The following is a 122,796-nucleotide window of genomic DNA, read 5'->3' on the forward strand; positions in this document are numbered from 1 at the left end:
AGCGAGAAAATGGATCTTGCACCAATATTCTCGGCGGTTCAAGGCGAAACGGGCGGTTCTTAAATTTTTTTTTTTTTTTAATTTACTCTGAGGCTGCAATTGGGCCTAGGGAGGGGGAAAACTTTAAAAGTTTTCACAAAAAAAAAGTTAAAACATTCCCAAGATAGTTTTACAGTTAATCGCCGGTTTACAATTTAAAAAAATAAAGAACCTTGAACTTATCTTTCTTTGCAGAGTACTCACCTACTGCCCTGTTTCAGCTGCTTTCTTACACTAAACATCTGTAAGACAAAGGTCCTCTACCCACCCTCCTATATGACTCAAAGACGTGGACCATATACAGCAGGCACCTCAAATCGCTGGAGAAATACCAACGACGATTCCCGATCTTGCAAATCCCCTGGGAGGACAGACGCACCACGTCAGCGTCCTCGATCAGGCCAACATCCTCAGCATTGAAGCACTGACCACACTCGACCAGCTCCGTTGGGCGGGCCACCTTGTTCGCATGCCTGACACAAGACTCCCAAAGCAAGCCCTCTACTTGGAACTCCTACACAGCATGCGAGCCCCAGGTGGGCAGAGGAAATGTTTCAAGGACACCCTCAAAGCCTCCTTGATAAAGTGCAACATCCCCACCAACACCTGGGAATCCCTGGCCAAAGACCGCCCTAAGTGGAGGAAGAACATCAGGGAAGGCACTGAGCACCTAGAGTCTCTTCGCCGAGAGCATGCAGAAATCAAGCGTCGAAAGCGGAAGGAGTGCACGGCAACCCACCCACCCGTTCCTTCAACCACCATCTGCCCCACCTGTGACAGAGACTGTAGATCCGGCATTGGACTCTTCAGTCATCTGAGAACTCATTTTTAGTGTGAAAGCAAGTCATCCTCAATGCAAAGGGACTGCCTAAGAGAGAAAGAGAAGAGAGAATTAACTTTCTGTTTTAGTATGCGTTTCTTGGCAGCCATGGCTCAGTGAATAGCACCTCTCGCCTCTAAGTGAGAAAGGTTTAAATCCCACTCCAGAGACTTCAGCATAAAACCTAGGCTGACACTCCCAATGCAGTACTGAAGGAGTGCTGCACTGTTGGAGGTGTCATGTTTCAGAGGAGATGTTAAACCGAGGCCCCATCAGCCCTTTCGGGTGTATGTAAAAGATCCCATGGCACTATTTGAAGAAGAGCAGGAGAGTTCTCCCTGGTGTCCTGGCCAATATTTATCCCTCAATCAACATCACTAAAACAGATGATCTGGTCATTATCACATTGCTGTTTGTGGGAGCTTGCTGTGCCCAAATTTTTCCTACATTACAACAGTGACTACACTTCAAAAAAATACTTCATTGGCTGTGAAGCGTTTTGGGGCGTCCTGAGGATGTGAAAGGCGTTATATAAATGCAAGTCTTTCTTTCTTTAAATAATTGTAAAATAGATTGAATATTTTAGTCGCTACAAGAGCAGGGGAGGGGTGGGGTGGAAATCACTTTATGCAATGCGACTCCAGATCAAATAATACAGCGTGACTATCCTAACCAACTTACTAACTAATCTTAAATAAAAAATAAGTGAGAGAATTGAGAGGGAAAAGCAAATGGAAGACTTGAAATTCAAATCTTGGGATTCCATGGGTCTTCCTAAACAGATTAAATGATAGCCTTATACCTTGTTCCAAACACCCTTTATAATGTGTTCGTCATGCATCTTAAAACAAATAGGCTATGTGGAGAGAAACTGACTTAAAAAAAAACTCAGGGATACACTGCACAGTCCACATAAGAATTAGGAACAGGAATAGGCCATCTAGCCCCTCGAGCCTGCTCCGTCATTCAACAAGATCATGGCTGATCTGGCCGTGGACTCAGCTCCACTTACCCGCCCGCTCCCCATGACCCTTAATTCCCTTATTGGTTAAAAATCTATCTCTCTGTGATTTGAATATATTCAATGAGCTAACCTCAACTGCTTCCTTGGGCAGAGAATTCCACAGATTCACAACCCTCTGGGAGAAGAAATTCCTTCTCAACTCTGTTTTAAATTGGCTCCCCCATATTTTGAGGATGTGCCCCCTAGTTCTAGTCTCCCCGACCAGTGGAAACAACCTCTCTGCCTCTATCCTGTCTATCCCCTTCATTATTTTAAATGTTTCTATAAGATCACCCCTCATCCTTCTGAACTCCAACGAGTAAAGACCCAGTCTACTCAATCTATCATCATAAGGTAACCCCCTCATCTCCGGAATCAGCCGAGTGAATCGTCTCTGTACCCCCTCCAAAGCTAGTATATCCTTCCTTAAGTAAGGTGACCAAAACTGCACGCAGTACTCCAGGTGCGGCCTCACCAATACCATGTACAGTTGCAGCAGGATCTCCCTGCTTTTGTACTCCATCCCTCTCGCAATGAAGGCCAAAATTCCATTTGCCTTCCTGATGACCTGCTGCACCTGCAAACTAACTTATTGGGATTCATGCACAAGGATCCCCAGGTCCCTCTGCACCGCAGCATGTTGTAATTTCTCCCCATTCAAATAATATTCCCTTTTACTGTTTTTTTTCCCCCAAGGTGGATGACCTCACATTTTCCGACATTGTATTCCATCTGCCAAACCTTCGCCCATTCGATTAACCTATCTAAATCTCTTTGCAGCTTCTCTGTGTCCTCTACACAACCCGCTTTCCCACTAATCTTTGTGTCATCTGCAAATTTTGTTACACTACACTCTGTCCCCTCTTCCAGATCATCTATGTATATTGTAAACAGTTGTGGTCCCTTCACCGATCCCTGTGGCAGACCACTAAGCACCGATTTCCAACCCGAAAAGGACCCATTTATCCCGACTCTCTGCTTTCTGTTAGCCAGCCAATTCTCGATCCATGCTAATACATTTCCTCTGACTCCGCGTACCTTTATCTTCTGCAGTAACCTTTTGTGTGACACCTTATCGAATGCCTTTTGGAAATCTAAATACACCACATCCATCGGTACACTTCTATCCACCATGCTCGTTATATCCTCAAAGAATTCCAGTAAATTAGTTAATCACTATTTCCCCTTCATGAATCTATGTTGCGTCTGCTTGATTGCACTATTCCTATCTAGATGTCCCGCTATTTCTTCCTTAATGATAGCTTCAAGCATTTTCCCCACTACAGATGTTAAACTAACCGGCCTATAGTTACCTGCCTTTTGTCTGCCCCCTTTTTTAAACAGAGGCATTACATTAGCTGCTTTCCAATCCGATGGTACCTCCCTAGAATCCAGAGAATTTTGGTAGGTTATAACAATGCATCTGCTATAACTTCCGCCATCTCTTTTAATACCCTGGGATGCATTTCATCAGGACCAGGGGACTTGTCTACCTTGAATCCCATTAGCCTGTCCAGCACTACCCCCCTAGTGATAGTGATTGTCTCAAGGTCCTCCCTTCCCACATTCCCGTGACCAGCAATTTTTGACATGGTTTTTGCGTCTTCCACTGTGAAGACCGAAGCAAAATAATTGTTTAAGGTCTCAGCCATTTCCACATTTCCCATTATTAAATCCCCTTTCTCATCTTCCAAGGGAACAACATTTACTTTAGTCACTCTTTTCCGTTTTATATATCGGTAAAAGCTTTTACTATCTGTTTTTATGTTTTGCGCAAGTTTACTTTCGTAATCTATCTTTCCTTTCTTTATTGCTTTCTTCGTCATTCTTTGCTGTCGTTTCAAATTTTCCCAATCTTCTAGTTTCCCACTAACCTTGGCCACCTTATACGCATTGGTTTTTAATTTGATATTCTCCTTTATTTCCTTGTTTATCCATGGCTGGTTATCCCTTCTCTAACCGCCCTTCTTTTTCACTGAAATATATTTTTGTTGAGCACTATGAAAGAGCTCCTTAAAAGTCATCCACTGTTCCTCAATTGTGCCACCGTTTAGTCTGTGTTCCCAGTCTACTTTAGCCAACTCTGCCCTCATCCCACTGTAGTCCCCTTTGTTTAAGCATAGTACGCTCGTTTGAGACACTACTTCCTCACCCTCAATCTGTATTACAAATTCAACCATATAGAGTCGGGATAAATGGGTCCTTTTCGGGTTGGAAATCGGTGGTTAGTGGTGTGCCACAGGGATCGGTGCTGGGACCACAACTGTTTACAATATACATAGATGACCTGGAAGAGGGGACAGAGTGTAGTGTAACAAAATTTGCAGATGACACAAAGATTAGTGGGAAAGCGGGTTGTGTAGAGGACACAGAGAGGCTGCAAAGAGATTTAGATAGGTTAAGCGAATGGGCTAAGGTTTGGCAGATGGAATACAATGTCGGAAAGTGTGAGGTCATCCACCTTGGGAAAAAAAACAGCAAAAGGGAATATTATTTGAATGGGGAGAAATTACAACCTGCTGAGGTGCAGAGGAACCTGGGGGTCCTTGTGCATGAATCCCAAAAAGTTAGTTTGCAGGTGCAGCAGGTAATCAGGAAGGCGAATGGAATGTTGGCCTTCATTACGAGATGGATGGAGTACAAAAACAGGGAGATCCTGCTGCAACTGTATAGGGTATTGGTAAGGCCGCACCTGCGTGCAGTTTTGGTCACCTTACTTAAGGAAGGATATACTGGCTTTGGAGGGGATACAGAGACGATTCACTTGGCCGACTCCGGAGATGAGGGGGTTACCTTATGATGATCGATTGAGTAGACTGGGTCTTTACTCATTGGAGTTCAGAAGGATGAAGGATGATCTTATAGAAACATTTAATATAATGAAAGGGATAGGCAAGATAGAGGCAGAGAGGTCGTTTCCACTGGTCGGGGAGACTAGAACTAGGGGGCACAGCCTCAAAATACGGGGGAGCCAATTTAAAACCGAGTTGAGAAAGAATTTCTTCTCCCAGAGCGTTGTGAATCTGTGGAATTCTCTGCCCAAGGAAGCATTGAATGTATTCAAGTCACAGATAGATAGATTTTTAACCAATAAGGGAATTTAGGGTTACGGGGAGCGGGCGGGTCAGTGGAGCTGAGTCCACGGCCAGATCAGCCATGATCTTACTGAATGGCGGTGCAGGCTCAAGGGGCTAGATGGCCTACTCCTGTTCCTAATTCTTATGTTCTTATGTTCTTATGTGATCACTCATTCCGAGAGGATCTTTTACTAGGAGATCGTTTATTATTCCTGTCTCATTACACAGGACCAGATCTAAGATAGCTTGCTCCCTTGTAGGTTCTGTAACATACTGTTCTAAGAAACAATCCCATATGCATTCTATGAATTCCTCCTCAAGGCTAACCAGTGCGATTTGATTTGACCAATCGATATGTAGGTTAAAATCCCCCATGATTACTGCCTTTCCTTTTTCACATGCCTCCATTATTCCCTTGATTATTGTCCGCCCCACCGTGAAGTTATTATTTGGGGGCCTATAAACTGCCCACCAGTGACTTTTTCCCCTTACTATCTCCAATCTCCACCCACAATGATTCAACATTTTGTTCATTAGAGCCAATATCGTCTCTCACAACTGCCCTGATATCATCCTTTATTAACAGAGCTACCCCACCTCCTTTCCCTTCTTGTCTATCTTTCCGAATTGTCAGATACCTCTGTATGTTTAATTCCCCATCTTGGCCACCCTGCAACCACGTTTCTGTAATGGCCACCAAATCATACCCATTTGTAATGATTTGTGCCGTCAACTCATTTACTTTATTTCGAATGCTGTGTGCGTTTAGGTAGAGTGTTTTAATACTAGTTTTTAAACCATGATTTTTAGTTTTGACCCCTCCTGCAGCCCCTTTATATTCATACATATTGTCCCTTCCTATCACTTTTTGTTTACACTTACCCCAGTGCTACTCTGCTCTGTTGCCTCCTGCCTTTTGCATTCTTTCTTGCGGTCCTGTTCATCTGCGCTCTCACCCACTCCAACTAGCTTAGAGCCCTCTCTCACATTGAGGCACCGAGCTTTCAGTCTTGCCTTTTTATTATACTTTGACACTTTAGAATTTTGCTGTACAGTGGCCCTTTTTGTTTTTTGCCTTGGGTTTCTCTGTCCTCCACTTTTACTCATCTCCTTTCTGTCTTTTGTCTCTGTCTCCATGTTGTTTCCTTCTGTCTCCCTGCATTGGTTCCCATCCTCCTGCCATATTAGTTTAACTCCTCCCCAACAGCACTAGCATCACAGTGTTCATGCAGTGCCTTAAGGTGCATGCACCCTATGAACTAGACGATACAGCACATCTTGGTCAAATAAAAAGGTGTTCACACAGCACATAGATAAGGTACAAATGAGGAAGACCATTTACTCCAGCTTAACTCATCCATCCAGGAAGAACCTACAATCCTTCACATCATCCAAATGATTCCAGGGTGCTTGCCTCCACTGCCCTGCCCACATGTCGTAATCATTAAGAATTTACCGCTATCAGTCCTAAATTTGCTTTTCACTATAGTTTGAATATAATAGGAGCAGGAGTAGGCCATTTGGCCCCTATATTGCACCACCTCCAAGGCAAATATATCCTTCCTCAGATAAGGAGATCAAAACTGTGCATCATTTAAAATAAAAACATGAATTGATTAATTTCAAAATCAGTGAGAGAAGTCGATTTAGCTTCACATCCTCATAGAATCTGTTCATGTAATCAGCCAGGGGATGGGAGAAGGCAAATGCTGATATCACATCATCCAGTGTTCATGCCAGCAGTGGCATTGCCAAAGGGAGCATCTTAGCCAAGCAATGGAGCATGACAAAGGGGTAGTGGTGGTCGGAAGCAAGATGTATGCTTCATTAAAGATTTTGTTTTAATTTGCTGAAGAAATGTTGTGCAGTAGAAAGCTGGTCCCTTCAGATCCATGGGGCCAGCTAACGATAGATAATCCTATGTATCAAGCACTGGTCCAATAAACTTTTGCTAGACAACTACTGTAATTGTGCTGTAATCCAACTCAAATGCTTTTACTCTTGCCCGCCCTCCCTCCACTGCTCACAAAGCTGTCTCAATGTTTGAGCAACTGTTCCCTCGATAAAATACAATTCAGTGAAAATAATACAACTTACTGTTACCAAACTGCACTAATTATTATTTTTTTTTAAACTTACACTTCACTTCATGAAGCACGCTTCAACGACAACTATGCAGTGATAGGAAACAGAATATTTTGCTTGGCTGACACTCAAGTTGCCCAAGAGAGCAAGAACGATTGAAAGACTTTGCACAGAAAAATGGTGAAATCTTTTTTCTTTTAAATGCACCAGTAGGAGGCCAAGGCAAATTTATTTTCATATATCCCAAGAACATCTACACAATGGAATTTAGGTTCAAATAATAAGGCAAAAAGAGTTTTATTAAAGGTTTTCTACAATACATCTTAGCTTAATCAAAGTATTAGACAGTAGAACCATGGAATTGTAACCATCTTTGTTCTCAAATCCCTCCATGGCCTCTCCTCTCCCTATCTCTAACCTCCTGCAGCCCTACAACCCTTCAAGATATCTGCACTCCTCCAATTCTAGTCTCTTACACATTCCCGATTTTAAATCGCTCCACCAATGCTGGCCATGCCTTCAGCTGCCTAGAGCCCAAGCTCTGGAATTCCTTCCCTAGTGACTTGGATAGGTTAGGGGAGTGGGCAAATACATGGCAGATGAAGTATAATGTGGATAAATGTGAGGTTATCCACTTTGGTTGTAAAAACAGAGAGACAGACTATTATCTGAATGGTGACATATTAGGAAAAGGGGAGATGCAACGAGACCTGGGTGTCATGGTACATCAGTCATTGAAGGTTGGCATGCAGGTACAGCAGGCGGTTAAGAAAGCAAATGGCATGCTGGCCTTCATAGCGAGGGGATTTGAGTACAGGGGCAGGGAGGTGTTGCTACAGTTGTACAGGGCCTTGGTGAGGCCACACCTGGAGTATTGTGTACAGTTTTGGTCTCCTAACCTGAGGAAGGACATTCTTGCTATTGAGGGAGTGCAGCGAAGATTCACCAGACTGATTCCCGGGATGGCGGGACTGACATATCAAGAAAGACTGGATCAACTGGGCTTGTATTCACTGGAGTTCAGAAGAATGAGAGGGGATCTCATAGAAACGTTTAAAATTGTGACGGGTTTAGACAGGTTAGATGCAGGAAGAATGTTCCCAATGTGGGGGAAGTCCAGAACCAGGGGTCACAGTCTAAGGATAAGGGGTAAGCCATTTAGGACCGAGATGAGGAGAAACTTCTTCACCCAGAGAGTGGTGAACCTGTGGAATTCTCTACCACAGGAAGTTGTTGAGGCCAATTCACTAAATATATTCAAAAAGGAGTTAGATGTAGTCCTTACTACTCGGGGGATCAAGGGGTATGGCAAGAAAGCAGGAATGGGGTACTGAAGTTGCATGTTCAGCCATGAACTCATTGAATGGCGGTGCAGGCTCGAAGGGCCGAATGGCCTACTCCTGAACCTATTTTTTATGTTTCTATATCTATACCTCACCGTCTCGCTACCTCTTTACTCCTTTAAAATACACCTTAAAACCTGTCCCAGTATCTCATGTGGTTCGATCTCAAATGTTGTTTAATAACGCTCCTGTTAAGCGCCTTGGGATATTTTACTACATTAAAAGGCGCTATTTAAATGCAAGCTGCTGTTGTATGTTCACAATACAACTACATACTTGGGGGTCCAAATTGCCATTGGAAGACTGATAAAAGTGCGTCTCTCATCTGAAGCCAACTTTATCTCAGGTATCGTGTACAGAGTCATTAGGATGATCAGGGTGGGTGGGTGTATCAGGATGCCTATCCCGATGGGGGAGCAGACGCAGCCACCCCACTAGAAGCACACACAGGTCCTTCCCAGGCTTCGAGAGATCTTTGGCTGCAATTAGGGGCCATAACTCTGGCATAGTATACTCTTTGCCTTACTATTTGCAATGGACAGAGGCTTTTTCTGGAGACTCAATGCCAGTTCCCAACTGAAATCAATTGATTTTTGTTGGGCAAAGCTACTAAGGGTTACGGAACCAAGATGGGTAGGTGGGAGTTAGGACGCATATCAGCCACCATCTAACTGAATGGCAGAACAAACTCCAGGGGCTGAATGGCCTGCTCTAATGCCTATGCAAGTTCTGCTGAGACCTTTTGAGGACGCAATGGGTGAAATTCCCAATTATCCCAGGAAGTGTCCCCCCCCACCCCACTGCTGATACATACTCCTGACAAACTGAGGTAAGAAGCGTGCAGGCAGAAGATGCAGCCAAGGCTTCTCCCACCAGAAAATGGCTGGAGCTAAAACAAAAAGGTGCTGAATCCAGCCACAGCCTGGCTCTACCCCATTTCCAGTCCCTTGACTTGGAGATCAGCCCCATTTGCACCTTGGGCTGGACTTAGGGTTGCCAACTCTGGTTGGACACATTCCTGGGGGTTTAGTCACATGACCTCCTGCCTCCATCCACCCCGCCCCCACGCTCCTGCCATTGGTTGCCCAACACACCAATGCTCGTGGCACCCCGCCTTCCCATGGCCAATTGGGAAGCAAACACAATCTCCATTACCCGATTGGATGACTCACTCACTCAAGCAGCATTTTTTCCCCCATCTCCAATACTTCCATAATTAATAAACAATATATACAAAGCAAATGAAAGAAACACAATCTTCTTCTAATTCCCGATGATTTTTCTCCCGGGTGTTCATCGTAGCAGTGCCCTGGAGATCAATCTTCAAATCCTGGAGAGCTGGCAGCCCTAGCCAGACTGGAATTTCAGGCCTTTGTGGGGTTTTATCCCGGCAGCTTAAAAGATCCTTTGAACTAACTCAAGTTAGGAAGACTACCACTGGATTATTCACACTATAAATGCTTCCGGCAATAGAATGCGGTATGTCACAGAATGCTTGCTTGATCTGCACCATGTCCATTCCAACAGCTTACATTTATACTGGACATGTCATCAAACATTCCAAATCCCCAAAAACAAGAGTAGGGGGATGAAGTCGGGCAATGCGGTTAAATGCATGATTAAGAACGTGGGTTTTCAAAGACTCTTTTGAAGAGGCGGAGAGAGTTAGCAATGCAGAGAAGCTCCAGTAGAAAGTTCCGGGGTGCGTGGGCAAGATGACTCACAGCTCGACCACCCAATGGTAGCACAAGAAAGTTGGAGCTCCCGAAAAGCTGTTGAGGCGGGGGGGGGGGGGGGGAGGCGCGCGGGTGGAGGAGTCAATTGAAAATGTCAAAACTCAGATTGATAAGACTTTTGTTGGGTAAGGGTATTAAGGGTTACAGAACCAAGGCAGGCAGATGGAGTTAAGATACAGATCAGCCATGATCGAACTGAATGTTGGAACAGGCTCGAGGGACTGACTGGCCTCCTCCTGTTCTTATGCTCCTAAGAGAAAGAACACACGGTTGACCACAAAAGGAACAACAGAGGGATTTGGAGCCGGAGGAGGTACAGAGCAGAAGAGGGATTTGTAGATGAGAATTTTCCTGTATTTAATTAGCCTGGGGGTGATCATGAATCTCACCTCCCACAAACCAAACACTCAAAAGAATTTAAAAGTCTATAGCAAAGTTTTCTATTTCCACTACAACAATTATACACCTTTTTTATTTAAAAGCAAAGCACAAAATATACTTAGGTTAGGAAGAAAAGACTCATTCAACCAATCAAGCTCCTTCTCTCTGCAGACAATGTACAGCTTGGTCTACCAGGGACTCTACCTAACCTACTCAACAAGTTTTCTGAAGGAGACAACCAATCAGAGATAAAACTCTGACATTTCTCTATATCCATTTTCATCCCTTATAAAGATGTCAGCCATGGCTCAGTGGATAGCGCTCTTGCCCCTTTGTCAGAAGGTTGTGGGTTCAAGCTCCAGAGACCTAAGCCCATAATCCAGACTGACACTGAGGGAGTACTGCACTGTCGGAGCTGTCATCTTTCGGATGAGACATCTCATGTGGATGTAAAAGTTCCCAAAAGATCTTTGAAGAGCAGCAAGTGAGTTTTCCTTGGTGTCCTGGGCCAATATATATCCCTCAACTAACATCACTATAGAAGGTGATCACATTGCTGTTTGTGGATCTTACTGTGCACAAATTGGCTGTCACATTTCCCACATTACAACAGTGACTACACTCCAAAAGTACTTCATTGGCTGTAAAACACTTTGGGACATCCTGAGGTTGTGAAAGGCGCTATATGAATGCAGCTGTTTCTTTTCTCTTCTTAAAGAAAAAGCTGAAACGGTTTTCTTTTGCGGGAGACAAATCAAAATATTATGAAGCTGTCAACACATCTTGAAATTACTGCACTGATACAAGACTAATTTTCCATGTGAAACCTTTTCTTTGAAATATAGTACAATGTCATATTGATCTTGATGGGAACCAATCACTTTAACCAAGCTTTCGGTCACCTGTCCTAGCATCCCTTTATGTGGCTCAATGTTAAATTTTGTCTGTTTTACACTCCTATGAAGCGCCTTGGGATGTTTTTACGACATTTAAAAGTGCTATAGAAATGCAAAATGTTGTTGTTTAACAGTTTGTCAAACATTACATTGGCAATCAAAGCGGTTTTTAAAAGTTTTCTACAGATGGGCATTTTCTATGAAACTATAGCCTTAATCTTTCGGCCCTTACAAAGGTGACATTTGTCTGACATACATCTTGTCTCTTTTTCTATCCTCCCCCACCTAAAAATGAATAATTTCATGAATGCAGACAACAGCTTCATAATAACAGTGAGATATTCTATAGATACATAAAATTCAAAAGAATGTGACATTAGTAATGAGGAGATACATTATCCCAATGTATTACACTGACTTAAGATTAATGCCAAAATTAGGCCCCTACCTAGTGAAATAGTGATCAAGCAAACTATGAGGAAAGACTGAACAGGCTGGGGCTTTTTTCTCTGGAGAAGAGAAGGCTGAGAAGTGACCTGATAGAGGTCTTTAAAATTAAGGGGTTTGAAAGGGTAGACGTAGAGAAGATGTTTCCACTTGTGCGGGGGGGGGGGGGGGGGGGGGGGGGGGGAGTTCATAACTTGGGTCATCATGAATGTAACAGTCACTAATAAATCAAATAAGTTTAATTCAGGAGAAACTTTTTTACTCAAGAGTGGCGAGCATGTGGAACTCGCTACCTCCTGTGGAACCGCAAAACTCATCATTTTGAACACCAATATTAAAACTCCGCTTAACCTTTCCTACTCTGAGCAGAACAATCCCAGCCACTCTAGTCTCTCCACATAACCAAAGTCCCTGATCTCCAACAATTACTTTTGAAGTTATCTGTACAAAACATATTTTGAAATACTAGACATTTTGTTCACAATACAGTTACAATTCCAACAAACTAGGAGTTTTTTATTGTTGTTGTATTATTATTCACATTAGAGGTTGTGAAAGGTGCAAATTCCAAGTCTTTAAATGTTGTTTCTTCCCTAAACTTCCTACATTCCGACAGTTACTGCACTCCAAAAGTACTACATTGGCTGTAAAGCATTTTGAGACGTCCAGTGGTGGTGAAAGGCATTATATAAATCCAAGTCTTTCTTTTCTTCTAAACCTGGTTTAGCTGTATCCCTCTCCACCTACCCCTATCCCCATACTAATGTCAAAATACACTGGGGGGGGGGGGGGGGGATGGGGCGAATTAACTTTCCGTAAAAATAAAGGCACCACCCAACAGTCACAAATGAAGGCTTTTCAGAAGTGCACTTACTAAAAAAACTGCCAAACTTCTTAAAGAGTTTGTAAACAATTAACAATTCAACATAAACTGCCAGCTTGCTCTTTTAAGCAATGAACTTTTATGTAAAATGTTTTCGAAAGAGTTGTTAATTTCATGCCGGAACTTCCAGGGGAAAAACAGGGTTTTTTAAACATGTAAACAAAAAAGTGCCAATAAACAGTGACAACCACATACTTTTATAGGGAGGAGGGGTTTGGGCACTAAAAGAGTATTCTTTTATATAGAAACCCATCCACAGTATAATTCTCTGAAATATGGCAAAAAGAAAGTTTGTGGCGGCTGCACATGATCAGTGAGCAACCTCATGTCAGCCTTGCTTCCTGGATCCGGTTCGCCTTGCCTGCTTCTCACTCACCCATTCGACAGAGGGCATTGTGACGCGCAAAAGAGTGACGGGAAAGCCGGCCAACCGGAATGCCAGACCGCCGACCTGCCAGACAAGGGGAAACCAATCAGAAGCGGGAGAAGGCTGGTCTCACCCTCCTCGCCCCGCCCCGAAGCCGAGGCCGATCCCAGCAACGGCCAGTAACTGGCGGTTGAAACGACGGCAACGCAGAGGCCCAAAAAGCCTCGGGCGAGCGGCGTCCGCCACCTCCCCTTCGCAGCTGCGAAAAGTGATAACGCGGAAGCCGCTGCGCTCCTGCCTGGCTCCGAAGTTCAGCGGGACGATGAGAAATGAAATCGTTTCATTATTTAGACGTACCTGTGCGCGAATCCGTAGCGTCCGCTCACCATGTACTTAGTCACAAGTGGCCTGCCGTAGCAGAAAGTCGGTGTCACTGAGAACGAGGCTGATGATGCGCGCCGGGGGGGGGGGGGGGAATGGAATGTCATGTGATGTGCGGTCCCCACGTGACTGGCAGCACGTGCTCAAGATGCTTGGGTTCCACCACAAGACTTCCAAATGGACAATGGCCATTCTCTCTGGGAACTCTTTACAACCAGGGCTTTTTGTCCAAAGTTCTGTGGTCTAGTTTATTGGAATCCACTAAATTAAGAGAATAATAACATTGGGTGCCCTGAAAAAGAAAGACTTGCATTCATACAGCGTTTTCACGATCTCGGCATGTCCCAAAGCTCTTTACAGCCAATGAAGTACTTTTGAAGTGTCGTCCTTGTTGTAATGTGGGAAACACGGCAGCCAATTTGCACACAGCAAGCTCCCACAAACAGCAATGTGATAATGACCAGATCGTCTGTTTTAGGGACGTTGATTGGCCGATAAATATTGGCTAAGATACCTGGGAGAACTCCCCCAGCTCTTCTTCAAACGAGTGCCATGGGACCTTTTCACCACCTCGAGAATGTTTGCAGCACTCTATTGAAGTGTTGTCACTATTGAGGGAAATGCAGCAGCCAATTTACACACTGCAAGATCCCACAAACAACAATGTAATGAATAACCAATTTTTTTTTTTAATTTAGTGGTTTTGGTTGAGGGATAAATATTGAGCAGAACATCAGGAGGAAATCCCCTGGTCTTCTTGGAAATAGTGTCACAGGAACCTTTATATCCACCTGAGAGGGAGAGAGAGTTTAATGTCTCATCCGAAAGACAGGTACCTCCGACAGTGCAGCATTCCCTCAGTACTACATTGGAGTGTCAGCCTAGATTATGTGCTCTACTGGAGTAGGACTTGAACCCACAACCTTTTGATTCGGAGGCGAGAGTGCTACCTACCGAGTCAGCTGACAATGCAGTGAAATAAACCAATTATATGGCTCTAATGAACAAGCTAACACAACTCTCGCTACTAGCTGCAGGAAGATACATTCTCCTCCCCCCCTGCATACAGCAAATATAGCTGAAGCACATTTTTCCAATTCGAATCAACAATATTCAACCACCGCCTGTAACTGGTTGGACGTATTTCTGAAGCTTTCATCACAAAGCCTGCCTCCAACAACCCCGCCCCCACACTCCTGTCATTGGACGCCCAACATCCTTGCGGTGCCCTGCCTTCCACACCAATTGTAAAGCCAATAGACTATTACACGATTGAATGATTCTTCATTCTCATAGTCTTTTTTTCCCAACTACAAAATTTTTACAACGAATAAATAGTTCAAAGGAAATTAAAAGAAAAACACAATTAACTTTTAATGCCCCGATGATTTTTCACCGGGTTTGTATACAGCAGTGCCCTGGAGATTAATCTCCAATTCCTGGAGATGCCAGGTCAATCCTGGAGGGATGGGTGGCAACCCTAGCTGGAACTGGAGAAACAACAAGCATTCTGGCCCCGTTCTGGGAAGTTCACACAACACAAAGTGCGCCACCTCCCAGCACAGCTACCTATTGACCACAAAGCACAACAACCACAACAAACCTGACCAGGAATATGCAGAGTCTTCCCCTGCCCCACACTTAAATGATCCACAGAAACCAAGTTGCCTCAACCCTTTGACCGCCATTGCTCCCAGCAAAATTCTGGATTCATCGATGCGCTCTTCTAGCAAGCATTGTGCAATCAAAATGTACAGCAGTTTAAAAAAAATTATGAATGTACTATTTTTCAGAATTCAGTATGAAATAAACTGCACACATACCATATCCACAGACCGTGTAATATTTACTCTTTTGGACTCAACCACAATCCCAAGGGCAAGTCCTGCATAAATATAAATATAAGAATGATGTTTGACCGGGCGGAGCGATTGGAGGTTGGAGGTCATGTGATGAAACTTCCAGGAATACGTCTAAACAAAAGTTGGCAACCCTAGCCCCAGGACTTCAGTGCACAGTAACAATTCTGGCTCATTTAAGTCTTTGGGCCCTAGCTACACAAAATTGAACCTGCCCCAATATTTCTCAGAACCCCATCGCAGTTGAATTTTAATCAGTAGTTTGCACGAAGCGCTTTGGGCTAAAATTTCCATTGGGATCGTCGGATTACCGCCCAGTTACCACCCGTTTTTGCCAGAAAGGCAAATTACTGCCTGCTTGACGCCCGTTTTAGTCCTGATTATCGCCGGTGGTAATTTCGACCTATGATTACCATCGGCGTTGCTGCACATCGCCCGCCCACATGTCCCGCTCAAAAAATGAAGAAAATTTCCCTGCAGCACTAATTTCCCTAATTATGCCGTTTTTACCGCCCGCTATCGCTGAGGATCGGTACCGCCCATTTTTTAGGTACTTTCCTTGCCTTGTCCCAGTGTTATGCCTCCATTTTGTTTGTTTTTTTCTGTGGGGGAGGGGAAAGGCTGTATAAAGTTGCCAGCGGGCTGGAATGTATTTTTTTTAGTGATTTTCATTGATATTGTATGATTTCTGGAGTAGTTAGTAAGGGATTTTGAATATACTGTGGATAATTGTGTGGACATCTGAATATACTTGTGTGCTTTAAAAGAAATGTGGCCTGTGATTTCACTGCCAATATTGGTGACCTTTACAATGATTGTTACTCCTCATTTTCCAGAATGGTTTAGTTGAATAAATTTTTTTATAAAAGTTGAAATTTGATTTATACTTTAACAATGTAATAAAATAATTGTTCTAAATGAGTATTTTACAAAACAAAACATTATCAACAACAATCAGCAACAACAACATCAACAACAACAGTAAAAACAATACTCAAACCACTCCCCCACCCTCCCACGATTCTACCTGTGGCCACCTTTCCCAACGCCTTTCCTCCCCAATCCCCCTTTGACCCTTGGCCCTGACTCCCTCCTCCTCCCGCTATCAATACCCCTGACCCTGCCCACGTTGGGACCAGTACATTATGCAGCAGAGCACCTCGAGTATGACGGGTGGGGGGGGGGGCGACAATGGCAGCACTATGTGTGGAGGCTCTGGAGAAGCTAGGGGTGCTGAGGACCCAACTTCAAAGTCAGAAGAAACGACTACCTCCCGACGATCAGGTGCTGTCACCATTGGTGGTAAGGCACCTTGGGGTGCAGTGCCATATCCCACGACCGTCGATTGCCACATAGCATTGGCATTGACGGTCTGGGTATTCTCCCGCACCGCCGCAATCAGCTCCGCCATGCCCTCCGATTGACGGGCTGTCAAAGCCGCGATGTTTGTGGACAACCCAGCAACGGCCTGGAGGAGCTCTCGACTCAAGTCGATGCTCATCCTAGACAGTGCCACCATGTTCAGGTACGCATCTGCCTGTCTCGCAACGTTCCCAAATTGTTGGATCAGCAGCCGCGCATTCAGCAGGGAGTCGGTGTGCGCCACTGCATGCCGTTTGGTCCCTCTTCCTCGGACCGGAATCCAGGAAAGTTGGATTCCAACGAGAAACCGGTGGCTGTAGGTAGAAAGGACCCTTGAAGTCCCGCTACCCCTCCCTCCTCCTCCACCACCATCGTGTTAAAGTTTTGAGGAGTGTTCTCCTCCTGCTCCTCAACCATCTGTTCCATCACCATCTCTTCCACCTCCGTCTCTTCATTCCTCATTCCCTCCAATGATTCCTCTCTGGGAGGGGCAGGGGGCTCCACCTGTGCAACAGTATAAACATAACATTAACGGTTGGTGACAAGAGAGGGGAGGGAGGGAGGGGAGGGGTCAGAGGTAACATGAAAGTAATTCACTTTGCGCAGGCTTATGTGGAAAACAAACATTTATTACCGAGAATCATTGCATGAAACAATCATAAGCAAAGTAGACAGAAACTACATGACATAACAAAACTTGAGTCCCAAACAGTATGTTGCTTTCCAAGTGGCAGAGCGTGATCAACCAAAAATTCATGTCATAACTAACATTTCTTGTTCACAGCATTCTACATTATATTGACATTGTTATATATGTGGACTTGTATTTACTCTGTACAGCCACCAGAGGGCTCATTCCCCGGAGTCCCAAGTATTCCAAACACATTTCATATTGAAAATGTATTCTTATTGCGATTCAATCTAAGAAGGAGGTTTAGATTTTTTTTTAAATAAAACATATAAATACAAAGTCAATTGGGAGCACAAGTATTTAAGAAGGCTTCACAGGTTGGAGAGGCACTCTGGAGACCTGCAATAAAGACTAAGGTCACACGTTACTTTGAGCTCACTGTATTCAGTCTGACTCTTTCTCCATACACAACAACTGGCGACGAGATACAGATAGCGAACCCAAATATGTAGAGAACAGTGGGCATCCTGGAGAAATTTTCGGAGGGAAACCTTTGTGGAGCAACTCAACCAATACTTCGTGGCCAATGAGCTAGATGGGAAAGAGAGCGCTGCCAAACGAAAGGCGATTCTCCTCACCGTCTGTGGGGCACCAACGTATGGCCCCATGAAGAATCTGCTCTCTCCAGCGAATCCCACGGAGAAATCGTGCGACGATTTGTGCACACTGGTCCGAGAGCATTTGAACCCGAAGGAAACGTTCTGATGGCAAGGTACCGGTTCTACACCTACTAAAGGTCTGAAGGCCAAGAAGTGGCGAGTTATGTTGCCGAGCTGAGACGCCTTGCAGGACATTGCGAATTTGAAGGACATTTGGAGCACATGCTCAGAGACTTTTTCGCACTTGGCATTGGCCATGAAACCATACTTCGCAAACTTTTGACCGTAGAGACCCCAACCTTGAGTAAGGCCATAGCGATAGCCCAGGCGTTCATTGCCACCAGTGACAATACGAAGCAAATCTCTCAGCACACAAGTGCTGCTACAAGTACTGTGAACAAAATGATGTTGTTTTCACATCATAATGTACAGGGCAGGTCACACATACCTGCAGCTGCACGTCCACAGAAGTCTCAGAGTCCACCATCATGGGTGATGAATGCAAGGCCATTAACACCTTGTTGGCACTGCGGGGGTGATCATCGTTTCCATTCATGCCGATTCAAAGGATATGTTTGCAAGGACTGTGGAACAATGGGACACCTCCAACGTGTGTGCAGGCGAGCTGCTAAGCCTGTTAAACCTGCAAACCACCATGTTGCAGAGGAGGATCACGACGAAACAGAGCCTCAGATAGAGGAGACAGAGGTACATGGGGTACACACATTCACCACAAATTGTCCTCCGATAATGCTGACGGTTGAACTAAATGGACTCCCGGTGTCAATGGAGTTGGACACGGGTGCAAGCCAGTCCATCATGGGTAAAAAGACTTTCGAAAGATTGTGGTGCAACAAGGCCTCAAGGCCAATCTTAACCCCAATTCGCACGAAACTCAGAACTTACACAAAAGAACTGATTCCTGCAATCGGCAGTGCTACTGTAAAGGTCTTCAATGATGGAGTGGTGCACAAGCTACCACTCTGGGTGGTACCGGGCTATGGTCCCGCGCTGCTCGGCAGGAGCTGGCTGGGAAAGATACGCTGGAACTGGGACGACGTCCGAACGCTATCGCCTGCTGATAACACTTCGTGTGCCGAGGTCTTAAACAAATTTCATTCGCTGTTCGAACCAGGCATCGGGAAATTCCAAGGAGCAAAAGTGCAGATCCACCTAATTCCGGGGGCGCGACCCATCCATCACAAGGCGAGAGCAGTACCGTACATGATGAGAGAAAGGGTAGAGATCGAACTAGACAGGCTGCAACGAGAGGGCATCATTCCACCGATCGAGTTCAGCGAGTGGGCCAGTCCTATTGTCCCAGTCCTCAAGGGAGACGGCACCGTCAGAATCTGTGGTGATTACAAAGTAACTATCAATCGTTTCTCCCTGCAGGACCAATACCCACTACCAAAAGCCGACGACATCTTTGCAACGCTGGCGGGAGGAAAGACATTCACGAAGCTAGATCTTTAGCCTACATGACGCATGAACTGGAGGAATCATTGAAGGCCCTCACCTGCATCAACACGCACAAAGGTCTTTTTGTTTATAACAGGTGCCCGTTTGGAATCTGATCAGCGGCGGCGATATTCCAGAAAAACATGGAAAGTTTACTGAAGTCAGTCCCGCACACCGTGGTCTTCCAGGATGACATCTTGGTCACAGGTCAGAACACAGTTAAGCATCTGCAGAACCTGGAGGAGGTTCTTAGTCGACTCAACCACGTGGGGCTCAGGTTAAAACGCTCAATGTGCATTTTCCTGGTGCCTGAAGTGGAGTTCCTGGGAAGGAGGATTGCGGCAGATGGCATCAGGCCCACCAACGCGAAGACGGAGGCAATCGAGAACGCACCGAGGCCACAGAACGTGACGGAGCTGCGGTCGTTTCTGGGACTCTTGAACTACTTTGGTAACTTCTTACGGGTCTCAGCACACTGCTAGAATCACTAAATGTCTGACTACGAAAAGACGGCGAATGGGTTTGGGGCAAAAGCCAAGAAAATGCCTTTGTAAAAGCGAGAAAATTGTTATGCTCAAACAAATTGCGTGTGTTGTATGATCCATGTAAGCGTTTGGTACTAGCATGTGATGCGTTGTCATACGGCGTCGGGTGTGTATTGCAACAAGCTAATGATTTCGGGAAACTGCAACTGGTTGCTTATGCATCCAGGAGTCTGTCTAAGGCTGAGAGAGCCTGCAGCATGATTGAAAAAGAACATTAGCGTGTGTCTATGGGGTAAAGAAAAGGCATCAATACCCGTTTGGGCTAAAATTCGAATTGGAAACTGACCATAAGCCACTTATATCATTGTTTTCCGAGAGTAAAGGGATGAATACCAACGTATTGGCTCGCATCCAGAGATGGGCGCTCACGTTGTCCGCATACAACTACACCATCCGCCACAGGCCAGGCACAGAAAGCTGCGCCGATGCTCTCAGTAGGCTGCCATTGCCCACCACAGGGGTGGAAATGGCGCAGCCCGAAGATCTAGCAATGGTTATAGAAGCATTTGAGTGTGAGCAATCACGCATCACTGCCCAGCAGATCAAAACCTGGACAAGCCATGACCCCTTATTATCTCCAGTCAAAAGCTATGTGCTTCACGGGAGCTGGTCCAGTGTACCAGTGGAAATGCAGGAAGAGATAAAGCTGTTCCAGCGGTGTAAAGATGAAATGTCTATACAGGCAGACTGCCTTCTATGGGGCAATCGAGTAGTGGTCCCTAAGAAGGGCAGAGACACATTCATCAATGACCTCCACAATACCTACCCAGATAATGATGAAAACGATAGCCAGATCCCACGTATGGTGGCCCGGTATCGATGCGGACTTAGAGTCCTGCGTGCACAGATGTAATACATGCTCGCAGTTAAGCAATGTACCCAGGGAGGCGCCGCTAAGTTTATGGTCTTGGCCCTCCAAACCGTGGTCTATGGTACACGTCAACTATGCAGGCCCGTTCTTGGGTAAAATGTTCCTTGTGGTTGTAGACACGTACTCCAAGTGGATTGAATGTGAGATAATGTTGGCCTGCACGCCTGCTGCCACTACCGAAAGCCTACGGGCCATGTTTGCCACACACAGCTTACCCAATGTCCTGGTGATCGACAACGGGCTATGTTTTACCAGTGCTGAGTTCAAAGAATTTGTAAAGTCCTGTCCCCTCAGTACAGATTCACACGAGGCATGTAGTGAAGTCAAGGTCACTCTGGACCTGCACCTTTATTTCACAGCTCTGGAATGCCGCACTTGGCTGAGACCTGTCCTTATATACCTGTCTCTTGCAAGTGCACCCCTGGTGGTAAGGTATGCTGGTGGTTACAGGTCATATCTTATTACAGTCATGTATAGCATGTTAGGATACAGTTAGATATAATAATGTAAGATACATGACATCACCCTCCCCCAAGGTCTTATTGTCTTTATAGGTTCAGTCTCTCAGGTGGTCTATGCTCTCGCGTGGAGCATCTGAGTTGTGGTTCAGTTGTTTGCCTTGGTGTCTGTTTTTCTTTGGGTGTGGTTGCTAGTATCTCACCTGGGCTGTCTGTTTCGATTGGTGTGATTGTTGTTGACTCGCCTGGGCTGTCTGTTGGGTTTCCTCAGGTTGTTCCCTCTGTCTGTCCATCAGGTGTGGTGCGAGTTCCACATTGTAGTCTGCCTCTGGTTCCGCAGTGTTGTTGGTAAATCTGCTTTTGACTTAGTCTACATGCCTCCAGCAGGTTTTGCCATTGTCCATTTGTACTACCAGTAGCCTGTTTCCTTCCTTGCCCGTTACTGTCCCTGCAAGCCATTTGGGACCCCTGCCATAGTTTAGTACAAACACTTTGTCTCCTATCTCATTCCATCTCTCCCTCGAATTTCTGTCATGGTACTCAGTCAGCTTACGGTGCTTTGCCTCAATGATTTCGTGCATATCTGGGAGGATTAATGAGAGCCTTGTTTTTAAAGTGCTTTTCATCAACAGTTGCGCGGGGGGGGGCCCCAGTCAATGAGTGTGGACGAGATCTGTATGCCAGCAGCAGTCACGACAGGTGACCCTGCAGCGTGGGACCTTGGATTTTAAGCATGTCTTGTTTAATGATTTGCACTGCTCTCTCCGGCTGGTCGTTGGAGGCCGGCTTGAACGGTGCCGTCTTGACGTGATTTATGCTGTGGTCAATTATAAAGTCTTGGAATTCTGCACTGGTGAAACACGGACCATTGTCACTGACCAATATGTCAGGGATTCCGTGTGTTGCAAACATTGTTGCGAGGCTCTCCACAGTGGTTGAGGTTGTGCTCGAGTTTAAAATGGTGCATTCGATCCACTTTGAAAATGCATCTACAACAATGAGGAACATTTTACCCATGAATGGGCCCGCATAGTCTACGTGCACCCGCGACCACGGTTTGGTAGGCCAGGGCCAGGGGCTCAGTGGAGCCTCCCTGGGGGCATTGCTGAGTTGGGCACAAATGGTGCACCTTTGGACGCAGAGCTCCAAGTCCGCGTCAATACCAGGCCACCAGACGTGGGATCTGGCTATGGCCTTCATGAGAACGATTCCTGGGTGCTCGCGGGGGAGCTCCCGGACAAATGCCTCTCTGCCTCGCAGAGGCATGACTACTCGGCTGCCCCACATCAGGCAGTCTGCTTGTAGTGATAGCTCATGCATGCGCCTGTGAAAGGGTTTTAATCCCTCGGGGCAGGCATCACGAGCCCCTGCCCAATCACCGGTTAGGACACATCTTTTTACTAAGGATAACGTGGGGTCGCTGGCCGTCCAGGCTCAGATTTGGTGAGCCGTCATGGGCGAACCTGTGGACTCAAAGGCATTGATTGCCATGACTATCTCACGGTTCTGTTCGTCAGACCCTTCCGTGGTCACCAGGGGTAGCCTGCTGAGCACGTCGGCACAGTTGTCTGTGCCTAGTCTGTGCCTTATGGTATAGTCGTAGGACGCCAGCATGAGTGCCCACCGTTGAATTCGCGCCGAGGTGTTGCCGTTTATTGCCTTGCTCTCGGATAGGAGGGACGTGAGGGGCTTGTGGTCGGGTTCTAACGTGAACTTCGCCTCGAAAAGGTATTGGTGCATCTTTTTGATACCATACACGCACGCGAGCGCCTTCTTCTCTACCATTCCGTTCCCGCGCTCCGCCCGCGAAAGTGACCTGGAGGCATAAGCTATGGGTTGTAATTTGCCCGCACTATTGACATGTTGCAAAACGCACCCGACCCCATACACTGACGCATCGCATGTGAGAACTAGCTTTTTACCTGGATCAAAGAAAGTCAAAACACTGTTGGAACACAGAAGGTTGCGTGCCTTATTGAAGGCGCGTTCCTGGGCGTCCCCCCAAAACCAATCGTACCCCTTCCTGAGTAGCACATGGAGAGGCTCCAGCAGCGTGCTTAAGTTCTGCATAAAGTTCCCAAAGTAATTGAGTAGCCCGAGAAAGGCGCTCAGTTCTGAGACATTCCGGGGCCTGGGTGCCAGGCGAATTGCTTCTGTTTTGGATTCTGTTGGGCGGATTCCATCAGCGGCAATCCTTCTGCCCAAAAATTCAACTTCGGGTGCGAGAAACAGGCACTTGGATTTCTTGACTCGTAGGCCTACCCGATCCAAATGCTTTAGTACTTCCTCCAAATTACGGAGATGGGAGTCGGTGTCCCTGCCCGTGATACGTATGTCGTCTTGAAATACAACCGTCCCCGGGATGGACTTGAGCAGACTCTCCATGTTGCGCAGGAATATGGCAGCTGCCGACCTGATGCCGAATGGGCATCGATTGTACATGAAAAGGCCTCAATGTGAGTTGATGGTGGTGAGTAGCTTGGATTCCTCGGTCAATTCTTGCGTCATATACGCAGATGTGAGGTCTAATTTTGAGAAAAGTTTACCTCCAGCCAATGTGGCAAATAAGTCCTCCGCTCTGGGCAGCGGGCACTGGTCCTGTAGGGAGACTCTGTTTATGGTAGATTTGTAATCCCCACAGATTCGTACGGACCCATCAGGCTTCATGACTGGGACGATGGGACTTGCCCAGTCGCTAAATTCCACAGGTGATATAATGCCTTCCCGCAGAAGCCTGTCTAGTTCGAGTTCAATCTTTTCCCTCATCACATAGGGTACAGCTCTGGCCTTGTGATGGACTGGTCTCGCATCCTGTGTGATGTAGATTTTGACTTTGGCCCCTTTGAAAGTGCCCACACCTGGCTGAAAGAGATGTTCAAATCACTTTATAACTGTTGAGCAGGAGGTCCGTTCCTCTAATGAGATGGCATAGACATCATCCCATTTCCAGTTTAGTTTTGCCAGTCAGCTTCTCCCCAGCAGTGCTGGGGGGTCTCCAGGGACAATCCACAGGGGAAGTCGGTTCGCTGTCCCTTTGTGTGTGACAGAGAGCATGGCGCTGCCGAGGACTGGTGCGATTTCTTTGGTATAGGTCCTTAGTTTGGTGTCGACCCTTGTGAGTTTTGGTCTGTCTCTTTTATGCAGCCACAGTTGTTCAAATTGTTGAGCGCCCATGAGAGATTGACTCGCTCCCGTATCCAACTCCATGTTGACAGATTCCCGTTGAGTAGGACCCTCATCATTATAGGAGGCATCCTGTTGTAGGAGCAGCAGCCATTGATCATGTTGACTCTCTACATCGGTGTCTCGGGTACTGTCCCCACCATCCTCTGGTCCGCTTTCCGACCCATCTGATTCGTATACCAGCCGAGCTGCCATTTTTTTGCACATGTGGGCCAAATGCCCTGTATATTCACAATTTCTGCAAACAGCCTGCTGAAATCGACATCCCCTTGACGAGTGCCCACCCCCACACCTGTTCCATTATACAAAGTGTTCCCAAAGAATGAGCTGCGTCTGGCTGATCTCTCTTGAGCTTCCCTCAGTTTGTAGTTGATTGCTCGCATTGTGAGTTGATGAGGTGTGAACGGCCGTTCCTGTGGCCCTTGATGGCTTCTGCCTGCTGTCAAGAGCCTGTTCTCCCGGTTTTGTCTGTGTGTGGGGGTAGCAGCTTGTTTAGTGCTGTCAACTTCTTGTTCCGATATTTCGTTAGTTGTCGTACCTGCATTGTAAATCAACCTCGTTTCTTCTTCCCCTACCAAGAATGTCTGTGCAACCAGTGCTGCTGCCTCTAAGGTCAGGTTCTTGGTCTCTATGAGCTTTCGGAATATGCCTGCGTGGCCTATTCCTTCAAATGAAAAAGTCTCTCAGCATTTCTCTCCTCAGTTCATTGGAGAACTCACATAAACTGGCCAACCTCCGAAGTTCCGCCACGAAGTCGGGTATGCTCTGGCCCACACAGCGTCTGTAGTTGTCGAACCTGTGTCTAGCCATGTGTAGGCTGCTCGCTGGCTTCAGGTGGTCTCTTACCAGTGTGCTCAATTCTTCAAAGGACTTGCTTGCTGGTTTCTCGGGTGCCAACAGATCCTTCATTAAAGCATATGTTTTCGAGCCACAGCTGGTCAAGAGATGGGCTCTTCTCTTGTCTGCCTTATCGTCACCTAACCAGTCTTTGGTTACAAAGCTTTGCTGGAGCCTTTCTATAAAGTCCTCCCAATTGTCTCCCGCATTGTACTTTTCATCTGATCCGTTGTTCGCCATTCTGTGGATTCTGTAATCCCGTAACTCATCGCCACTGTAAAGTCCTGTCCCTTCAGTACACGAGGCATGTAGTGAAGTCAAGGTCATTCTGGACCTGCACCTTTATTTCACAGCTCTGGAATGCCGCACTTGGCTGAGACCTGTGCTTATATACCTGTCTCTTGCAAGTGCACCCCTGGTGGTAAGGTATGCTGGTGGTTACAGGTCATATCTTATTACAGTCATGTATAGCATGTTAGGATACAGTTATATATAATAATGTAAGATACATGACAGAATTCATGACCCGTAACGGGATCAAACATGTCACATCTGCCCCGTTTAAACCAGCGTCCAATGGTTAGCCAGAGAGAGCAGTGCAAACCATCAAGCAAGGCTTGAAGAGGGTAACTAAAGGCTCATTGCAGACTCGCCTATCCCGAGCCCTGCTTAGGTACCACACGAGACCCCACTCGCTCACAGGGATCCCACCTGCTGAACTGTTCATGAAAAGAGCACTTAAGACAAGGCTCTCGTTAATTCACCCTGATCTACATGAACGGCGGCTTCAACAAAGTGCATACCATGATAGCACAAATGTGTCACGCGAGATTGAAATCAATGATCCTGTATTTGTTTTAAATTATGGACAAGGTCCCAAGTGGCTTCCCGGCACTGTCATGGCCAAAGAGGGGAGCAGGGTGTTTTGGGTCAAACTTTCAAATGGACTCATAAGAACAGAAGAATTAAGAACAGGAGTAGGCCATCTCGCCTTTTGAGCCTGCTCCGCCATTCAATAAGATCATGGCTGATCATGACTCATTTACTGGAAACACTTGGACCAAATCAAACTCAGATTCACGGACTACCCTGAGCAACCCACCTTGGACCCTACCTTTTTTGATCCCCCAACACACACACCAGTGGCCACCGACACCATGATTGACCACGAAGCAGAACCCATCATCCACAGCAGCCCTGCAGGGCCCAACATACCAGGCAGCCCAGCAAGGCCAGCTGCACAGCAGCCCAGCGAGGGCCCAACAAATGATTCAACAACACCAGCTTTCACACCGAGACGATCAACCAGGGCAAGAAGGGCCCCAGATCGACTCACATTGTAAATAGTTACACTATTGACTTTGGGAGGCGGGGGTGGGGGGGAATGTTGTTCTACATATGGACTTGTATTTATTCTGTACAGCCACCAGAGGGCTCATTTCCCGGAGTCCCAAGGGATCCCATAATCCCTTGGGAGCACAGATATTTAAGCAGGCTCCACAGGTTGGAGAGGCACTCTGGAGACCTGCAATAAAAGACTAAGGTCACATGTTACTTTGAGCTCACAGTATTCAGGCTGACTCTTTCTCCATATACAACAGACATAACATTGAATTACATGACCGCAGTATAGCCCAGGGATTTTGCAGACTTACCCTCCGTGATAACCGGTTCGGCACCAACACACGTGACAGGGCGATCATATGCTCCCGTCAGGGCTGCAGCGTGTTCTTCTAGGTCTGTTAATTCAAGAGTCTTCGGCGGACCTCCGCGCGTTTTGTGGAGCTCCGCCCTATTGCCGGCTAATTTTTTCTGCAAAAGTGACAAAAAATGTGTAAACTAATTTCACAGCTACTAATACGGAACACACACATACCTATATAGGTAGACATCCCCAATTAATCGTCCCCAGTCCTTTCGTCAACGAGTGCACCATTTAAGTTCTGTTAGCACGCAAGTGTTGCATGATGAACACATGAAAATGCAGGGGACTAACACAATGGGATCGATGATGGGAAATAAAAATTGACACCAAGCTTTACAACATAATAAAACGTGGCACTACTTAAGAGTAATTAGTCAGTGCATGATAAAAGTTATTACTTACTCTCGCCGACCCAATGATGTCATTCCATCGTTGGCGGGATTGGTTTGGCCCTCGCATCACGGGTGCGACGGACGACACCGCCTCAGCGATCTCTCGCCATAACCTCTGATACATATTTGGTGCAGGTTTTCCTCGTCCATCCTGTGTTAATTGCTCCCAGTAGGCCTCCACTTCGTGGACCAATGATTCCTAGGCTTCTTCGCAGTAACAAATGGCCCTCCTCCTCCCATCTACCTCCGTCTTCATTTCCATAGCTTGTTTTTGCATCTTATTTATACTGATAGTTATATTTAAATAATTATGTATTATTTATTATTATTTTTATGTTGTACTATTATTATTATGTTATATTATCAATTATTAATGAAACTAATGTTCCAAATCGCTTTACAAATATATCTAAATAACACTTCTCTTTCAAATCGATCTCCACCTCAACACTCTCCAAATCACCAACACTCTCTCACTGTTCTCTGCACATGAGCATTGCGCTCATCCTGACACTGAGAAAGAGATGTATAGAGTTTAGTTTATCCTTCCAAAGTGCAGCATATTATACAAATGTCAGCATCTAGAAAAAAGTGGGAAATGGTCGGTAAACTTTTGGGAAATAATTAAAATAATGATTAAAGGGTAGAAATTACTCTGCATTATTTTTAATAAATTGGTTAATATGTCTGGATGAAATTCCTGTGTTCGCAACCTCAGCATCCTATTCACAAATGAAATGAGCTAACAATCCTCTCCATCACAAGGACCACCTACATCCATATAAATTGTCTGCCTCTGCCCCTCATTCAGCTCATCAGCCACTTGGCGAGAGGCGGGAGCGGCCTATAAAAGGCCCAGCGGGAGATCGAGAGCCAGCGGCAGTTGGTGAGAGGCGGGAGTGGCCTATAAAAGGCCCAGCAGGAGATCGAGAGCTAGCGGCAGTTGGTGAGAGGCGGGAGCGGCCTATAAAAGGCCCAGCGGGAGATCGAGAGCCAGCGGCAGTTGGTGAGAGGTGGGAGCGGCCTATAAAAGGCCCAGCGGGAGATCGAGAGCCAGCAGCAGTTGGTGAGAGGTGGGAGCAGCGTCGGAGCGGCCTATAAAAGGCGTACCGGTGCAGCTACAGCGGGAGAGAAAGCAAAATAGAAGTAGAAAGGAATCAAAAGGTGACGTCACAGCCAATGGGGTAAGTGATTGGCTGGTGATTGGTGAGTAGCTTTTCTTTTTATTTTTTATATCAGTAAGTGAACTGTAACATTGTTATTACCAATTTAAGGGTATCTAAGGGTGAAGGCATGGCAGGAGAGCTCGGTCACGTGATATGCTCCTCCTGTGCCATGTGGGAACTCAGGGACGCTTCCGGTGTCCCTGAGGACTACGTGTGTGAGAAGTGTATCCGCCTCCATCTCCTGACGTACCGCGTTGCGGAATTGGAACTGAGGGCGGATTCACTCTGGAGCATCCACGATGCTGAGAATGACATAAGTGGCACGTTTAGTGAGTTGGTCTTACCGCATGAGAAGGATCCACAGCCAGCTAGGGAATGGAAGACCAGCAGGAAGAGTAGTACAAAGAAAGTAATGCAAGGGTCCCACCTGGTCATCCCCCTGCAAAACAGATACACTGCTTTGAGTGCTGTTGAGGGAGATGACTCATCAGGGGAGAGCAGCAGCAGCCAAGTTCATGGCACCGTGGCTGGCTCTGTTGTACAGGAGGGCATAAAAAAGAGCATAAAAAAGAGTGGGAGAGCAATAGTGATAGGGGATTCAATCATAAGGGGAATAGATAGGCGTTTCTGCGGCTGCAATCGAGACTCCAGGATGGTATGTTGCCTCCCTGGTGCAAGGGTCAAGGATGTCTCCGAGCGAGTGCAGGACATTCTAAAAAGGGAGGGAGAACAGCCAGTTGTCATGGTGCACATTGGTACCAACGACATAGGTAAAAAAAGGGATGAGATCCTACGAGACGAATTTAAGGAGCTAGGAGTTAAATTAAAAAGTAGGACCTCAAAAGTAATAATCTCGGGATTGCTACCAGTGCCACGTGCTAGTCAGAGTAGGAATCGCAGGATAGCACAGATGAATACGTGGCTTAAGCAATGGTGCAGCAGGGAGGGATTCAAATTCGTGGGGCATTGGAACAGGTTCTGGGAGAGGTGGGACCAGTACAAACTGGACGGTCTGCACTTGGGCAGGAACGGAACCAATGTCCTAGGGGGAGTGTTTGCTAGCGCTGTTGGTGAGGAGTTAAACTAATATGGCAGGGGGATGGGAACCAATACAGGGAGACAGAGGGAAACAAAAAGGAGACAAAAACAAAAAACAGAAAAGAGATGAGTAAAAATGGAGGGCAGAGAAACCAAAGGCAAGAAACAAAAGGGGCCACTGAATATAAAAGGGCTGCAGGAGGGGTAAAAACTAAAAATCATGGTTTAAAAACGAGGATGAAAACACTCTACCTAAACGCACGCAGCATTCGAAATAAAGTAAATGAGTTGACGGCACAAATCATTACAAATGGGTATGATTTGGTGGCCATTACAGAAACATGGTTGCAAGGTGGCCAAGACTGGGAATTAAACAGACAGGGGCATCTGACGATTCAGAAAGATAGGCAAGAAGGGAAAGGAGGTGGGGTAGCTCTGTTAATAAAGGATGATATCAGGGCAGTTGTGAGGGATGATATTGGCTCCAATGAACAAAATGTTGAATCATTGTGGGTGGAGATTAGAGATAGTTAGGGGAAAAAGTCATTGGTGGGCGTAGTTGATAGGCCCCCAAATAATAACTTCACGGTGGGGCGGGCAATAATCAAGGGAATAATGGAGGCATGTGAAAAAGGAACGACAGTAGTCATGAGGGATTTTAACCTACATATCGACTGGTCAAATCAAATCGCAGGGGGTAGCCTGGAGGAGGAATTCATAGAATGCATACGGGACTGTTTCTTAGAACAGTATGTAACAGAGCCTACAAGGGAGCAAGCCATCTTGGATCTGGTCCTGTGTAATGAGACAGGAAAAATAAACGATCTCCTCGTAAAAGATCCTCTCGGAATGAGTGATCACAATATGGTTGAATTTGTAATACAGATTGAGGATGAGGAAGTTGTATCAGAAACGAGGGTACTATGCTTAAACAAAGGAGACGACAGTGGGATGAGGGCAGAGTTGGCTAAAGTAGACTGGAAACAAGGACTAAACAGTGGCACAATTGAGGAACAGTGGAGGACTTTTAAGGAGCTCTTTCATAGTGCGCAAAAAATATATATTCCAGTAAAAAAGAAGGGCAGCAAGAAAAGTGATAACCAGCCGTGGATAACCAAGGAAATAAAGGAGAGTATCAAATTAAAAACCAATGCGTATAAGGTGGCCACGGTTAGTGGGAAACTAGAAGATTGGGAAAATTTTAAACGACAGCAAAGAATGACTAAGAAAGCAATAAAGAAAGGAAAGATAGATTACGAAAGTAAACTGGCGCAAAACATAAAAATAGATAGTAAAATAGATATATAAAACGGAAGAGAGTGACTAAAGTAAATGTTGGTCCCTTAGAAAATGAGAAGGGAGATTTAATAATGTGAAATGTGGAAATGGCTGAGACCTTAAACAATTATTTTGCTTCCGTCTTCACAGTGGAAGACACAAAAACAATGCCAAAATTTGCAGGCCACAGGAATGTGGGAAGGGAGGACCTTGAGACAATCACTATCACTAGGGGAGTAGTGCTGGACAGGCTAATGGGACTGAAGGTAGACAAGTCCCCTGGTCCTGATGAAATACATCCCAGGGTATTAAAAGAGATGGCTGAAGTTATAGCAGATGCATTCGTTATAATCTACCAAAATTCTCTGGACTCTGGGGAGGTACCAGCGGATTGGAGAGCAGCTAATGTAACGCCTCTGTTTAAAAAAGGGGGCAGGCAAAAGGCAGGTAACTATAGGCCGGTTAGTTTAACATCTGTAGTGGGGAAAATGCTTGAAACTATCATTAAGGAAGAAATAGCGGGACATCTGGATAGGAATAGTGCAATCAAGCAGACGCAGCATGGATTCATGAAGGGGAAATCATGTTTAACTAATTTACTGGAATTCTTTGAGGATATAACGAGCATGGTGGATAGAGGTGTACCGATGGATGTGGTGTATTTAGATTTCCAAAAGGCATTCGATAAGGTGCCATACAAAAGGTTACTGCAGAAGATAAAGGTACGCGGAGTCAGAGGAAATGTATTAGCATGGATAGAGAATTGGCTGGCGAACAGAAAGCAGAGAGTCGGGATAAATGGGTCCTTTTCCGGTTGGAAATCAGTGGTTAGTGGTGTGCCACAGGGATCAGTGCTGGGACCACAACTGTTTACAATATACATAGATGACCTAGAAGAGGGAACAGAGTGTAGTGCAACAAAATTTGCAGATGACACTAAGATTAGTGGGAAAGCGGGTTGTGTAGAGGACTCAGAGAGACTGCAAGGAGATTTGGATAGGTTAAGCGAATGGGCTAAGATTTGGCAGATGGAATACAATGTCGGAAAGTGTGAGGTCATCCACCTTGGGAAAAAAAACAGTAAAAGGGAATATTATTTGAATGGGGAGAAATTACAACATGCTGTGGTGCAGAGGGACCTGGGGGTCCTTGTGCAGAATCCCAAAAGGTTAGTTTGCAGGTGCAGCAGGTAATCAGGAAGGCAAATGGAATATTGGCCTTCATTGCGAAAGGGATGGAGTACAAAAGCAGGGAGGTCTTGCTGCAACTGTATAAGGTATTGGTAAGGCTGCACCTGGAGTACTGCGTGCAGTTTTGGTCACCTTACTTAAGGAAGGATATACTAGCTTTGGAAGGGGTACAGAGACGACTCACTAGGCTGATTCCAGAAATGAGGGGGTTACCTTATGATGATAGATTGAGTAGACTGGGTCTTTACTCCTTGGAGTTCAGAAGGATGAGGGGTGATCTTATAGAAACATTTAAAATAATGAAAGGGATAGACAAGATAGAGGCAGAGAGGTTGTTTCCATTGGTGGGGGAGACTAGAACTAGGGGGCACAGACTCAAAATACGGAGGAGCCAATTTAAAACCGAGTTGAGAAGAAATTTCTTCTCCCAGAGGGTTGTGAATCTGTGGAATTCTCTGCCCAAGGAAGCAGTTGAGGCTAGCTCATTGAATGTATTCAAGTCACAGATAGATAGATTTTTAACCAATAAGGGAATTAAGGGTTACGGGGAGCGGGCGGGTAAGTGGAGCTGAGTCCACGACCAGATCAGCCATGATCTTATTGAATGGCGGGGTAGGCTCGAGGGGCTAGATGGCCTACTCCTGTTCCTAATTCTTATGTTCTTATGTTCTTATGTGCAGGGTCACCTTTGAGCCTGAAATCACGGGAGAATGCCCACGCCTGCGCAGAGACCAAAAGAAACGTGCATTTCTAGGGGGGCTGCTTGCGTTTAGTAAGGCAAGCAGATCGCCGACTTTCAGGCACTTCGCCACTGCCCGCTCTGGCCCGCTACCGCTACACACCGCCACCATCAAGAATCGACCATCAAAAATCGTGGGAGCACGCAGCAACCGCCGGGATACCACTAAGAATCAGGCAGGAGCAATCCCAATGTAAATTCTAAACCTTTGTTCTTTGCCTCACCTTTCTGTTACAGTCCCGCAGGGTAATGGAGTAAAGATTGACTAATACCAGCTGGTGACTTCCTCCACTGTTGGGAAGCTGGAGAGTGGGCAGAGTACAGAGTCATAGAATTATAGAATGATAAAGCACAGAAGGAGGCCATTCGACCCATCGTGCCTGTGTCGGCGCTTTGAAAGAGCTGTCCAATTAGTCCCACTCCGCTGCCCTTTTCCCCATAGCCCTGCAAATTTTCCCCCTTCAAGCATTTATCCAATTCCCCTTAGAAAGTTATTATTGAATCTGCTTCCACCACCCTTTCAGCCAGTGCATTCCAGATCATAACAACTCACTGTGCAATATTATTTTCCTCATGTCGCATCTGGTTCTTTTGCCGATTATTTTACATCTGCATCCTTTGCTTGCCAACCCTTCCAACTGCTACAGGAAACCATGGTTGTCTCACACCATGACGACATTATTAAATACCAAAAATATGTTTTCATTGCTTCGATCACGGTGTTCAAATTAAGCTATATCCTCTCTCATGTATCTAGGAAGGCCGGGGGATTCTTGCCCTTAGACCACTTGGAGCATCTCCGCTTAGGTCGTATGGTCTTTTACTGTTTTCCTTGTCTGTCAGCTTTCGGATGCTTTAGCTTGGAATAGAAAGCTGACAGTTGCAGAAGACGTAATTGGAAAACAAACTGGTATACAAATAAAACAATAGTCTGCCATCAAACCTTTGCACTCTGAGCAAACAGTGGCCTTTTTCTCTGACATTACGATCAAAGGATTCTAGATGTGTGTTAGATCAGCCATGATCTTATTGAATGGCGGAGCAGGCTCGAGGGGCCAAATGGCCTACTCCTGCTCCTAATTCTTATGTTCTTATGTTCTTAATGTAATGAGGAATTATATATCTCTTGCTCCAGAAATATAAAAAATTGAAGATTTTATCAGTATACTTTTCTACAACATCAGAATGCACTGCAAAAATCAGAAACATTGTTGCATTACACAGGGTCATGCAATAGCCTGAGTAAACGATGAGACCATTCTACCAACGTGAAACAGCAAAGGAATTAAATGAAAATATAGTGTTGATCTAGCAATTTATATATTAATGAAATGCACTGAAAGGGCTAGAAAGTACAATTTCAAAATTTGCGAACATCAAATTGGAGGATATAGTTAATACAGAGGAGGACGGCGACAAAATACAGGGAGACATTAATTAACTTGCAGAATGGTTGTGTAATTGGCAAATTAACTTCAATATAGAAAATTGTGAGCTGTTACACTTTGGTAGGAACAATATGGAGACCACATACTCCTTGGAAAATAAGAGTCTGAATGAAGTAGAGGAGCAAAGGAATCTGAGGGTACAGATACACAAATCAGTAAACTAGCAGTGCAGGTTAAAAAGACCATAAAAAAGCAAACAAGGGCCTGGGGTTAATTTATAGTGGGATAGAATTGAAAAGCAAAGAAGTTATGTTAAACTTGTATAGAACACCGGTTAGACCGCATTTGGAGTACTGTGAACAGTTCTGGGCTTCATATTGTAGAAAGCATATTGAGGCATCAAAAAAGATTGACTAGCATGATACCAGAACTGAGAGGTTATACCTAGTAGCAACGATTGAACAGGTTGTAGAAAAGAGAAGACTGAAGGGTGACCTGATAAAGTTCTTTAAAATTCTGAAGGGGTATTTAGGGTTATGAAGAGAAGATATTTCCACTTGCAGGGAAGATTAGAACTAGGGGCCATAAATATAAGATAGTCACTAATAAATCTAATAAAGAATGGAGTAGTTGAGTTGACTAGCATCGATGCATTTACGGGGAAGCTAGATAAGCTCATGAGGGAGAAAGGAATAGGATATGTTTATGGGGTTAGATGAAGCAGGGCGGGAAGATGCTCACGTGGAGCCTAAACACCAGCATGGATGTATTGGGCTGAATGGCCTGTTTCTGTGCTGTAAATACGATGTAATACTATGTAAAGTTAAAAAATAAAATAAACCTTAGTCAGACCCCGTAGGTTTTCAGTCAAAACTTGCAGCAATGTCGGAACATAGGAACAGGAGTAGGCCATTCAGCCCCTTGAGCCTGTGCTACCATTCAGTTAGATCATGGCTGATCTGTATCTTCCCACCTTGGTTCCATAACCCTTCATAAATCAATATTAGTAGACTGTTTATCAGAATCAAACAAAGCTGCTTGTTGACCAGCAGAGAAATGGCAAGTTAATATCACAGTTGTAAGGCAGGATCAGCCCTGAAATGTTAACTTTTTGTTTTGCAGTTAGTGTGTGAGTAATTTATGTAAGGTTTGGTCTCTTGCACAAAGAGACTTAAGGATGCTTTGTTCCAAAGTATAAAGGTTTTATTAAGCAGTTACAATGTAAGTAATAAAGATGTTAAAATACAAGAGTACAATTATAACATACTAACCAAGACGCTTTGATCCAACCTGGCAAAGTTTAACACGGATGAGGTTCCGAGGTGCACTCTCAAAGCGTCTTGTGATAACACTCGATCGGTCCAGTCTCACTCTGAGAGCATTCCAACATCTAGGCTTTACGTCCTGACTTATATACATTACAATCACCCATTTGTTCTTAGGTAAGATTTGGTCCCTTGCACAAAGAGACCAGCGGGTACTTTGTTCCAAAATAGAAAGGTTTTATTGAGAAGTTACGGTAAAAGTAATCAAGATATTATTACTTGAGGGTACTTGAGCACCCTTGAGCCCTCTGATTTCACTCGCTCCTAAGCCAAGCAGCCATCTGCTGACCACTGCACACTTCACAATAAGGCAGAAACAGGCAGTACTAATGCTTCCCATACCACAATCCTATACACATGAGATAATAAAGGGAGACAGGGTGCTATTATTGCGTGGTATTCATCAAGTGTGCAATAACTAAACAACAGATAAACAGTCTTTAGCTGAAGGTCTTGTTGATGCTCATAATGTTCATAGTGACTGATCTGTGTATTTCTAACGCTTTCTGTTTTTATGCCAGATCTCCAACATTTACAGTGTTTTTCTTTTTGTTAGAACCTTCAAACGCTGTTAGTGTAAAGTCCTGTCCCCTCAGTACAGATTCACATGAGGCATGTAGTGAAGTCAAGGTCACTCTGGACCTGCTCCTTTATTTCACAGCTCTGGAATGCTGCACTTGCCTGAGACCTGCCCTTATACACCTGTCTCTTGCAAGTGCACTCCTAGTGGTAAGGTATGCTGGTGGTTACAGGTCATATCTTATTACAGTCATGTATAGCATGTTAGGATACAGTTATATATAATAATGTAAGATACATGACAGTTAGAATGACTCTCTTTCATCCATGGTAACCCACATTTCCTCAAGAGTCAAGTTGTTTGTTTCAAACATTCACTATGTAACCTGATTTTCACTCGGACAACAATAGATCACATGATCCACCCAACTCATGAAGAGTAAGCTGTTCTTCCCCAGAATATGACTCCACTGCTATTCTGTTATTTTATTTTTTTAATCAAAGTTGCTGACAGGAAGCTATAGCCACATAGAATCATACAGCACAGAAGGAGGCCATTCGGCCCTTCATGCCTGTGCCGGCTCTTTGAAAGAGCTATCCAATTAGTCCCACTCCCCTACTCTTTCCCCATAACCCTGAAAATGTTTCCTTTTCAAGTATTTATCTGTTCCCTTTTGAAAGTTACTATTGAATCTGCTTCCAACACCCTTTCAGGTAGTGCATTCCAGAACAGAACAAATCGCAGCATAATAAAAATCTCCTCATCTCCCCTCTGGTGCTTTTGCCAATTACCTGTGTCCTCCAGTTACCAACCCTCGTGCATGTGAAAACAGTTATTCCCTATTTACTCTATCAAAACTCAACTTCTCATACCTTTGAACTCCTCTATTAAATCTCCCCTTAACCTTCTCTGGTCTAAGGAGAATAACCCCAGCTTCTATAGTCTCTCCACGTAACATATAGGCCCAGCCCAGGTAAGGACAGCAGGTTTCCTTCCCCAAAGGACATTAGTGAACCAGTTGGGTTTTAACAAAAATCCGACGGCTTCATGGTCATTTGTATTTATTCATTCACGGGATGTGGGCATCGCTGGTAAGGTGCGCATTCATTGCCCATCCCTAATTGTCTGAGAAAGTGGTGGTGAGCCATCTTATACAACTGAATGGCTCACTAGGCCATTTCAGAGGGCAGTGAAGAGTCAACCACATTGCTGTGTGTTTGGAGTCACATATTGGCCAGACTGGGTAAGGATGGCAGATTTTCTTTCCTACAGGACATTGGTGAACCAGATGGATTTTTACAACAGATTCATGGCTACCATTACTGATAGTAGCTTTTTATTGCAGTTTTATTTAATTAAATTTAAATGTTACTAGCCGCCATGGCAGGATCTGAAGTCATGTGTCCATATCATTAAGGCCAGACCAGATTTTTGACTCCTGGAAGAAGCAAGATGCTATGGCTTTGAAATGACACAATGGGGCACTAGCTAACGCTTACTCTCTATATTCTAGTGCAGGTGATTGATTATCTGTTCAAAATAAATGGGTTAATATTTCTGATAAAATAGCAGAGAGACTCATTTCAGATGTTGTGTTAAGTGTTCAAAGGCTAGATTCCTACTGTGTAATTTCAGGGCTTATGAACCATAAACCCCCCAAATACTAAAGTATTGCAAATTAAAACACATATTAATATGATCTACGGATTTTTCCCCCACTACAATTGAAAAGATGCAACATTAATATTTGCGTGATTAATATTGCAGGATTCATTTTGCATATATGTAATTTCAAATCCTGATTACCATTTTATTTAAAACATTACCCAGAACTAACTATTTTTGTTCTGCTGATAATCATTCTCGGGCTACTTTGTTACAATACATAATATGCTTGGTAATGAAAGCAAAAATCCATTTTGATATATTATAATGCAGGCTGTTCTTCTTCAAGCTGTGACATCTCAACCAGATATGCTGCAAACAACTTTGTGCCATTTATGTAGTTGTCTCTAAGAAAAGAAGTGACAAAAAATGTTTAGTTACAAACATTGTAACAGAAGGAATTAAGTGAACCCTAACTCCCGTTCATACATCGCCCCTGTACTCGCTGACCTACATTGGCTCTGGGTCCGCCAACACTTCAAATTTTAAATTCTCATCCTTGTGTTCAAATCCCTCCTTGGCCTCGCCCCTCCCTGTCTCTGTAACCCCTCCAGCCCTACAACCCTCCATGGCCTCGCCCCTCCCTGTCTCTGTAACCTCCTACAACCCTCCATGGCCTCGCCCCTCCCTGTCTCTGTAACCCCTCCAGCCCTACAACCCTCCATGGCCTCGCCCCTCCCTGTCTCTGTAACCCCTCCAGCCCTCCATGGCCTCGCCCCTCCCTGTCTCTGTAACCCCTCCAGCCCTCCATGGCCTCGCCCCTCCCTGTCTCTGTAACCCCTCCAGCCCTCCATGGCCTCGCCCCTCCCTGTCTCTGTAACCCCTCCAGCCCTCCATGGCCTCGCCCCTCCCTATCTCTGTAACCCCTCCAGCCCTCCATGGCCTCGCCCCTCCCTGTCTCTGTAACCCCTCCAGCCCTACAACCCTCCATGGCCTCGCCCCTCCCTGTCTCTGTAACCCCTCCAGCCCTACAACCCTCCATGGCCTCGCCCCTCCCTGTCTCTGTAACCCCTCCAGCCCTACAACCCTCCGAGATCGTCACACTCCTCCCCGTTCTGCCCTCTTGTGCCTCTCCGATTTTTCATCGCCCCACCATTGGCGATGGTAGGAATTCCCCACTTTGGTCATTCCTACTTCCTCAGCCTCAAAAAGGGACATCAGCACATTTATGGAGGCTGGTACGCCAGGTGAGATGAGGCCCAACACCATCCCGAAGAGTGGAGATAACTGCCATTGGTAGGTCCAAGTCAGGGACACAGCCTGGAGACCTTAAGACAGTTTAAATGAGTTTATTTTACTATCCGCCCTCTGAAAAAGAGGCCAGAAAATTATATTTCTGGGGATGAGGCATCTGAATCTCTGATTTATGTATGCTGGTGAGTGTTCAACATTGCCCCATGATATTATTTTAATAGGGTGGTTTCCCATTGAAAAGGAAAGAAAGACTTGCATTTCTATAACACCTTTCAAGGCCTCAGGATGTCCCAAAGGGCTTTGCAGCCAATTAAGTACTTTTTTGAAGTGTAGTCACTGTTCTAATGTAGGAAACGCGGCAGCCAATCTGCGCACAGCAAGTTCCCTCAAACAGCAATGTGATAATTACCAGATAATCTGTTTTATTAGTGATGCCGGTTGAAGGATAAGTATTGACCAGGATACCATGGAAAACTCCCCTGCTCTTCTTCGAAATAATGCCATGGGATCTTTTCACTTGAGAGGATATACAGGGCCTCAGTTTAACGTCTCATCTGAAAGACAGTACCTTCGACAGTGCAGCACTTGCTCAGTACTACACTGGGAGTGTCAGCCTAGTTTATGTACTCGCGTATTCTGACTCAAAGGTGAGAGTGATACCCGGTGAGCCACGGTTAACACCTGACCCCATGTGCACTGCGGGCTGGAGGTCTCTGACAGGTACGATCCCAGGGTAATTTCAGGGAGCAAGTCCCGGATCAATTTTGTGGCTGTGATTTCTAATGATGCCATTTCATTCAAAGGTTATTAATTTTTCATTATAGTAGATGTTTACAGCCCTTGGTAATTGATACTAAATTAGACTAAAACTAGCAAACTCCCACATTTTATTTAAAGATGATTTCATCCCAAAGAAAATCATAGAATGATACACCATAGAATGAGGCCTCAGCCCATCATGCCCTACAACCCTCCATGGCGTCACCCCTCCCTGCCTGACATCAGTAGTGGGCAAAATGTTGGAATCAATTATTAAAGATGAAATAGCAGCGCATTTGAAAAGCAGTGACATGATTGGTCCAAGTTAGTATGGATTTATGAAAGGGAAATCATGCTTGACAAATCTTCTAGAATTTTTGAGGATGTAACTAGTAGAGTGGACAAGGGAGAACCAGTGGATGTGGTGTATTTGGACTTTCAAAAGGCTTTTGACAAAGTCCCACACAAGAGACTGGTGTGCAAAATTAAAGCACATGGTATTGGGGGTAATGTATTGACGTGGATAGGGAACTGGTTGGCAGACAGGAAGCAGAGAGTCGGGATAAACAGGTCCTTCTCAGAATGGCAGGCAGTGACTAGTGGGGTGTCGTAGGGCTCAGTGCTGGAACCCCAGCTATTTAAAATATACATCAATGATTTAGATGAAGGATTTGAGTGTAATATCTCCAAGTTTGCAGATGACACTAAGCTGGGTGGTGGTGAGAACTGTGAGGAGGATGCTAAGAGGCTGCAGGGTGACTTGGACAGGTTAGGTGAGTGGGAAAATGCATGGCAGATGCAGTACAATGTGGATAAATCTGAGGTTATCCACTTTGGTGGCAAATATATGAAGGCAGAATATTATCTGAATGGCGGCAGATTAGGAAAAGGGGAGATGCAACGAGACCTGGGTGTCATGGTACATCAGTCATTGAAAGTTGGCATGCAGGTACAGCAGGCAGTGAAAGCGGCAAATGGCTTGTTGGCCTTCATAGCTAGGGGATTTGAGTATAGGAGCAGATCTTAATACAGTTGTACAGGGCCTTGATGAGGCCTCACCTGGAATATTGTGTTCAGTTTTGGTCTCCTAATCTGAGGAAGGACATTCTTGCTATTGAGGGAGTGCAGCAAAGGTTCACTAGACTGATTCCTGGGATGGTGGGACTGACATATGAGGAGAGACTGGATCGACTGGGCCTGTATTCATTGGAGATTAGAAGAATGAGAGGGGATCTCATAGAAACAGATAAAATTCTGACGGGACTAGACAGGTTAGATGCAGGAAGAATGTTCCCGATGTTGGGGAAGTCCAGAACCAGGGGGTCATAGTCTAAGGATAAGGGGTAAGCCATTTAGGACCGAGATGAGGAGAAACTTCTTCATGCAGAGTTGTTAATCTGTGGAATTCTCTACCGCAGAGAGTTGATGATGCCAGTTCGTTAGATATATTCAAGAGGGAGTTAGATATGGCCCCGACTGCTATAGGGATCAAGGGGTATGGAGAGAAAGCAGGAAAGGGGTACTGAGGTGAATGATCAGCCATGATCTTATTGAATGGTGGTGCAGGCTCAAAGGGCCCAATGGCCTAATCCTATTTTCAATGTCTCTATGTCTGTGCCAGCTCTTTGAAAGAACTGTCCAATTAGTCCCACTTCCTTGCTCTTTCCCTATAGCCCTGCAAATGTTACCCTTTTCAGTATTTATCCAATTTCCTTTTGAAAGTTACTTTTGAATTCAGGCAGTGTATTCCATTTTACAACTTTTTTTTAAAGATTGCTCTAAGACTTAAAGGCAGTTGGATTTGTCATAACACAGAACCTTGAAGTACTATGGGCCCAAGTTTCGTCTTGAGTTGCTATTTTTTTATTGGAGCAACTAGTTTAGTTTGGAGTATCTTAGAAATCGCAATTCTCGGCATTTAGTTTGCTCCAGTTCTAGTGAGTTAATTTAGTTTAGTTTCAGTTCAGGTTTTTTTTCCAAAAGGGGGCGTTACCAGCCATTTACATCTGTTTTGCAAGTTTAGGCAGCGAAAAGTTACTCCAAACTAACTTAGAACGGAGGAAGTGTCTACTTTTGTACGCTCAGAAAAACCTTGCGTACACTTTAAAAATTAGGCGCAGGTAGCCAGAGATAAGGATGGGTGGGGGGGGGGGGGGTGTGGAGAAGGGGAAGTTAGAGGATTTTCCAAAGCATTAAACACTTCACATCAATAAAGAGCCATCATCAATAATAAATTATATCAAAAATAAAATAAATAAAATCAATAAATAAAAAATTATTACTGCTGCCCTCCAACAGCACACGCAGCCCTGCTTGCTGAGGAAGTGGTTGGGTGGGGCCCGCCAAAGAGCTGGTCGGGCGGGCCCTTCCGCCGAGCAGGTGTTCAGGCGGGGCCCGCCACCGGGGAGGAGTTCGGGTGGAGTCTGCCGCCGAGGTGGTGGTCAGGTGGGGCCCACCGAAGAGCTGGTCGGGCTGCCCCATCGTGGAGGTGGTGTTCGGGCAGGCCGGCGAGGAGGCCTCAAGGCAAGGCCCAAGGTCGGGCAGCGGCAAGGCGAGGGACAGTGAGGCAGGCAGGCCACTCGGCCCGGGATAGGGACGGCGAACATCACAACGTCCCTTCGGCCAGGGATAGGGTCGCCCAGAGACAGGATGTGCTGGGAGGGCCAGGAGCTACTGCGCATGCGTGCAGCTGCTGGCACTCTTTTCGGCGCAGGGCTGTAGCTCCACCCCCTGCTGCTTGTGCTGTGCCTTGCCGACTGCTAAATAGACCAACTGAACACGGAGAATTGAGAGGTAAGTTTTAGGCGCACTTTTAAATCTACAAAATAGGCAGGCCTCTCGGAGCTGCACCATTCTGCTGGATAGCCGAAACTTGGGCCCTATGTTACTGGCTATGGGCTCAATTTTCCCCAGTGATGTGCCGTTTTTTTTTGGAGCAGGCTTTCTTTAGCCTAAGTTAAAAATCCACAGTTTCCCCAATCAATTTGCACCAGTGTAACTCAGTTAGTTACGATTTTTTTTAGGTCAATTTTTTTTTCAGCCAAAGAGAGCGTAACCAGCCACCTACGCCAATTCTGGCCATTTAGGGAAGTTTGGCCAGCTGAGAGTTACTCCAGTTCTGCTTTGGCCAGTGTATGTGGCCTCTCCAGAAAATCCTTGGAGAGATAAAGAAATTGGCGCAGGTAAAGATATCGGAGGAGGCCATTTGGCCTGGGCTAGGAGCGGGGAGCGGAGCGGGAGTACAATCGTGGCCAGGGTCGGGCGGGGGAGCGGATCGGCAAGCCCTTCAGCCTGGGCTCGGGTCAGGCAGCGGACCAGGAGTGCACTCGGGGACAGGGCCGGGTGGGGGAGCGGAGGTAGAGACAGCCGATTAGAAGGCTTGGTGGCTGGGAGGGAGGGACAACAAAAGAACGAACGAACGAACGGTGAGGTCACTTCCGTAATGTTGTTTTGTTAATGGAACAGGATTCAGTTTTAATGTAACATATTTTATTCAAAAATTTACAATGTACATAACTTAACTTTAGTAAAATTATTCTTGTATCAAACTTTAATTTAATATCACTCTTTAAGATCACTTATAAACTTGTAAATTTACACAACTTACAAAAAACTTTAAATTTGAGAACAGTAACAATAATAATAACAACAACAACAGCAAAGAAAGGTTGCACCCAGTTCTCATTCCTCTTACTCTAACACCACTCGCTGCACTTGGTCTTGGACTGTCCACCACCCCTGCCCGCAGGCGGTGACACAGTGTTTTTGGGCTTGGTACCAAGTTTATTCCTTCTAACATCTTGGGTAATGCGCACCTCGAGGGTGGGGGGTGTCAGTATCAGGCGGCAAGTTGGAGGGCCCGGTTTTGGGCTCTTCAGAGGCTGGTGTGGAGATTGCCGTGGGAGTGACAGTTGATTCTGTCAATGGGTGCGGGGTCTGGGCGTGTTCCCTTATTGCAGCAGCTAACTCAGATGCCATCCCTCATGCACCCGGACAGTGTCTCAGCGGACTGAAACATTCCCTCCCTAATGGCCAGTACTACCTTTGACATTCCCTCACTAAATGCCAGTGTTGTGGTTTGCACTATCTCGGCCATCCCCTCCCTCATGGCCAGTGCCGTGGTTTGCACTACCTCTGACATTCCCTCTCTCATGGACACGATTCCCTCACTGATGGTCCCGGTGAGTGTTGTTACTTCTCCCGACAGTCCTGCTACCTCATCACTCACCCCACTGATGATGTCCAGGAGTGATTGGGTAAGGTCAATGCTCTCCGCACTCAATGACATCATCTGAACCACATCTGTTACACCCTGCATCTCAGGAGAGTGTGGTTGAGCTCTCTTTCCCCTCACCTTGGGTCTGCCTCGCTGCACCCCAACAATGGAACCCGCAGCCTGGGTCAGTGGGGCCCTGGGTGTGCCTCGCTGCACCCCACTACTGGGACCCGCAACCTCGGAAGGTGTGAAACCATGGAAAGTCCCACCAACACTCAAACCACTAGTCACGGAAGGGGCTGTCACCTCCATGAGCGTAACCTCCTCCAAAGTCAGTACAACAGTGGGAGCTTCATCCCCTCCCCCTCCCCCTCTCCCCCATGTTCTTGGTCTGGAGGGTGGGATTGGAAGATGCTCTCCTCTTCAGGCTCATCCTCGTCTGAATCTTCTTCTGGATTGTCAGGGTTGGCCTCAAGTTCTGCAAAATATAACAGAACAGTCAAATGGTTAGCAGCAGAGGAGGGGGCAAGATGGGTGACATGAGTAGGCTCACACATCGCAGGCCAGGCTGATTGGAGGGACCACAATGAATTTGCAGGACTTACCCTTTCCCTCGAGTGTGGGCCCAGCTTGTGTACTGATTGCTTTTTCTCCAGGCAGGACCTATCAAATCAGCGACCCTCTCTTTCAAGGGTGTCAGTGGGTGGAGATTTGGCGGGCCTCCTCCTGTTAGAGTTCTTTCCCTTTTATTATGTGCCACTATCTTCTGCAAAGATGAAAATACAATTTTTTAAATAGGGTGTTTTTCTGCTGGGTGGGATATATACAGCTGGTCACATTTACAATTGCATTGAATAAATGAAAATATTACTTACACTTGCTACTTGACCAAGGTCCTACCATTTCTTTTTACACTGGCTTCCAGATCTCATGGTAGTCGCCATTGTGCAGTAATCTTCTGTAACTTGGTTCCAGCGTTTCTTCATTTCTTTGGGTGGAACTTTTATGTCCGCTCTGCTGGTATCCAGCTCCTGCCGTCTGTTCTCAATCACAGTAACTAGTGTCTCCACTTCTTCCAGCAAGAAATTCTTGGTCCTTGGTCCGTGTTGCATCTTGTATTGCTGCAGCTGCAATTTTTCCAATGCTCTCAGCGCTCCTTTTCTCACACACACACAACTGGCTCTTTGAAAATGGCCGACTGCCAAATCCGAGCTGTACTGAGCATGCGTGTCCATTGGAGCGACGTCGAAAACCTAAGTTTTTTTCCTGCGCATGCGCAGAAGGACTGGCTTTGTTTTTCGGCGCAGACAGTAGGCTCCACCACCCCCCACTCCCCCCACGGCGACTGGATACGCCGTGCAGCTCCAAATTCAATTTACAGAGCGGGGAAATTTTAGCAACAAGTAAATATTAAATGAAATATGAATGTCTGCCTGTCTCACGTGGAGAAAGATGCAAGTTCTCACTCATTTTTGCTTGGGGGAGGGCTTCAATTCCCACATGTCATAAAAACATAGAAAGTAGGTGCAAGAGTAGGCCATTCGGCCCTTCGAACCTGCACCACCATTCAATATGATCATGGCTGATCATGCAACCTCAGTACCCCTTTCCTGCTTTCTCTCCATACCCCCTGATCCCTTTAGCCGTAAGGGCCACATCTAACTCCCTTTTGAATATATCTAACGAACTGGCCTCAACAACTTTCTGTGGCAGAGAATTCCACAGATTCACAATTCTGAGTGAAGAAGTTTCTTCTGATCTCGGTCCTAAATAGCTTACCCCTTATCCTTTAACTGTGACCCCTGGTTCTGGAATTTCCCAACATTGGGAACATTCTTCCTGCATCTAACATATCCAATCCCGTCAGAATTTTATACTTTTCTATGAGATCCCCTCTCATTCTTCTAAATTCCAGTGAATATAAGTCTCGTCGATCCAGTCTTTCTTCATATGTCAGTCCTGCCATCCCGGGAATCAATCTGGTGAACCTTCATTGCACTCCCTCAATAGCAAGAGTGTCCTTCCTCAGATTAGGGAGACCAAAACTGCACACAATACTCAACTGCAGTAAGACCTCCCTGCTACTATACTCAAATCCCCTCGCTATGAAGGCCAACATGCCATTTGCCTTCTTTACTGCTTGCTATACCTGCATGCCTATCTTCAATGACTGATGTACCATGACACCCAGGTCTCGTTGCACCTCCCCTTTTACTAATCTGTCACCATTCAGATAATAATCTGCCTTCCTGTTTTTGCAACCAAAGTGGATAACCTCACACTTATCTACATTATACTGCATCTGCCATGTATTTGCCCATTCACCTAACCTGTCCACATCCACCTGCAGCCTCCTAGCATCCTCCTTGCAGTTCACACTGCACCCAGCTTAGTGTCATCTGCAAACTTGGAGATATTACATTCAATTCCTTCATCTAAATCATTAATATATATTGTAAATAGCTGGGGTCCCAGCACTGAACCATGCGACACCCCACTAGTCACTGCCTGCCATTCTGCAAAGGGCCCATTTATTCCCACTGTTTGCTTCCTGTCTGCCAACCAGTTTTCTATCCACGTCAATACATTACCCCCAATACCATGTGCCTTAATTTTGCTACTAATCTCTTGTGTGGGACCTTGTCAAAAGCCTTTTGAAAGTCCAAATACACCACATCCAATGGTTCTCCCTTGTCCACTCTACTAGTTAAATCCTTAAAAAATTCGAGAAGATTTGTCAAGCATGATTTCCCTTTCATAAATCCATGCTGACTTGGACCGATCCTGTCACTGCTTTTCAAATGTGCTGCTATTACATCTTTAATCATTGCTTCCAACATTTTCCCACTGCCGCTGTTAGGCTAACCGGCCTATAATTCCCTGCTTTCTCTCTCCCTCCTTTTTTTTTTAAAAAGTGGGGTTACATTAGCTACTCTCCAACCCATAGGAACTGAACCCGAGTCTATAGAATGTTGGAAAATGACTACCAATGCATCCACTATTTCTAGATCTACTTCCTTAAGTACTCTGGGATGCAGACTATCAGGCCCTGGGGATTTATCGGCCTTCTGTCCCTTCAATTTCCCCAACACCATTTCCTGACTAAAAAGATTTCCCTCAGTTCCCCCTTCTCGCTAAACCCTCATCAGGTTCCTGGTGTTCTATTAGAAACATAGGAACAGGTGGAGGCCATTCAGCCCCTCGAGCCTGTACCGCCATGCAATTATATCATGGGCAATCTGTATCTTAATTCCATCTACTCGCATCAATTCTGTAACCCTTAATACACTTGCCTAATAAAAATCTATGGGCTACACTTTCCACTTTCAGGTTAAGGCTGAAAAAAATTAGCCTTGTTCCAGTGATGCGGGACCTATCGCCCGCTCAAGGCCCATTATTTTTTTTGCGATTTTCCACTCTGCCTTAGCCCAGCGATGTCAAATGGGCGATGTCATTTCTTGGCGATCTCCTGATTGCCCAAAGAAAATGGAAGTGAATGGAAAAAAAGCGCTTCCCTAGCAACACATTGCTGCGCATGTGCAGGTTGATGCTTCTTCCCACATTTTGAGAGGTCAAGGGTCTTCACACATGCTCAGAAGCTCTGGGGGAGCGAGAGCGAGAGCGAGAGCAGAAAGGAAGGTCAGAAAGTCTTATCCAAATTACAGATAAATTTAAAGAATGGAGGGAGGTGCAGGAAAGAGAAGGGCCAAACCCTTCAGCGAAGAGGCAAATGAGGCCCTCGTAAATGCTGTCAGCTCCAGATGGGAGGATCTGACACGGGGTGGGCAGGGGAAACCTCCACCCCGTGTATATTGCAGGAATTGGTCCGAAATAGCCGACGTAGTCACATCGGCCTCCAATGAAACGCGCACACCGGACCAGTGCCTACTGGCAGCTGCGAGAGTAGTTGAAATTTATATTTATGTATTACTTAATGATCTAAATAGTAACTAGAATCTGCAATGTTATTGGGTTACATTTAAACATAACTAAATTTTATGCAACCCAGCATAAAGTTAAATGTTCACTTGTTATCATTACTTAACTGTTCCTTTTCCATTCTTTCTGAAATGGTCACTTGTTGGCATGACTGAAATGGCCACTTGTTCTGTAAAATGTTCATTTCTTCTTGTAACATTTTGGGGATTTTGAGGGAAGGGTGGGTTGTTGCAGGGGGTGGGGGATTGGAGGGAGGGTGTTGTTCATTCGTTCTTTGTTAATAAAAAAAAAAAAATTCTCTCTTACTTACATAAGTTTTACAACGTACAGTTCTTCATACATGCAGATTTGTTTGGTTATTCTGTTTCCCCACAGAATATTAAATAACTTCACTATGTAAAAGCTATTTAATAAATAATTCCAATATATGCATAAATAAGGTGATAATATCTATTTATATTCCCTATCCCAAATTTCTGAGTACAATTTGCATCAATTTTACTCTCGAAATAACTCAACAATTCTCCACCCTTCCTCAGAGACTAAAAATGGCATCCGTAGTGCCCATTTCCCTCCAAGGCCCTGAAAAAGCAACTATTTTTGAGCACTCTTTTGGGCCTTGCATCGGCCCAGCGAAGTGCATGCTAAGTGCTGAAACTTGGGATGGGCCTTGAGTGGGCGATCATCTCAGCGATTAAAGTGGAAACTTGGGGCCTATTTTTCCGGCGATATTTTGGGCCTAACTTCCACTTTTTGATCAAAATGGGCGATAGAGGTCCATTTTGGGCCATAGATGGGCCTTAGATGGGCGATGTGAAGTGGAAAGTCTAGCCCTATCAATCTCAGTTTTGAAATTTTCAATTGATTTCCCCCCCCCGCCCCCCTGCCTCAACAGCTTTTTGGGAAGAGAGTTCCAGATTTCCACTTTTTTGTGAAGAAGTGTTTCCTCAATGGCTGAGCTCCAATTTTAAGCTTACACTGCTCTTGTTGTGGATTCCCTCACCAGAGGAAACAGTTTCTCGCTATCTACCCTGTCAACTCCTTTAATCATCTTAAACACCTTGATTAGATCACCCTCTTTTCTTTTGTGAAAGGGAATAAATTGTTACCCACCTGGCTTTCGATTCGTAGCCATGCAGAGTTTGGTTAGGGAAGAATTCCTGTCTGTCGAATGTATGAGTTTTAATGCCTTACTGTCTGTCCAGTGTTTGAGTTGTGGCCATTTCAAGGTTGTCCAGCGAGTTGAATTCTCAAGTGATGCTAGGAGTCAATTCACAGCTACCTCGCTTTGGGGGCGGGGGGTTGGTTGGCGTGAGATGTTAATTACTGGCTGGCTAGTGTATTCAATTCCTCGCCAGCCAATTTGCACGTAACAAGCTCCCCTAAACAGCAATGTGATAATGACCAGATATTTTGTTTTTAGTGATGTTGGTTGAGGGATAAATATTGGCCAGGACACTGGGGTGAACTCCCTTGCTTCAAAATAGAACCATGGGACCTTTTATATCCACCCGAGAGAGCAGACAGAGCCTCAGTTTAATGTCTCATCCGAAAGCACATAGGGAGGAGGTCTTCTGATTAATACAAGGCAGAATTTATATATATGCATCTGATTACATTGTTAAATATTGTTAGATCAAAATAATCCACCCCTGGTAGTCTAGTTACTGTGTTTAGTATATAATCTTGCAGTGAGTGCATTTTGATCTGATCCTCGATAATCTGCTGATAAAGGGATAAGCAACTCTGTTGGTCGGGGGAAGGAGTATCCATTTGAAAATAATTCCATGCTGCTTAATGCCTTTCATGACCACCGTAAATCCCAAAGTGCTTTACTACCAATGAAGTACTGTTTGAAGTGTAGTTACTGTTGTAATATAGGAAATGCGGCAGCCAATTTGCACACAGCAAGCTCTCACAAACAGCAATGTGATAATGACCAGCTAATCTGTTTTTAGTGGTGTTGGTTGAAGGATAAATATTGACCAAGACACTGGAGAGAACCCCTCCTGCTGCTCTTCAAAATGTTGGCATGGGATCTTTTACATCCACCTAAGAGGGCAGACTGGACCTCAGTTTAACATCTCAGCCATATGATGGCACCTCTGACAATGCAGCACTCCCTCAGTACTGCACTCAAGGGTCAGCCTAAATTTATGTGCTCAAGTCTCTGGAGTGAGGCTTGAACCCACAACCTTCTGACTCAGAAGCAAGGCTACTGCCCACTGAGCCACAGCTGACACTGTAGCTGTATGGTGGTGATGAATCAGGCGTTTACTTTGTATTCCAGGCATGTGTAGGGTTGCCAACCCTCCAGGATTGTCCAGGAATTAAATATTGATCTCCGGGAAACTGCCTCGAACAACCCAGGGAAAAAAAAAATCATTTGAACATTAAAACAAATTGAGAGAGATTTTTATTTTCTTTCATTGATTAGTTATAAAAATATTGGAGACAGAATTTTTAAAAAGGCTGTTTGACTGATAATGAAGAATCATCCAATTGGGTAATGAAGAGTCCTGTTGCATTCCAATTGGCCATGGGAAGGTGGGGCGCCATCTGGATGGACGTGTCGAGCGACCAATGGCAGGAGTGTGGGGGAGGGGCGGTTGGAGGCAGGGAGTCATGTGATGAAACCTGCAGAAATCCCTCCTGATACGTCCTTACTACACAGAATAAATGCACACGAGGCCCATGCTTGAGAGAAGGTCAGTCTGTGACCTGTCCTTTATTCCTTAGCACTCAAGTGATGAAGGTGGGTGGAGCTTCCCCTTTTATACCTGAAGGTCCAGGTTAGGAGTGTCTCCCACTTAGTGGTCAGTGTTCTCACGGTGGACAACTTAGGTCAGTTTATACATGGGTTACAATGCTGGTTGAATACATGACATCACCTCCCCCCCCCAAAGTCTTATTGGGATCACAGGTTGAGTCTCTCTGGTGGTTTACGCTCCCTTGTAGAGCGCCTGAGTTGGGGCTCCGGTTGTTGGGCGCTGGCCTGAGTGTCTGCTGTTTGCAGTGCCTCAGGCCTGTCCGGACTGCCCACAGTGACTGGGCTCTCCTCCCTTTGGTTCTGGTGTTCGGTCACCTGTGGTGGAGTGAACTCTATATCGTGTTCTTCCTCTGCTTCTTCTATGGGGTTGCTGAACCTCCTTTTTGTTTGATCCACATGTTTGCGGCAGATTTGTCCATTGGTAAGTTTAACTACCAGAATCCTATTTCCCTCTTTGGCAACCACAGTGCCTACGAGCCATTTGGGCCCTGCAGCGTAGTTGAGGACAAAAACAGGATCATTTACATCAATACATCGCGCCCTCGCATTCCTGTCATGGTAGTGATATTGTGACTGGCGCCTGCTCTCGACAATTTCTTTTATGGTGGGGTGTATAAGGGATAATCGGGTTTTGAGTATCCTTTTCATTAGTAGCTCTGCGGGTGGAACCCCTGTGAGCGAGTGTGGTCGGGATCTATAGGCCAACAGGAGGCGTGATCAGCGGGTTTGTAGGGAACCCCCTTGGAATCTGAGCATCCCCTGTTTGATTATCTGCACTGCTCGTTCTGCCTGGCCGTTTGAGGCCGGCTTGAACGGTGCCGTTCTAACATGGTTAATTCCATTGCCTGCCATGAAGTCCAGGAATTCAGTGCCTGTGAAGCACGGGCCATTGTCGCTGACCAAGATGTCCGGTAGACCGTGGGCGGCGAACACTGCCCGTAGACTTTCTACCGTGGCAGAGGATGTGCTTGAATTTAAAATGTCACACTCGATCCATTTGGAGTAGGCGTCTACTACAACCAAAAACATTTTCCCCATGAAAGGACCTGCGTAGTCCACATGGATGCGTGACCAAGGCTTGGAGGACCATGGCCAGGGGCTAAGGGGGGCTTCCCTGGGCGCATGGCCCAGCTGGGCACACATGTTGCATCTGCGAACACAAAGTTCCAGATCTGCGTCTATCCCTGGCCACCAAACGTGTGACCTGGCAATTGCCTTCATCGTGACAATGCCCGGGTGCCCATTGTGGAGTTCTCTGATGAACACCTCTCTGCCCATCTGGGGCATGACTATGCGGTTTCCCCACAGTAGGCAATCGGCCTGAATCGAGAGTTCATCCTTGCGCCTGTGAAATGGTTTAAATTTCTCAGGGCATGCCCTGTATGTGGCTGCCCAGTCCCCATTCAGGACACATTTCTTGACTAGAGACAATAGCGGGTCTCTATTTATCCAGACTTTAATCTGACGGGCTGTCACGGGTGAGCCTCCGCTTCCGAAAGCTTCAACAGCCATGACCATCTCAGCACCATGCTCGGTAGCCCCCTCAGTGGTGGCTAGTGGGAGCCTGCTGAGTGCATCGGCGCAGTTTTCGGTGCCCAGTCTGTGCCGAATTGTGTAGTCATAGGCAGCTAACGTGAGTGCCCACCTCTGTATGCGGGCCGATGCGTTTGCATTTGTGGCCTTGTTGTCGGCCAAAAGGGACGTTAGGGGTTTGTGATCTGTCTCAGCTCAAATTTCCTGCCAAACAGGTACTGGTGCATTTTCTTTACCGCATATACACATGCGAGCGCCTCCTTTTCTACCATCCCGTAGCCCCTTTCTGCCTGGGACAGACTCCTGGAGGCATAAGCTACCGGCTGTAACTGACCCTTGGCATTGACATGCTGCAACACACACCCGACACCATAGGACGACGCATCGCACGTTAACACAAGTTTCTTACATGGGTCATATAGCGTTAACAGATTGTTGGAACATAACAAATTGCGTGCTCTATTAAAAGCCCTTTCCTGGTTGTCCCCCCAGACCCATTCGCGACCGTTGCGTAGGAGCACGTGTAGCGGCTCTAGCAGCGTGCTCAATTTGGGAAGGAAGTTACCAAAATAGTTCAGGAGCCCCAGGAACGAACGCAGCTCCGTCGTGTTACGGGGTCTGGGTGCTCTCTGGATCGCTTCCGTCTTGGACGCAGTAGGGCTGATCCCGTCTGCTGCTACCCTCATCCCCAGGAATTCTACCTCTGGAGCTAGGAAGACGCACTTCGCCTTTTTCAGTCGCAGACCTACCCGGTCCAGTCTGCGTAGCACCTCCTCCAGGTTCTGGAGGTGTTCTTCAGTATCATAACCCGTAATGAGGATGTCGTCCTGAAAAACCACCGTCCCTGGAATTGACTTGAGGAGGCTTTCCATATTTCGTTGGAAGATCGCGGCGGCCGAGCGAATCCCGAACAGACATCTGTTGTACTCAAAACAACCCCTTGTGTGTCGTGATGGTGGTCAGCTTCTTCGACTCACTCACCAGCTCCTGGGTCATGTAAGCTGAGGTCAGGTCCAATTTTGAAAAAAGTTTGCCACCGGATAGCGTCGCAAAGAGGTCCTCCGCTCTCGGTAGCGGGTACTGGTCTTGGAGTGACACCCGATTGATGGTGGCCTTGTAATCACCATATATCCTGACTGACCCATCCGCCTTGAGCACCGGCACAATTGGGCTCGCCCAGTCACTGAATTCGACTGGCGAGATGATGCCTTCCCTCAACAGGCGGTCCAATTCACCTTCTATCTTTTCCCGCATCACGTACGGCACCGCTCTGGCCTTGGTGTACTGGTCTGGCGTCCGGGTTTATGTGAATCACTACCTTGGCCCCCATGAAAGTGCCAATGCCGGGTTGAAATAATGAGTCAAATTTGTCCAGGACCTGTGAGCATGATACTCGCTCCACAGAGGAAATTGCATTGACATCGCCCCATTTCCAGTTCATGACAGCAAGCCAACTCCTCCCCAGTAGTGCGGGACCGTCCCCTGGGACAATCCAGAGTGGCAACCTGTTCTCCAAATCTTTGTGGGTTACGACTACCGTGGCGCTGCCTAGCACCAGAATGATCTGCTTTGTGTAAGTCCGTAGCTGTGCTTCAATCGGCGATAATTTTGGCCTCCTGGCCTTGGATGCCCACAACTTTTTGAACTGTTTGATACCCATCAGGGACTGGCTGGCACCCGTGTCTAACTCCATTGATACTGGGATGCCATTGAGGAGCACTTTCATCATTATCGGTGGCGTCCTGGTGTATGAACTGTATATGTGCTCCACATGAACTCGCTGAACTTCAGCTTCCAGCGATTTCCCCCAGTGTCCATTTCTGCAATTTCTACAGGTATTTTGCTCATCTCTGCAAACTCCGGCTGAATGTATGCCTCCACGCCTCCAGCATGAGTTGCGGTTTGAAACAAAAGGTCCCTTGCCAGTCGATCGTCCCTGACTGCCCCTGTTATTGTCCTTGAGTGCACCATTAACAGGTGTTGATGGCCCCATTACTGGCCGCATTGTCCCTTGCAATGGCGTGAATCGCTGTTCAGCTTGCTCCCCCTCTGGGTTCGACTACATGTTGGGGCATGCCTGACTGCCCTTGTCTGCCTGGAGAACTGTGTGCTGCTTTAACAATGTTGAATCTCTGTCCCAACCATTCCTTAACACAGTACCTCTCGTCTGTTCTGCTAGTGGCCATGCTCGCGTGGTTTAAATCCCAGTTTCTTGTCGCCATTGATACGTCCTTACTACACAGTATAAATGCACACGATGCTCATGCTTGAGAGAAGGTCAGTCTGTGACCTGTCCTTTATTCCTGAGCACTCAAGTGATGAAGGTGGGTGGAGCTTCCCCTTTTATACCTGAAGGTCCAGGTTAGGAGTGTCTCCCACCTAGTGGTCAGTGTTCTCACGGTGTACAACTTAGGTCAGTTTATACATGGGTTGCAATGCTGGTTGAATACATGACACCTCCAACCAGAGTTGACAAGCCGAGGCAGGTGGGAAAAATAGTTCTTGACACTCACTGCCTGCACTCAAACACGAAGAGTGGCTACTTTAGTGAGGTACCTGGGGCCCAGTAACATTGCAGTCGAGCATGAGCTAGCACCTTGAGCAAAGAGAGGAGCAAATGGGGGGCACAAAAAATCTATTGTTAGAAATGATCCTTAGTTGTTCAGGCATGAAAAGGAGGTGGGACTCAACCAGTGATTTATAAACATTTAGCAGAACTTCCTTGCTTTTGTACACTATTCCTTCATTTATAACACCCAAGTTCCCATTTATATTTTTTTAAAGCCTTCTCAGGCTTGTCCTACCACCTTCAAAGATTTATGTATGCATTAATGACTTGGACTTAGGAACAAGTAACTCAATATCAACATTTGCAGACAAGACCAAACTGGGTGGTATAGCTAACACCGAGGAAGAATGCAACATAATACAAGAAGACATTAGAAAAGTTGCAGACTGGGCAGTTAAGTGGCAAATGAATTCTGACAGATAAATGTGAGGTGATGCACTTTTGTAGGAAAAACAGAAACATCAGCTACACCTCAAAAAATAAGAAACCGAATGGGGTAAAAAAAAAAGCAAAGGGATCTAGGGATACAGGTGACGAATCATTAAAAGCAGCATCACAGGACAGCAAAACAATTAAAAATGGTAACAAATCCCTGGGATTTATTTCTCGGGGTATAAAAGTCAAAAAGTAGTGAACATATGCTAAACTTGTATAGGACTATGGTCAGGCTGCACTAAAGATTACTGTGCACAGTTCTGGTCTCCATACTATAAAAAGCACGTAGAAGCACTGGAAAAAGTGCAAAAAGAGATTTACAAGGATGGTACCAGAACAAAGAGATCAGCTATCGGGAAAGATTGAACCGGTTGGGGCTTTTTTCGTTAGAAAAAAGACTTAGGAGGAGAACTGATTGAGATGTTTAAAATTATGAATGGGTTGGACAGGGTAGATGTGGAAAGAATGTTTTCACTTGTGGAAGAATCCAAAACTAGGGTCATAAATACAAAATAGTTAATACAATAGGGAAATAAGGAGAAATGTCTTTACTCAGAGAGTGGTTAGAATGTGGAACTTGCTACCAGAGGAAGTGGGTGAGGCAAATAGCTTTGATGCTTTCAAAAGGAAATTAGAGGAGTACATGAGAGAAAAGGGAATAGAAAAATAAGCTGAAAGACTGAGATTAGGGAGATAGAATGGGAGGTGACTCGTGTGGAGTATAAACACTAGCACGGACTAGATGGGCGGAATGGCCTGTTTCCGTGTTGTACGTACTATGTAATTCTGTGTGTTACCTGCTCAATTTTTCATTCTGAGAATGTATGGCATCATCAGCACCACCGACTGGCAGCAGCATCACACTTTTCCGCATTTTCTGCTCGATTGATCTGACAACAGGAATCGTTCCTCCTTCTCGGATCAGATCGGCATCTACTCCAAACACTTGGCAACAGTAAAAATAAGAAAGATGCACGGTGAGCAACAGTTAAATGCCTTTCAGTTTCTATCCTGAAATGTACTTTTCTTCACTCAATATCAACACTGAATAGTTCGGTTGGGTCAGCAATTATGGGCCTGTTAAGTCCCAAACTGATTTTCTCTCCCTTCTCCAGGTAGGTATAGAGTCCCTCTGAAGTGCCCTCCTGCACAACATGGCTCTGATTGACTGCTATGGGGAGTCAAGGTAAAATCCATGTCTTCCATTCCAAGGTACTGTATTAGGGATATAAGCTATTATGGTGCTCGATAGCATTGCACTATATCACTTGACAGAACAACACTTGTAATACAGCCTTCAAAAATATTGCAATAAAAACTTGCATTTATATAGCGCCTTTAAAGGTAACAAAATATCCCAAAGTGTAGTATTTTTGAAGTGGAAACACTGTCGTAATGTAGGGGAAAGCAGCAGCCAATTTGCACACAGCAAACTCCCACAAACAGCAATGTAATAAGGACCAAATACTTTGCTTTGGTGATGTTGGTTGAGGGGTAAATATTGGCCAGGACACCAGGGAGAACACCCCTGTTCTTGCCATGGGATCAGTAATCAGTATCAGATCCTCATTAGTTCTAGCCTCTTGTGACCTACAATGAACCTTTACAATCACTAACCTTTACTGATGGCTCTTCTTCCAGCGACATATTGCTTGTCAGTGACCTGGGTGACCCAAGCTTTCGATCCAGGTTCTAACCTAATTTGCAGTTTGTTGGGGCTTCCACGCTCTGCAAACACTCGATTGAGATATGTCGTCACCTACAAAGAATGCCTAAGTAAATTAGCAACAGTAATTGCATAATAATAAAGATGCAATAATCTATCACTATACATTATCTCATTTACAATTGTACACTACATCAAGTTGTCAGATTCACATATCAATAATAGCAATGGCGGAGGTTAATGAGACCATAGAAAATGCAAACCGAGCACTGGGGCTCATTTCTAGAAGGATAGAATTGGAAACATAGAAACATAGGAAATAGGTGCAGGAGTAGGCCATTTGGCCCTTCGAGCCTGCACCATCATTCAATAAGATCATGGCTGATCATTCACCTCAGTATCCCTTTCCTGCTTTCTCTCCATACCCCTTGATCCCTTTAGCCATAAGGGCCATATCTAACTCTCTTTTGAATATATCCAACGAACTGGCATCAACAACTTTCTGCGGTCGGGAATTCCACAGGTTAACAACTCAGTGAAGAAGTTTCTCCTCATCTCAGTCCTAAATGGCTTACCCCTTATCCTTAGACTGCGTCCCCTGGTTCTGGACTTCCCCAGCACCGGGAACATTCTTCCTGCATCTAACCTGTCCAGTCCGGTCAGAATTTTCTATGAGATCCCCTCTCATCCTTCTAAACTTCAGTGAATACAGGCCCAGTCGATCCAATCTCTCCTCATATGTCAGTCCTGCCATCCTGGGAATCAGTCTGGTGAACCTTCCGTTGCACTCCCTCAAGAACGAAATTCCTCAGATTAGGAGAACAAATCTGAACACAATATTCCAGGTGAGGCCTCACCAAGGCCCAGTACAACTGCAGTAAGACCTCCCTGCTCCTACACTCAAATCCCCTCGCTATGAAGGCCAATATACCATTTGCCTTCTTCACCACCTGCTGTTCCTGCACGCCAACTTTCAATGACTGATGTACCATGACACCCAGGTCTCGTTGCAACTCCCCTTTTCCTAATCTGCCGCCATTCAGATAATATTCTGCTTCGTGTTTTTGCCCCCAAAGTGGATAGGCTCACATTTATCCACATTATACTGCATCTGCCATGCATTTGCCCACTCACCTAACCTGTCCAAGTCACCCTGCAGCCTCTTAGCATCCTCCTCACAACTCACACTGCCACCCAGCTTAGTGTCATCTGCAAACTTGGAGATATTACACTCAATTCCTTCATCCAAATCATTAATGTATATTGTAAATAGCTGGGGTCCCAGCACTGAGCCCTGCAGCACCCCACTAGTCACTGCTTGCCATTCTGAAAGGGACTCGTTTATCCAGACTCTCTGCTTCCTGTCTGCCAACCAATTCTCTAACAACGTCAGTACATTACCCCCAATATCATGTGCTTTAATTTTGCACACCAATCTCTTGTGTGGGACCTTGTCAAAAGCCTTTTGAAAGTCCAAATACACCACATCTATTGGTTCTCCCTTGTCCATTCTACTAGTTACATCCTCAAAAAATTCCAGAAGATTTGTCAAGCATGATTTCTCTTTCATAAATCTATGCTGACTTGGACCAATCCTGTCACTGCTTTCCAAATGCGCTGCTATTTCATCTTTAAAAATTGATTCCAACATTTTCCCCACTACTGATGTCAGGCTAACCGGTCTATAATTACCCATTTTCTCTCTCTCTCCTTTTTTAAAAAGTGGTGTTACATTAGCTACCCTCCAGTCCATAGGAACTGATCCAGAGTTGATAGACTATTGGAAAATGATCACCAATGCATCCACTATTTCTAGGGCCAGTTCCTTACGTACTCTGGGATGCAGACTATCAGACCCCGGGGATTTATCGGACTTCAATCCCAATTTCCCTAACACATTTTCCCACCCAATAAGGATTTCCTTCAGTTCCTCCTTCTCGCTAGACCCTCGGTCCCCTAGTATTTCCGGAAGGTTATTTGTGTCTTCCTTCGTGAAGACAAAACCAAAGTATTTATTCAATTGGTCTGCCATTTCTTTGTTCCCATTATAAATTCACCTAATTCAGACTGCAAAGGACCTACATTTGTCTTCACTAATCTTTTTCTCTTCACATATCTACATAAGCTTTTGCAGTCAGTTTTTATGTTCCCTGCAAGCTTACTCTCATACTCTATTTTCCCCCTCCTAATTAAACTCTTTGTCCTCCTCTGCTGAATTCTAAATTTTTCCAGTCCTCAGGTTTGCTGCTTTTTCTGGCCAATTTATATGCCTCTTCCTTTGATTTAACACTATCCTTAATTTCCCACGTTAGCCACGGTTGAGCCACCTTCCCTGTTTTATATTTATTCCAGACAGGGATGTACAATTTAAGTTCATCCATGTGATCTTTAAATGTTGCCATTGCCTATCCATCGTCAACCCTTTAATATCATTTGCCAGTCTATTCTAGCCAATTTACTTCTCATACCATCGAAGTTACCTTTCCTCAAGTTCAGGACCCTAGTCTCTGAATTAACTGTGTCACTCTCCATCTTAATAAAGAATTCTACCATATTATGGTCACTCTTCCCCAAGGGACCTCGCACAACAAGATTGCTAATTAGTCCTTTCTCATTACACATCACCCAGTCTAGGATGGCCAGCCCTCTAGTTGGTTCCTCGACATATTGGTCTAGAAAACCATCCCTTAGGCACTCCAGGAAATCCTCCTCCACCGTATTGCTACCAGTTTGGTTAGTCCAATCTATATGTAGATTAAAGTCACCCATGATAACTGCTGTGCCTTTATTGCACACATCCCTAATTTCTTGTTTGATGCTGTCCCCAACCTCACTACTACTGTTTGGTGGTCTGTACACAACTCCCACTAGCATTTTCTGCCCTTTGGTATTCCACAGCTCCACCCATACAGATTCCACATCATCCAAGCTAATGTCCTTCCTTACTATTGTGTTAATTTCCTCTTTAACCAGCAACGCTACCCCACCTCCTTTTCTTTTCTGTCTATCCTTCCTGAATGTTGAATACCCCTGGATGTTGAATTCCCAGCCTTGGTCACCCTGGAGCCATGTCTCAGTGATCCCAATTATATCATATTCATTCACTGCTGCCTGTGCAGTTAATTCGTCCACCTTATTACGAATACTCTTCGCATTGAGGCACAGAGCCTTCAGGCTTATCTCGAACACTCTTTGCCCCTTTAGAATGTTGCTATATTGTGGCCCTTTTTGATTTTTGCCTTGGGTTTCTCTGCCCTCCACTTTTATTTTTCTTCTTTCTATCTTTTGCTTCTGCCTCCATTCTACTTCACCCTGCTTAGGTTCCCATCCCCCTGCCATATTAGTTTAACCCCTCCCCAACAGCACTAGCAAACACTTCCCCTAGGACACTGGTTCCAGTCCTGCCCAGGTGCAGACCATCCGGTTTGTACTGGTCCCACTTCCCCCAGAACCAGTTCCAATGTCCCAGGAATTTGAATCCCTCCCCTCTGCACCACTCCTCAAGCCACGTATTCATCTGAGCTATCCTGCAATTCCTACTCTGATTTGCACGTGGCATTGGTAGCAATCCTGAGATTACTACCTTTGAGGTCCTACTTTTTAAAATTTAACTCCTAGCTCCCTAAATTCAGCTTGTAGGACCTCATCCCATTTTTTACCTATACCATTGGTACCTATATGCACCATGACAACTGGCTGTTCACCCTCCCCCTCCAAAATGTCCTGCAACCGCTCAGAGACATCCTTGCCCCTTGCACCAGGGAGGCAACATACCATCCTGGAGTCTCGATTGCGGCTGCAGAAACGTCTATCTATTCCCCTTACAATAGAATCCCCTACCACTACAGCTCTCCCACTCTTTTTCCTGCCCTCCAGTGCAGCAGAGCCACGGACTTGGCTGCTGCTGTCCTCCTGATGAGTCATTCCCCCACCAGTACCCAAAACGTTGTATCTGTTTTGGAGGGGGGGTGACCACAGGGGACCTCTGCACTACCTTTCTTCCACTGCTATTCCTGTCGGTACCCATCCCCTGTCTGTGTGACCTTTACCTGCGGTATGAACAACTCATGAAATGTGCTATTCACGGCATCCTCAGCATCGTGGATGCTCCAGAGTGAATCCACCCACAGCTCCAGTGCTGCAATGCGGTCTGTCAGGAGCTGCAGCAGGATACACTTCCAGCACTTGTAGTCGTCAGGGACACTGGAAGCGTCCAAGTTCCCACATAGCACAGGGGTTCTCCTGCTATGACTTAACCCCTAGATTAACTTAATTTGGCAACAATGATAAAGGTTACCTACTGATAAAGGAAAAGAAAAAGAAAAGCAGAGAAGTTTTGTTAAACTTATATAGAACCTTGGTTAAACCACACTTGGAGTACAGTTTTAGTCGCCATATTACAAAAAGTGATGATATAAAAAGGTACTGGAGATGGTGCAAAAAAAGATTTACAAGGCTGATAGTTCTAATCTCTAAGTTTGGATATCAGGAAAGACTGAACAGTTTGGGGCTGTTTTGTCTAGAAAAGAGAAGGCTGAGAGGTGAGCTGATAGAGTCCTTTCAAATTATGAAGGTAGAATTGGAGAAGATGTTTCCACTTGCGGGGGAGTCCAAAACTAGGCGCCATAAATATAAGATAGTCACTAATAATTAAAATTAGACATTCAGGAGAAACTTCTTTACTCAGAGTGGTTAAAATGTGGAACTCACTACCATATGAAGTAGTTGAGAATAGAATAGAATAGATACATTTAAGGGAAGCTAGATAAACACATGAGGGAGACAAGAATAGAAGGTTATGTTGATCGAGTGAGATGAATCAGGATGGGAGAAGGCTCATAAGAAGCATAAGTACCAACATAGACCAGTTGTGCCGAATGGCCTGTTTCTGTGATGTAAATACTATGGGGGAGAAATTCGCATGGTTCGCGACTGCCGTTAGCGCCTCCGGTGGGAGGGGGCACAAACCATTTCGCGCCCAGGGTGGGAGGGGGAGTGACGCTACCAGCTCCTGCAAAATTGCGCGGATACGCAAAACCGGCAGCACCACACTCCCACCGTTGAGGCCGCTGCGGATGACGTCAGCGCCAATCTCGCGGGTCACGAACCGGGCCGCACTCTGCTCGCTAGGCAAAATTTAATGGGGAGGTGCACTGCGCCATTTTGATTTTTCGGTTGACTTACTGGTCCAACCTTTTGAGATAATTTTCACAGAGTCCCTGCCACGATGGTGCAACCCGACACTCCGCTTCTGTGCCGGGCTGCAGCCACGGCATGCCACATTCCCGGTGGCCTAGTGGAGGCCCCTCAAAACCACCGCAGAGCTCGCAGAGTGCCCTTCCCTTTAATGGAAGGGGAGGGCTCTGTAATCGTGTCATCGCTAGGCAGAGAGACTGCATAGCGCTCCGACATTCCCGAGGTTGGTGCCCCAGACCCACCCCCGAGAGGCAGTAGAGTACCCGACATTGCACTCCACTTCCTCTCGGGGGAGGTAACCCCAATTTTGGTTCTGTGGCGGGATTTCCGCACCGGGCGCAGGAAGTCCCACCTCGCCAAGGGTATCGCCCCCAATTTCGGCCTCTATGTTATTCAACAATATCCTTACCTAAAGATTGCACAGACTGTTACAGGCGAGCAGGATTTCTTCCTGCTGCTTTTCCCTGTCCCAAATCCCAAGTCACGGTGGCCAGGGGCGGGGGCCATTAGAATATTCCAAGAAGACGCCCATTCCGCTTGAGGTGGTGGAGTTCAGAGCTGCACCCCGCCACCCAGAGATGGGAGGACATCTGAAGTCTGAATCAAGCTTAATAAAATAACGCCTTCAAATTTAGAATACCTCCCATCAGCGAAAAAACTGCTAAGGTGACTAATCCCTCTGGGATCAACCATCAGGGGAAGCGTTGGCAGAATTAGCAAGGTATTCTGAGGGAAGGCATTAGGCACACCCTCAACATGCAAGTGCTGTGTAACAGGGGAAGGACTTAAGGAGCACCCTCTCCAGGCAGTTGGTTTTCATAATGGGGCAGAAACCCAGCACCAGAAATTGTGCCCAACCCTCAGGAAAGGTTTGGATTGAAGATGCTTTATGCTTCGATTTGTGCCATCATTACATCTTTCCCCTTTTTTCCCCATACTCAGCTCCTTCTTCTTCTCGCCCTCTCTTTTCCTTTTCCAAGTTTCCTGTACAACTCGGGTCGATTCTCCTTCAAAACTTGTTGAAAGTAAATCAGCATTCACAACTGCCTGGAACATTTACCTGATTGTTCAGCTTTTCAGGATCCATGTCGGGGACTAAACGTATGGAGAATTTTCCTGTCACTTTTGCAGGGATAACGGTTTTGGCTCCTGGGCCTGAGAAAGCTCCTTCAATTCCGTGAATAGATAACGATGGAAATCGTCATCGGTGAAGGAGTAGATCCTCCTAAATAATGCAACATAGACACGGTCAGCATTGAAATTTAAATAACCACGTTTTTTGGCTCAGACAGCAGAGTTTGCTGATGTAGCAGCATCAGTAATTAATGCAACAACTTGCATTTATATAGCACCTTTAATGTAGTAAAACGTCCCAAGGCACTTCACAGGAGTGTAATTGGACAAATATTAACACCAAGCCACATAAGGAGATATTTGGAGAGGTGATCAGAAGCTTGGTCAAAGAGGTAAGTTAAGGAGCATCTTAAAAGGAGGAGAGAGGGGCAGAGACGTTTAGGGAGGGAATTTCAGAACTTAGGGCCCAGGCAGCAGAAGGCATGGCCGCCAATGGTGGAGTGATTAAAATCGGGGATGTGCAGTCGGCCAGAATTGGAGGAGCGCAGACATCTTGGAGGGCTGAAGAGTTGGAGGAGGTTTCTGAGATAGGGAGGAGCAAGGTCATGGAGGAATTTGAAAACAAAGAATGAGAATTTAAAATTTTAAAATTGCAGCATTGCCAGAGCGGGAGCCAATGTAGGTCAATGAAAGTCTTTTGTTCTTTTATTGCTGCTTCAAAGGGACATGAAACATTGGGGTAGAAATTGGTATGCACTGAGCCCATTTCTCAGGCGTAAAATGGACACAAATCATAGGATAAGAACATAAGAAATAAGAGTGCGCCATTTGGCCCCTCGAGCCTGCTCCGCCATTCAATAAGATCAGGCTGATTTGATGTTGGCCTCAACTCCACTTTCCTGCCTGCTCCCCATAGCAATTTGACAGTTGATTGTGTAGATTATGCACATGCCAGTCATTGGGCTACATTTGTGGGGTCCATTATTTAGGCATATTGCTATACCCAAGCTGAGAATGTGGACAAGAAAGACGAGAGAACTTGAATTTATATAGTGCCTTTCATGAACACAGGACATCCCAAAGCACTTTTTGAATGTAGAAAATGCGACAGCCAGTTTGCGCACAGCAAGCTCCCACAAACAACAATGTGATCTTGACCAGATAATCTGTTTTAGTGATGTTGATTGAGAGATAAATGATGGCCAGGACACCGGAGCGAACTCCCCAGCTCTTCTTCAAAATAGTGCCATGGGAACTTTCACGTTCATCTGAAAGGGCAGAGAGGGCCTTGGTTATGTGTCTCATCCGAAAGGCGTCAACTCCTTGGACTGGTTGGGCCATATGGCCTGTTTCTGTGCTGTATATCCCATGTAAACTCCGACAGTGCAGCATTCCCTCAGCACTGCATTGGAGTGTCAGCCTCGATTATAAGCTCAAGTCTCTAGAATGGGGCTTGAACCCACAACCTTCTGATTCAGAGGCCAGAGTGATACCCACCAAGCCACAGGTGGCAAAATTAGAAAAAGTGACAGTTGCCCAAAAGTGACTTCCTTCATTTTGATGAGCACAAGAGCCCACAAAATATTATATATTTTTTTAAAACTAATGGATTGACAGCTACCATTTTAATATTTCTATACCTTGGTTTCATGAAGGAGTTCTGTGGTACCAATGGTGTTCTTGAAGTCTTCAGGATTAAATTCAATTGATTCGTACAAAAGACGTTCCTCATCTTTTAGGGGTGTGACATCCTCATTGATGCCAGGAATCAGAATATGACCAGATGAATTCACAAGGCTGTCTGAAATTGGATAAATTAATTTAGAACCATAGAAGTTTACAGTGCAGAAGAGCTGCCTTCAACTCATTGGGTCCATGAAGTCTTTTAGCTAGATAAACTAAAACCAGTCCCACTGCGCTGCTCTCTACCCATAAACTCTATCTCCTGGCAACAAAGGGAATCAAGGGATATGGGGATAGGACAGGAAGATGGAAGATCAACTGTGGTGGAGCAGGCCGACATCTATTTCTTATGTTCCTCTGCTTCAAATATTTATCCAATTTTCCCTTAAAAGATGCAACAGTCCCTCCCGTGACCAATCCCTGTGCTTAAATTGACCACTTGTCAGTGACCCATTGATCAGAAGAAAGATTCATTCCCTACTCACTCCATCAAAGTCTTTCATAGTTTAGTTTTTTAAATCCTGCAGAAATAGCACCAGTATTTCACACCTCTCCTCAGAAGTATAGTTTTCCATCTCTGGTATCTCCTTGGTGAACTGAGGCTAGACACTCTCTATGGCTTTAATGTTCTTTGTGCAATGCAGCAACCAAAACTACTCTAACCGTGACCAAACCAACATTTTGTATAAATTCATCATTACCTCATGTAACTTTTGTCTCTATTTATAATACCCAAAATGTTATGGGCTTTTTTGAATGCCTTTGTCCACCTGTACGCTCACTTCCAAGAAATTATGTATTTAAACCCCTCGATGTCTCTGTTCATCCATCCCCTTTCATTAAGTGTATACTCCCATCTCCCAAAATGTATTCCGTCCACAGTAAATTGCATCTGCCACAGGCTGCCCATTTTGCTAACCCGCCCATGTCCTTTTGAACAATTTTACATCCTCCTTGCACTATATTTTCAACACACAACTTTACATTGTTTCTTAATATGTGTAAGATTCAGAGACACAGGGAAAAGATACAATTTTTCCTCTCCCTCCCGTCTATAGCCATTAAAACACACACATTAAACGCAGTGTGCAAAATCAATAAACTAATAACAATATTTTCCATTTTGACAACATAGAATCATAGAATGATACAGCACTGAAGGAGACCATTCAGCCCATCGTGCCTGTGCCAGCTCTTTGGTAGAGCTATCCAATTAGTCCCAGTCTCCTGCCCCAACTCCAACATCGACAGCTAGCAAGGTCAGCAGGAACGATAGATTATTGTTTTAATAGTATAATTTCACCACACTGGCTCAGCACCTTCTTGACTTATATGATCAGCAATATGCCGGGCAGTGCAATTATCCACTGGGCTATCAATGTTTCAGAGAATGCCATTTCCACCTGCAAGCATTTTGCACAGATGAATATGGGATCATAGGAACAGGATGAGACCATTCAGCCTCTTGAGCCTGTTCCGCCATTCAATTAGATCATATCTGATCTGTCTATTAACTCCATTTCCCCACTTTAGTTTCTTATTACCCTTGCCTAACAACAATCCATCAATCATAGTTGTGAAATTTTCAGCTGAACTCCAGCTTCAACAGCTTTTTGAGGAAGGGAGTTCCAGATTTCCACTACCCTTTGTGTGAAGAAGTGCTTCTTGACATCACCCCCAAACGGCCTAACTCTAATTTTAAGTTTAATCCTTTTGTTCTAGACTCCCTCCACCAGAGGAAATAGTTTCTCTCTACCCTATCAACTCCTTTAATTATCTGAAACACCAAAATTAGATCACCCCTTAAATCTTCTAAACTCGAGGGAATACAAGCCTCGTCTATGCAACCTGTCCTCATAATTTAACCCTTTTAGCCCAAGTATAATTCAGATTAATCTACGTTGCACCCACTTCAAGACCAATAATTCCTTCCTGAGGTGTGGTGCCCAGAACTGAATGCAGTTCTCTAAATGTAGATCGATCTATTTGTCGATACATACACACACAATATAACATCCGCTTCTTGTAATTCCAGCCCTCTTGCGATAAAGGCCAACATTCCATTAGCATTTTAAATTAATTTTTGTACCTGTCCACTAGCTTTGTGATTTCTGTTGGACCCCTAAAGCTCTCTGCTCCTCCAGTTCTTTGCTTCTCGCCATTTAGAAAATACTCTGGTCTATCTTTCTTTGGTCCAAAGTGGATGATCTCACCCTTCCCCACACTGAACGCCATCTGCCACCCACTTATGAGAGAGAAATAAGATAGCTACAGATTGCTGTATTTTCAACTGTTCTAACTGGTAAAAGTCTCTCTCTCTCTCTCTTTCTCTGAAAACAACACACCTTTATTTTCATCGTGTAAATTAATTCCTACCTAGTAGAGCTACAAGGTCAGTCATTGCCTCATGTACTGTTCCCCCATAAAGACCAGAGTGCAAATCTTGTTTTGCACATTGTACCTAGATGACAAAAATTCACAGATTACATTTCTGCAATAAAAACAGCAATCCTTTTCAGGTAAACATAGAACGACATAGAATATACAGCACCAAAAACAGACCATGTGGCCCAACTAGTCCATGTCGGTGTTTAAGCTCCGCTCGAGCCTCCTTCCGTCTTTCCCTATCTAACTATCAGCGTAACCCTCTATTCCCTTCTCCATCATGTGCTTGTCCAGCCTCCCCTTAAAAGCATCTATACTATTTGCATCAACCACTCCCTGTGGTAGCAAGTTCCACATTCTAACCATTCTCTGGGTAAAGAAGTTTCTTTTGAATTCCTTATTGGATTTCTTGGTGACTATCTTATATTGATGGCCTCTAGTTATGCTCTTCCCCAGAAGGCGAAACATTCTCTCTGTATCCATTCTATCAAAACCTTTCATAATTTTAATTTGAACAACCTCTATTAGGTCACCCCTCAGCTCTCTCTTTTCAAGAGAAAACAAACCTAGCCTGTTCCTCCTTTCCTGATAAGTATACCCTCGGCAATATACAACAACAACTTGGACAGACAAAGGTAGAGCGAGAGGGCAAGGTAGGTGAAGGAGTATGGGTGGATATTGGAGCAAGTGATGTGGGGAACGAGAAGCAGTCTGGGAGGATTAGTGCAGGGACATAGGAGAGGGATGAGATTGTGGAGGTGGGGAGAGGAGAGGTCAGGAAGGGATTTGAAGGCAAGGAAGAGAACCTTGAAGTTAATTCTCTGGGATGGGAAGCCAGTGGAATTTTTTTTTCCCTCCAAAAAGCCGACATAATTCACTTGGTTTCAGTAAATGCTCAAAAAACCCTTTAGTTAACCCACATTTCTTGGCATTTAATTTGTTATTTACTTTTAAAGCTATGATCTGTTAGTTGATTGAGGTTATTAATTTTCCTTAGTACCTCGACAAAGAAATAGCAGAGTCCCCGGGTTCCATAGGTCAGAGCTGGCTTCTTGCTTAGCCACAAACTGTCTGATATAACAAAGTAGTCTACGTTGGAAAAAAAGCTTTCATTTTTCATAGTTAAGAGTTCATCCAGTCCCTTTGATCCAGATTCCTCCATACCTTCAAAAATAAACTTTAAATTCACTGGCAGTTCCTGAAATGAAAGCAGCATTATATTACTGACCAGTGAACACTCCAGGACCAACAATCCGGGGTCTGTCAACACTCTGGGACCTCCCAGCAATTACATGTTTGTTGTTTGCTTTCTCCTCACAATTTACCCAAGTACTTCCCCATTATTCTTTTCAATCATTTGCTGCACCTTGGACAGATCACCTGGAGACTTTCTGGATGTGGTATGGGATAAGGACAGATCTCAATCACTTACTCTTGACAATTTTGACAAAACTGACGAACGCACCCTCCAAGGTATGGGCCCAGATGTCCTATCCTGCCAGGTTTGTTATCTGAACTTTGGTCTCTCTGCACATTACTGCATCATAAATGGCGGGTTTCAGCCATTAACTAAACTTTGTGGTACCGCAACCTTTGCACTTCTAGCATTTGAAGGGTAGGTGGTCTGCTGGCCTAATCTCGTCTCGAGTTCATGTGAATGTGCAAATATATCTGCCCAGGCTGAAATAATATTAAAAATATTTTTCACAGCATTTTCTAATTGCTGTTTGAAGAGAAAGCAAGGGAAAGACGAATCCAAAAGTAGAGACACTAAACAGAGTCTACGGTTAAGCAGTGTAACTCCATACAGAGTGTCTGCGGACCCAGGAAGGCATCGGAAAGGCCGGTTTTCAGCACACAATGCGCATGCGCTGAAAACCGGCTTTTCCGATCCATCAAGCTAGAGCTTGACAGATCCTTCGCATCTCGGGAGTGAGGACATTTGCAAGGGAAAGATTGCGGTATTTACCCATTCCGCCTGATAAAAAGCAGGTGCATAGCCTACTTTTACAAGCGTAAGAGTCTTAAAGCACACATTAAACATAAAAAATAAAATTAAAAATACAATTTATTTTTAAAAACCCTGCTCTACATTAAATTTATTTTAAACCACAATTTAAAAAAACTTTAAAAACTCAATTTTTTTTCCCTTAAGGTATTTATTAATTAACATTAATTGAAATTAAAGTTATGTGAGGTATGTTTTTTATTTTTTATTTGGTGTTTGTGTTTTTTCTCTCAATTAATAGCAATGAGAACTCAGATACGGCATTCCCATTGCTATTAATTGAGAATACTTTACCTGATTGGTTGAGCAGTCACATGTGACTGCTGCTTCTGCGTGGGAACCTGGAGGACGGGCGCGCGCTTCGCAGTGCTGGAAAAGGCCTCCCCAACGGAATCTCGCGCTCCTCCAGGACCACCAGGTACTTTCGGAAAAATTCTCTGGTCGGAGGCAATTGCCCGTGGGAAGCCTCTGACTGGAATTTCAGGGCCATTATCTCCTTATGTGGCTCGGTGTCCAATTTTGTTTGATAACTGCTCCTGTGAAGGGCCTCAAGTCATTTTACGAGGTTAAAAAGGTGCTATATACACATGGACGTTGTTGTTGTAAATGGTACTTACTTGTTTCAGTGCTTTGAAATGCTGCAATCGCATGGTGCCAGGCCAAAACAGGACCTTTGTCATCCGAACTTCCACGTCCATAAAGATTGCCTTCAAGGAATTCAAAGAGGAATATTGTTATTAAAGGCAGGAAAATTAATTCCACTTGGTGATCCGGTACACTGCCCCGCTTGGTGATAGCAGAATACAATACAAAAAGAAACCACAGCAACTTGTATTTATATCGCATCTTTAATATAATGAAACGTCATAAGGTGCTTCACAAGAGCGTTAACAAAATTTGACACCAAGCCACATAGAAAATAGGTGCAGGAGCAGGCCATTTGGCTCTTTGAGCCTGCACCGCCATTCAATATGATCATGGCTGATCATGCAACTTCAGTAGCCCACCCCAGCCTTCTCTCCATACCCTCTGATCCCTTTAGCCGTAATGGCCACATCTAACTCCCTTTTGAATATGTCTAACGAACTGGACACAACAACTTTCTGTGGCAGAGAATTCCACAGGTTCACAACTCTCTGGGTGAAAAAGTTTCTCCTCATTTCAGTCCTAAATGGTTTACCCCTTATCTTTAGACTGTGACCCCTGGTTCTGGACTTCCCCAACATCGGGAACATTCTTCCTGCATCTAACCTGTCCAGTCCCGTCAGAATTTTATGTTTCTATGAGATCCCCTCTCATTCTTCTAAATTCCAGTGAGTATAAGCCTAGCCGATCCAGTCTTTCCTCATATGTCAGTCCTGCCATCCTGGGAATTAGTCTGGTGAACCTTCGTTGCACTCCCTCAATAGCAAGCACGTCCTTACTCAGATTAGGAGGCCAAAACTGCACTGAATACTCAAGGTATGGTCTCACCAAGGCCCTGTACAACTGCAGAAAGACCTCCCTGTTCCTATACTCAAATCCCCTCGCTATGAAGGCCAGAAATCTATTTGTCTTTTTCACCGCCTGCTGTACCTGCATGCCTACCTTCAATGACTGATGTACCATGACACCCAGGTCTCGTTGCATCTCTGCTTTTACTAATTGGTCACCATTCAGATAAGAATCTGCCTTCCTGTTTTTGCCACCAAAGTGGATAACCTCACACTTATCCACATTATACTACATCTGCCATGCATTTGCCCACTCACCTAACCTGTCCAAGTCACCCTGCAGCCTCTTAGCATCCTCCTCGCAGCTCACACTGCCACCCAGCTTAGTATCATCTGCAAACTTGGAGATATTACATTCAATTCCTTCATCTAAAATTAATGTATACTGTAAATAGCTGGGTTCCCAGCACTGAACCCTGCGGCATCCCATTAGTCACTACCTGCCATTCTGAAAAGGACCCGTTTATTCCCAATCTTTGCTTCCTTTCTGCCAACCAATTCTCTATCCACGTCAATTACCCACAATACCAGGTGCCTTAATTTTGCACACTAATCCCTTGTGTGGGACCTTGTCAAAAGCCTTTTGAAAGTCCATATACATCACATCCACTGGTTCTCCCTTATCCATTCTACTAGTTACATCCTCAATAAACTCTAGATTTGTCAAGCATGATTTCCGTTTCATAAATCCATGCTGGCTTGGACCGATCTGGTAACTCCTTTCCAAATGCGTTGCTATTACATCTTTAATAATTGATTCCAACATTTTTCCCACCTCCGATGTCAGGCTAACCAGTCTATAATTACCAGTTTTCTATCCCTCCTTTTTTAAAAAGTGGGGTTACATGAGCTACCCTCCAATCCATAGGAACTGAACCAGAGTCCATGGAATGTTGGGAAATGACCACCAATGCATCTACTATTTCTAGGGCCACTTCCTTAAGTACTCTGGGATGCAGACTATCAGACCCTGGGCATTTAATCGGCCTTCAGTCCCTTCAATTTCCCTAACACAATTTCCTGACTAATAAGGGTTTCCTTCAGTTCCCCCTTCTCGCTAGACCCTCGGTCCCCTCGTATTTCTGGGAGGTTATTCGTGTCTTCCTTAGTGACGACAGAACCAAAGTATTTGTTCAGTTGGTCTGCCATTTCCTTGTTCCCCCATTATGAATTCACCGGATTCTGACTACAAGGGACCTACATTAGTTTTCACTAATCTTTTTCTCTTCACAAAGCTATAGAAGCTTTTGCAGTCAGTTTTTATGTTCCCTGCAAGCTTCCGCTCATATTCTATTTTCCCCCTCCTAATTATATCCTTAGTCCTCCTCTGCTGAATTCTAAATTTTTCCCAGTCCTCAGGTTTGTTGCTTTTTCTGGCCAATTTATATGCCTCTTCCTTGGTTTTAACACTATCCCTAATTTCCCTTGTTAGCCACGGTTGAGCCATCTTCCCAGTTTTATTTTTACTCCAGACAGGGATGTACAATTGTTGTAGTTCATCCATGTGATCTTTAAATGTCTGCCATTGCCTATCCACCATCAACCCTTTAAGCATCACTCGCCAGTCTATCCTAGCCAATACCATCGAAGTTACCTTTCCTTAAGTTTAGGACCCGAGTCTCTGAATTAACGGTGTCACTTTCCATCTTAAATTAATAATTCTAGTATATTATGGTCACTTTTCCTCCCCCAGGGGCCCCGCACGACCAGATTGCTATTAATCTTCTCTCGTTACACAAGACCCAGTCTAGGATGATCTGCTCTCTAGATGGTTCCTCGACATACTGGTTTAGAAAACCATCCCTTATACACTCCAGAAAATCCTCCTCCACAGTATTGCTACCAGTTTGGTTAGCCCAATCACTATGTAGATTAAAGTCACCATGATAACTGCTGTACCTTTATTGCACGTCTCCCTAATTTCCTGTTTGATGCAATCCCCAACCTCCCTACTAGTGTTTGGTGGTCTGTACACAACTCCCACTAGCGTTTTCTGACCTTTGGTGTTTCGCAGCTCTACCCATATAGATTCCACATCATCCACGCTAATGTCCTTCCTTACCATTGCGTTAATCTCCTCTTTAAACCAGTAACGCTACCCCACGTCCTCTTCCTTCCTGTCGGTCCTTCCTGAATATTGAATACCCCTGGATGTTGAGTTCCCAACCTTGATTACCCTGGAGCCATATGTCCGTAATCCCAATTACATCATAATCCATTAACAGCTATCTGCGCAGTCAATTCATCCACCTTATTATGAATGTTCCTCGCATTGAGACCATGACCTTCAGGCATGTTTTTTTTTAAACACTTTGTCCTTTTAGAGTTATGTTGTAATGTGGCCCTTTTTGATTTTTGCCCTTGATTTCTCTGCCCTCCACTCTTGCTTTTCTACTTCCTACCTTTTGCTTCTGCCCCCTTTTTACTTCCCTCTGCCGCCCTGCATAGATTCCCATCCCCCTGCGATTTTAGTTTAAACCCTCCCCAACAGCACGAACAAACACTCCGTCTATGACATCGGTTCTGGTCCTGCCCAGGTGCAGACCGTCCGGTTTGTACTGGTCCCACATCCCCCAGAACCGGTTCCAATGTCCCAGGAATCTGAATCCCTCCTTCTTGCACCATTCCTTAAGCCACGTATTCATCTGAGCTATCCTGCAATTCCTACTCTAACAAGCACGTGGCTGAATGATACAGCACAGAAGGAGGCCATTCGGCCCATTGTGCTTGTGCCGGTAGGGCTATCCAATTATTCCACTTGGGCTTTGCACTGTTAGAAGGCGATATAAGGCGATATTAGGACAGGGGACCAAAAACCTGGTCAAAGAGGTAGATTTTAATGAGCGTCTAAAAGGGGAGAGGGGAAGGGATTTAGGGAGGGAAATCCAGATGTTAAGATTTTGGCAGCGGAAGACACGTCCACCACTGGTGCAGTGATGAAAATCAGGCATGCGCAAGAGGCCAGGATTGGAGAAACGCAGAGTTTGCAGATGACACCAAGCTGGGTGGTAGTGTGAACTGTAAGGAGGATGCTAAGAGGCTGCAGGTGACTTGGTTAGTGATATATTCTTACTATATGCAGTATAAATGCACACGAGGCCCATACTTGAGAAAAGGTCACTCTGTGACCAGTTATCTTTATTACCAAGACCTCAAGAGGCAGACGGTGGGTGGAGCTTCCTTTTTTATACCGGAAAGTCCAGGTTAGGAGTGTCTCCCACAAGTTCGCCCCTTGGAGTCACTGTTCTCAAGGTGTACAACTTAGGTCAGCTTATACATAGGTTACAATGATAGTTGAATACAAGACATCACCTCCCCCCCCCGCCAAAAGTCTTATTGGGATCATAGGTTAAGTCTCTCTGGCGGTTTATGTTCCCTTGTAGAGCGCCTGAGTTGGGGCTCCGGTTGTTGGGCCTGAGTGTCTGCTGTTTGCGGTGCCTCAGGCCTGTCCGGACTGCCCACAGTGATTGGGCTCTCCTCCCTTTGGTTCCGGTGTTCGGTCACCTGTGGTGGAGTAAACTCTACGTCGTGTTCTTCCTCTGCTTCTTCTATGGGATTGCTGAACCTCCTTTTAGTTTGATCCACATGTTTGCGGCAGATTTATCGATTGGTAAGTTTAACTACCAAAACCCTATTCGGCAATCACAGTACCTGCAAGCCATTTGAGCCCTGCAGCGTTATTAAGGACAAAAACAGGGTCATTGACATCAATACATCGCGCCCTCGCTTTCCTGTCATGGTAGTCACATTGTGACTGATGCCTGCTCTCAACAATTTCTTTCATAGTAGGGTGTATAAGGGATAACCTGGTTTTGAGCATCCCTTTCATTAGCAGCTCTGCGGGTGGAACCTGTGAGCGAGTGTGGTCAGGATCTATTGGCCAACAGGAGGCGTGATAAGCGGGTTTGTAGGGAGCCCCCTTGGATTCTGAGCATTCCCTGTTTGATTATCTGCACTGCTCGTTCTGCCTGGCCGTTTGAGGCCGGCTTGAATGGTGCCGTTCGGACATGGTTGACTCCATTGCCTGCCATGAGTCCTGGAATTCAGTGCTTGTGAAGTACGAGCCATTGTCGCTGACCAAGACGTCCAGTAGACCATGGGCGGCGAACATTGCCCGTAGACTTTCTACCGTGGCAGAGGATGTGCTTGAATTTAAATGGCACAATTATTCCATTTGGAGTAGGCGTCTACTTCAACCAAAAACATTTTTCCCATGAAAGGACCTGCGTAGTCCACATGAATGGGTGACCATGGCTTGGCAGACTAGGACCAGGGGCTAAGGGGATCTTCCCTGGGTGTGTTGTCCAGCTGAGCACATGTGTTGCACCTGCGAACACAAAGTTCCAGGTCTGCATCTATCCCTGGTCACCAAACGTGTGACCTGGCAATTGCCTTCATCATAACAATGCTCATTGTGAAGTTCTCTGAAACACCTCTCTGCCCTTCTGGGGTATGACTACTTGGTTTCCCCACAGTAGGCAATCGACCTGAATCAAGAGTTCATCCTTGCGCCTATGAAATGGTTTAAATTCCTCAGGGCATGCCCCGTAGGTGGCTGCCCAGTCCCCATTCAGGACACATTTCTTAAAGACAGTAGCGGGTCTTCATTTGTCCAGACTTTAATCTGACGGGCTGTCACAGGTGAGCCTTCGCTTTCGAAAGCTTCAACAGTCATGACCATCTCAGCATCATGCTCAGTTGCGCCCTCAGTGGTGGCTAGTGGGAGCCTGCTGAGTGCATTGGCGCAGTTTTCAGTGCCCAGTCTGTGCCGAATTGTGTAGTCATAGGCGGCTAACGTAAATACCCACCTCTGTATGCGGGCCGATGCATTTGCATTTATGGCCTTGTTGTCGGCCAAAAGGGAGGTTAGGAGTTTGTGATCTGTCTCCAGCTCAAATTTCCTGCCAAACAGATACTGGTGCATTTTTTTTAAACAAATATACAGCACTTCCTTTTCTACCATCCCGTAGCCCCTTTCTGCCTGAGACAGACTTCTGGAGGCATAAGCCATCGACTGTAGCTGACCATTGGCATTCACATGCTGCAACACACACCCGACCCCATAGGACCACGCATCGCACGTTAAAACTAGTTTCTTAGACGGGTCAGAACACGTTAAGAGTTTGTTGGAGCAGAACAAATTGTGTGCTCTATCAAAAGTCCTTTCCTGGCTGTGCCCCCAGACCAAATCGCGACCTTTGCACGTGTAGCGGCTCCAACAGCGTGCTCAATTTGGGAAGAAAGTTGCCAAAATAGTTCAGGAGCCCCAGGAACGAATGCAGCTCCGTCGTGTTAGGGTCTGGGTGTTCTCTGGATCATTTCCATTTTGGATGCAGTAGGTCTGATCCCATCTGCTGCTACCCTCCTCCCCAGGAATTCTACCTCTGGAGCCAAGAAGACGCACGTCGCCTTTTTCAGTCGCAGCCCTACCCGGTCCAGTCTGCGTAGCATCTCCTCCCGGTTGTGGAGGTGTTCTTCAGTATCACGACCTGTGATGAGGATGTCGTCCTGAAAAACCACCGTCTTTGGAATCGACTTGAGGCAGCTTTCCATATTTCGCTGAAAGATCGCGCGGCGGAACGAATCCCGAATGGGCATCTGTTGTACTTAAACAACCCCTTGTGTGTCGTGATGGTGGTCAGCTTCTTCGACTCACTCACCAGCTCCTGGGTCATGTAAGTGGAGGTCAGGTCCAATTTTGAAAAAAGTTTGCCATCGGATAGCGTCGCAAAGACGTCCTCCCCTCTCGGTAGCGGGTACTGGTCTTGGAGTGACACCGGAGTGAGGTGTTCTTCAGTATCGGGACCCGTGATGAGGATGTCGTCTTGAAAAACCACCGAGTAATGGTGGCCTTGTAATCGCCATATATCCTGACCAACCAATCCGCCTTGGGCGCCAGCATGATCAGGTTCACCCAGTCACTGAATTCAACTGGCGAGATGATGCCTTTCTTCAGCAGGCGGTCCAATTCGCATTCTATCTTTTCCCGCATCACGTACGGCACTGCTCTGGCCTTGTGGTGTACTGGCCTGGCGTCTAGGTTTATGTGAATCACTACCTTGGCCCCCATGAAAGTGTCAAGGCCGGGTTGAAATAATGAGCCAAATTTGCCCAGGACCTGTGAGTATGATACTCGCTCCACAGAAGAAATTGCATTGACATCGCCCCATTTCCAATTCATGACAGCAAGCCAACTCCTCCCCAGTAGTACGGGACCGTCCCTCGGGACAATCCAGAGTGGCAACCTGTTCTCTGAATCTTTGTGGGTTACGACTACCGTGGCGCTGCCTAGCACCGGAATGATCTCCTTTGTATATGTCCGTAGCAGTGCGTCAATCGGCAATAACTTAGGCCTCTTGGCCTTGGACACCCACAACCTTGCGAACTGTTTGATACTCATCAGGGACTGGCTGGTCCCCGTGTCTAGCTCCATTAATACTGGGATGCCATTGAGGAGCACTTTCATCATTATTGGTGGCGTCCTGGTATATGAGCTGTATATGTGCTCCACATGAACTCGCTGAACTTCAGCTTCCAGCGATTTCCCCCAGTATTCATTTGGCCTTGTGGGGCTTACATCAGGCCCGTCCTCCTCGTACATCAACCTGGCTGCAGGCTTCCTGCACATACACGCCAAGTTACCGCTGACGTTGCAGTTTCTGCAGGTATATCGCGGATACCTGCAAGCTCTGGCTGGGTGTTTGCCCCTACACCTCCAGCAGGAGCTGAAGGCCCCATTGTTGGAAACATAAGATCCATTACCAGTTGATCGTCTCTAAAACTACCCTTAAGCGCACCATTAACAGGTGTTGATGGCCCCATTATCCATTGCGATGGCATGAATTGCCATTCAGCTAGCCATTGTCTCTGTTGAATCCCCCCTTTGGGTTCGACTACACGCTGGGGCATGTCTGATTGCCTTTGTCTGCCAGGAGAACTGTGTGCCGCGTTAACAATGTTGACTCCCTGGTCGTTTGCTGCATTTGAGTCAAGATTTTTGCCATAAATCATTCTGGTCTCTTCCTCCCCTGAGATAAATGTCTGGGCTATCAGAGCTGCCGCTTCCAAGGTCAAGTCTTTGGTCTCAATCAGTTTCCTGAAAACCCCAGCATGTCCGATGCCCTCAATAAAAAAGTCTCGTAGCATCTCCGCTCTGCATGCATCTGGGAACTTACATAGGCTCGCCAGTCACCGGAGATCTGCCACGAAGTCTGGAACGCTTTGCCCTTCTCGCCGCCGGTGCGTGTAAAACCGGTGACTCGCCATGTGCATGCTGCTTGCCTGTTTAAGGTGTTCCCCGATCAATTTACTGAGCTCTTCGAACATCTTGTCCGCCAGCTTTTCTGGCGCTAGAAGGTCCTTCATTAGGGAGTACGTTCTGGATCCACAAACTGTCAGGAGATGAGCCCTGCGTTTGTCGGCCAAATCCTATCCCAGCCATTCCTTAGTGACAAAACTTTGTTGTAATCTCTCAATAAAGTTGTCCCAATCAACACCAACACAGTACCACCTCTCTTCTGCGCTGCTAGTGGCCATGCTCACGTGGTTTAAATCCCATCCTCGTTGCCAATGATATGTCCTTACTATACAGTATAAATGCACACGTGGCCCATACTTGAGAGAAGGTCACTCTGTGACCAGTTGCCTTTATTACCAAGACCTCAAGTGATGAAGGTGGGTGGAGCTTCCCCTTTTATACCAGAAAGTCCAGGTTAGGAGTGTCTCCCACAAGTTCACCCCGCTGTGGTCAGTGTTCTCAAGGTGTACAACTTAGGTCAGCTTATACATGGGTTACAATGACAGTTGAATACAAGACAGGTTAGGTGAGTGGGCAAATGCATGGCAGATGCAGTATAATGTAGATAAATGTGAAGTTATCCACTTTGGTGGCAAAAACAGGGAGGCAGAATATTATCTGAAAGGTGACAGATTAGGAAAAGGGGAGGTTCAACTAGACCTGGGTGTCATGGTACATCAGTCATTGAAAGTTGGCATGCAGGTACAGCAGGTAGTGAAGGCAGCAAATGGCATGTTGGCCTTCATAGCGAGGGGATTTGAGTATAGGAGTAGGGAGGTCTTACTGCAGTTGTACAGGGCCTTGGTGAGACCATACCTTGAATATTGTGTACAGCTTTGGTCCCCTAATCTGAGGGAGGATATGCTTGCTATTGAGAGAGTGCAGCGAAGGTTCACCAGACTGATTCCTGGGATGGCAGGACTGACATAATGAAGAAAGACTGGATCGACTAGGCTTATATCTACTGGAATTTAGATGAATGAGAGGGGATCACATAGAAACATAAAATTCTGATGGGATTGGGCAGGTTAGAGTCAGGAAAAATGTTCCCGATGTTGAGAAAGTCCAGAACCAGGGGTCACAGTCCAAGGATAAGGGGTAAGCCATTTAGGACCGAGAGGAGGAGAAACTTCTTCACTCAGAATTGTGAACCTGTGCAATTCTCTACCACAGAAAGTTGTTGATGCCAGTTCGTTGGATATATTCAAAAGGGAGTTGGATGTGGCCCTCACAGCTAAAGGAATCAAAGGGTATGGAGCGAAAGCAGGAATGGGGCACTGAAGTTGCATGATCAGCCATGATCATATTGAATGGTGGTGTACGTTCTAAGGGCCGAATAACCTACTCCTGCACCTATTTTCTATGTTTCTATGTTTGTGGGGCTAGAGATCACAGTGATAGGGAGGGGCGAGGCCATGGAGGGATTTGAACTCAAGGGTGAGAATTTTATAAAATCGAGGTGTTGCCAGACAGAGAGAGAGATGGTTATCCAATGGGGATTCTAGTGAAAGGATATACACACACAGTGCTGCATAAGTTAGTGGCTTTGTAGCCTCTGTTTGATTGTCAAAAACAGGAATAAAGGGCCTAAACATAGTTGTAATTCTGCCCAGAACAGAAAGGTTAAAAAAAAGACATTGAAGTTTCATCTCTCAGAAAAATGAAAACAATCATAAGAACCAAACTAAGTTGAGGTAGTGTAAAAGTTTGTACACAAACATAATACTGACCATCCTTTTCTGTCAGCACATATGGGTCTGTAGCCCATCCATCCTCTATTCTTGCAGGTTGAACGTCAACATGACCATAAATACAGACTGTAGTTTTATTTGGATTTTTTCCCAATTCGCCCAGAACCACTGGAGGTAATGGAATCATCCTTCCATCGGGAAGCTATGGAGAGCATAGACATATCATATAATTGAAAGCATGAATACATTTGCCAGGAATTACTAAGCAGAATATTCATTGGTAAATTTATTGAGGAAGAAGGCATATATCAAAGTAATTTCAATTTTAGAATGAAACAAAATAGCTTTTTTTGATCATTTGAGGACTGCAGTATCATATCTTTCATCCCTAATAGCAATATTGATTATTTTATTGTTGAGCAATTCCTTACATATTGTCCAACTGTACCCAGTTAGTTCTCAAGAGGCAAAGACTTGGTGCTAAGTTATCGAGTAACATAAAATCTACAATACAGAAAGAGGCCATTTGGCCCAACTGGTCTGTGCCAGTATTTATGCTCCACACGAGCCTCCTCCCACCCCTCTTCATCTCACCCCATCAGCATCTCCTCTTATTCCTTTCTTCGTGTATTTGCATCTATGCTATTCACATCAATTAGTCCTTGTGGTATGTTACCACATTATGTTGGACGATCAGGTTGATCCCATCGTGAGTTGCTGATCTCAGTGCTTTAAGGAAGTGTCAACTAAAAGCCTACTGTTTCCTCACATGGAAGGGGAAAATCAGGGGAGCCATCCCTAGCTAATCGTTCATATCCCTTAGTGTTACTTTAGAGCAATATTACCACAGGTCTTGAAGGAGGTTACTAGTTCACGAGGCTAAGTTTTCAATAATGTTTTCTTAATTCATCAGGATCTGATCACTGGTAATTTATTGCCATTTATTAGTAGTTTGATAGTAGCTTACTAGGCCACCTCAGAGAGCAGTTCAGAGTCAACCATGTTATGACTTTTACTGATGCCAGCTTTTTTTTCCCAAGTTCTCAAACTGCCATGGTAGGATTTGAATTCACTGGATTATTAGTCCAGTAACATAACCACGACAATACCATATCACCATACCCAGGAGTGAGATCAGAGAGACTTGGGAGAAAATGATGGGCTTCATATCCTTACAAATATGCAGTATTTCTAAAGAGCCTAAAGTTGCATTTAGTATACAAAGTTGTGTTGTATCTTACCTCCTCATTGCCCAAATCTATTAGCTCGACAGATCCTCCTAGGTGTTTGATTGCCTCACCCACAACCTGTATCATTTGAATCACATCATCTCTCTTTGTTGGATTGCCTGATTCACTCTGGATTGCTACCCATTCCTTCAGATGCTGCAAAGTGAAATTGCTACACAATTATGCACTTAACACAACCAAATCCCTATGCATGTGCCTCCTTGAGTAGGGGACTGACCATGCAGCTAATCACTACATGCATAAATATATCTAATATAGAGCGCCACCTAGTGGACTACTGCCTCACCTAATGCATTACCATGGTAATGCAATAAAAGTCACATGATGTATTAGAGCCATCTTGTAGTCTGTGTGTGTTTCTGATGTCGTAAAGAATATATAACATTGGCGATGAAGATAGGATAATCAGATTCCCTTGCTGAAATTTATGTTGGTGGATGATTCCTGCCAAACAGAGAGACCTGGAGAGGTTCATCGTTTATCAGCACAGCTAAAAAATCGAAGGTAAATTACAAGTACACTTGGCTGAACTGAAGAGTCCAGATGGCCACACCTATGGGAATAATAGGGCACTTGGGTGAGTTCCATCATGACCAAGAGACTTTCGGAGCATATGTGGAGTGGCTAGAAATGATTTTCACCACAAATAGTATTGTCGAAGTCCCTGATGATGAAAACCGTAACGAGGTGGTGTTAGAAAGAAAACAGGCTATTTTCCTGACTGAAGCAGGCCCAGAGGTATATGAAACTGAAAAATTTGCTTGTTCCCATCAAGCTGAAGGACATGCCACCGACGGAGATTCCACTACAGTCCTGTGCCCCTGGAAATTGCTAAAAGTTATCGTTTTGGAATACAGGAGCAATTCATTGACGAGAGTATCAGTGAGTATATTATAGCTTTAAAGAAGCTATCCATTCACTGTCATTTCGGAAACTTTCAGGACCAAGCATTGCGTGACCGCTTTGTTTGTGGGATGAAAAATGAAGCAATCAGAAGGAAGTTGTTGACAACCCCTAACTTGACTTTTGATTTAGCTTGCGAGACAGCTATGTTGATGGATATGGCCAACCAATACTCCTGAGAATTGCATGCCATTTCCAGTCATCAGACAACCGAGATGAATTGGCTTCAGGTTAAAAGTAAAAGACAGTTGGGCCCCAAGGCCTCAGCAACTGACCATTAAAGTTGAGCTATTGGTGTCTGGGACAACACGTCACTCAAAGTTGTCCATATGTGAAGGCAGAATGTTTCTTCTGCTAGAAACATAGAAATTAAATGCAGGAGCAGGCCATTCGGCCCTTTGAACCTACATCGCCATTCAATAAAATCATGGCTGATCATTCAACCTCAGTACCCCTTTCCTGCTTTATCTCCATACCCCTTGATGCCTTTGGCCGTAAGGGCCATATCTAACTCCCTTTTGAATATATCGAACAAACTGGCCTCAACAACTTTCTGCGATAGAGAATTCCACAGGTTTACCACTCTGAGTGAAGAAGTTTCTCCTCATCTTGGTCCGAAATGGCTTACCCCTTATTCTTAGACTGTGACCCCTCCCCAGCAACGGGAACATTCTTCCTGACTCTAACCTGTCCAGTCCCGTCAGAATTTTATATGTTTCTATGAGATCCCCTCTCATTCTTCTAAACTCCAGTGGATACAAGCCCAGTTGATCCAATCTCTCCTCATGTCAGTCCTGCTATCCCTGGAATCAGTCTGGTGAACCTTCACTTTACTGCCTCAATAGCAAGAACATCCTTCCTCAGATTAGGAGACCAAAACTGAACACAATATTCCAGGTGAGGCCTCACCAAGGCTCTGTACAACTGCAGTAAGACCTCCCTGCTCCTATACTCAAATCCTCAAGCTATGAAGGCCAACATGTCATTTGCTTTCTTCACCGCCTGCTGTACCTGCATGCCAAACTTCAATGACTGATGTACCATGACAACCAGGTCTCGTTGCACCTCCCCTTTTCCTAATTGGTCACCATTCAGATAATAGTCTGTCTTCCTGTTTTTGCCAAAGTGGATAACCTCACATTGATCCACATTATATTGCATCTGCCATACATTTGCCCACTCACCTAACCTGTCCAAGTTAACCTGCATTCTCTTAGCATCCTCCTTACAGCTCACACGGCCACCCAGCTTAGTGTCATCTGCAAACTTGGAGATATTACATTAATGATTTAGATGAAGGAATTGAGTGTATGTTGTAAATAGCTGTGGTCCCAGCACTGAACCCTGCGGCACCCCACTGGTCGCTGCCTGCCATTCTGAAAAGGACCCATTTTTTCCGACTCTGCTTCCTGTCTGCCAACCAGTTCTCTATTCAGGTCAGTACATTACCCCCAATACCATGTGCTTTGATTTTGCACACCAATCTCTTGTATGGGACCTTGTCAAAATCCTTTTGAAAGTCCAAATTGAACCACATCCACTGGTTCTCCCTTGTCCACTCTACTAGTTACATCCTCAAAAAATTCAAGAAGATTTGTCAAGCATGATTTCCCCTTCATAAATCCATGCTGACTTGGATCGATCCTGTCACCGCTTTCCAAATGCGCTGCTATTTCATCTTTAATAAATTGATTCCAACATTTTCCCCACCACCAATGTCAGGCTGACCGGTCTATAATTCCCCGTTTACTCTCTCCCTCCATTTTTAAAAAGTGGCGTTACATTAGCTGCCCTCCAATCCATAGGAACTGATCCAGAGTCAATAGAATGTTGTAAAATGATCACTAATGCATCCACTATTTCTAGGGCCACTTCCTTAAGTACTCTGGGATGCAGACGATCAGGCCCTGGGGATTTATCGACCTTCAATTCCATCAATTTCCCTAATACAATTTCCTGACTATTAAGGATTTCCTTCAGTTCCTTCTTTTCGCTATGCCCACTGTCCTAGTATTTCCAGGTGGTTATTTGTGTCTTCCTTAGTGAAGACAGAGCCAAAGTATTTGTTCAACTGGTCTGCCATTTCTTTGTTCCCCATTATAAATTCACCTGATTCTGACTGCAAGGGACCTATGTTTGTCTTCACTAATCTTTTTCTCTTCACATATCTATTGAAGCTCTTGCAGTCAGTTTTTATGTTCCCTGCAAGCTTCCTCTCATACTTTATTTTCCCCCTCCTAATTAAACCCTTAGTCCTCCTCTGCTGAATTCTAAATTTCTCCCAGTCCTCAGGTTTGCTGCTTTTCCTGGCCAATTTATATGCCTCTTCCTTGGATTTAACACTGTCCCTAATTTCCCTTGTTAGCCACCTTCCCCTTTTTATTTTTACTCCAGACAGGGATGTACAATTGCTGAAGTTCATCCATGTTATCTATAAATGTCTGCCATTGCCTATCCACCGTCAACCCTTTAAGTATCATTTGCCAGTCTATTCTAGCCAATTCACGTCTCATACCATCGAAGTTACCTTTCCTTAAGTTCAGGACCCTCGTCTCTGAATTAACACTGTCACTCTCCATCTTAATAAAGAATTCTACCAGATTATGGTCACTCTTCCCCAGGGGGCCTCGCATAACAAGATTGCTAATTAGTCCTCTCTCATTACACAACACCCAGTCCTCTAGTTGGTTCCTCAACATATTGGTCCAGAAGACCATCCCTAATACACTCCAGGAAATCCTTCTCCACTGCATTGCTACCAACTTGGTTAACCCAATCTATATGTAGATTAAAGTCGCCCATGGTAACTGCTGTACCTTTATTGCACGCATCCCTAATTTCTTGTTTGATGTCATCCCCAACCTCACTACTACTGTTTGGTGGTCTGTACTCAACTCCCGCTAGCGTTTTCTGCCTTTTGGTGTTCCGCAGCTCTACCCATACAGATTCCACCTCATCCAAGCTAATGTCCTTTCTTACGATTGCGTTAATTTCCTCTTTAACCAGCAACGCTACCCCACCTCCTTTTCCTTTCTGTCTATCCTTCCTGAATGTTGAATACTCCTGGATGTTGAGTTCCCAGCCTTGGTCACCCTGGAGCCATGTCTCCGTAATCCCAATTCTATCATAATCGTTAATAGCTGCCTGCGCAGTTAATTCATCCACCTTATTACGAATACTCCTCACATTGAGGCACAGAGCCTTCAGGCTTGTCCTTTTAACACTCTTTGTCCCTTTAGAATTTTTCAGTAATGTGGCCCTTTTTGATTTTTGCCTTGGTTTCTCTGCCCTCCACTTTTACTATTTCTCCTTTCTATCTTTTGCTTCTGGCCCCATTTTATTTCCCCCTGTCTCCCTGCATAGGTTCCCATCCCCCTGCCATGTTAGCTTAACTCCTTCCCAACAGCACTAGCAAACACTCCCCCTAGGACATTGGTTCCAGTCCTGCCCAGGTGCAGACCGTCTGGTTTGTACTGGTCCCACCTCCCCCAGAACCAGTTTCAATGTCCCAGGAATTTGAATCCCTCCCTCTTGCACCACTCTTCAAGCCACGTATTCATCAGAGCTATCCTGCGATTCCTACTCTGAGCAACATGTGGCACTGGTAGCAATCCTGAGATTATGACCTTTGAGGTCCTACTTTTTAAATTTAACTCCTAGCTCCCTAAATTCAGCTTGTAGGACCTCATCCCGCTTTTTACCTATATCGTTGGTACCTATATGCACCATGACAACTGGCTGTTCACCCTCCCCCTTCAAAATGCCCTGCCGCCGCTCAGAGACATCCTTGACCCTTGCACCAGGCAGGCAACATAGCATCCTGAAGTCTTTGTTGCGACCGCAGAAATGCTTAGCTATTCCCCTTACAAGAGAATCCCCTATCACTATTCTTTTTCCTGCCCTTCTGTGCAGCAGAGCCACTCACGGTGCCATGAACTTGGTTACTGCTGCTTTCCCCGGTGAGCCATCTCCCCCAACAATATCTGTTTTGGAGCGAGATGACCGCAGGGGACTCCTGCACTACCTTCCGACTCCTGTTCTTCCTGATGGTCACCCATCCCCTATCTGCCTTTGTAACCTTTACCTGCAGGGCATCTTGTGAAGGCATGCCGACTGAAGTTTAAACCAGTGTTCAATTCTACAAGTAGAAATCTCCAGAGAGTACATAGCATTGATTGAGAAGCAACAGGATAAGGGAGTTCTGGAGATACATGTCATCAGGAGCATGAGGGTATCTAACAGCGATTTGTGAAATATCATCATCCAAATAGACGTTGCCGGAACCAGGATATCCATGGAAATCGACACTGGTGCATCCATGAATGTCATACCAGAATCGTGTTCTCAACAAGTTGAGTGATTTTCCACTGGAGAAAATCAAAGATAAAGCTGTGAGGCTACTCAGGAGAGCAAATCCCTGTAGTAGGATGTATCACTGTACTGGTGAAATACAAGGATCCGTTTCAAAGCTTGCCTCTTAGTTCTGGCAGGAGACAAGCCTGCCTTAATTAGGTAGAAATTGGTTGGGATCACTGAAGCTGGATTGGAATGAGATTTTTCGTGTTGAAATGAGATTTGCATCAAAAGATCCAAGGCTTCAGGCGAGTTTCAGAGTGCAGATTGACACTAGACCAATTTGCTGCAAGCCACATCCCATACCCTATGCACTCAAGGAGAAAGTTGAGCAAGAACTCAAAAAAGACTAGAAACTGTGAACATTATCTCTAAGGTAGCTCTAAGTAATTGGGCTACACCCATTTTTGTTGTACACAAGTCAGATGGTAATGCTGATGCTATATCCAGGTTGCCATCCCCATCACAAGTTACACCCAATAGGGAGGAAGTGTTCCATGTTTCATACATTAATGAACTGCCAGTCACAGCTGAAGAGATTGGTAGAGCAACCAAATGTGATCCAGTTATATCAAAAGGTGTATGATTGCATAGCAAATGCCTGGCCAAACCAGGTATCAGAGAAAGATATTCATCCGTACTTCATTCCTACGAATGAATTATCAGTGAAGAAAGATTGCATTATGTGGGGTGCAAGAGTAGTTATTCCAAAAGTTCAGGTCCAAATTATTAGGAGATCTTCATGACCAGCACCTGGGAATGTGCTTGACCAAGAGTTTTGCATGCAGTTACTTATGGTGACCAGGTCTCGATAAAGATAAAGATATAGAGTACATCGTTAGTCAATGTACAACATGTCAATCTGTAAGCAAGAAACCACCATCAGTACCATTACAGCCATGGAAATGGCCTCCCAGGGTGTGGCAAAGGTAACATGTAGATTTTGTTGAGCTAGAAGGACAATTGTTCATTGTGATTGATAGCCATTCGAAGTGGGTAGAGCTGTTTCCAATGTGGAAACCAACAACAAGTAAAACACTCAACAATTTGCGAAGACTGTTTTCTTCATATGGCCTCCCAGAAGAAATTGTGTCTGATAATGGCCCACAATTTTGTTCAGAAGAATTTGCACAGTTCCTGAGCAGAAATGGTGTGAAACATACCAAGGTTCCACCATACCACCCAGCTCCAAATGGTGCAGCAAGCACACAGTACAAATTGTAGAACATGCCCTCATCAAACAAATGTTGGATCAAAATCCAAAGAAATGACATTGGTCATTGCACCACGAATTGGCAACTTTTCTAATTACTTATCGTAATACTCCTCATAAAAACTACTGGTAGGCCACCAGCAGAGTTGTTTCTCAAATGACAGTCATGAACCAGGTTCTCATTGTTAAAGCCAAACTTGGCACAGTCAGTAGAAGAGAAACAATTAAGACAGAAAGAGAATCATGAGAGAGGTAGGGTAAGAGAGAGAACATACGAAATAGAAGCAGGAGTAGGCCATTTGGCCCCTCCAGCCTGCTCCGCCATTTAATAAGATCGTGGCTGATCTGATCATAGAATCAGCTTCACTTCCCTGCCAGCTCCCCATAACCCTTTATTCCCTTATCGCTCAAAAATCTGTCTACCTACACCTTGACCCAGCTTCCACAGCTCTCTGGGGCAGAGCATTCCATAGATTTACAATCCTCAGAGAAGACATTCCTCATCAGTTTTAAATGGGCGGCTCCTTATTATGAAACTATGCCCCCTAGTTTTAGTTTCCCCTATGAGTGGAACTAGCCTCTCTGCATCCACCTTGTCATGCCCCCTCATTATCTTATATGTTTTGATAAGATCACCTCATTCTTCTGAACACCAATATGAGTATAGGCCCAACCTATCTTCATAAGTCAACCCCTTCATCTCCAGAATCAACTTAGTGAACCTTCTCTGAACAGCCTCCAATTCAAGTATATCCCTCCTTAAATATGGAGACCAAATCTGTACGCAATATTCTAGGTGTCACCTCACCGATACCCTGTACAGTTGTAGAACTTTTAATTTTATACTCCATCCCCCTTGCAATAAAGGCCAACATTCCATTTGCCTTTGATTACTTGCTGTACCTGCATACTAATTTTTTGTGTTTCGTGCACAAGGACCCCCAGGTCCCTCTTTACTGCAGCACTTTGCAATTTTTCTCCATTGAAATTATAATTCGTTTTTCAATTTTTTTCTGTCAAAGTGGATAATCTCACATTTTCCCACAGTATACGCCATCTGCCAATTTTTTGCCCACTCACTTAACCTGCCTATATCTCTGCAGATTTTCTGTGTCCTCCTCACAATTTGCTTTCCCACCCAGTGTGAAATTGAATCAGAAGAAGGAGAGAGTGAAGAACCATCACCATAAATGGTTAAAGTGACTACCAGGAAGAGCAGTGAAGATATGTGGCCCTCACACATATTTGGTTAAGATGTTTTACCGTTAGGTAAAATATGATCAAAGTGAACAAACCTACAGATGTGAAAGGAGTTGAAAGTTGGAATGATTCAATTATTTCTGATGAGTCAGATAGTCTTGTTACAAGTAGAGCACCAGGAACAAATCCTACATCAGATGTACTAGAAATAAGTCCAAGAGAAAGTCAGAATTTAAATCGGAGTCCAAGTCAGGCAGACAAACAGTTTGAAGTTCTGGTGAGTTCAAATATAGATCAAGGGCTGCCCTTGGAGAAAAACTCTCCTCAGGCTCAGCCTAGAATGTCTAAGTTCGACATAAAGTTTGGAAAGTTCTGTTCAAGAACGAAGCTATCCTCTTCGAAACAGAAAACAGGTGGTTAAGTTTGATTTGTAAATATGGCAAAATAAGTCCATATCTTTTGTTGTGTAGAACCATGCACGTTATGTATAATAATTATTTTGTTATGATTACTTCTTCATTAAGGAGGGAGTGGTGTAATATCGAGCTCCATCTAGTGGACCACTGTGGTAATGCAACTGCTGCTGTAAATACAATAAAAAAGTCACATGATGTAGTACAGCCATCTTGTAGTCTGTGTCTGTGATGTCATAAAGAATATATAACAATATCTATTAGTTGAACTATGCTGTTCTCTCAGGCAAGTGTATTTTGGACATAAACGGTTAACTTGGCTTGCTGAGGGAGAGAATATTCCCAATAACATTGTTAAACAATGATAACATAGTATTAATAGTTATTAAAGTATTAATAGGAAATAAAAAGTGAAGTGACTTTTTGTCTTTACACATATTCATAAAATCATAGGATCATACAGCACAGAAGGAGGCCATTCGTCCTATCATGTCTGTGCCAGTTCTTTGAAAGAGCTATCAAATTAGTCCCTCTCCCCTGCTCCTTTCTCCCATAGCCCTGCATTTTTTTTCCTTTACAAGTATTTATCAATAGTAACAGCAAGAAGTCATTCAGCCCCTCAAGCCTGCTCCACCATTCAATTAGATCATGGCTGGATCTGTAACTCAACTCCACTTACTTACCTTAGCGTCGTATACCTTGACACCCTTGCCAAACAAAAATCTACCAATCTCAGTCTTAAAAGCTCCAATTGACCCCCAGCATTTGCAGCATTTTAGGAGAGAAAATTCCAGATTTCTACTCTGAGAAAAACTGCTTCCTGCTTTCCCTCTGAAATGGCGGTAGCTCTAATTTTAAGGTTATGCCCCCCCTCGTTCTTGATTCCCCGTATGAGAGAGAAATAGTATTTCTGCATCTATTCTTAATTCTTTTAATATTTTAAACACCTCGATCAGATCACCCTTCAAATCGACTATACTTGAAGGAATACAAGCCAGGCTTATGCAACCTGTCCTCATAATTTAACCTTTTTAGCACTGATATCATTCTGGTGAATTTGCACGAACCCCCTCCAAGGCCAATACATCTTTCCTGAGCTGCGGTGCCCAGAACTGAATGCAGTACTCTAGATGGGGTCTGATAAAGACCCAACTCTAGAAACTTGAGCAAAAAAATCTAGGAAGTACTGCACTGTCGGAGGTGCTATCTTTCAGATGAGATGTTAAACTGAGGCCCGTCTGCTCTCAGATGGATGCAAGAGATCCCACGGCACTATTTGTAAGAAAAGCAGGGGTGTTTTCCCCAGTGTCCTGGTCAATATTTATCCCTCAATCAATATTACTGAAACAGATGATCTGGTCATTATCACATTGTTTTTTATGGGAGCTTGCTGTGTGCAAATTGGTTGCTGCATTTCCTACATCACAACAGTGACTACACTTTAAAAGTACTTCATTTGCTGTAAAGCGCTTTGGGATGTCCTAAGGTTGTGAAAGGTGATATAAATACAAGTTTATTCATTCTTTATACAACTGAACCTCAATTCTAACCCAGATACCAGAGAATTTGTACCTATTATAGAGTTTTTCCTGTTCCAACTGTTCCTGCCAGGCATTCCTCGTTCATACTCCTGGCTCCAACTGGAATTCTCCCATACGGGAGAAAGCTCTGTACATTGCAGACTTTTCGGCGTGGGCAGAGCTCCCCTTCCACCTGTTAAGTCTTAAATATTCAAGTCGACTTTGCAGCAGTTACAACATGCTCACAACTGGTAGGGAAGAGGATGCCCCAATCCCACTTTATGCCCAAATCCTTGCAGCCAACAGATTCTTCATGACCAGCTTGGGCTAGATTCAACCCAGAGGAACCCTGGCACCAAAAGACCAGTAATATAACCTACACTATCCCAATTCTGACAACCATTTCTGTGTGCAAACTTTACCAGGACATAGTCAACTTGATGATCAGCAATATGCTGGAACACCTGAACCAGAGGAGAAGATGCTTGCGTCGCAAGGAGAAAAAGCAAACTGAATGCAGCGAGTGTGAGCTGTAAGGAAGGGTGGACAGGAGAATTAGGATGCTTTGGTATACAAAATTTCTTGTCTCCATTGTCAGAAATGATACGGATTTCAACATGGCTAATAAAATAAATTAGAAGGGAGCTTAAATAGTCGGGTAGTTATTATTGGTTTGACTAAAAAATAAGAAAAGACATCCTGTAATAATAAGTGTTTAACAACACTGTGCTTCAATAACACAAGCAACAACATACAATAAGGGGAAGGTAGATAAGTACATGAGAGAGAAAGGATTAGAAGGATATGCTGATGATAGGGTTAAATGAAAAGGGATGGGAAGATCATAAGAGATGGTGTGGAGCATAAACACCAGTATGGATCTGTTGGGCCATATGGTGTTTCTGTGCTGTACATTCTATGTAATAAATATCTCACATATTACAGATTTGTTATTGTCCAACATTTCATTTTTAATGCTGTTTAAATGATCTTAAAACAATTTTGAGAGGGATGGCTCCTTAGAAAATATTAGTTATAAAACAACACAAGTCAGCAATTGTATATCTTTTCTGGTTTACATTGCACTATTGATAAAACTTAATTAAAAAAAATAGCTGGAAGATTTTATGAAATTGAGCCTCACCGAAAAAAATGCAATTCCGCCAAAAAGAATAAACTCTGGACATATTTTTACCCAATGTAAAATTTGATGGAAACTTACAGTAAAGACACACTAATGAATGAGTACCTTGCATTCAAAATGTAATCAGTTAATCCTTATCCCGTTGAGAATATTTTCATTAACAGTGTCAATCAGAAAGCAAGAAAGATGAAAAGATTTGTAATAATAAAGAATACAGTCAAACAAACATTACAATCTCCCAACAATTTGCAGAGTTACAGATTATAAATCACAAAGAAATTGAATTTTCAGAAGTTAAGTAATTTGGTAAAAATGGATAACGACACATTTCATGAAGTGCATTGGCCAATATTTCTAACTCAGGAGTTTAAGTAGTTTAGCAAAATAGCATGGAAAGTATTACTTTGTTACACGTTAGGTTTCTATAGTACAGATTGGGTTTACAGTCTAAAGGTTTGAACATTCTAAGTGGAATGCTAACTTCAAGAAAAATGAATACAAATAAAAGGCAAGTTCTATAAATGCATTGCTGTATACTGATAAAAATGTACTCAATGGAATATTAGAAGTAGACTTACCATGATCACACGCTAAATTACTCGCAGACTCAATCAAGCTTGATATCAAGCTTGATATCAACCTCTGTCTTTAACAACATCAACTACTCTGGAACTCGTTTCACTTTATGCTTCGAACACTTGAAGACGAGAGGACTCTCACAGCTGACATGCCTTAGCTGAGCATTCATACGTTTGCTGCCAATTATTGTCTCATACTAAATAGTCAGGATCTTGCCAAAAAAACAGAAGCAGGCTTTGTATGAAAAATGTAATTAAAGGGGGCAGAGTCACGATTAAGAAAATGGTTTTGCAAAATGCATTTTATTTGCAGAGAGGAGTCAGTCATATTGGCTTCATTATTGTGTGTGAGCGATGCAGTTTCACGCTTTGATGTCAGTAACTCCACCGCATCCAGCGCTTGTCAACAAACGAAAACAAGTTTGCTAAATACCTTCATTATGAAGACTCTGCTCCTTTAAATAGCCAGAAATGTAATTTAACAAAACATGAAGTTACGTGCGATTTCCAGCGGGTGTCACCGGATACCACACAACTAATTGAAATCACATGCAACAAAAAATGCTTTCATATTGCACAATAGGTTTTTTAAAAACAAGGTGGAAAACACAATATTGCTGCAGATTGTTGCACCGCTTTGTACATTTAATTCGACATCCAAATTATATTCAACTTCCGTGATGCTGCAACCCAATCAAGTGAGGATGATTTTATTCTCATGAGTTCAGATGTGACTGGAAAATACTCGTGTTTGGGAATAATGTGCAGATTCTGTCTTAATCAGGTCAAATTATTTCTCCTTCCCAGGATACTGCGTCCAGGATGCCCTGTGCTACACATAACTGCACACAAAATACCCTCTTCCAACAGAGATAGACCGGGCGTTGCAATATGGGAGACTGATCGTACATTCTGCTTCCATGGGTTCTTCCCCACCCTTCAAACTGCAACACTTTCCTCTGTATTTGATCATGGATACAATTATTGAAACATTTTTGTTACACTATTTTCCCTGCAACTTACTAAATCTTTAATAACTAACTCCCGATGGGAAAGGAAATTAGTTTGTTACTGAGATTTTAAATTGAATAGAAGTTCACAAGTGAAATTATTCAGATTATATCATCAGTTTTGCATCTCTGTGGATGGAGTAAGTAATAATAGCCACCAACTAGGCCAGTCAATTATTAGAGACAAAAGGCAGTTAGCAGGAATCTGTCTATATAATTGTAAGTTCTGCATCTGTTGTGTTTGGGTAAGGGAGGAGCGTGAGAGAGACAGCAGAGTAAAGAAGAGAATTACTGAAAAAGTGATTGGTAAAAGGTGAAAGAGAGGGAGTCAGACATAGATATGCAGACAATACGATGAAGAAACTATGAGAAAGAAAAAAGAAAAAGGAAGAGAAAAAAGAAAGTAGAAAGCAAGCAGAAAGACAGAAATAGAATTACATAGAATTTTACAGCACAGAAACAGGCCATTCGGCCTAACTGAACTATGTCGGTGTTTCTACTCCACACGAGCCTCCTCCCATCCCTCTTCACCTCACCCCATCAACATATCCTTCTATTCTTTTCTCCCTCATGTACTTATCCAGCTTCTCCATGTCGTAGCGAGTTTCACATTCTCGCCATTTTTGGGTAAAGAAGTTCTTTCTGAATTCCCTATTGGATTTATTAGTGACTATTTTATATTTAAGGCTCCTAGAAAAGGAACATTGGGCTAGAATTTCCTATGGCTTACCGCCCGGTTTCTGGGCGGTGTTGGCCATTGTGAGCAGTAATCAGGTGAATGTAATATTCCTTATCTGAGGTACGCCGTCGGTTTCGAAGTCCCGTTGGGGAGAGGATCACTGGCGTGCACCATCCACAGATCGCCCTGACATGATTTTTGGCTGAGCAGTGACCTGTAGGTAAGTATTTTTTTAAATGCCCCTGAAGATCAGCGGAGCTGGACAGTAGGTAAGTAAGTCTGCAAGAAAAAGGTAAGTGATTGGTTTTTTACTATTTATTTTCAAAATCTGTTGGGGTGATTTAATTTAAAAGTGTCTTAGGAATGTTTTTTGGATTTTTAGTTAGGTTTTTTGAAAAATTATTTTAATTCTTTTTTTGGTGTTGGCCCCAACCAACCTTGGAGTAAATTTTTATAGATTTTTAAAATTTTCGCCCATTTTCTTTAGGCCCAAACTAGCCCAAATTGCACGTTTTCGCCCAGATTGGGGGTGCAAGGTCCATATTTTTTGCTGGGCGGATTTAAAAAAAAATTTTCGGAAAGTTTTTGCCAGTGATAATCTTAGTGATTTTTTGGCCAGCAATCGGGCATTGATGGACTTTGGGGATATTATGTGGAAACTTTTTTTTGCTGATTTTCACAAATAAATTCCTGGACTTTTCTAGTTTGATAAAAAAATATTTCTTCCCCATTCTGACCTGCAAAAAGACCTCAATGGATCCTGAGAGGGGTTTGCATTGTGTTGGTGACACCATCACATATGTCATGATGATGTAGTGCACAATACGTGCAGTAAGATGTGTATCCTGTGACCCAACTTTCAGCAGCAAAGTTTGAAAAGAAAATTACTTGAGGCAACTTCAACAAGCAGCTGGAAGATTTTGAGAGAGTTTTAAGGTGCTTGACTTACCTGACCAAGGTGGCAGGCATCATTCTGATAACTGATTGCACAAGCACAGCCTCAAATACACCACTGATCAACATTCAGAGACTCAATTCAGCAAAGTAAGAGCGTTAATGGTTAATAAGGGAGATGACACAAGAAAGGCGTTCAAGGAGGCGGAGCGGCAGCGTCGAGGAGGCATATAAAAGGCCCAACGTCGTCGGGGAGGTCAGCAGATCGAGAAGGTGGAGCGGCAGCGCCGAGGAGGCCTATAAAAGGCCCAATGTCGTCAGGAAGGCCAGTGAGAGTTCGAGGAGGTGGAGCCACAGTGTCGGGGAGGCCTATAAAAGGCCCAACATCGCTCCCAGTGTCCCTGACGACTACATGTGCAGGAAGTGTATCCTACTGCAGCTCCTGACAGACCGCATTGCGGCACTGGAGCTGCGGGTGGATTCATTCTGGAGCATCCATGATGCTGAGGATATCGTGAAGTGTAGTGAATTGGCCATATCGCAGGTAACGGTTACACAGTCAGATAGGGAATGGGTGACCAACAGGAAGAGCAGTGGAAGGAAGGTAGTGCAGAGGTCCCATGCAGTCATCCCCCTCCAAAACCAGATACACCATTTTGGGTACTGTTGCAGGGGATGACTCATCAAGGGAGGGCAGCAGCAGCCAAGTTCATCGCACCGTGGGTGGCTCCACTGCACAGGAGGGCAGGAAAAAGAGTGGGAGAGCTACAGTGGTAGGGGATTCTATTGTAAGGGGAATAGATAGGCGTTTCTGCGGCTGCAACCGAGACTCCAGGATGGTATGGTGCCTACCTGGTGCAAGGGTCAAGGATGTCTCGGAGCGGCTGCAGGGCATTTTGGAGGGGGAGTGTGAACAGCCAGTTGTTGTGGTGCTTATAGGTACCAACAATATAGATAAAAAGAAGGATGAGGTCCTACAAGCTGAATTTAGGGAGCTAGGAGTTAAATTAAAAAGTAGGACCTCAAAGGAAGTAATCTCAGGATTGCTACCGGTTCCATGTGCTAGTCAGAGTAGGAATTGCAGGATAGCTCCGATGAATACATGGCTTGAGGAGTGGTGCAGAAGGGAGGGATTCAAAATCCTGGGACATTGGAACTGGTTCTGGGGAGGTGGGACCAGGACAAATCGAACGGTCTGCATCTGGACAGGATTGGAATCAATGCCCTAGGGGGAGTGTTTGCTAGTGTTGTTGGAGAGGGGTTAAACAAATATGGCAGGGGGATGGGAACCTATGCAGGGAGATAGAAGGAAGTAGAATGGGGGCAGAAGCAAAAGATAGAAAGGAGAATAGTAAAACTGGAGGGCAGGGAAACCCAAGGCAAAAATCAAAAAGGGCCACATTACAGCAAAATTCTAAAGGGGCAAAGTGTGTTAAAAAGACAAGCCTGAAGACTCTGTGCCTCAATGCAAAGAGTATTCGTAATAAGGTGGATGAATTAACTGCGCAGGCAGCAATTAACAAATATGATATAATTGGCATCACGGAGACATGGCTCCAGGGTGACCAAGGCTCGAAACTCAACATCCAAGGGTATTTAACATTCAGGAAGGATAGACAGAAGGGAAAAGGAGGTGAGGTAGCATTGCTGGTTAAAGAGGAAATTAACGCAATAGTAAGGAAGGACATTAGCTTGGATGATTGGAATCTGTATGGGTAGAGCTGCGGAATACCAAAGTGCAGAAAAAGGTAGTGGGAGTTGTGTACAGACCACCAAACAGTAGTAGCAAGTTGGGGACTGCATCAAACAAGAAATTAGGGATGCGTGCAATAAAGGTACAGCAGTTATCATGGGCGACTTTAATCTACATATAGATTGAGTTAACCAAGTTGGTAGCAATGCGGTGGAGGAGGATTTCCTGGAGTGTATTAGGGCTGGTCTTCGAGACCAATATGTCGAGGAACCAACTAGAGGCCATCCTAGACTGGGTGATGTGTAATGAGAAAGGACTAATTAGCAATCTTGTTGTGTGAGGCCCCTGGGGAAGAGTGACCATAATATGGTAGAATTCTTTATTAAGTTGGAGAGTGACACAGTTAATTCAGAGACTAGGGTCCTGAACTTAAGGAAAGGTAACTTCGATGGTATGAGACGTGAATTGGCTAGAATATACTGGCGAATGACACTTAAAGGGTTGATGGTGGATATGCAATGGCAAACATTTAAAGATCACATGGATGAACTTCAACAATTGTACAACCCAGTCTGGAGTAAAAATAAAACGGGGAAGGTGACTCAACTGTGGCTAACAAGGGAAATTAAGGATAGTGTTAAATCCAAGGAAGAGGCATATAAATTGGTCAGAAAAAGCAGCAAACCTGAGGACTGGGAGAAATTTAGAATTCAGCAGAGGAGGACAAAGGATTTAATGAGGAGGGGGAAATAGAATATGAGAGGAAGCTTGCTGGGAACATAAAAACTGACTGCAAAAGCTTCTTTAGATATGTGAAGAGAAAAAGATTAGTGAAGACAAACGTAGGTCCTTTGCAGTCAGAATCAGGTGAATTTATAATGGGGAACAAAGAAATGGCAGACCAGTTGAACAAATACTTTGATTCTGTCTTCACGAAGGAAGACACAAATAACCTTCTGGAAATACTAGGGGATCGAGGGTCTACAGAGAAGGAGGAACTGAAGGAAATCCTTATTAGGCAGGAAATTGTGTTAGGGAAATTGATGGGATTGAAGGCCGATAAATCCCCAGGGCCTGATAGTCTGCATCCCAGAGTATTTAAGGAAGTGGCCCTAGTGGATGCATTGGTGATCATTTTCCAACAGTGTATCGACTCTGGATCAGTTCCTATGGACTGGAAGGTAGCTAATGTAACACCACTTTTTTTAAAAAGGAGGGAGAGAGAAAACAGAGTAATTATAGACCAGTTAGCCTGACTTCAGTAGTGGAGAAAATATTGGAATCAATTATTAAAGATGAAATAGCATCACATTTGGAAAGCAATGACAGGATCAGTCCAATTCAGCATGGATTTATGAAAGGGAAATCATGCTTAACAAATCTTCTAGAATTTTTTGAGGATGTAACTAGTAAGGTGGACAAGTGAGAACCAATGGATGTGGTGTATTTGGACTTTCAAAAGGCTTTTGACAAGGTCCCACACAAGAGATTAGTGTGCAAAATTAAAGCACAAGGTATTGGGGGTAATGTACTGACGTGGATAGAGAACTGGTTAGCAGACAGGAAGCAGAGAGTCAGGATAAACGGGTCCTTTTCAGAATGGCAGGTGACTCATGGGGTGCCACAGGGTTCAGTGCTGGGACCCCAGCTATTTACAATATACATCAATGATTTAGATGGAGGAATTGAGTGTAATATCTCCAAGTTTGCAGATTACACTAAGCTGGGTGGTGATGTGAGCTGTGAGGAGGATGCTAAGAGGCTGCAGGGTGACTTGGACAGGTTAGGTGAGTGGGCAAATACATGGCAGATGCAGTATAATGTAGATAAATGTGAGGTTATCCACTTGCGTGGCAAAAACACGAAGGTGGAATATTATCTGAATGGCGGCAGATTAGGAAAAGATGAGGTGTGACGAGACCTGGGTGTCATGGTACATCAATCATTGAAAGTTGGCATGCAGGTACAGCAGGTGGTGAAGAAGGCAAATGGTATGTTGGCCTTCATAGCTGGGGGATTTAAGTATAGAAGCAGGGAGGTCTTACTGCAGTTGTACAGGGCCTTGGTGAGGCCTCAACTGGAATATTGTGTTCAGTTTTGGTCTCCTAATCTAAGGAAGTACATTCTTGCTATCGAGGGAGTGCAGCGAAGGTTCACCAGACTGATTCCTGGGATGGCAGGACTGACATATGAGGAGAGACTGGATCGTCTGGGCCTGTGTTCACTGGAGTTTCGAAGGATGAGAGGGGATCTCATAGAAACATATAAAATTCAGACGGGACTGAACAGGTCAGATGCAGGATGAATGTTCCCGATGTTGGGTAAATCCAGAACCATCGGACACAGTCTAAGGATAAGGGGTAAATCATTTAGGACTGAGATGAGGAGAAATTTCTTCACTCAGAGAGTTGTTGACCTGTGGAATTCTCTACCGCAGAGAGTTGTTGATGCCAGTTCATTGGATATATTCAAGGGGGAGTTAGGTATGGCCCTTACGGCTAAAGGGATCAAGGGGTATGGAGAGAAAGCAGGAAAGGGGTACTGAGGTGAATGATCAGCCATGATCTTATTGAATGGTGGTGCAGGCTCGAAGGACCGAATGGCCTACTCCTGCACCTATTTTTATATGTTTCTATGTTTGTATGTTAGGTGCTGAAGCTGCGGGCCCCCTGCCACCCAAACCCCTTGGAGTGAAGGGCAGGGACAGCAGCGACTCTCAGACAATTGGAGGGCCTCTAGGAAAAACAGCAGCAGAGAACTGCAATGTGTTATTGCCAATTCCATTAGTTGGCACACAACCACTGAATGTTGCAAAATGCTTAATGGCCTTAATAAATTAGGCAAAGGAAGAGGACCCGTAATAGTTTACAGAGCAGAAGAGACCATTCAGCCCATTACATCTATGCTAACTCATAGACTAGAACTATCCCAAATTAATTGCATTGCCAACCACATTTTCCAAGAATGCACTGTCTGTTTCTTTCTGCTCATTAGCCTTACATACAAGTATTCTTTGCCTGTACCTGTAGCAGAAGGGAGGTAAGGCCAGGTTGTCTGTGCTGCAGCACAAGGGATGCAGACAACAGCAGGTCCATCTCAGGATTTAGTCGCTATGAAATGACGGCCACCTCAGTCCCAAGAAGCTCACAGCAGCCAGCCATACCAGGCCATTCTGCCACTCAATTAACATCTGGAAAGATAATTAGTTTACATACCTGGCACCAAGGGGAGGCATAATGATAAGAGGCATGAAGCACGAGGCACAAACTATGGGCCCAAAATTCCACATGCACTTTTTTTGGCGTAGTTGTAGAGGTATGTCCGATTTTTTTTAGTGGCCAAGTTTCGCCGGAATAAACTTTGAATTTGGAGCGACGCAGATTGTCCTTGAGCTCTGTGGGTGGAGCTTAAGGTCTGCGCCAAAAACTAAGGTTGCCAGGGTAACGAGAGATGTACTGAAGGGCTGAGGCTGCAAAGTGAAACATACAAGATGCAGCAAGATATAAGCAATTGTGGAATAATAAAAACAGAACATGCTGGAAATCTCAGCAGGTCAGGCAGCATCTGTGGAGAGGAAGCAGAGTTAACGTTTCGGTTCGATGACCCTTTGTCAGAGCTGGAGAGTGTTTGAAAAGAACAGATTCTTAACAAGCACTGAAAGGGGGAGGGGAAGAAAGAACAAAAGGGAAGGTCTGGCAATGTAAAAAGAACCTTGGCCAAATAGTTTCTGTTTTGTATCTGTAAAGCATGCACTCCCATGTTCCGCCACCAGGGAGCGCATTCCCTGAAGTCCCAAGGGATCCCAGCATCCCTTGGGAGCACTGTATATAAGCCGGCCCCTAAGGCCTGTTAGTCACTCTGGAGTGTCTTAATAAAGACTGAGGTTACTGTTACTTTAACCTCCCTGTGTGCAGTCTCATCTGTGTTAGGAACACAACAACTGGCGACAAGTACATGAATCCAACGCAAAGATGCAGCAAACTGTGGGCATCCTGGAGAAGTTCTCGGAGGGTGAGGACTGGGAAGCCTATATCGAACAGCTAGACCAGTACTTTGTAGCCAACGAGCTAGACGGAGAAGGAAGCGCTGCAAAAAGGAGAGCGGTCCTCCTCACGGTCTGCGGGGCACCGACCTACAACCACATGAAGAATCTTCTGGCTCCGGTGAAACCCACAGATATGTCGTATGAGGAGCTGTGTACACTGGTTCGGGAGCATCTTAACCCGAGGGAGAGCATGCTGATGGCGAGGTATCGGTTCTATACATACCAGCGATCTGAAAGTCAGGAAGTGGCGAGCTACGTCGAAGGGCTAAGGCGACTTGCAGGACAATGTGAGTTTGATGGCTACCTGGAGCAAATGCTCAGAGACTTTTTTGTATTGGGCATTGGCCAAGAGACCATCCTACGAAAACCTTTGACTGTAGACACCGACCCTCAGTAAGGCCATTGCAATAGCACAGCCGTTTATGTCCACCAGTGATAATACCAAACAAATCTCTCAACACATAAGTGCTAGCAGTGTTCATAAATTAACTGGAACTGTGTTTGCGAGCAGAAATGTACAGGGCAGAAACTACGGGCCCAAGTTTCCACATGATTGGCGCCTGATTTTTAGGAGCAACTGGTGGAGAACGGACTACCTTAGAAATTGCAATTCTCCACATTTTTTTTTCTGCAGTTCTCGTCAGTTCGAACAGTTCCACTTTGGAACAGAATTTTTTCTTCAAAAGGGGGTGTGTCCGGCCACTGACGCCTGATTTCAAAGTTTCCACAGTGAAAACGTACTCCAAACTAACTTAGAATGGAGCAAGTGAAGATTTTTGTAGAACTGAAAAAACCTGTTCTACACATTAAAAAATCAGGCGCAGGTTACAAATTAGGCATAGGGGAGGGGGGGGGGGGGAAGGGAAATCATTAAATTCTACAATAAATCCTTATTTATACTTATACATATATTATACAAATAAATCCAACCTGAATAAAAATTTATAAGCAAAGAAAAGATTAAATAAACCATGTTCCTACCTGTGTGAAAGTGCTTCAGGCAGGCCTTTAAGAAGCAGTTTGCCGTCGGGACCGAAGGCTGAACGGGCCGGGCCCGAGATTTCGGGCAGGGCCTGTCCCCAGCACCAGAGGTAGGTGGCGTTGGGTCGGGTCGGGGAGAGAGGTTCGGTTCGGGTCGGCGGGGGCAGGGGGGCGGGGAGAGGGGAGAGGGAGGTCAGGTCGGGGAGGGAGGTGGGAGGTCGGGGAGGGGGGAGGAGGTCAGGTCGGATCCAGTCCGGGGGCGGGGGCGGGAGTAGAGTCGGGTCGAGTCGGGTGGGAGCGGGAGCGGCAGCGGCAGCGGCAGACGGGTCGGGTCGGGTCCGGGGGGTGAGGGGGGGAAGCAGGAGTGACAGGCGGGTCGAGTCGGGTCCGGTCGGGGGGGGGGGGGGGTGGGGGAAGCGGCAGCGGCAGACGGGTCGAGTCGGGTCCGGTCGGGGGGGGGGGGGGGGGTGGGGGAAGCGGCAGCGGCAGCGGCAGACGGGTTGGGTCCGGTCCGGGGGCGGGGAAGCAGGAGCGGCAGCGACAGGCGGGTCAGGTCGGGTCCGGTCCGGGGGGGGAGCAGGAGCGGCAGCGGCAGACGGGTCGGGTCGGCGGGGGGGAAAGCAGGAGCAGGAGTCGGCAGGAAGCAGGAGCTGGCCCACTGTAGCGCGCATGTGCAGAGATCCCGGCACTGTTTTCAGTGCAGGGACATGGCTCCGCCCCCCTACAGCTCCTGCTGCACCGCGCTGAGGGCCAGAGGACCTGCAGGGAGGTGGAGAATACGGAGGGTTTTTTTTAGGCGCACTTTGTGGTGCGAAAAACGGGCGCCCAGCTCGGAGGGACGCCCGTTTTTTATCGTGTGGAAACTTGGGCCCTATGAGTCTGCAACTGCCAGCAGGCCTCAGGTGACCAAGATGACTCAGAGTCCGTAACACAGGATGAAAGCAAGGCAATTCACCTCTTGTTGGCGTTGTGGAGGCTTCCATTCAGCCTATTCATGCCATTTCAAAGGGTATGTTGGCAAGAGCTGTGGAACAATGGGGCACCTCCAACGAGCTTGCAGACAAGCTGCAAGCTCTGCAAAACCTGCTAACCACCATGTGGCAGAGAAAGATCGGTGGAACAAAGCAATTTCTTGCCTCAGAGAGAGGAGGCAGATGCTGAAGTACACTGGGTGCACACATTTTCAACGAAATATCCACCTATAATGCTAAATGTAAAATTGAATGGCTTACCCGTAGCCATGGAACTGGACACTGGCGCTAACCAACCCATCAGGAGTAAAAAGATGTTTGAGAGACTGTGGTGCAACAAGGCACTCAGACCAGCCCTGAGCCCCATCCACACGAAACTGAGAACGTACACCAAAGAGCTTGTCACTGTCTTGGGCAGTGCCATGGTCAAGGTCACCTACGAAGGCACGGTGCACGAACTGTCACTCTGGATTGTCCTGGGCGATGGCCCCACACTGCTTGGAAGGAGCTGGCTGGGCAAAATCGGCTGGAACTTGGATGACATCCGAGTGCTATCACATGTTGATGAGTCCTCATGTACCCAGGTTTTTAACAAATTTCCTTCGCTTTGTGAGCAGGCATTGGAAACTTTTCCGGGACGAAGGTGCGGATCCACTTGGTCCCAGATGCATGACCCATTCACCACAAGGCGCGAGTGGTACCTCACATGATGAGGGAGAGAGTGGAAATCGAGCTGGACAGGCTGCAACGCGAGGGCATCATCTCCCCAGTGGAATTCAGCGAGTGGGCCAGCCCGATTGTTCCAGTACTCAAAAGTGATGACACAGTCAGGATTTACGGAGATTATAAACTAACTATTAATCGTTGTACAAAAGCAGGGAGGTCCTGCTGCAACTGTATAGGGTATTGGTAAGGCCGCACCTGGAATACTGCATGCAGTTTTGGTCACCTTACTTAAGGAAGGATATACTGGCTTTGGAGGGGGTACAGAGACGATTCACTAGGCTGATTCTGGAGATGAGGGGGTTACCTTATGATGATAGATTGAGTAGACTGGGTCTTTACTCGTTGGAGTTCAGAAGGATGAGGGGTGATCTTATAGAAACATTTAAAATAATGAAAGGGATAGACAAGATAGAGGCAGAGAGCTGTTTCCACTGATTGGGGAGACTAGAACTAGGGGGCACAGCCTCAAAATACGGGGGAGCCAATTTAAAACCGAGTTGAGAAGGAATTTCTTCTCCCAGAGGGTTGTGAATCTGTGGAATTCTCTGCCCAAGGAAGCAGTTGAGGCTAGCTCATTGAATGTATTCAAATCATAGATAGATAGATTTTTAACCAATAAGGGAATTAAGGGTTACGGGGAGCGGGCGGGTAAGTGGAGCTGAGTCCACAGCCAGATCAGCCATGATCTTGTTGAATGGCGGAGCAGGCTCGAGGGGCTAGATGGCCTACTCCTGTTCCTAATTCTTATATTCTTATGTTATTAAGACACTCCAGAGTGAGGAACAGACCTTCGGGGCCGGCTTATATACAGTGCTCCCAAGGGGTGCTGGGATCCCTTGGGACTTTAAGGACTCCCTGGTGGCGGAACATGGGAGTGCATGCTTTACAGATACACAACATCACTCTCCCCCCAAAGTCAAAGTGAAAACTATTTACAACGTAAGGCGGTCGGGAGCCTTTCTTTCCCTGGTGGACCACCTCGGTACAAATGTCTGATGTGGTGTGTTGGCTGTTCCCTCACTGGGCTGGTGCGTTGTTGGCCCAGCAGGGCTGCTGGGTGAGCCTGGCCTCGCTGTGCTGTTGAGCATGATGGGTTTGATTTCCTGGTCCGCGTGGTGTCGTTGATCCTTTGGGCGTGTGTTGTGGGCTCGAAAAAGGTAGTGTCTGCTGTGGGTTGTTCAGGGCAGTTTGTGAACTGCAGCCTCGTTTGGTCCAGGTATTTTCTGCAAATTTGTCCATTGTCTAGTTTGACTACAAACATCCTACTCCCTTCTTTAGCTATCACCGTGCCCGCAATCCACTTGGGACTATGTCCATAGTTCAGCATGATCTTATTGAATGGCGGAGCAGGCTCAAGGAGCTAGATGGCCTACTCCTGTTCCTAATTCTTATGTTTCTTATGTGTCTTATGTTTCTCGCTGCAGGACCAATACCCGCTACCTAAGGCAGACGACCTATTTGTGATGCTGGCAGGAGGCAAGACGTTCACCAAGCTCGACCTGACTTCGGCCTACATGATGCAGGAGCTGGAGGAGTCTTCAAAGGGCCTCACCTGCATCAACACGCACAAGGGACTGTTCATTTACAACAGCTGCCCGATGGGAATTCGATCGGCTGCAGTGATCTTCCAGAGAAACATGGAGAGCCTACTCAAGTCGGTACCATGCATGGTGGTTTTTCAGGGCGACGTATTGGTCATGGGTCGGGACGCTGTCGAGCACCTACAAAACCTGGAGGAGGTCCTCCAGTGACTGGATCGCGTAGGGCTGTGGCTGAAGAGGTCGAAATGCATCTTCATGGCAACAGAAGTGGAGATTTTGGGGAGAAAGATCGCGACGGCGGCATCCGGCCCACAGACGCCAAGACAGAGGCTATCAGGAACCGGCCCAGGCCACAGAACGTCACAGAGCTACGGTCATTCCTGTTACTCCTCAACTATTTTGGTAACTTCCTACCGGGGTTAAGCACCCTCTTAGAGCCCCTACATATGTTATTGCGTAAAGGTGAGAACTGGGTATGAGGGTAAAACCAAGTAATTGCTTTTGAGAAAACCAGAAACATTTTATGCTCCAACAAGCTGCTTGTATTGTATAACCCGTGTAAAAGACTTGTGCTAGCATGTGACGCGTCGTCGTATGGAGTCGGGTATGTATTACAACAAGCTAACATTGCGGGGAAGTTGCAACCTGTCGCCTATGCTTCCAGGAGCTTGTCTAAGGCCGAGAGGGCATACAGCATGATTGAGAAAGAGGCATTAGCGTGTGTGTTCGGGGTAAAGAAAATGCATCAGTAATTGTTTGGCCTCAAATTTGAGCTGGAAACCGATCACAAGCCCCTCGTATCCCTGTTCGCTGAAAACAAGGGGATAAATACTAATGTCTTAGCACGCATACAAAGGTGGGCACTCGCGCTATCAGCGTATAACTATACCATCCGCCACAGGCCAGGCACCGAGAACTGTGCGGATGCTCTCAGTTGTCTACCATTGCCCACCACGGGGGTGGAAATGGCGCAGCCTGCAAACTTGTTGATGGTGGCGCAGCCCACAGACTTGTTGATAGTCATGGAAGCGTTTGAAAATGATAAATCACCTGTCACGGCCCGCCAGATTAGGACTTGGACCAGCCAAGATCCTCTGCTGTCCCGAGTAAAAAACTGTGTACTGCATGGGAGCTGGGTCAGCATCCCCGTTGGAATGCAAGAGCTAATCAAGCCGTTCCAGCGGCAAAAGGATGAGCTGTCCATTCAGGCAGACTGCCTGTTGTGGGGTAACTGCGTAGTGCTACCAAAAAAGGGCAGGGAGATGTTCATCTCGGATCTCCACAGCACACACCCGGGTATAGTAATGATGAAAGCGCTAGCCAGATCCCACGTGTGGTGGCCCGGTATCGACTCTGACTTAGAATCCTGTGTACGGCAATGCAGCGTGTGTGCTCAGTTGAGCAACGCGCCCAGAGAGGCACCACTAAGTTTGTGGTCCTGGCCCTCCAGACCATGGTCGAGGATCCATGTCGACTATGCGGGCCCGTTTCCCGGTAAAATGTTCCTGGTGGTGGTGGATGGCTTTTCAAAATGGATTGAATGTGAAATAATGTCGGGAAGCACCGCCACCACCACCATTGAAAACCTAAGGGCCATGTTTGCCACCCACGTCCTGCCTGACATACTGGTCAGTGACAATGAGCCATGTTTCACCAGTGCCGAATTTAAAGAATTCATGATCCGCAATGGGATCAAACATGTCATCTCGGCCCCGTTGAAACCAGGCTCCAATGGGCAGGCAGAGCGGGCAGTCCAAACAATCAAACAGAGCCTTAAACGAGTCACAGAATGCTCACTCCAAACCCACCTGTCCCGAGTACTGCTCAGCTACATGCACGAGACCCAACTCGCTCACAGGGGTGCCCCCGGCTGAGCTACTCAGGAAAAGGACACTTAAAACCAGACTCTCGCTGGTTCACCCCAACCTGCATGATCAGGTAGAGAGCAGGCGGCAGCAACAAAATGTAAACAATGGTCGCGCCACTGTGTCACGGGAAATTGATCTGAATGACCCTGTTTATGTGCTGAACTGTGGACATGGTCCCAAGTGGATTGCAGGCACGGTGATAGCTAAAGAAGGGAATAGGGTGTTTGTAGTCAAACTAGACAATGGATAAATTTGCAGAAAATACCTGGACCAAACGAGGCTGCGGTTCACAGACTGCCCTGAACAACCCACAGCAGACACTACCTTTTTCGAGCCCACAACACACACCCAAAGGATCAACGACACCACCCCAGACCAGGAAATCGAACCCATCACGCCCAAAAGCCCAGCAAGGCCAGGCTCACCCAGCAGCCCTGCTGGGCCAACAACACACCAGCCCAGTGAGGGCACAGCCAACACACCACATCAGACATTTGTACCGAGGCGGTCCACCAGGGAAAGAAAGGCTCCCGACCGCCTCACCTTGTAAATAGTTTTCACTTTGACTTTGGGGGGAGAGTGATGTTGTGTATCTGTAAAGCATGCACTCCCATGTTCCGCCACCAGGGAGTGCATTCCTTGAAGTCCCAAGGGATCCCAGCATCCCTTGGGAGCACTGTATTTTAGCCAGCCCCGAAGACCTGTTCCTCACTCTGGAGTGTCTTAATAACATAAGAATATAAGAATTAGGAACAGGAGTAGGCCATCTAGCCCCTCGAGCCTGCTCCGCCATTCAACAAGATCATGGCTGATCTGGCCGTGGACTCAGCTCCACTTACCCACCCGCTCCCCGTAACCCTTAATTCCCTTATTGGTTAAAAATCTATCTATCTGTGACTTGAATACATTCAATGAGCTAGCCTCAACTGCTTCCTTGGGCAGAGAATTCCACAGATTCACAACCCTCTGGGAGAAGAAATTCCTTCTCAACTCGGTTTTAAATTGGCTCCTCCGTATTTTGAGGCTGTGCCCCCTAGTTCTAGTCTCCCCCACCAGTGGAAACAACCTCTCTGCCTCTATCCTTTCATTATTTTAAATGTTTCTTTAAGATCACCCCTCATGCTTCTGAACTCCAACGAGTCTACTCAATCTATCATCATAAGGTAACCCCCTCATCTCCGGAATCAGCCCAGTGAATCGTCTCTGTACCCTCTCCAAAGCCAGTATATCCTTCCTTAAGTAAGGTGACCAAAACTGCACGCAGTACTCCAGGTGCGGCCTTACCAATACCCTGTACAGTTGCAGCAGGACCTCACTGCTTTTGTAATCCATCCCTTTCGCAATGAAGGCCAACATTCCATTCGCCTTCCTGATTACCTACTGCACCTGCAAACTAACTTTTTGGGATTCATGCACAAGGACCCCCAGGTCCCTCTGCACCTCAGCATGTTGTAATTTCTCCCCATTCAAATAATATTACCTTTTACAGTTTTTTTTCCCCAAGGTGGATGACCTCACACTTTCCGACATTGTATTCCATCTGCCAAACCTTAGCCCATTCGCTTAACCTATCCAAATCTCTTTGCAGCCTCTCTGTGTCCTCTACACAACCCGCTTTTCCACTAATCTTTGTGTCATCTGCAAATTTTGGTACACTATACTCTCTCCCCTCTTCCAGGTCATCTATGTATATTGTAAACAGTTGTGGTCCCAGCACCGATCCCTGTGGCACACCACTAAGCACCGATTTCCAACCCGAAAAGGATCCATTTATCCCGACTCTCTGCTTTCTGTTAGCCAGCCAATTCTCTATCCATGCTAATACATTTCCTCTGACTCCGCGTACCTTTATCTTCTGCAGTAACCTTTTGTGTGGCACCTTATCGAATGCCTTTTGGAAATCTAAATACACCACATCCATTGGTACACCTCTATCCACCATGCTCGTTATATCCTCAAAGAATTCCAGTAAATTAGTTAAACATGATGTCTCCTTCATGAATCCATGTTGCGTCTGCTTGATTGCACTATTCCTATCTAGATGTCCCGCTATTTCTTCCTTAATGATAGTTTCAAGCATTTTCCCCACTACAGATGTTAAACTAACCGGCCTATAGTTACCTGCTTTTTGTCTGCCCCCTTTTTTAAACAGAAGAGTTACATTAGCTGCTTTCCAATCCGCTGGTACCTCCCCAGAGTCCAGAGAATTTTGGTAGATTATAACAAATGCATCTGCTATAACTTCCGCCATCTCTTTTAATACCCTGGGATGCATTTCATCAGGACCAGGGGACTTGTCTACCTTGAGTCCCATTAGCCTGTCCAGCACTACCCCTCAAGTGATAGTGATTCCCACAATATTTGGCATGGTTTTTGTGTCTTCCACTGTGAAGACTGAAGCAAAATAATTATTTAAGGTCTCAGCCATTTCCCATTATTAAATCCCCCTTCTCATCTTCTAAGGGACCAACATTTACTTTAGTCACTCTTTTCCGTTTTATATATCTGTAAATGCTTTTACTATCTGTTTTTATGTTTTTACGTTAGACTGAGGTCACTGTTACTTTAACCTCCCTGTGTGCAGTTAGGAACACAACAGTTTCTATAAGTAATATTCTCATTTATGCACTGGAATTACAATTGTAAATGTGACCATCTGTGTGTGCCACCACACCAGACCCCTTCTCTTAAAAAAATTCTATTTTCATCTTTGCAGAGGAAGGTGGCGCACACAAACATGAACTGGAGGAGATTCGGCAAATATTGTGGGAAGGGAGGACCTTGAGACAATCACTATCACTTCGGGGGTAGTGCACCCACTGACACTCCTGGAAGTGAGGACCACTGATTGGTGCTGGCTCTAGAAGGTCAACAACCGGTGCACAAGCTGGGCCCAGCTTCCAGACAGAGAGTAAGTCCTGCAAATTCCACAATCTGGCTTAGCTAAATGTTAAGTACTGTGTGGGCTAGCCACGCTCCGGTTTATTGGATATACTCCCTGTCAGCTATGCTTCAGTTTATGCAATGTACTGTCATTCATCGTGGTTCTTCAAATGAGCCTGTGCTGTGTGAGCCTACTCATGCCACCCTGCCCCCTCCCCTGCTGCTAACCAATCGTCTGCTCTGTTATAATTTGCAGAAGTTGTGCCCACCCCTGAGGAATCACAAGCCTCTGCCACAGAAGAACAATCATTCGCGGAGGAGCCTGACCAGGATGAAGTCTTTAATGCAGAACTTCCACAGGAAGATCAGGACGAGGATGAGTAGGGGGAGCGGGAAGGCCCCAGTGTTGAAACTGTGACACTGAATCTGCAGGAGGTGATGCCGCACGTGGATGTGCCAAGCCCTTTCCAGACTGCTACGACCAATGGGACCCTTCATGGTGTCCCACAGTCCGAGGTTGCGGGTCCCAGTGGGTTGCAGCGTGCCACACCCAGAGTGAGGAGGGGAAAGAGAGCTCAAGAGCGCTCTCCTGAAATGCAGAATCCAACAGATGTGGTTCAGCTTATGGCAATGAGTGGGGAGAGCATTGAGCTTACCCAATCACTCCTGGACACCATGCGTGTGGTGGGTCATGAGATAGCGGGATTGTTGTCAGAAGTAACAACACTCTTGAGAGAAGTGGTGCAGTGTCTCTGCACCTTGTTACAAACTCACACGAGGCATGGATATCTCAGATACGGTCACTCTATGACCTTCACTTTATTTCCAGGACTGAAGAGTGTTGATCCTGGGTGGGACCTCCCCTTTTATACCTGGAAGCCCAGGTGAGGAGCTCACTCCCTGTGGTCAGGGTGTGCATTACAAAGGTACAGGAACGGTATGCATGAGTTACAGTTACATACTTATAGTCATTGCAAGATGGTGAAATATATGACATCACCTCCCCCCTTAGGTCTTTTAGTTTCAGAGATTAAGTCTATCGGGTGATCGCCGCTCTCTTGTGGAGCGCCGCAGTTGTGGCTCTGGTGGCTGAGCCTCAGCGCGCGTCTCTGTCACCTGAGGTGATTCCGGCCTGTCCGAGCTGGCCGCAGGGACTGTGCATGCTGAGGGCTGTCTTTGTTGGTCGTGCGCTGGCAGTGGTGTGGGTGCTATCTCATCATGCTCTTCTTCCGGTTCCTCCGTGTCTGCACTGAACCTTGTCTTTACTTGGTCCAAGTGTTTGTGGCATATCTGCCCATTGTTTAGTCTGACCACCATGATCCTGTTTCCTCCTTTGCCAATTACGGTGCCCTCAAGCCACTTGGGTCCCAAAGCATGGTTAAGAACAAATACCGGGTCATCTATTTCTATACACCTCCCCCTTGAGCCTCGATCATGGAGCTCGGGTTGGGACTGGCGCTTGCCCTCAACAATGTCTGCCAGGTCTGGGTGAATAAGGGACAGCCGCGTCTTGAGCGTGCGTTTCATGAGAAGTTCCGCTGGCGGGACTCCCGTGAGTGAGTGCGGCCGGGACCTGTAGGCCAGCAGGAGGCGCGATAGGCGATACTGATGGGAGGGTCCTTAGATGCGTAGCATGCCCTGCTTTATGACTTGGACCGCCCGTTCCGCCTGGCCATTGGAGGCCGGCTTGAACAGCGCTGTCCGGACGTGCTTGATCCCATTGCCCGACATAAACTCCTGGAATTCATGGCTGGTAAAACACGGGCCATTATCGCTGACCAGCATGTCTGGCAAGCCGTGGGTCGCGAAAACCGTACGCAGACTCTCCACAGTGATGGATGTCGTGCACGAGTTCAATATGATGCACTCAATCCACTTTGAGTATGCATCGACAACGATCAGGAACATTTTCCCCATGAACGGGCCCGCATAGTTCACGTGAATACGTGACCATGGCCTGGTGAGCCAGGGCCATGGGCTGAGTGGGGCCTCCCTGGGGGCATTGCCAAGCTGGGCACACGTCGTGCACCTGCGAACCCAGTGTTCCAGGTCTGAGTCAATCCCCGGCCACCACACATGTGACCGGGCAATGGCCTTCATTATCACGATGCCAGGGTGCTCGCTGTGGAGTTCCCTGATGAACGCTTCCCTTCCTTTCTGGGGCATGACTACCCAGCTGCCCCATAACAGGCAATCGGCTTGGACGGAGAAATCATCCACCCGTCTCTGAAACGGCCTGACTTCCTCGGGGCACGCCCCGTGTGCGGGCGCCCAGTCCCCAGTCAGGACACATTTCTTTATCATGGATAGGAGGGGGTCCCTGTTGGTCCAGAGTTTGATCTGGCGGGCTGTGATGGGGGAGCCCGCAGTGTCAAAAGCCTCAACGGCCATGACCATCTCAGCGCTTTGCTCCGCTGCCCCCTCGGTGGTGGCCAGTGGGAGTCTGCTGAGCGTGTCAGCGCAATTTTCGGTGCCTGGCCGGTGCCGTATGGTGTAGTCATATGCAGCCAGCGTGAGAGCCCATTGCAGTATGCGAGCTGACGCATTAGCATTGACAGCCTTGCTGTCGGACAACAGGGATGTTAACGGCTTGTGGTCCGTCTCTCGCTCGAACCGTCTACCGAAAAGGTACCGGTGCATCTTTTTCACACCGTACACACACGCGAGTGCTTCCTTCTCGACCATGCCGTATCCACGCTCTGCCTGGGAGAGTGACCTGGAGGCGTAAGCCACCAGTTGGAGTCGGCCATCATCGTTATTCTGCTGCAAAACACACCCAACCCCGTAGGATGACGCATCGCATGTAAAAACCAGTTTTTTACAGGGGTCGTACAAAGTCAACAGTTTGTTGGAACACAGCAGGTTCCTTGCATTATTGAAAGCCCGTTCTTGACAATCCCCCCGAGACCATTCACAACCTTTATGGAGGAGCATGTGTAACGGCTCCAACAATGTGCTTAAGTTCGGCAGGAAGTTCCCAAAATAGTTCAAGAGTCCCAGGAATGATCGCAACTCCGACGTGTTGCCGAGCTTGGACGCCCGGCGAATCGCTTCAGTTTTTGATTCAGTGGGCCGGATCCCGTCTGCGGCAACCCTCCTGCCCAGGAACTCGACCTCTGGGGCCAAAAACACGCACTTGGCCTTTTTCAGCCGCAGGCCTACCCGTTCCAATCGGCGTAGCACCTCCTCCACCCGTCTCGACCCGTTATAAGGATGTCGTCTTGGAACACGATCGTTCCAGGGATGGACTTGAGGAAGCTTTCCATGTTTCGCTGAAAGATAGCCGCTGCCGAACAAATGCCAAACGGGCACCTATTGTAAACAAATAATCCTTTGTGTGTTGTGATGGTGGTCAGAAACTTGGATTTTTCAGCCAGTTCCTGAGTCATGTAGGCCGGTGAGGTCCGGCTTCATGAACAGCTTACCACCTGCCAGCGTGGCAAAAAGGTCCTCCGCTCTCGGGAGCGGGTATTGGTCTTGCAGCGACACTCGGTTGATGGTGGCTTTGTATTCGCCACAAATCCTGACCGAGCCATCTGCTTTAAGGACGGGAACAATGGGACTTGCCCAGTCGCTGGATTCAACGGGCAAAATTATGCCCTCTCTGAGCAGCCTGTCCAGTTCACTTTCAATTTTTTCATGCATCACGTACGGCACTGCTCTGGCTTTGTGGTGCACTGGTCTGATGCCCGGAATGATGTGTATCACTACTTTGGTGTCCTTGAACGTTCCAACACCGGGTTGAAAGAGTGACTCGAATTTTTGCAATACCTGCGAGCATGAACTTAGCTCCATGGATGAAATGGCGTGCACATCCCTCCCATTTCCAATTCATCTCAGCTAGCCAACTCCTCCCCAAGAGCGCGGGGCCATTTCCCAGAACAATCCAGAGTGGCAGTCGGTTCTGTGATCCATTATGTGTTACCATCAAGTTTGCACTGCCCAGCACTGGGATGATCTCTTTCGTGTACGTACGTAGCTGCGTCTCAATGTGTTCCAATTTTGGCCTGCTAGCTCTGTGTGGCCATAATCTCCCAAATTGTTGGGCGCTCATGAGGGACTGGCTAGCTTCGGTATCCAGCTCCATGTGCACCAGGATGCCATTCAGTAAGACTTTCATCATCATGGGTGGCATTTTGGTGTATGAGCTGTGGATGTCGGCCACATGAGCTCTCTGAACTTCAGCATCCATGGTTGTTCCCCAGGCCTCATCCTGCATTTGAGACCCCTCGTCTGGTTCGTCTGTACCGCAGACTAGCCCCACTACTGCCTTTTTGCACATCCTGGCCAGGTGTCCCTTGACATTACAAATCCCAAAGGTGTAAAGTTGGAAGATTTTTGCAGCGTGTCTGCTCCCACATCTCCAACATGAGCTGAGATTGCTGTTAACAAAAGGACTTTTCCCAGGCATTCCTCTCTAATGGCCCTTTTGGCTGTTTCTAAGCCTTCTGATGGGGGGTGTTAATTGTCCCATCACAGGATGTATTGTTCCTCGTGATGGCGTGAATTACCGATCCCCTTTCCATAGTCCCTGTTGCCAGGAGCTTGTTGCTGCCTGGCTGGTGTCGAATTGCCCTTGCCTGCCTGTGGAATTCTGTGTCATTTTTATAACATTGATTCCCTGGTTCAATGCAACTTTAAAACCAGGGCTATGTGCGTAGATTAGCTTGGTCTCCTCTTCCCCCGCCATAAAGGTCTGAGCTATCGACGCTGCCCCTTCTAAAGTCAAATCCTTAGTCTTTATGAGCTTCCTGAAAATGCCGGCATGATTAATGCCCTCGATGAAAAAGTCCCTTAACATCTCCCCCCTGCAGGCACCGGAGAACTTACAGAGACTGGCCAACGCCGCAGTTCCGCCACGAAGTCCGAGACGTTTTGACCTTCCCGACGCCAGTGAGAGTACAACCGGTGCCAGGCCATGTGTACGCTACTTGCCAGCTTGAGATGCTCACTGATCAGCTGGCTGAACTCTTCGAAGGACTTGTCCGCTGGCTTTTGGGGTGCGAGCAGGTCTTTCATCAGCGCATATATCTGTGGACCACAGCTGGTCAGTAGATGCGCCCTCCGCTTGTCAGCCGCTGTCTCTTCCAGCCAGTTCTTTGTGACAAAGCTCTGCTGGAGTCTTTCCACAAAGTCGTCCCAGTCCTCACCCACACAGTAACGTTCCTCTGTACCACTGGTGGCCATCCTCGTGGTTCGGTGATTCCAGATTCTCGTCGCCAGATGTAGTGTCTCTGCACCTTGTTACAAACTCACATGAGGCATGGATATATCAGACACGGTCACTCTGTGACCTTCACTTTATTTCCAGGACTGAAGAGTGTTGATCCTGGGTGGGACCTCCCCTTTTATACCTGGAAGCCCAGGTGAGGAGTTCACTCCCTGTGGTCAGGGTGTGCATTACAAGGGTACAGGTACAGTATGCATGAGTTACAGTTACATACTTATAGTCATTGCAAGATGGTGAAATACATGACATTAGCATGGTGTCCCACAGTCCGAGGCTGCGGGTCCCAATGGGTTTCAGCGAGCCACACCCAGAGTGAGGAGGGGAAAGAGAGCTTGAGAGCGCTCTCCTGAAATACAGGATCCAACAGATGTGGTTCAGCTCATGGCAATGAGTGGGGAGAGCATTGAACTTACCCAATCACTCCTGGACACCATGGGTGTGGTGGGTCATGAGATAGCGGGATTGTCGTCAGAAGTAACAACATTCTTGAGAGAAATGGAAACACTGTCGGGGCAGATTAGGGAGGGACTGTCGGAGGTATCTGATACACTGTCGGGGCAGATTAGGGAGGGACTGTCGGATGTATCTGATACACTGTTGGGGCAGATTAGGGAGGGACTGTCGGAGGTATCTGATACACTGTCGGAGGTATCTGATACACTGTCGGGGCAGATTAGGGAGGGACTGTCGGAGGTATCTGATACACTGTCGAGGCAGATTAGGGAGGGACTGTCGGAGGTATCTGATACACTGTCGGGGCAGATTAGGGAGGGACTGTCGGATGTATCTGATACACTGTCGGGGCAGATTAGGGAGGAACTGTCGGATGTATCTGATACACTGTCGGGGCAGATTAGGGAGGGACTGTCGGATGTATCTGATACACTGTCTGGGCAGATTAGGGAGGGACTGTCGGATGTATCTGATACACTGTCGAGGCAGATTAGGGAGGGACTGTCGGATGTATCTGATACATTGTCGAGGCAGATTAGGGTGGGAATGTCGGAGGTAGCTGCTGCAATAAGGGAACGCGCCCAGGTCTCTCATTGGCCAGCGGTGAATGACGGAATCACCTGCTGCTACTCCCACTCCAATCCCCAGACCAGCCTCAGGTCACATGCTGGTGCATCCACAGGCCGAGGAAGAGGCTGAGGAGGCCCGAGCCGGGCCTTCCACAATACTGTCTCTTAGGTCTGCCCACACCCGCCAACAAGAACATCGCTGTCCTGGAGATACTCGAAAAAAGCAGCTTGGTTCCAGCGGGAGAAGGCCTGCGTCACCGGCCAAGGGTAGAGGCAACAAGGGCAAGCGCGCCATGCGGTCTTAGAATAAGGGGGAGGAGAGATGGTTGCAGCTAAAGTTTGTTTGCTGCTGCTGTTGTTGTTACTGTTGTTCTTATGTTATTGTTATTTAACTGATCTTAACTGAAAAGTTTAAAGTGTGTATGTAATGCAACTTGAAAAGCTTAAAGTTTGTGATCTTAATGGAAAAGTTTAAAGTTCGCAACAAAAATATTTTTATTTAAGTTAAGTACAAGTATAAAAATGTTTAATAAACGTAATTCTTTTCTCATTTAAACCAGAATCATAAACATTATTTTTTAAATTAATGTAACAGTCAACATGGTGAATGATCAAACGTGCCGCTCAGCCTTCATGCAGCAAAGCGTTCAAGGATTAGTCGCTGACGCAAGGCTCTTGCAATGGATATAGGTGCACGAGGGCCCCCCATCTCCGCCGTCGTCCTGTGGGTTGAGGTAGTGGCATTGCTTCCTCCTACTGCTGCTCCTCCTCCTCCTCCTCCTCCTCCTCCTCATCAGCCTGCTCGTTGTCCTCCTCATCAGCCTGCTCGTTGTCCTCCTCATTCCCTCTTGCCTGAGGTTGCTCTTCAACTTCCAGTGCTTGTTGCCTCATGATGGCTAAGTTGTGCAACATTCAGCACACGACAGTGAACCGACTGACCATCTCAGGGGCGTACTGCAGGTAGCCATTGCACACCAGCTACCACACGGGCTTGACAGAGCTAGTGGCAAGGATTAACCAAGACGACTGGAGACTAGCTCTGTGTGCACACACATCGCAGGGTGGGCTGGCCTGTCCTGCCCCTGGGCCCTCGCCTCTTCTGGACCCTGAACTCACATCTCACCTGGGCCCCGATCACGTCCCTCTACAATCTCTCGCCGCTTCTTCCACATGTCTAAACGTCAAAACAAGGATGCTTCTCATGTGCTAACCCTCTGATTGCGATGATGGGTGTGTGCTGGTACAGGGCCCAGATTGTGGGTGTGTGTTGGTGCAGGCCATAGTGTGTGATGATGGGTGTGTGTTGGTGCAGGGCCCAGATTGTGAGTGTATGTTGGTGCAGGATATAGTGTGTGATGATGGGTGTGTGTTGGTACAGGGCCCAGAGAGTGTATGTTGGTGCAGGCTAGTGTGTGATGATGGGTATGTGTTGGTGCAGGGCCCAGATTGTGAGTGTATGTTGGTGCTGGCTATAGTGTGTGATGATGGGTGTGTGTTGGTGCAGGGCCCAGATTGTGGGTGTGTGTTGGTGCAGGGCCCAGATTGTGGGTGTGTGTTGGTGCAGGCCATAGTGTGTGATGATGGGTATGTGTTGGTGCAGGGCCCAGATTGTGAGTGTATGTTGGTGCAGGCTATAGTGTGTGATGATGGGTGTGTGTTGGTGCAGGGCCCAGATTGTGGGTGTGTGTTGGTGCAGGGCCCAGATTGTGAGTGTGTGTTGGTGCAGGCTATAGTGTGTGATGATGGGTGTGTGTTGGTGCAGGGCCCAGATTGTGGGTGTGTGTTGGTGCAAGCCCTAGGTGTTACTGTCGCCCTGTTTGTGCTTTAACCTTACTCCAAGTCACAGGGACCCAAAGTCGCTGAAACGCTGTAATAGGACACACCAAAGGCTTCAAGAAACCAAGAAATAGCTTTACTGCCCTAATTTTCTTTGTTTCTCGCTTACAATAGAGGAGAATAGAATTACAGAATGCAAATAGTGTGGATATAAATCAGTTCCAGCTTCTGTTCTCCACATAAATCATTGCATTTTGAGCTCAGAGTGGGACCCAGCCCAAAGATAGAGTTGTCCATTCCTTATTTGAGAGGCTCGGATGCCTGGCTCTATACCCTCCTCCAATAATTAAAAAAAAAACATATTTGACTGCATGTATTGCAGTAAAGCTCCTGGTACAAATGGCGCAGTTCTGTTCTTTTCCACAGAATACTGAGAATCTGTTGGACAAGCCGAGTTCTACGGTTCCCTCCGTTGACTCTTGTTACTTGCCCCAGGGTTGCCACCTGTCTTGCTGTTTGCTGTGCTGTGTCCTTCCATCTCATTGGCGAAAAACTCTTGCAAAGTCTCTGCCAGATGCTTTTCCTCCTCGAGTACCGTGTACTAGCTGGTTCTTAGCTCCCCAATTCATTTCTCAAGGGTTAGTTACTTGGTACTTGCCCTAGGTATACATCTTGCCGGTCACGTGCCATACGCTTAGGGTGAGAAGAATGCAGGGGTCAAGTGATCTACACCCAATAGAGAGAGCAGTGAACTTCTCACTGGGCACGACTGCTTCAACCAGAGCTGTGGACAAACCAATAGGGATAGCGTTACAAAGTCTGTGTCCAGCCACTATTGCTGGACAGGGCCAGGCAAACCTAGGCAATGCAAAAGCATACAATGTGGCCAAGACTAGTGGGAGGCCAGAGGATTGGGAAATTTTTAAAAGCCAGCAGAGAACGATTAAAAAAATTATTAAGGGAGGGAAGATAGATTATGAAAGCATACTAGCACAAAATATAAAAACAGATAGTAACAGTTTCTACAGGTACATAAAAAGGAAAAGAGTGGCTAAAGTAAATGTTGGTCCCCTGGAGGATGAGACTGGGGAATTAATAATGGAGAACAGGGAAATGGCAGAGACGTTGAACAAATATTTTGTATTGGTCTTCACGATAGAAGACACCAAAAATATCCCAATAGTGGATAATCAAGGGGCTATAGGTAGGGAGGAACTTAACACAATCACTATCACTAATGAAGTAGTACTTGGTAAGATAATGGGACTAAAGGCAGACAAGTCCCCTGGACCTAATGCCTTACATCCTAGGGTCTTAAGAGAAGTGGCTGCAGATAGTGGATGCATTGGTTGTAATCTACCAAAATTCCCTGGATTCTGGGGTGGTCCCAGCAGATTGGAAAACTGCAAATGTAACGCTCCTATTTAAAAAAGGAGGCAGACAAAAAGCAGGAAACTATAGACCAGTTAGCCTAACATCTGTTGTCGGGAAAATGCTGGAGTCCATTATTAAGGAAGCAGTAGTGGGACATTTGGAAAAGCAAGATTCAATCAAGCAGAGTCAGCATAGTTTTATGAAAGGGAAATCATGTTTGACAAATTTGCTCAAGTTCTTTGAGGATGTCACGAGCAGGGTGGATAAGGGGGAACTAGTGGATCTGGTGCATTTGGATTTCCAGAAGGCATTCGATAAGGTGCCACATAAGAGGTTACTGCACAAGATAAAAGCTCACGGGATTGGGAGTAACATATTAGCATGGATAGAGGATTGGCTAACTAACAGAAAACAGAGAGTCAGGATAAATGGGTCATTTTCCGGTTGGCAAACAATGACTAGTGGGGTACCGCAGGGATCATTGTTGGGTCCTCAACTATTTACAATCTATATTAATGACTTGGATGAAGGGACCGAGTGCAATGTAGCCAAGATTGCTGATAATACAAAGATGCGTGGAAAAGCAAATTGAGGAGGAGAATGTGAGATGATCTTATCAAAATATATAAGATAATGAGGGGGCTCGACAAGGTGGATACAGAGAGGATAGTTCCACTCAGGAGAAACTAAAACCAGGAGGCATAGTTTCAGAATAAGGGGCCGCTCATTTAAAACTGAGATGAGGAGGAATTTTTTCTCTGAGGGTTATAAATCTATGGAATTCTCTGCCCCAGAGAGCTGTGGAGGCTGGGTCATTGAATATTTAAGGCGGAGGTAGACAGATTTTTGAGTGATAAGGGAATAAAGGCTTATGGGGAGCGGGCAAGGAAGTAGATCGGAGTCCATGATCAGATCAGCCGTGATCTTATTGGGTGGCGGAGCAGCCTCGAGGCGCCAAATGGCCTACTCCTGCTCCTATTTCTTATGTTCTAATGCGACGTCAACCATGCCATACCTATAGCAAGTGCTGCGCAGTATGAGAGACTTGGGCAAGACCAAGGTGCCAGGGTCACTATGCTCCGGGCCAGCAAGCTACAGGGAATGTACCACAGGTATGAATATGTATCTGTAAGTGGCATCCTGTGAATCTTTTAAAAGTAACAGGTTTGATTAACAGCTTTCTGTCCAATAAGGGAAAAGTGCTTCTGAAGCCCTTTTATTCTGAGCTACATTCAGGGGAATTTATAATATACCGTGGCTGAATTGTAGGTCATATGGAGTCCGAGGCTGATCAGAGGCTTTGTGATGTTTGGCCATGTAAGGAGTGAACCGCTGGTCTCCCGGATGGTGTGCGTATGCCCCCGGTGCCGCTCCTATCCCGGGCCGAATGGCCCCTCTCCCCCTCCGCTGCCATCCTGGGCAGAATGGACCCCCGTCCCCAGTGCCATGTCTTCAGCTCCACTAAAACAATAGCGTCTTCTCGGCGGCGATTTTCTTAAGTGTAAGTAAGGTTTTTTCAGAACGGTGCACTGCGCTGTTTTTGAAAAAATCCTACTTGGCCAAACTCGCTTAAATGGCCAGAAATGGCACAGCCGGCAGTTTCCGCCCCCAGTGAGTCAAAAAATTGGGAACTTAAAAAAAAAAATCGGACACAAGTACTTTAGAATGGTGCAGAAACTTTGGTGAAACTTGCAGATTTTAGTCTGCTCCAAAAAAAAACGTAGGCCAAAAAAACGGCGAAGAATGGTCGCAAAAATTCAGCCCATTATGGAAGTGGCTTTCATTGGGTGTTTTGAATGGGAGCCGAGTTGATGCACAAAGTGAAGGGTGTGCGGATGATGGCTGGGGGAAGAAGTAGACAAGACTGCTAATATATTGGCCAGAGAAAGAAATCAAGAGGTTTCTCACATGAAAGTAGCACGAATGTCTCTTGCCGCCAGTCACTGGTTCTCCATAATCTCTTCAGACTGTTGCTGCCCCTCGACGAATCCCCCTGCTGTCCTTAGGTGCCATCCTCCGCTGGATGAGGCCTCTCTGGAAGGCAAAATTGTACAGCAGGCAGCCCACAACCAAAACCACTCAGACCTTATAGCTGGACCATATTTTAGGGCATACCTGAAATGATCCAATCACCTGAACTGTGCCGTTCAAGATTCCAATTGTGTGTTAATTGATGATTCCATTGTTAGTCATCTAGTGTCCTGGAACATGTACAGGTGTGATCAGACAGGATAGTCTTACCTTCCAAGAGTAACCCTGAGACTTCCCTTTCAGGGTGAACGACTGATGGCCTGCTGAATTACCTTGTCCTTCACTTGCATCATGCAGTGCTGCTGGTTGCAAATGAACTGGACATTGCGAGTGGAATTCCTTCCTGTTGGTGGCATTAATCAAAAGTATGTTTGGCCATGTGGGTACAATGTACGAATCGGGACTGGGGGAATCCTGACACTCTGTAAAATTACACTGCCTTCTCACATTGACAGTTGGTTGTCCATGGGAATATTGACCAAATGGCTTGCTCCAGCAAACGATGCTTATGGGCTAATGTTAGTGATCTCCCCCGTCAGAGTCAGGAATGACTGCAGCATCGAAGTTCGGGGTGGTTTTAGACAGCAGTCCCCAAGGTGGAGATGGGCTGTTAGTGAGGTTGCAGCACATGGTATAACTTGATGACTTCCTTTGTGAAGCAGTCAGTGCTCATGTGACGGGGGAGATAAGAGCCACCCCACTCCCTATATTTTGGTGTAAGGCTATCGGTGGGTTAGTGGTGTGTGTACCTTGTGCTGACTGGCCAGCCTGGCCCCTGCCATACCCTCTTCCTCCAAAAACAAGTATGAGGGATTTGAACTGGGAACACTGGAACAGGAAGAGAGGACAGTTGGAGGCCCACAGCAAAAGACACAAAGGCAGTTGGCAAAGCAGTTATGAGAAGTGAGAAAACAAAAGGAACGCGAAAATGAGCTGAGAAACAAGCTTTCCATTGAATGCTTAGTAAGTACCTGCTGGCCCCTTCAAATACACTCTCATCTTTTCTATTATGCTTTAGTAATATTGAATGCCTGTTTTACATGGGTATGATTCCAATGAGGGTACCCCCAATTCTGGCCTCTTTCACATCCCCAATTCTCATTGCTCCATCATTGGCAGCCCAGGCCCCAAGCTCTGAAATTTCCTCCCTAAACCTCTCCTTCTTTAAGACTTAGCTTAAAACCTATATCTTCAACCAAGCTTTTGGTCACCTGTCAATATCTCATGGGGCTCAGTATCAAATTTTGTTTGATAACGCTCCTGTGAAGCACCTTGGGACGTTCAAGACACTATATAAATGCAAGTAGTCATTGGTAACAATGGATACAAGGACACCATGCCATTACATCATTTAAATACATGCACTATGGCAGGGCAGGCACTTCACCCGTCTGCCAGAAATTATGGCGGATACTAAAATAGACAGGGATCTGGTGCAATGGATTTCCACCCAGTTTCCCACTTCCAAGCAACTTAACTATGACAGAAGGAAAATCTGGCTTTTCAATTCTTGCCCCAACTATTGGTCTTCCCGTTGTATTGCTCACTTCCCAACTTTTCTTGATGTATTATTCTCATTCTGCTGTTTTCCCCATACATTTAAGAGCCATGTCTGAATTACCCTTTGTCTTTCTAGTGCCTTGTAAAATGCTTGGCTCAGGTAAGTTGTTGTGCGGTACACAGACACTCTCATTTAAACTGAAAACTCCAAATAAAACAAATGAAAATGATCAAACCATGTTATTTTATAAAATTTATAAATTACAAGGTGAGATTACACAAACTAGGGTTTTATTCCCTGGAATTTAGATGGTTAAGGGGTGATTTGATCAAAGTTTTCCAGATATTAAGGGGAACTGT

General features: G+C 45.7%; 1 protein-coding gene and 1 pseudogene across 3 annotated transcripts in view; both read right to left on the minus strand.

The window, feature by feature from the left end:
- The window catches only part of znf407 (zinc finger protein 407), a 732,915-nt gene extending 719,398 nt beyond the window's left edge, over positions 1-13,517 (minus strand). For 2 of the 3 annotated variants that reach the window (XM_070888602.1, XM_070888609.1), the window contains exons 1-2: positions 13,435-13,491; positions 811-907 (exon numbers count right to left, since the gene is read on the minus strand). In XM_070888602.1, the coding sequence (XP_070744703.1) occupies positions 811-837 (27 nt within the window). In that variant the 5' untranslated portion in view covers positions 838-907; positions 13,435-13,491. Of the gene's footprint in view, positions 1-810; positions 908-13,434 lie in introns of all 3 variants that reach the window. The other variant, XM_070888603.1, reaches the window with a different exon arrangement.
- Positions 13,518-55,938: 42,421 nt separating this feature from the next.
- Positions 55,939-116,646, minus strand: LOC139264237 (cytosolic non-specific dipeptidase-like; annotated as a pseudogene).
- Positions 116,647-122,796: the final 6,150 nt, after the last annotated feature.

This window comes from Pristiophorus japonicus, chromosome 1, assembly GCF_044704955.1.
Source record: "Pristiophorus japonicus isolate sPriJap1 chromosome 1, sPriJap1.hap1, whole genome shotgun sequence".
Taxonomy (NCBI): Eukaryota; Metazoa; Chordata; class Chondrichthyes; family Pristiophoridae; genus Pristiophorus; species Pristiophorus japonicus.